Here is a 130,087-nt window from a genome sequence, read left to right on the forward strand (position 1 = left end):
GAAACATAATGTCACAATCAGAGGTGTTCTACTGGAATGAGGTCAGGCGAATGAGTGTGGGGGCCAGTCAATGGTATCAATTCCTTCATCCTCCAGGAACTGCCTGCATACTCTCACTACATAAGGCCAGGCATTGTCGTGCACCAGGAGGAACCCAGTACCCAGTGCACCAGCATAGGGTCTGACAATGGGTCCAAGGATTTCATCCCGATACCTAATGGCAGTCAATGTGCCGTCGTCTAGCCTGTAGAGGTCTGTGTGTCCCTCCATGGATATGCCTCCCCAGACCCTCACTGACCCACCACCAAATCGGTCAAGCTGAACGATGTTACAGGCAGCATTCTCCATGGCTTCTCCAGACCCTTTCACGTCTGTCACATGTGCTCATTGTGAACCTGCTCTAATCTGTGAAAAGCACAGGGCGCCAGTGGTGGACCTGCCAATTCTTGTATTCTATGGCAAATGCCAATCGAGCTCCATGGTGCCAGGCAGGCAGTGAGCACAGGGCCCACTAGAGGATGTTGGGCACTCAGGCCACCCTCATGAAGTCTGTTTCTGATTGTTTGGTCAGAGACATTCACACCAGTGGCCTGCTGGAGGTCATTTTGTAGGCTCTTGCCAGTGCTCATCCTGTTCCTCCTTGCCCAAAGGAGCAGATACCAGTTGGTCCTGCTGATGGGTTAAGGACCTTCTACGGCCCTGCCCAGCTCTCCTGGAGTAACTGCCTGTCTCCTGGAATCTCCTCCATGCCCTTGAGACTGTGCTGGGAGACACAGCAAACCTTCTGGCAATGGGAGGCACATATTGATGGACAAGTTGGACTACCTGTGGCACCTCTGTAGGGTCCAGGTATCGCCTCATGCTACCAGTAGTGATACTGACTGGAGCCAAATGCCAAACGAGTGAAAAAACAGATGAGGAGGGAAAAATGTCAATGGCCTCCACCTGTTAAACCATTCATTCCTGTTTTGGGGGTCGTCTCATTGTTGCCCCTCTAGTGCACCAAAGCAGCTGAAACTGATGAACAAGCCCCTCTGCTACTTACCTGACCAGATCAATAGCCCAGAGGTTTCATTGACTTGATGCCATACTCTGATTAAAAAGTGGTCCTTTAATTTTTTTGAGCAGTACATATCCTGCATATCTTTCCAAGTACCAAGAAGATCTAACCAATGCTGAATTGGCCAGAAAGTTTCCAAGTTGAAGCTGCATCCTCTCATGCTGAGCTGGTAGAAACTCCCTTGACATCTTAGCTGCCCCGGCACTGTAGTCATGTATTTGCCACAACGTGCTGTGACCTCTAGATGAGGGACACTCCCGGCAGTGACCGTATGCGTGTCTAATGATAAGGCAGCAGTCCCAGTGAGGCACTATATGGGCGTGTTGCCATTGATATGAAGGATCTCTTCCACCTCTAGTGGTTTAAGCTGCCATCTTTTGAGTCACGATGAAACAATGGCCCAGTGCTTGGTTTTCTGGTTCATTTGACTTTCACTTTGATTTCATCTTCTGATTAACGCCTTGCCCTTTGGTTTCTAGTTGTTTCTGTTCTTTATGGCTTTGACTGCTGAATTCCCCTGACCACATCTTTTGCCTACTTATATCATCATCTGGTCTTTTTCTTTACTCATATTAATACTTCTCAGAAACTACACATGTCTTACCACAGATTTTACAATGAATGAATGAATGAATGAATAAGTTTTTGGGGTAGCAGGTTGGCATCCTGGATCGCCTTGTCCTGCCCCAGCGCTGCCAGGATGGACTGGTAAAGGCAGTAGTAGATAGTGAATGGATACTTTGCAGTCTAATCCTAGAGAAAAATTGGGAGGCGCGCCTGTCCAGTGTCACACACAAGATGGCAGCAAAGAGCTATTCTATCAGATGGTTGTGGCGAGCGCCCTCTTCTACGCGGTGGTGTGCTGGGGAGGCAGCATAAAGAAGAGGGATGCCTCACGCCTGGACAAACTGGTGAGGAAAGCAGGCTCTATTGTAAGCATGGAGCTGGACAGTTTGACATCCGTGGCAGAGCGACGGGCGCTCATCAGGCTCCTAACAATTATGGAAAATCCACTGCATCCACTAAACAGGATCATCTCCAGACAGAGGAGCAGCTTCAGCGACAGACTGCTGTCACTGTCCTGCTCCACTGACAGACTGAGAAGATCATTCCTCCCCCAAACTATGTGACTCTTCAGTTCCACCCGGGGGGGTAAACGTTAACATTATTCAAAGTTATTGTCTGTTTTTACCTGCATTTTTATTACTCTTTAATTTAATATTGTTTTTTGTATCAGTATGCTGCTGCTGGAGTATGTGAATTTCCCCTTGGGATTAATAAAGTATCTATCTATCTATCTATCTATCTATCTATCTATCTATCTATCTATCTATCTATCTATCTATCTATCTATCTATCTATCCATCCATTTTCCAACCCGCTGAATCCAAACACAGGGTCACGGGGGTCTGCTGGAGCCAATCCCAGCCAACACAGGGCACAAGGCAGGGAACCAATCCTGGGCAGGGTGCCAACCCACTGCAGATCTATCTATCTATCTATCTATCTATCTATCTATCTATCTATCTATCTATCTATCTATCTATCTATCTATCTATCTATCTATCTATCTATCTATACACCCAAGAGGGCTCAGAAAGCCAAATCTTCAGTGATATTAAGGGGGCAGCCACATGACAGAGGTTACCTGGGAAGTGGCGGACATGTGATGTGACCCTGTGAGGCTACTTTACAAGGTCGGTATTAAAAAACAGACATATCAGTTAACACATCACTAACTTGTTAATAAAAAAATCTCCAATTTAATCTCTTCAGAGATTCACACTTCTACGTTGTTAAAGTCTATAAGTTGGCCTGTTGAAGGTGACAATAAAGGACCTGGTCTCAGTGAGACTTTGGATCAGTCACACCAAGTAGGCCATTTTTCTGATACTCAGTTCTTTATAGTCTTAATAAATATAAAAATATTCTGCAGTAGAAAATGTGAAGATTTTTTTCATTTTCTTATTCTGCTTATTCAATTGAGAATAAAAAATAATATTTACACTTATATAGTGATAAGTTCTATATAAGCACTTAATATGGACAGTGGGGGGCCACTTCAACCACCACCAATGTGCAGCATCCACCCTGATGATGTGACGGCTGCCATTCTTGTGCCAGTACGCTCACCACATTAGCTACTGCTGGTGAAGGGCTTAGTGTTAGACAGATAGCCAATAAGGGACAGGGGATGATAAGTGGGCCAGAATGACCAGGCCAAGGTGGGCAATTTAGGCAGGACCTCTCTTTTTGAAGAAGACCCATGGATCTTTTATGATATCAGAGAGTCAGGTCCTCGGTTTAATGTCTCACCTGGAGGACGGCACCAGTTTTTACAGCACAGTGTCCTCGTCACTGCATGGGGACATTCGGACATCAGAGTAAGTGCCCCCCGATGGCCTAACAAACATCTCTTCCTGCAGCAACCCAAGCTGATGGTACATGAATGGGCAACATACTGGGAATCCCAGTCATGCCCCCATCGAGTCTAATTTTAGTTAAAAATAACGTGTCCCAAACTTTTCAGTGTGGGTCTTTGAAGCCACACCTAAGGTGAGATACGCTGCAGTGGCTTCAAGTTATGCATTGTGTCCCACAACTCCTGTCTCATTAGAAATAAAAGAGCGCTTGGAACGCTCAAATGAGAAGTGACAAATTCACGCCTAACATCTTCTGCCACGCCCGTAGCGCATCCCAAGTGATTGTTGTTTCCGCTCGACTTGCTTGCTGTGTGCTTATTGAGAGCGACGGGCAAACAAAAGGCTGCCTGTGGTATTGGGATGCTGCCAACCTAATCCGCTCCACCCATGCAAACCAGCCATTCTCCTGAGGCCCTGTCCTCTTCAATTAGCCCAACATCTAAAAGTTTACACTGATGGGCTGATGTCTATTATCCTCATGCACAACGGCTATGGGCTGGCGTATTCGACAGGCGGAAAACAAATCAGCCCCCGTGGTCATCTCTGAGTTTATATAAAGAGATAAGTGCGTGAGGTCCATTGATTTAGTCAGCTAAACCAAGGCATGCACACGCAGGCTCATCCTTTCTGGAGACTAAGACAGCATGACCGCCTCATTCTCCAGTCGCAGTCTTGTGCTGGGCAGCATGCCTACTGCAGTCTCTCAGATGATAAATGGGAGGACTTCAATGAGCAGGATGATGCCCAGTTTTCAGCCTGGCACAGGCGGCTTTGGTGGGCCGGTCTCCAGACAGACCCTCACAAAGGGCCTGGCTGCTGCCCTTGGTAACGGCGAAGTGAACACTCAGTCCAGTAGTCCTGACCCTTACACTGGTCTTGTTGGCATCAAACCAAGTGACAAAGAAAACATGCAGAACCTAAATGCCCGTCTGGCCACCTACCTGAAGACTGTACACTCACTGGAAGCCGCCAATGCCAGGCTGGAAAAGCAAATCTGCGATTTCATGCAGGAAAGATTAGCGAAGCAGGGCAACGACTACAGCGCATATGAGAAGACCATTAGCGACCTGCAGACACAGGTAGGCATCAATTCTTTTGGTGCTTTGGAGCTCCAGTGTGAGCCTGGTGCCACCTTGTAGGTCAAGTGTTCGGGGGCATTTCTTTATGGGTGTACCAGGACATTGTGTTTAACTGAATACATGTGTTGATGCGTGCAAGTGCATGGTTAAAATATTTTGAATTTTCCATTAGAGCTGAAGTCCATGATATAAAAAATACCGTGAATTGATGTTTTGGACTTTCTCCTATGAAGATACAAACATGTTTGGTTGGCATGTTGCTCATTACAAATGGCTGAGTCAGTACTTTGAGTACAGCGAGTCACAACATACATAGAATAGCATGGGGCCCCTATGCTCATGGGGTCCCATTGGGCAACTGCCCAGCATGCCCATGCCTTAAGACGGCCCTGCACCCTGGACCTTACCTTCCTTCACTCTATGTCAGCCCTTGCCTCTTCTTCCATACCCTATTCCAAGGTCATCTGGTTGAATGACCAGAGATCTTCTGAAAAGGGTGAACCCAAGAACACCTCCGGAGTCATGCCCATCTTTCGGGAACAAAGCTGCTCCTACCATTTGCAAGTCATACAGTTGGATCTTTATAGAGTCAAGTACCCCTACTTGTTGCCAGGGCACAGCTGCAGTCTTTTGCTGCCCCCAAGTGTTGGGTGGTATAGACGTTGGCCTCCTGAGCTCTTTCTGCAGAGCTGGACTCCTTTAACCTCCCATCTGAAGAGTGGCCTCCTCCAACTACCAGACGACTCCTCGGAATTCTGTCTGGGCAGTGGTCCTGGATGGAGGAAACCCACTGCAGTGCCTCCCACACCCTGTTATCCTAGTCTCTTGTAAGTACACACAGATACACACATAATGTAACTGGTTACATGTTATGGTAGGTAGGTAGGTGGGTGGGGGAGTGGGTGGTCCGTTCCTCACAAGTGATATGCACTTTATAATCACCTATATTATCTGAACCATCTATGCCACTGATAGAGCTTTGCTGGATCTTAGTTAGCTCTTATTTTGGCCTGTGTTTCTTATTCAATACTAGCTATCATTGCTGAAATATACGGGAGGAAAATAAAGTGTTTTTTTTTTAATTGTTTGAGAAAAATATAATTTAAAAAACACAAATTGCTCCAGCCGTTTGGAAGTGATGCTGGAACATACACACATACATACATACACATACTGTACACACATTGACTTATATAGCCGTGTAAGCCCGTGCTATAACCGGGGTCCTAGAAACTATTGCTCTCCTAGGAGGATTCGATTCGTGCGCGCATCAATTGTGCATTAGCGTGGGGAGGAAAAGTAAAAGGGATACCGTACCGGTTTGCCGATGTTAGCGGCTAAGCGACGTTGTGTTTCTTCTGAGGTTTCGTTTTTTGCTGACGTGCTGGCCTCGCTTGTGTTATTAGTGGCTAAGCGAGTTGTCTGTTTCCTCGGAGGCGGAGCCCTTACCCTGACTCCACCTCTTACTTCCGGACCGGACAGATGCGCGCGCACACACATACACATACTTCCACGCGTAGACGTTTATATATAAGATGTTTTGAGCACAGACAATAAAAATTATCCAAATAAAGTTAGCCTATTGAAGCGTTTGCCATAACTATGCTACTTCGTAACCCTCCTGGTTCTGAAAAGCTGCGTGCGTCCCACTTTTTAGAAAGAATTTCTCAGAATTTCACTCTGCAGAAGTGTTGTCTCCGCTCCAGTTTGGATGCACTTCTTCTTAGTGTCCACTAGGTGTCCTCATTTACCGCTTCAATGTTAACTTCCATTTTTTTTCCTTCTTTAACTTATCATCAAAGGGAGACCTTTTATTGGCTAACTAAACAGATTACAATATGCAAGCTTTCGAGGCAACTCAGGTCCCATCTTCAGGCAAGATGTAAGATTACATCTTCTTCAGGCAAGGGGCCTGAGTTGCCTCAAAAGCTTGCATGTTGTAATCTTTTTAGTTAGCCAGTAAAAGGTGTCATTTTGCTTGACTTCTCACTAATAATAATAATAATAAATTTTATTTATATAGCGCCTTTCCCATGCTCAAGGCACTTACAGAATATAATAAAGAACAGCAACGTATACAGTATATAGCATTGTACAAACCAGATAAATAAATAAAGAAGATTAACTACATTCATAATGGCTAACACGGTAAAGCACCCTGGTATCAAAGAGAGAAACAGGCTTGTGGTGAAGGTCAGGACCACTTGTGGTTGAGATGCCAGTGCACCCCCCTGCACACACACTTACCAAATAATTCAGAGTCACCATCTGGCCGGAATTGAATATCTTAGATGTATGGGAAGAAACTGAATGATCTGTGGAAGTCCCTGTAACCTCTGAAGAGATTGCACAGATTCCACTTGCTGTGTATTGAACTCAGATCCTTAGAACATGGAGGCAGCAGCACTAAGCACAACACCCCTGTGCCATCCATTTCATTACATTTAGCACAATGAATTCTGGTGGATCATTTTTATCGGGGACTTTGAGAAGTTTTGATGAGCCCCTGTCTTGCATTATCTGTTTAAGAATGAAGAGGTCTATCTTCTAGTGCCATTATGTCTCTTGGGTGTCATTAAGACCTAAACTGCACTTTACATCAAATCCAGTCTCACTAGCAGGTGACCTCACACAGTGACAAGATGTCCTCAATACCTAAAAGAAGTAAACAGGGTGTGTATTGGTAATTTAATAATAACAGTAAAGGCACAGCAATGATTTCTTTAACAAGGAGATCATTTTCATTTCTTTCAAAGACAACTGTTCTTATCTCACACTCACTCCTATAGTAACGCCTTGGTCTTGTTTATCCTTGCCAGGTGGGCATCGCAAGCAGGAACAGGCAGAACATCCTCCTGGAAATTACCAATTCCCAGCTAAATCTGGAGGATAAGAAAAATACGTGAGTACACCTTCTTAATGGGACATATGCACTTTCTTGGCATTTTCTGGGTAGATATGTCAGGAGCTGAATTAGTGAGGCGGGAGACCCTTGTATGAAACGCTGACCCCTGTATCCTCTTCCAACTGTTGTCAGGTTTCAGAATGAACAGGACTTGAGGTACCAAGCTGAAAGAGACGTAGCCCTGCTGAAGACGATGCTGCATACGCTGAGCCAAACCAAGACTGAGCTTGAGGTGCAAGTCAAGAGCCTGCAGGATGAGATCGATGACCTGAAGAGCAACCACAGAAGGGTGAGGATGGCACTTGGGTAATTGTGGCAGGTCGCCTCTTGGTAGGTTAACATGGTCAAGCGTAAAAGAAGGAGCCTGGGACAAGAATTTTAAATAAGAAAACATTTTAAGAAGACACAATGTCGTTGGGAACGTGCAATGACACAACGCACCCACCAAATGACGAACCACCTCGGGATTCTAAATTAAGACCCGAGCACAAATGTGCAACGGGTGACACCTCAGCACCACACTCGTCCGAATGGCATGGAACATAGTGAAGTTTTGTTTACAGTGGCCGGAGTGTCAATCCTGCCACCAACCCCTGGGCTGGATGCAGGTTAATGTCCTACTCGGGACGGAGCAATTGTGTGATTTGCAATATTTTACTGGCATCCATTATGTCACTGTTCCTGAACCTTTCACTGAACATTTGCTGAACCTGCAAAGTACTTTAGTAAGTCACAGAGGGCCAAAGCATTTGCTGGAGTATTCTTCCATAATTTAGGAACGCACAGCTGATGAGATTCAAGACTGTCAAGGAGTGCATACCCACATATTCACATGAACACTTAGGTCAGGTTTATACTTCACACGACGTGACAGGTGCTGCAGCGGACGCCACCTCTACACAAGCGGTGTACTGTTTATACTGGCACGTGTACTTTATGTAAATCTGGACGATTCCACCAGGTGGCAGTGCGAGATATCATCACGGCGAAAAAACGTTCGGCTTCACTGTGTTGTAAATTGCCTGAAGCGTTCATTAAATTCCGAGGACACCTTGCCACAATATCTCCGAAAAGGATGGATGTTTAATGATTAAATTCATCAATCCAGTGATGTGCCCATTCCAGCAATCATCGGGCGCGAGACAGAAACAATCATTAGACATGGCATCAGTTCATGGGAAATACAAGCATACACATACACTAGCGTCGGTTTAGCGTCACCAAATCCCCAAACCTTCATGTCTTTGGAAGGAAACGTGCAAACTCCAGGCAGGGAACACCAGGGACGTGACTCACTACTGCCCACCGTGCCATCCCAATATGTGTAATTATTACCAGTATTCACTATTTAAATGAAGTTAACGATTCATCTCTAAAATGTAACATACATACTTTAATGCATTTCACCATGAAAGTGATATCAAGTATAAGTCTAAGGATTCTAAATGTGCTGAGAGCTGGAATGTCACACTGACAGACCGAGGAGATCGTTTCTCCCCCACACTATGCGACTCTTCAATTCCACCCGGGGGAGTAAACGTTAACATTATACAAAGTTACTGTCTGTTACACCTGCATTTTTATCACTCTTTAATTTAATATCCATCCATCCATTTTCCAACCCGCTGAATCCAAACAGGGTCACGGGGGTCTGCTGGAGCCAATCCCAGCCAACACAGGGCACAAGGCAGGGAACCAATCCCGGGCAGGGTGCCAACCCACCGCAGGACACACACAAACACACCCACACACCAAGCACACACTAGGGCCAATTTAGAATCGCCAATCCACCTAACCTGCATGTCTTTGGATTGTGGGAGGAAACCGGAGCACCCGGAGGAAACCCACACAGACACGGGGAGAACATGCAAACTCCACGCAGGGAGGACCCGGGAATTGAACCCAGGTCCCCAGGTCTCCCAACTGCGAGGCAGCAGCACTACCCACTGCGCCACCGTGCCGCCCTTAATTTAATATTGTTTTTTTTTTTTTAATTTGATTAATTTTAATCATTCCATACAAATAGATAATCCATCCATTTTCCAACCCGCTGAATCCGAACACAGGGTCACGGGGGTCTGCTGGAGCCAATCCCAGCCAACACAGGGCACAAGGCAGGATACAAATAGATCAGTTTTTACAAAAAATAGGATTGAAAACAGATCGACCCCCACCCCTGAGAAAGAGAGCATGGCCAATGGGGTAAACCTTAAAGCTTGTAAACATACTTAAATTGATTAGTTTAACTGGGCAATAGAGATGAAAGGAGAAGAGAAACGTCATCTTAAAACCGACCCAGTTGTTAATCGCTACAAGCTTCTGGGGCTTCCTCCTGACCTGACAGCAGTGGCAAGTAGCAGTAGATCACCACACAGAACACATTAAATGTATGATATTCCAACTCCCTGCACATTTAGAATCCTTAGATTTATACTTGATACCACTTTCATGATGGAGAGCATTAAAGTATGAATGTTACATTTTACAGATAAATCGTTAATTTCATTTAAATAATGAATACTGTTAATAATTACGCACATGGGGGTGACATGGGGGTGGAGCGGTAGCGCTGCGGTTGCAGGGAGTTCCCTGCCTGGAGTTTCCATGTTTTCCTGCTGGGTTTCCACAGTGTGCTCCGGTTTCCTTCCAAAGATATGCAGATTTGGTGACACTAAAATGACTCTAGTGTATGTGAGTGCTTGTATTCACCTTGCGATGAGCTGATGCCCCGTCCAGGGATTGTTTCTGCCTCTTGCCCAATGCTAGCTGGAATGGGCGCATCCCTGGATTGATGGATTTAATCATTAAATATGTTTTTCAGAGATATTGCAGCAAGCTGTCATCGGAATTTAATGGGTGTTCCAGGCAATTCACAACACAGCAAAGCCGAACCTGTTCTCACCGTGATGATATCTCGCACTGCCACCTGGTGGAATCTTCAAGATTTACATAAAGTACGCATGCAAGTATAAACAGTACACCGCTTGTGTAGCAGGAGCGTCCTGGAGCATGCGTCGCGTGAAGTATAAACCTGGCTTTACTCATACTGGGTCAATAGAGAGTCGCCAGTCAACCCAACATGCAGAGCAGCAGCACAGAAACAAGCTCCCTTCAACAGGAAATGAACTCAGGTCAGCTCAGAGGCAGTGAAGTGATTGATAGTTCTTAACAGTTCTTATAAAGTTAAAATTAATTAACGCATGGGCACGCTGGGCAGTTGCCCGGGGGCCCTACGAGAATAGGGGCCCCATGCTAATCTACGTATGTTGAGACTTGCTGAGTGGTTGTGTAGGTAGGGGCTCCAGTGCACTGCTTTGTGCTATAATGCTGATAAGATGGCCCTGATAACAAGTCAAAGATACAAAAGGGAAATTTAAAATCACAGTGTATGCCCGGTTATAGATGTTAATGCTGCGTGCATGCCTAGTGCTAAAAGACGATTACATCACATACGTTTTCGGTCATTTTAGAATAGATAAAATACTTCTGTAAACAATATGAAAATACTAGAGTTTACGTATAAAAACATTAAATGTTTGTTCTTTCCTTAATTGTCTGCCAGGCAATAACAAGATGCAAAGTGAACCAACAGATAATGTGGTCTGGACGGCCACTACTGTCATGCTAATTTCTTATTTAGAAGCCAATGTTTCCTGCCAATGAAACTCATTATTTACTTCTATAGCTTTTTAGCATCACACCTGACATACCAGGGGCCTCAAGTATAACAGTGTGCGTAGAATTCACACTAAAACATGGCGTACAGGCAAAAGTGGAAATGTGTGTACACAACATCCCCGTCTGAGTGTCATATGAAGGCTTATTAGGGTACAGAGAAAAAATAAAGCACACAGTGGGAAAAAAGCATGAAATGTTAACTTTAATCTCAAAATTTCACGTAGTTTATTTTGTCATTAAAGTAGAACATCATACACTTCATCTTAAAATCGTTTAATGTTTAGTTTCTTAAATCCCATCGTAACTACTGTAAAGTAGCACGTAAAATGCTTTGTTTTGTATGTGTTCTTCTATGTGCTCTATGTGTGTAAATCAGTACGTGCTTCTTAAACAGGCTTTAAGAATCCATTACATTCGTAATGTTACAGCTCTCTGAATAATTAAAATACTGAGATGTATATGTGATATCATTTTCATGATGATAGGAGTTAAAGCATGTTATTAAACATGGGAACATGGTGACGCAGTGATTGTTCATGTCTCACACAAGATGTTTGCTGCGCCATGCGCAATCTCTGATGAAATACTTTATTGCAGCAGTACTGTCTCTTTCAAACGTACTAACCCCCAATTCCTGTCCTTACTTTTCTTTCTCCAAATACCCAATCGCCACACAATCAGCTCTGTGATACATGTTAAGCCATCTGTAAGCTTAGAATGTTGATTCTTTAAAACTTTTAAGGAACATTGAAATATCTTTCGTAGTACGTGTTTAATTATTCTATCCATCTATCCTTCCAGTGTCGCGTCAGCACCAGCAAGAATACAGTGTGAGGCAGGAACAATCTGTGAACGGAGCGCCAGCAGCTCGCTGGCGCTGAGGCACCGTGTCCTCACATGTTTAATTATTAACACTATAGATTATTTAAATGAAGTTAAAGTTTTATCTGTATAATATAATAAACATATTCTACTGCATTAGTTCTTAAAAATTATATCGTCATCATATGTAAATACACGCTTTATAAAGTGGCTCAGGTTGTGCAATATTAAAACTGTATTGTAAGTTTACAGTGAGGTAATTGTATTTATAAGTACAAACAGTTCTACAAGGAGCACTTGATGGACTGATTGAGTGCATTTATAGTTCTTGGGATGAAACTGTGTCTGAACCGTGAGGTCAGTACAGGAAAGGCTTTGAAGCGTTGGCTGTGTGAGAGCAGTTCAATAGACAGCATGGCTGAGGCAGCGTGTGCTTGATGCTGTATACCGATAATTCTCTTTCCGATCAGCTGCTGTAGATCTGTGATTCCCCACTCAGATACAGTGATATAAATACTCAGAGTGGTGTAGTGAGAGTAATATGGAAAAAGATGATCCGCTGTGGCAACTCCTAACGGTAGCAGCTGAAAGAAGAAAAAGAAGGTGCAGTGAGAGTGACAACGCTAAAGCAGTTATGGTATTTAGAATAGTTTGGCTATTCCATGGACCATTATATTGTTACAGGTTAATTACAATCAGATGCCTTAAACTAATAAATAATATGCAGTTAGTGTCAGTTTATATGATAAAGCTGCATCAGGGATGTACATCTAATAAAGAAAGGGTAACCACACAGGAACAGTAGCACTGCTTTGATACTGGGTGCCACCAGTTTGCAAAACCGAGCAGAGAACTTGCGTATGCCAGAGTTGGAGCTACGGTGAAAATGTGCGTGGCTTTACACCAAGTTTAGGTTTTATACATCGTGATTTGAGCATGGAAACGTTCGTACGCAACATTTTTGTACATATGCACCGTTTATACATGAGGCCCCAGATCTTTCAAGAACTGCTCTTTATTGAGAATACTACTGAAATGTTTTGTGGACCAGAGCAGATCAATATTTTTCACACTTTCATTTTTTGTTTCAAAAAAGATGCAACATTTCTGAATTCTAAAAGGGAGTAAATAAAAACTAAAGGACATAAAGCAAGCTCCATGGGGAGCAGTAAGTGGTTACTGATTAAGAAAGTGGCCACTACAGCCCTCCAGGATCTGAACTTGACACCGCGGCCCCTTGAGGTTAAACAGGGATATGGTCAGTTGGTGTGCTAAGACAGAAAGAACATAACACAAGATGAGGAAAAGGATCAGGAGAAGAAACATAGTCAGTAATCGAGAGTTCAAAATATGAGCATCAAAACCTTTAGGTGAGAACTAAAAATCCAAGTTGAAAGGAGAGCCAAAAATTTGTTAACAAAGTACAAGGAAAACTTATGAAAATAAACTGCAAGAACCAATGGTGCTACCTGGCTAGTGACATGGCCTCACTGATGTCCTTTTATCCCATCGCCTCAAAGACATCACAGGCTGCGCACATCCGGGTCATAACCAAGGAAACAAAAGAAGGCGAACATAGGTAAACAAAATGGTGGCAAAGTGATGCAATCATTTTCATCTTCTTTCCACTGCTCCCATTAGGTGTTACCACAGTGGATCATCCTGTTCCATATCCTCCTGTCCTTGTCATCTTGCTCTGTCACACCCATCACCAGCATGTCCTCTCTCACCACATCCATAAACCTTCTCTTAGGCCTTCCTCTTTTCCTCTTTGATTAGGTAAACTGGTGACGGGTCCTTAGCAATTGTGGATATGTGTGTAAGTGGTCCATACGATTGATTGGTGCCCTGATTGTTCCCTTGAAATGCCAATTTGGATTAGGAATGTTCTTTTATTTAATGCTTTTGCTATATGTGCAATTGCTGCTGGACGTTTGTATGCATTAGAGTTTCCACCAGGTGGTGCTCTGTTACAATGAAAAATCAACTGTCTTAGCAAACACTCCACCTTGGTAGACTATCACCAGGTCTCATCATTTCTGCACACCAGTGTAAAATCACCAGAATCATCTTGTCCTAATGGTCTTTCTGATGGAGCAAGATGCGGTTCAATTCATTCTTGTATTATTTTTTCAACTGCATACCTAACACCCAATGTCTTAGTTATTTCTTCTTGATATTCCTAGTGCAATCCAACACTTGGTGTTTTATGCAGAGATCACTGGCATTCTATTCTACTGTCTTATTGGTCCAAGATGTCCGGAATCAGATGGCTTTCCAACTCACAAATATCTTCTTCCTGCCTCTCTCAGGAAATTGAAGCCATTAGCCATCTGAGAAAAGAGGAATCTATTACTGTGCAGGTAGAAGACATTGCCAGCACTGACCTGACCAATGCTTTGGCTGATATCCGGAGTGAATATGAAAACTTCATTAGTAAGCAGAGGAGACAGACGGAGGCCTGGAGTAACAGTAAGGTAATCAAGGGCGCCTTGGCGGGCTTAACAGTGTTATACCGCTGGCTGCCTCATCCTCACTTTTTTTTATCCAGATGCAGGCCACCACCTTCAGTCAGGCAATGGCTAAAAGTGGCACAGATGCTCAGAGCAGCAACAGCCAAGTCACTAACCTAACTGTTCAAGTGCAGGCCTTGGAGATTGAACTGCAACTCTGTCACCGCATGGTAATCTGCCTATATTCTATAATTTAGAAAGGCATTTTCGAGCTGCTGGCGGTGTTACTGTCAAGAGTGTTTAAAGAGCGGCTAATCAGTCTCTTCCATAACCGTCCTCCAACAGAACAAGTCTTTGGAGGACATACTGCAGAGCACAGAGTCAAGTTATTCAGACAAACTGAGGGAGCACCAGCAGAGGGCAGCCCACTTGGAAGATGAACTGCGTGCACTGCGAGATGATATCCAGCGCCAGGCCCAGGACTACCAGGTACTACTGGACATTAAAAACCACCTCGAGACAGAGATCACAGACTACAGACGCTTACTGGATGGGCAGGAGACCAGGTGAGAACCCATCTTGAGACACACCCATTAGAAATCAGGAGCTCTGCAGTTAAGTTTCCTGATGAGTGTCTGTTTTGAATTTTAGCCAAAAAGACCTGGAAATGACAGCGATTTCCAACAACTGCCTCCCAGGTGAGCACAGTGGAATTTTTTGCTTGTACATGCATCTGCTGGCTTTGTTTTGAAATCTGTGATCTGTAATGAGGTTTTGGGCTAAAGTACGGTAAAGTGTAGTACGCAAGCAAAGGCCCCCTCGAGCGACTGGTATTGAAGAGCACAAGGAAAATCACATTTGACAGATAGATAAGAAGATAAAAGGCACTATATAATGGACAGAAAGATAGGTGCATAGAGTCACTATTATCGGGTGTACAGAGTAGTCAAATTCTTACTTGCACGTGCAACACGCTGCCAATCTCCTTAAATCTCCATACGTATCGCAAGTTAAACCCAAGAAGACATTAAAACTTCTCAATAAAATGCAGCTTATACTGAAAAAACAGAGGATTTCCATGATTAGACATGTTTGTTTCTGCTGTTGGAGCATGTCAGAAAAATGGAGCATTAAACATGTCTCTTAAGAGCATAATACTCTGTAGTTTCCCAGGAGCAAGACTTAACAAAAAAGACGAGTGAAAGAAGCAGGTAACGATTATCTCTTGATGTTTGCAATATGTGCTCTTGCAACAAAACTTACATAAGGAATCCATTACACACATTTCACATACAAGTCTGTAAATCTGATCCCTGACATGAAATTCACCCCGCTCCAGAAACAATATACAACATAAACGTCAGGGTGCAAAACAGTAACAAAATAAATTAATAATATTTAAAAATCAGAACTGAGCACATAATATACTAGTGTACTTGTAATGTATAGCAGTGTTTCTCAATCACTGGATTGCAGGTTGCCACCTGTGGGTTGCTGATTGCTATTATTGGGTGAGCTGGTGGGTCGCAGTGGGCTGCGGAGTGAGCAGTGAGTGGGTTGTGGTGGGTTGCCTATGCGATCAACAATGCAGCACTTTACGTTTATACTCGTTTGAATCTGTGCACATTTCATGATGGGACCACCACGCACTTCCATTTGCGCTTGTTTCATCTCGGGGGACAGCTTGTGTGTCATCAGTACATTTAAAAAGGTAAAATTGTGTTGAGAAACACTGATGTATAGCACCTTTAAAGGAACATTACTCCAGTGCCAATGGGCCTAATTTGAAGATGGAGGGATTATAGAGTCTGGTGGATGTGTACAATACCATGCCCTGTCAGGGCTTCGTAGCACACACTGTGGTGAAATGAGCCACTTTTTAAAGATGCCCCAAAACAAGGTGCAGTAGAGAGCATAGGCAGATTTAGTAAATGGTGTTCTATAATTTGTCCAAGATCCTCTTTTCTGCCACAGTTTCTAGAATGTCCTGTAATGTAGTTGCACGTTCTTGTCAGTTTATTTACATTAATTGTGTGACGTTACTCCCCAAGCAGATGGTATTGTAGAAAAGCTCACTAGCGACTACTGACTAGTAGAACTGTCACATACTGTATGTCAAAATATGACCTGAACCTTCTCAAAAATTAAGAACCTGCTCTGCCCCTTTCATTGTAGCAGACCTGTGTTGTCCACCCAGTTCAGTCTGCTCTCCAGTTAGACCCTCCCCAGGTTTTTATGGGACTGCACTACCTCCAGCTCCTTCCCATGATGGTGATTGACCTCAGGGGCTCATCAATGCATTTCATGCAAATAAGAAAAAAATTAGCTGCTTGGTGGTTTGGAAAAAGTTTCTGCGTTTTTATGTTTGGTTGCTTCATACTATTGGTGCACACATCATCCACTTCACATCGTCCATTGTGTACCCACTTTTATTCCATTACTGAGTGAGAAGTTTTCAGTTGTGCCAGTAAAGAGAAGTGAGGGCTTCGTAGGTCATTGGTAGATTCAATAATAGAAGTCAGACACTGTGAAGGATGTGGAAAGTCAGTGTGAGCAGCAGTCATAAACAGGACCCTGGAAGTAGATGAAAATGAAATCAGGAATTAGGAAAATGTCAAGGAGCACAAATCAACAAAACTGTAGGCATTATGAATGAGGCAAAAGAAAAATCGTTGAGCAGTTCATAAACTATAGTCCAATACTCAAAAAAGCCATTTTTAGGAGATAAGCGCCATAAGTCTGTTTGAACAGTGTGGAAGTCACAGGGACGTACAGCTTCCCAAACCCGGACATAGACAGGCACAGAGACACAAGTCCATGCACATGCTTTTATTTTCCTTTTCCATTGTGGGAAACGCCTTCTCCGTTTCCCACAAGCACAACACAACACTCTATAGCAATACTGCTCTGTCCCTTCTCTCTCTCTGTCTTTCTTTCTTCTTCCTGTCTCTCTTTTTTCTCTGCCGCCTTCAGTCCTCTCCCATCAAGCTTTGTCATCCACCTCCCGACTCTGGCCCCTCGACCGGAGTGAGGCGGCCTCTTTTATAGTGCACCCGGGTGTGGCGGAAATGCTGCATGGGCAACTGGAAGTGCTTCAGGTGCTCTCTGATCCTCATCCGGCAGCACTTTCGGGTGTGGCAGAAGTTCTGCATGGGCACCCAGAAGTGCTCCAGGTGCACCCGGATCCTCTTCTGGCAGCACTTGGAAGTGCTGCTGTCCAGGGCTCCAGAACTGTCCAGGAGCCCCCAGGCGATTGTAACAGGCCCCAGCAGGGTTGAGCTTCTAAGCTCCAAACCTGTGGCCCTGGTGTAAACCAGAGGGGTTGTCCCCTCGTGTTCTGGTGAAGGTATTGCTCCGAATATGTCCTCTCCCCTGGTCCTTCCATCACAGGGACGTCTCAGACAGGCAAAGGCCCCAGCCGTCCACCACAACAATAAACCAAAATATGATGTTTAAACTCAAACTAATCCTCAGGAGATGACTGAGTAGATGCTATTGCCAGAGATCAGCAAGTGAATGGGATGTGACACATTGACTTATATTACTGCCTGATAAAATCTGGATTGCTGTAGAATGTTTGTCGTGTTTCCTGCATTTTCTGAGACCTTTTGCATTCATTTTTGTTTCTTTATGCTTAAGAACCTATTTCTATCATTCATTTTTTAGTCTAGGTTTTGTTTTGAGATCATCATAATCATTTTCCTTCTTTCCATGATGTTATTTTTTTTTTTACATGGACCGAGTTATTTTATATGTGGTTGCTGCTGCGTTACTCTACAGCAATGACACAGGAGTGTACTTTCTAGAGTACTTACAGTACTTTGTTCTGTAGTGTGTTTTAGTGCTTGATCCTTCGCTTTTTAAAAACTGATTTTGATATAATTTAGCGTTTTGGCTTTAATGTTTTGAGTAGGAGATTTCCTGGTTTTCAAACTTTGGCCCGTTATTAACTACATTTCATCTCCTGGTCCCTTATTTCTATACACTATTTACACTATTCCATTTCCTAGCAGAACAGTGTCCCATCCTTTGAAAGGTTACAGTTTGATGCACTTTCAGCAGGCATTTTAGGTCTTCTTTCAACTGCTGCCACTTGCTATCTACTCCCAAAGTCACTCTGAGATTTAGAAAAATGTTTTGGATTTTTCACTCATCGGCATTCATATTGATGTGTCATGTTTTGGATGAGTACCTGTACGACTTTTTCATTTCCCAAACATATCAGATCTTCCTCTGACTGCTAGTCGTATCCAATCTCATAACATTTCTGGGAGTCACTCTAAGAAAATGTTAAAGATTTTTCACTCATTGATGTTCATATCACTTCTGTAGTGCTTTCAGGAGTCCCTCTGAGGTGTACACAATTATTGGGCATTTTTTGACTGTTTTTCTAATTAGGACATATACAGCCATGACCAGTGTTTTAGGCCGGAAATCTTGTACCTCCCTTTTAGCTTTGCTAAGCTCCTGATCCACTTAAGGTGCACATATTGGGATCTCACTTTGTTGAAAATGAGGACTTTCTGCTTTGGGAATTACAGTATGACATACAGAGCTTCAAATGGGTAAAATGTGACACACATATAAAATACACATTTGCTTTTGGCAAAAAGTTGAAACAATCCAAGAAGTGCCTTAAACTGGGAAAAAGTGAATGTGGCTAACAAGATGAATCACATCATTTCATATTCTTTTTTATATTTCACTTTTTATGGTACCCATATCTCCAAACCAGGGATGAACAATTTTAGTGCCTTCAATTAATGTCAAATTTTTAATCACTTAGTTTTTTTAAGTACCTATGCATTTGTAAATAGGATAAAATTGTTTTTGGTGGGAAATATTTGTGTGGATTTCTATAATTTTCCAGCTTTTACAGTTACCTGGCTGTAGTTATTATGATTTTTTTCCTTTAGAATTTCTAGGGGCCTCTGCTCCCTGGTCACTTAGCTCGCCAACCCCCGGGCTGGCGCTACTCGCTAGCCACTTCGTGAATCTGATGCTCACGTATGGGGAAGCGGATGTACAATTTAAACAGATTGTTATTTTCATATGATTGTTACATATGCATAACTCAACTAACTATTTTACATTACAGTGAGTAATTAACCATAGTAGAAAATAGTTAAACGTAACAAATTGAAAGAAAATTATGTTTCATGTTGCGTTAGAGGTATTTGTTGCGTTATACATTTTCGTTCTGTTTGGATTTGAAATTAACAAGGAAATACTTTTTAAACTTACACTTTTACTGTAAAACTTCAGTAAAAACAATATTTGGAATTAACGTTTCGTCAATATCACACTGAATTTTGATTTCGTGTTTGGACTTACATCATGACAACGCAACGTATAACTGCCCGTGAGTGAATATCGTTTCTTTCTCTCTAATAAATAAACCGACTTTTTCGAATGTTTGTCCCTGTGATTTGTTAATTGTCTTTGCAAAAGCTATTCTAACGGGAAACTGTAAACGTTTTAATACGAATGGCATATCAAGATCTCCTTTGGTGTCTAATGTTATCCACGGAAGATGTACTACATTACCTTTCTTGTCGCCTGTTAAAATTGTACATGTCAGAATTGTTTGACCAATTTTGAATACAACTAATCTTGTTCTATTGCACAGCCCATCCCTCAGAAATAAATTACGATACATCCTTCTTTCAACAGTAATTCAGCCGGTGGAAAACTGGACGGTGTTAATGGTTGTAGACATTCTACAAGATATTGTAAGTTGATGTTTTCAACTTCCGCACCATCACCACCAACTGTTTCAGCATAGTCTATTGATACGCATTTAACCAATTTGACGTGTAACCGATCGACACTTTTCGCGTTAATCTGTTTGATTTCATCATTTCTTCTGTTGATAACCCTTCGGGATGAAATTTGGACATAATAAGTCTTCTTTTATTGGGAACTTAAAGTGAGGAAAACGTAAAAATTTATAAGAGCTGAGAGTGCGGGAACTGTGTCTGTGAGTGGACCGTGGGCGTGGGCCATTACCCGTAAATGGTTGAGAGGAGGCAAGACTTGAAAAAATCTCTTGGCAATAGTCTTGTCTCAAGATTTTCTTTTATAATAGAGAGATTTTAAATCACTGCTTATGTTTTTTCCGGAGTATTTTCGTCACCATATAGGCCTTTGATTTATGTAGAATTCAAATTTTTGTCATTTTGGTATAAAAATGTATTTGATGAGATTTAAAATATTTTCACGTCTCGCTTTGATGCCATGTTGTTTTCATGTGGGTGTCAGTTTTTGTCTTAGTAGCTGCAAAGTTGCTGGGCTTAGTTGGCCAGGGAAGAATAGTGCATACTATCATTAACACAAGTGTGAACAAGCCATCCGAAATTGTGGATAGAAATTAAAATCTTTGCCAGCAGGTTTTAATTATTGGCTCTCTGGTGAAATTAAACTAGGCTCTGAATTATTTAGGTTTGGTTTTGGTTTTGGTAAAAAGACTCATTTAACTCGTGTTAACACACTTTGCCAAAGATTTTGTTACCACTGATCATCTTCTCGTCCTCCCTTATTAAAATACTATCTCTCTGTCTATGTTGGTTCAGTAGTTTACACCCGGACTGGAACCACGTAGAAATTTACACAATGGCAAGAGACTGCCACTTCTCAGGGCAAAACATTGTGATTCATACCTGTTTACTTCAGTCTTTTAAATAATTCTTTGATAGAAACAAGAAAAGAGGCTCCAATCTTATGATACGACCATGCAATGCTTTTAAAACAGGAAAACACTATGGAATCTGCACACATCTCAGGACAGTTCCTGCCTTGAGGCCAATATGCTGCTGGGATAGAATGTGACTCTTCCCATAACACTAAAACTAGATCCAACTGGTTTAGAATACTGATGGATCCATATGAATCTGAACTGGATAAGCAGGTTAGGTGGATGAATGGAGAAAATGACTGGATGAACAGTAAATACTATGTAACAGCCTAAACATACATTCTCTTAAAAGGTAAACTGAAACTGTTAAGTTAATCAGAATGTAGAAACAACAAACAAAGAAAAAGAGCTTGTTAAGAGATATAAATTAGGAATGAATTAGGATGTTGAGATCACCAAACTCTCACCATCCCCATCCACCACCCTCCTTGAACCTGAACTTGCTCATTCCTAATCTAAACAGTTTTCTTCATTCATAGTTCAACATGGCTTACTAAGATACAGGGTTACTGCTAAATTTCTCATCAAATCAAACTGAGTCAGTGGGGACATTTGAATCCAGTGACTTTAGAAATTCTGGTTCGGCCTATTATTCCTTGGTCACCTAACGTGCTGCATTTGGATTTCTTTATGGCGATGCACAGAAGACATGTTTTAGCTAATGTCCCCAGGATGCCTGCAGCTGCTCTGCCCAAGCCTCTAGCATTTGTTTCAGGGAGTGTGTCTCTCCTCCCAAGATGCCAGTTATCAAGGCATGGCACTACAACATGTGCCAGGCAATTAGATGACAAACATATCAACGCCCCATGTTGGCAGATTTTATTTATTGGCTACTTGCCCACTAGGCTGTGGGAAAGAATCTTAAATTCCAGTTGTTGCTGGCTAACACTCTTACCAGACGACATGCTCAAAAACTTGCTACTTGATTGTAAATCCATCTTATAGGTGACATTTTGTTTTTTATTACTCCTGAACCAGGCTTAAACTCAGTGCAACAAAGCAAGATGGAGAGAGACAAAGCAACAGAGGAGAAGCCCAGGATGGATGGTCTGGGAGAGTCTGTGGTAAACCTGGAGCTGGAACCAGGCCCAGAATTTGACATTTGCCAGGAACTGGTATTAGGATTAGAGGTGTCAATAACCAGTGAACAAGACCTACAAAAAGGGCCTCTGATAAGTCAAGAACTGGAACCCAAACCAGTATATGCATTGGCGACAGAGCTGGAGCCAAACTCAAAATTAAAAGCTAGATCCAGATCCCACAGTGCTCCAAGAATGTTTTATACACAAAATGAGAGAATCAGACCCAGCAGTTGCAAAAATGTTGAGCTGCCAAGGGAAATAGAATCTGCAACAGATCTACAGGTGAAACTAGAACCTACGTTTTTCTTAAATGCAGAGCTGGAATGTACCACAGAGTCTTCAGTAAGTCTAGACCAAAATCCAGATCAAAGGCATGCAACAGATATAGTGAAATCACAAGAATCAGCATCTTCAATAGATTTGGATCAGGAACAACAATCTGAATCTCTGCCCAACCAGGAGTTCATTTTAGAAGTAAAGTCTTCCGTAAGCATGGGATCAGACCCCGAACAACAGTCTGTAATAAGACAGGGGCTGAAACCTGAACCAGCTTCTACATTAACTGCAGAGCTGGAAGCAGAAGCAGAATCCACAATAGGTCTGGATTTGGTCTCTCTTACTGGCCAGGACCTGGAACTAAAACTAGACCCATCAATAAATATGGAATCTGACCTTCAACCAGAATATGTAATAAGTCAAGAACAATTACCAGCATATGCATTAACAGCACAGCTAGAGCAAGAATCAAAGCCTGACATAAGTCTTGAGCTAAAATTAGCACAAGAGCCTGTACTACATATCGAATTTGAACCAGAACCTGAATCTGTAACACTTCAGGGGCTGACACCAGAATCACAGAGTGCAATTAATGTGGAACATCTTGAGTGACCATGGTCCTCAAATCTGAGCTAGAAGAGAAGTCATGGCCAATCACAGAATTTGAGTCAGAATCAGTTAAAAAATAAACCTGAAAGCAGAGGAAGGAACACATTTTATAGTAAATATGAGTGGCAGAATTTAAGTGGGAATTGACCTTGGAGCCAGAATTTTTAATAAGGGTAAGAAAAAGAGTCTGAACAGATTCAGGAGCCCTGCATACAAGCCAAAGTCTACACCAGACAGGCTTAAGCATTACTGCAAATGTAATAAGGACACCATGTTTGAAAGGAGCTAGGCTGAGAAATAAACCAAACTTCCCCTGATTGTGAATTTCATGAATTTAATTCTTGTTTCATTATCTTATTGTGTCTTTACTTTGTATTTCTAAAGACAAGTAGCAAGGATTGCAGTATTTGTTTCTTTTATATACTTTTATATATGTATGGTATGTATTTTCCCTCTAATTGTAGTAAAGTAGGGCAATCTTTTCCCAATATGTTGTGGTGGGTGGTTTAGGATTCTATCAATTGACCAAGATTAAACAATGTAACAGAAGTGTGATGTAAGTTAAAGTATAGACTTTCATTAAACAATAATCTCCAATTATTGTGATTCAGAGAAGTTCTTATAAATAAATATCAACTATTAGTTTCATAAATGAAAACTGGCCACATGTAAGTCAGCATCAGTCACTGGTTATGTGCCACCTCTTGTATTGCCAGCTTGACTGGTGGGGCTCTGCACCTAAAGTGAGGGCTTCAATAAATTTAAGAAGACTACAGAACGCCATTTTCTAATACTTCGTAGGATCCTGCTTTGCCAAGCACTGATGGAAAAAAAAAATCATTTAATTGTAGCAGGTCTTACTCGGGTTCATAGGGGTGTTAAAATAAGTGAAGGGTGGATGCAGAGGAGATCGAGTAACGTGCAGGAAAAACACAAATATTTCAGTTCTACAAATAATTGGACTATTGTTTACAATCTAGTCGAAGGTTTAATTTCCAGATAACTAGAAGACATTCACTACAGGTCTACCTTTTGAAAATATGTGACAATTTCAAGTTTTCATTTTCAAGTCCACCTTCTGTGAGTAATAGTACTTCTCAAGTTTAGTCCTCGAGGCACCCTGTGGATCCAGGCTTCTGTTTCAACAAATTTTAGTTAGTCACTTTCCCTTCAATTGATCTCATTATCAGATTTCTCTTATTTTGGTTTTAGAAATGTACAATAGTGTGTGAATTATACTTGCAAGAAATTTTAAAATATGTGGCTACAGCTTTAAATGCTTAATTGTCTTTTGTCATTGCCCTACCGATTCACCTGTTTCTCAGTAGAGGTTGTTCCCTTAAGTGTATCCTAATAATGACAATGAATCCTGAAAAGTTGTCCCCATTAGCGTGCTCATGGGCGAGTTAAAACATTCTAAAGATATTGAGGATGAAAATATTAGCAACCTTGATAAGAACACTAGACCGGGTCAGATCTAACATAGGAGTGTTCTGGATGGCAGGACACCTTTTCCCCAATAACCCACTCCCACTGGATGAAATGATTGAGTGAGAATGGAGCCACAATCATGATGAGTTGCCTAAGCCTCGCACAGAAAAATACAGCGCTGCATTAAAGAACCCGGTATTCACTTGCTGCATGGTTTTAATCAGGTCTCACTTAAGGAGCTAAGTCACCCATGGGTCTGTGGAGGGCCTTGACACACATGAAATATTTATCAATACATGCTAAATTAATGTAAAAAAAACTAGCAAACCCAGTTTTGTAATTTTTGGATTGACACTGAAACACAGAAGCTTTGAAGTTATAGCTTGCCTAATCGGCTCAGGAGTCTAATTAAAAACTGAAGTTAGGACAAAAACCTGCAGACTGCAGCAAGAGACCAACCCCTAGACTGAACCGGAGAACTACTGTAATCACATTTTCTCTTGAACTAATTGATCTTAAACATGCTGACCGTCTTTACAAAATTATTCATGTTATTTTTTTTATCTTTTCTATTTGCAATGTCAAAATTACTCTCTAATTCACAGCAATTTGAACCTGACTGCTGTCTATCATACTTGTTTTGAAGTCACGTTTTTGTTTGCTAGAAATTCTGCGAGATATCAGATTAGGAGGCTTGGATACCAAATTAGGAGATTTCTGTTTTTTGTGGAGATAATGTTGTTGTGTGCTCCAATAATTGAAGTCAAGACAAGAGGACAAAAAAACGTGAAATCTGATGTTATGCGTAAGGTTTCCCCCATTTTCAATATCAGTAAAATTTAAGGCAGAAGGAGAGAAAAAGGGGAGAAGACTGTTCTGAGTTCTGTGCTACACAACAAAAACTAGCATGATGGTTTCAGTGCAAAGAAAGACATCAAACTGAAAAGGTGCTGAATACATCACACATCTCATTAAATGTAATCTGTGGATTGTTTTGGAACTGGAGACACACGCATGGTGAATCGGGGTATACGGTCTCCAAAAGGCTTCACTAAAACTTTTTACTGGACAGGCCGGGCTTCCTTTGCCTGCCTGGAAAGTCCTTGCCCCAACTGGGCTTAATACCAAATATGAGGGATGTTCAAAAAGTTTCTGCATTTTTTTTAACTGTGTTTATTAAGAATTTCAAAATTAAATGACATTACTTTTCTACATAGTCACCTTTGTTTGCGATGGAATTTTCCCAGCATCGTACCAACTTTTTAATGTGCAATTACTACTCCTCCTGCCTTCACCGTTTCCAACAAAATATAAAAGTCCGGAAGTTTTTTGAACATCCCTCGTATAAAGGTCTGCCACAGGTCCAATCAGGTTCAAAGCCTTTCAAAGAAACTTAACAGTTCTAAAAAATATCAGAAAGCTCCTTAAGTAGGAGGGGCACTGTAAACCTTGGCTTGTGAACAAAAGGGTCCTAAAATGATCTTTGTAAAAAAAAAAGTATTTATTTATAAAATAGGAAAAAAATGAAAAGCAAGGCTCCACAGAGTCCTAAAAAGTAATCCAGAAACAGAACCTTAGACAAAGCAGAATAATAAAACAGAAAATTCAACAACAAATAGCAATACTCATAATCCTACAGAATAAAATGCTTGGCTGATGAATCCTGCTTCTGGCTTGAATATAAAGCCAAAGCTATGACATCAGGGTGGGAAACCACCTACAAAGCACAAGAAACACATGCAGACTTCAAGAGACATACATTATTGGCTAATAATAAACAAAATCAACAGAAATAACATGAAAAAAGAAAAAATAATGAATCAAAATGAAAATAAAATACAAAAATAAAAACAGAAAAATATATATAAATACAAAACATGAATAAATTGATTAAACACAGCCTGTTTGAAAATGTTCTTATATCATTTAACCTTATTTGCCTGTCTTTGTAATGAAGGTAGAAACCAGAAAAAAAATATACACTGACAATGGATGGGAACTCCATGACGAGACTTGGCCACATTTACAGCCCACTACTCTGCGGCTGTAAGGCAGCAGTCCCAACCAGTGCAAAACCCTCTATGTACTTATAAATAATGTTAAAAGTTTGAAATTGCTGTTTACGTATCCACATAAGCTGCACAATGGCAAAGCAGTAACTGCTCATGTGCCCATCATTCTAGGTTCTTGGCTCATGCCCAGTCAATGTTCATGTTCACCTTGTGCCTGCATGGGTTTTCCTCCAACAGTTCCAAAGAATTAAAGACTAGGTTCAGCAGTGTGAGTGTGATAGAAGGTTTGTTCATTTGTGCGATTCATGAAATCTAAGATTAAGACAAAAAGTCTTTGTATAACATTTTACACAATGAACATTATAACTTTACTAAGGGCTTAGAAACAATACAGAACATAATGAAATAGTTGTCTATAAAACTAGATGAAAAAAGGAATGTTATACTGGAAAATATATCTAACAGGTAACAATAAAATGAATGGAGAAAGAACAAAGTGTCACAGAACAAAGTTACATCAACATCTGGACCTAACCTTCAAAGAGAGTTTACAGGATCGCATGTGAGGAAAGTTAAAGAGAAACGGGCATTCCTTCAAAAATGAGTAAGTGTTCAGCGATCAGAGCGAGCCCAGATTTAGAGCTGGTGATGGTCAAATATCTGGCGGTAATACATACTGGATATGGACTGTACAAGATTAACCAGCAGGCACACATTTGACTGAAGTGGTGCAAATGGCATAATGTGAGAGTCTCAAAGTACGAAGTCGTGAACATCATGCAGACATATTGAACCTTAGAATGGAGAGTAGCAAGTGTCAGGCAGAAACACACTGATAAACCATATAATGCATATACTACACATGTATTTATTGGACAAAAGCAAGAGTTATGTGGATAGTAGCAGTTTTCCTGCAGAACTACAGTATAATGGAATTAATGCACATTTAAACAGAAGGAGAGAGGGGTTATACAGGCACAAATTAGAAAGGACCGAAGCAAATGTCAAAGAGAGGTTCTATGGTGGACTGTAGATAGTGTCTCATAGACAAAGCAGTGTGCTAAGAGAGGCAGAGGAGGTGACAGAGAGAAGCATTGGTTTAACAGTTTGATGGGAAATGGATCAGCCACTAGACTGGTTATACAAGGAACACGCATGCCTAAGTAGGCCCAGAGGGTTGGCAGGTTAATAACTTTCCCTTTTTTGTTTTGTACTTTAAGATCTCCTACTGTTGTATAATCTTTCCTTAGAAGTTATGCATAAGTAAGCTTTTACTTTGTGAATATTTAGCCTGCATGGTCTCATTCTGAGATCAAGGACAACATTAGACTGCCCCTTTCTTCTACAAAAGAATATGTCAGACAGTAGCTGATTCTCTATGGACAGAGCAGGGTGTGTCAGAATGGGATTTGTGTGGACAACAGTAAAAAAAAAACACTTGCTGTAGTTGATTACCAACAGTCAATAGCAGATAGTGTTCATTATTAAATGTCCTGCATTGACTTATTTCTGGTGAAACTGCATCAGTGTGAAAAGAAGAAGGAAAAACTACTGATAAAAGGAAGTAACACCATAAAGGACATCAAGTTATATGAACACTTTTTCCAAATGAAAAATGCAAGCTGCTCAAATTCAAAAACACCTTCAAATGAGAAGGAACAGATGTCCCACAAACAATGAGGGCGAGGCAGAACTTGGCCTCATGCCGCTAAAACAGATTTCTGTCAAGAGCAGGTGCCCTGCAGGCACATTGAAGCTGAAAGCAGTGAGTGGCTGGCAGAAATGTCCTGACAAGGACAGACGCAGGTGATTTGTATTTTACAGTTAAACTGAGGTGAACAGCAAGGTGTGTCACACAGATATGCACTGCAATGGACAGCAGTTATTATTCTACAAAAACACAGAGGCAGATAGGACAATGGCATAATGACACAATGTCCTACAATCACATATTGCGGTGGTCAAAAATGAGTCGACAGAGAGTGTCCTGCAGACACAGTTTGAAGCATATAGCAATGAGATGGCAACAAGGGATGTCCAGCAAATGAACACAGGAAAATTCAAATAAAGCATGCTCACAGGAACAAATCTTAATTAGCCATCTGATACGTTGCATCAAACTAGCAGAACAGAGCCCTGTACCAGCCTGCCTGCTCATTCCCTACCTCTGTGAAGAGGGAGATAAGCATGCAATGCACACCCAAGTGTAAGTTTACTTTGCCTAGTGAGTTGGAAATTGGAAATCTTGTGAGGATGACCTAACAAGACAAGCAGATGAGCTTGCTGACACGGCTTCATCCCCGCCCCAGCACTACACAACTGACCCTGCAGGCATGGCAGCTCTTTGATGGGAAAGCACACGCCTCCACCTGTGATGCTGCACCGCCTCACACAAGGGTCTATAAATCCTCTCGCTTTCCCTGAGAGCAGCAGCAGCTTCTCATTGTCCAGCATCCAGTTGCAATTTGGAAGTCGCCTGTCTCTGCAACAAGAATGTTTCGAAAGGCACACAGCCATTATGGTGGCAGTGTGGGACCCCGAATTTCTAGTTCAGTATCTACTCGACTCTCCAGCGGCCTTATATCTGGTGGCAGTGGATATGCAAGCAGTAGTTTAGGAGGTGGTGCTGGATTTGGTGGTGGTGCTGGTGGTTTGGGCTTTGGTGCTGGAAGTGGCTATGGAGGTGGCTTTGGAGCTGGAGGTGTCTTTGGAGCTGGAGGTGGCTTTGGAGCTGGAGGTGGCTTTGGAGGTGGCTTTGGAGCTGGAGGTGGAGATGCAGCATTCACTGGCGATGGAAAAGCCACAATGCAAAACCTCAATGACCGTTTGGCTGCCTACTTGGACAAAGTGCGCTCCCTAGAAGCTGCTAATCATGAGCTGGAACAGAAGATCAGAGACTGGCACAGCTCCTCCGCTACTGCTGCTGGGATTCAGGGCAAGGATTATTCTCCATATTTCGCAATCATCGCTGAGCTGCGAGACAAGGTAACTGAACTGGCCAGCACATTTGTGAAAATGTGCTTTTTGTAGGGAAAAGTCTGCTCCATTGTTCTAAATTGTATTCTTCAGTGTGCACTTTGCTAGCTTAGTGAATAGCAAATGGGATGCCAAGAACAATACTAGAACTGGCTCACTCTTGCATAATCATTTGGTTCAGAAAAACTGAGAGGAAAAAGCAGTCAAGTTAACTTTAATCACCTAATTCACAGTCACTCACATGTTTGTTAAAATAGGGTCATTTGACGACTGATACATTCCTTTCTCTGAATTCTGCGATCCTTCCTTTTGCACCAACCTTTTCTTCTCTTTCCCTTCTTCATTGCAGATCTTTGCTGCCAGTTTGGACAACTCCAGGATCATCTTGCAAATTGACAATGCTAAGCTTGCAGCTGATGACTTCCGAGTCAAGTAAGTTCAGTAAAAGATAAGATTTTATATTGATATTTGTGAGGTCTGGTGGTTGGAGCAGCCTAGGCGTGGCAATGATTTTGAGGTGGGTTGCTGATCCTTACTTAATCACAAACTTTGGGTTTTGTGTGTCAGACTATATCATCTAACTGAGTCACTGTGTGCGTTTTTGAATGTATTTGTAAGTATAAGTTCCATCAGCTTCTACAAAAAGTCATCTCCATGATGATTCCCATGTATGGCCAATCTTTGTATGGCTACCTCCAACTCCCAGTTGACTTCTTTATATCTCTTGAGTCTATCTGTACGTAGTATTTATCTTAAGCTGCTTTCCATATGTAAAGTCAGTATCCTTATGCCTAATACAAACTGCAAGCTGATTTGTGGTCAATTTTACCCAAAACAGATATCTACATGTCCAGTCAGTTTCCCTTATATCAGATGCCAGTTCTGTACGTAGACAGTCTCCTTGGTCCTTATTGCCTGGTTTCTACATATCCAGTCAGTCTTCATACACCTAATGCCAGATCTTAACTGAGTTGGATGTGTAGTCAGTAAACCTGTATTCCCAGTTCACACTGATTTCCATATGTCTAGTCAGTTGTTTTTCTTCCTAATGCAAATGCCAATGTGAGTCACATCTACTATACAGTTGATGCATACATGTATTCTCTTTCAGGTATGAGAATGAGCTGGCTATGAGGCAATCGGTGGAGGCAGACATCGCTGGTCTCCGCAGACTTCTTGATGAAATGACCATGGCCAGAGCTGACCTGGAGATGCAGATTGAAGGTCTGAAGGAGGAGCTCATTTACCTCAAGAAAAATCATGAGGAGGTGGGTGCCAAAGAAAAACTCAACAGACATCCATGCCTTTTTTTTTGTCCCGATAGTTACTGTAGATGATATCGCCTCTTTCTGTTTTTTTGCACCTTGGTTTGCAGGAAATGCTGTCTCTGAAAAACTCAGTGTCTGGCTCTGTCAATGTGGAGGTGGATGCAGCTCCACAGGAAGACTTGGCCAGGGTGCTCGAGGAGATGCGGGCACAGTATGAAGCCATCGTCGCGAAGAATCAACGTGACATGGAGAACTGGTACAAGAACAAGGTAAGTTGTAAAGGGAATGTGGATGCAGTTCTTTTTCTGAGCAAGAACACTGCATTATACATTGTCTCCCTTATTTTTGTTTCAGTTTGATGAATTGGACAAGCAGGTATCCACCAATACTGAAGCCCTTCAGTCATCAAAGACAGAGATCAGTGACCTGAAGAAGACTGTCCAGGGTCTGGAGCTTGAACTACAAGCACTTCTTACCATGGTAGGTGGATTTGCCTTCTAAGGAAGGGCACAAATAAAACTGTCTGCAGCTTTACCTAGACATAACTGGTGTCACTAAGTCAAAGACTCTGGTACAGTTCACGTATGAGAATGCAATTAAACTTTGGTCCTATCAATTTTTGGTACAAAAACAGGCCAACCACTTATCATTTTTGCTTTGTTGATGCTTCACAGAAAGCAGCACTTGAAAACACTCTTGCTGAAACTGAGAACCGATACGGGGCACAACTCCTCCAGCTACAAGACATAATCAACAGACTGGAAGGTGAACTGATGGAGGTCAGGCAGAGCATGGAGCGCCAGAGCAATGACTACCAAATGCTGCTGGATGTAAAGACTAGACTCGAGATGGAGATTGCAGAGTACCGGCGACTGCTGGAAGGAGAGGACGTGGGGTGAGACTACAGGATTTTACTAGACACTTAGTCATAAAAAAGTGGGGTAATGGCAAAACCTCCAGGGTTTCAAAAATGGCATATCCAAGACCCAATCTAAGAAATGTAACACTGCTGCCCTTTGAATATTAGTGCACATGATATAATTAATACCCCAACTCTTCAAACATGAATAATCCCTGGAAACGTCTGTAATGAAGGGAATCAGGTGGGAGATTTAGGTTCACCATCTTTCTCATATTTACACAAAATGTAACTGCCTCAATCCCAGAAACCCCAACTGCTCATACTGTTCTGAAGGTGACATTTCTCACCTGCTTTGTAGGGAAATTAACGGCAGAGACTCTGTTGTCAGAAAAAAGACCCCTGACTAGATGATATGTGACAGGTGGCACTGAGCACTTGCACCTAAACAAACTATTTTACTCTGTTTCCTCAGAAGAGGCTCGAAGGGAGGATTGGGAGGAGCAGGAAGTGGTTTTGGAGCAGGAGGTGGTTTTGGAGCAGGAGGTGGTATGGGAGCAGGAAGTGGTTTTGGAGGAGGAAGTGGTTTTAAAGCAGCAGGAGCAGGAGCAGGAGCAGGAGCAGGAGCCAGAGGCGGAGCAGGAGCAGGAGCAGGAGCAGGTGGCTCTGCATCAGGGAGTTCGTCAGTCAGCAAATCTTCAACTACCACGGTGACCAAAGTAGAGACCACCAAACAAGAACCAGAAAAGCCCAAAGGTAAGTTTGTGATGGCTGCAACCAGACACTTGTGGCCAATTTGAGCCTCCCATCAGTTAGTCGGCTCTTTCAAATATATACTAGTGCTGATGGAGTAATGTAAATATGAACAATGGAAATATTTGAAATAACAGAGCAATAGTGTAAACATGTGAGTAACCATATGAAAAATCTAAAGATCAGTAGTAACCTTAAGAATTAGTCACCACTTCTTTTCCTGTCATGCCCAATGTACAAACAAGCAGCTACAACACTTGTCACCCAACTCTGAAAGAGGTATAGCTTCACATTTACTAATTCATCCAACTCTCAACTTTTATAAATGCCATAAAACACTAAAAATAATTAATTAAATTCCTAGAATAATGACTTGCTCACTTTCTCAAAAATATTGAATGTTCTAATATTACTTCCCTCCTTCAGAACCTGTCCGCACCAGGAAAGTGATGAAAATGGTAAAAGACATTGTGGATGGGAAGGTGGTCAGCGTCCATGAGGAAGAGTTTGAAGAGCCAGTGTACTAAATGGGCATCCTGACAGATCAGTTCTAATTCTAGAGAAGCGGGCAGAGATAAAAAAAAATATTTGTACTCATGTGTCACTGCAAACAATGTATTGAAATTGAATTAAATAGAGCTGATCCATTAAAATAAAGAAACTCTCCTCAAATTTTTGTGCGTGCTAGCATTTTTATTCTGTCATACACTGACTTCTGACTATTGTAAATACAAGGCTACTTGTTTCTAATTTGTGACTTTAATCCTCCGGCCTCAGCACTCATCCACACATGCATTAGGAACACTGTGTGGGCTCTTTTTTGAAGGGACCTTCAATTTCTTGGTTGCTAGAAATAAGGCTGTCTGTTCTAATATATTAATCACAGTTTGTTTTTTCCACACTTTTAAAAGGATAATTTGTTCAGGTTTATGCTTGACACTGTACTTTTTAATCATTGTTTGATTCACACTATATAAGTATGACTTTCCTGCTTGACTTATATAAGATTAAAATTATGCCCTTTACTTACTTTCAGCATTTTCAATCAACTCTTCTTTTGGACCACAACATATTTACACTGATGCAGCTAACATCACTTTAGATTTGTTTTAGGTCTCACTGTTATTTACCCATATGTATGTCTTTGGAATTGGAAAGTTTGGCATACATTTGAAAATACCACGCTCCTATCAAGTCAGAAAATAAAACAAATCATGTTAAAAAAGGAGGTACAGAATGATGAATTCACTATTGTACACTACAAGAAATGGTAATGTGTGCTAAAAAGTTGAACAGTGGACTCTGATGAGTCTATCCTCTGCTTAAAAATGACAAACAGCAGCCAATGCAGAAGACAACCTGATATCAAACTGAGGACAGCTGAATGTCTTAATATGCCCTCAAAGATTAAAATGCTGAACAAAAAGGTTTGTTTTTTATTAAAGTATCACAGTTGGTCAATAATAAAGAATCTGAAATATGAGCATGTTACAGGGGTTTCAAAAGTCAGTCCTGGATGTCTACATTTCCTCTAAAATGGCATGGAGATTTCTCAATTCAATTGCCAAGAATGTTCTCTGTTTATATTTGGTGATCATTATGGGTTTCTGCTTATTATTTTAATTAAGAAAATGAGTGCATGATTGTAATGTTATGAATATTAGACACACTGTAGATTTATATCTATCATACTGTGTTTGGAAATACAGTTATGACTATTATTTTTAATTGCAATGGTAAACAGCAGAACTTCTCAAAGTTATAAACAATGGGAGTGTAAATGAAGCTTTGCTGTGGTTACTGATTTTCACTCAAAACAGGAATTACATTCCTGTCTGACTAGGTTTGTTAACAAAATATAACACTACATAACAACATTGTCATACTCACTTTATCTAATTCAGGATAATGGCAGGAGAAAGGTCATCTCCACTGCATCTAGAGGCTGGCATAAACCAACCCTATACAGAATGCTAGTCCAATGCAGGGCCTACTTATTTACACAACAACATCTGGCTAATATAGGTGCATTTGTAATTCTATCACTCACTTCTATGAGGTTTGTGGGAGTAAAACCCATCCAGGACCAAAGAGAATGTGCAAAATACATACTGTACATCCAGTAGATATCATGACAGGCCACCTAATCCATGAGGCTGCGCCACCAGTCACTGCGCCACCATGCTGTCCTGGTTTATTAACATGTTGCTGTTTACTTGTTTTTGCTTTTAATGTGTCAGTCCACTAACATTACTTAATGTACTTTTCATATCTATTCAGCAAAGCTCTGTGGGCTTTATTAACACATTACCACATTACAACTTGTTTTATTCATCTACAAAAAATTAAAAATAAGATGGTTTCTAAATATGGAAGATGTTGAGAAGCTAATAAATGTATTTCTAGTACAATAGTCTGCTGTAATGCAATATTCACGGGCTGTTCATGATGTTCTGTTGAAATGCTGTTGAAAGAATTATTACTAGCCCCAGATCCAGGAGCTGTAAGGGGGCAGAACTAACCACTATAACTATCATGTCCTCAACAAAGGCTTCAAATTTCCTTCCATTCTGTCCTTAATGATAATTGTCATGTGTTTAACATAACATAAACAAACCTCCACAGGTGAGTTCACTAAAAACAAATCAGTTCCATCCATCCATCCATTTTCCAACCCGCTGAATCCGAACACAGGGTCACGGGGGTCTGCTGGAGCCAATCCCAGCCAACACAGGGCACAAGGCAGGAAACAATCCCGGTCAGGGTGCCAACCCACCACAGGACACACACACACTAGGGCCAATTTAGAATCACCAATCCACCTAACCTGCATGTCTTTGGACTGTGGGAGGAAACCGGAGCACCCGGAGGAAACCCACGCAGACACAGGGAGAACATGCAAACTCCACGCAGGGAGGACCCGGGAAGTGAACCCAGGTCCCCCAACTGCGAGGCAGCAGCGCTACCCACTGTGCCACCGTGCCGCCCAGCTAAATTCATGTAAAGATTAAATTAAATTTGAATATGCCAGTATAAATAATCAGCACGGCTAGAATGGTAATAACTTCAGAACACAACATAATAGCATTCTTATGCATGATCCAAAAATCCCAAAATCAGAACAGTAGGTCAAAAGAACAGGTAAAAAAATCCTTACTCTGGCGGTGTGACAACAGAAGTAAAAGGGAGCCATTGTCAACAACAAAATGAGCGTGGCCTTCACAAAACGGTGGGGCTTGTTCTGGAAAACAATAAAGAATATGGTGCCATTAATAGCAGTTATGAATATTTTAAATATAGTTACACATGAAAGATACATGCAGAAGTTGATTTGGTGTACTCACAAATACATCGTAACACCAGCTTGAGTTAGCGTCTGTCTGTTAGGTCTATCAGTTCTTCCATAGGATTCCAGAAATGCTGCTGCACAGACCTGGCAATAGAATCAGGGAGATAATTTGTGGCCACTAATTCAACCGTTTATTCAACCTTGTGGGTCTCAGCCACTTCATGGCCCACCTCCATATTTCAAAATTCTGAGTGTGGACTGGTTTTGACGAGCTCTATTTCCATGCTCTTCATTTTTCTGCATGCATGATTAAAACATTAAAAACATGTCCATCATGTACTCTAATACTTCACTAATACATGTAATTGAATTCTATTGTCATTGTTATTTTTGAAAATGACTCATTATTGCAGCAATATTTTAAAAACAAAAATGTGGTATGCCTCTTTGATGAGGTAAATAAGCACAAATATAACAATCCTGCTAAGTCCAGAAGGTAGAGTTTTTGAACATGTTACTGTCAGAATCATTCTCCACAATGGATTACATTTTGATATTTTTTTCTGTTGTTAAAGGCACAGATATAGAAGACAAGGTACTGAATGAGGAGCAAAAGACGTCAGCCCAGATCCCACCTCTTCCTACAGGGTAGTCATTGCTATTTGCAAGTCCAATGGTGCTGCCCTGTACTACGTTTGCCTATTTCAAAAACTAGCCTGATCTGAACCCGAGCGGTGTTTTGTTATTGGACTTCTGTGCTCGTCACGGATTTTCCATAGCGAACACAATGTTCAAGCATTGGGGTGTTTATATGTGCACTTGGCACCAGGACACCCTAGGCCTCAATTCAATGATCGACTTTGTGGTTGTGTCATCGGACCTGCGGCCACATGTCTTGGACACTCGGGTGAAGAGAGGGGCGGAGCTGTCAACTGATCACCACCTGGTGGTGAGTAGGCTTCGATGGTGGGGGAAGATGCTGGTCAGGCCTAGTAGGCCCAAACGTGTTGTGAGGGTCTGCTGGGAACGTCTGGCAGAGTCCCCTGTCAGAAGTAGCTTCAACTCCCACCTCCGGCAGAACTTTGACCACATCCTGAGGGAGGTGGGGGACATTGAGTCCAAATGGGCCATGTTCCGTGCCATTTTAGAGACGGCTGACTGGAGCTGTGGCCGTAAGGTGGTCGGTGCCTATCGTGGCGGCAATCCCCGAACCCGTTGGTGGACAGCGGTGGTGAGGGATGCTGTCAAGCTGAAGAAGGAGTCCTACAGGACCCTTTTGTCCTGTGGGACTCTGGAGGCAGCTGATAGGTACCGGAAGGCCTAGCGGAATGTGGCTTTGGTGGTTGCTGAGGCAAAAAATCGGGCGTGGGAGGTGTTTGGGGAGGCCATGGAGAACGACTTTTGGACGGTTTCGAGGAGATTCTGGTCCACCATCCAGCGTCTCAGGAGGGGGAAGCAGTGCAGTGTCAACACTGTATATGGTGGGGATGGTGCGCTGCTGACCTCGACTTGGGACGTTGTGGGTCGGTTGGGGGAGTACTTCGAAGACCTCCTCAATCCAACTAACATGCCTTCCAATGAGGAAGCAGAGCCTGGGGACTCGGAGGTGGGCTCCCCCATCTCTGGGACTGAGGTCACCGAGGTGGTCAAGAAACTCCTTGGTGGCAGGGCCCCGGGGGTGGATGAGATACGGCCGGAGTTCCTCAAGGCTCTGGATGTTGTAGGACTGTCTTGGCTGACACGCCTCTGCAACATCGCATGGACATCAGGGACAGTGCCTCTGGATTGGCAGACCGGGGTGGTGGTCCCCCTCTTTAAGAAGGGGGACCAGAGGGTGTGTTCCAACTACAGAGGGACCACACTCCTCAGCCTCCCTGGAGAGAAGGGTCCATTGGATAGTCGAACCTCAGATTCAGGAGGAACAGTGTGGTTTTCGTCCTGATCGCAGAACAGTGGACCAGCTCTACACCCTTAGCAGGGTCCTGGAGGGTGCATGGGAGTTTACCCAACCAGTCTACATGTGTTTTATGGACTTGGAAGAGGTGTTCGACCGTGTCCCTCAGGGAATCCTGTGGGGGGTACTCTGAGAGTATGGTGTACCGGACCCCCTGATAAGGGCTGTTCGGTTCCTGTACAATCGGTGTCAAAGCTTGGTCCGCATTGCCGGCAGTAAGTCAAACCCGTTTCCAGTGAGAGTTAAACTCTGCCAGGGCTGCCTTTTGTCACCGATTCTGTTCATAACTTTTATGGACAGAACTTCTAGGCACAACCAGGGTGTTGAGGAGGTCCGGTTTGGTGGACTCAGGATTGGGTCACTGCTTTTTGCAGATGATGTTGTCCTGTTTGCTTCATCAGGCTGTGATCTTCAGCTCTCTCTGGATCGGTTCGCAGCTGAGTGTGAAGCGGCTGGGATGGGAATCAGCACCTTCAAATCCGAGACCATGGTCCTCAGCCGGAAAAGGATGGAGTGCCCTCTCAGGGTTGGGAATGAGATCCTGCCCCAAGTGGAGAAGTTTAAGTATCTCGGGATCGAGATGTGGAAAGAATGGAGCGTGAGATCGACAGGCGTAACGGTGCAGCATTCGCAGTGATGCGGGCTCTGCATCGGCCTGTCGTGGTGGAAAAGGAGCTGAGCCGCAAAGCAAAGCTCTCAGTTTACCAGTCGATCTATGTTCCTACCCTCACCTATGGTCATGAGCTATGGGTAGTGACTGAAAGAACGAGATTTTGAATACAAGTGTCTGAAATGAGTTTCCTCTGCAGGGTGTCTGGGCTTTCCCTTAAAGATAGGGTGAGAAGCTCAGTCATCCGGGAAGGGCTCAGAGTAGAGCCGCTGCTCCTCCGCATCGAGAGGAGTCAGATGAGGTGGCTCGGGCATCTGATCAGGATGCCTCCTGGACGCCTCCCTGGTGAGGTGTTCCGGGCACATCTAACCAGGAGAAGGTCCCGGGGAAGACCCAGGACACGCTGGAGGGACTCTATCTCTCGGCTGGCCTGGGAACACCTTGGGATTCTCCTGGAAGAGCTAGAAGAAGTGGCGGGGCAGAGGGAAGTCTGGGTATCTCTGCTCAAGCTGCTGCCCCCGTGACCCGATCTCGGATAAGCGGAAGAGGATGGATGGATGAAAAACTAGCCTCCTATAAAAGCTTGCATGCAAGAGAATAGAAACAGGATTCATCAAAACCAGTCCAGGCACAGACTTTTATCTGGAAATGGGTCATAAATTAGCTGAGACCCATTGAAAACATGGTGGCTATGGCTTATCTCCTTGACTATCTTGCCAGGTCTATCCAAAAGCACTTCTGGAAGTCTACGAAAGAACTGATAAGCTTAACTAAAAGACAAAGCCACAAGCTGGTGCTATGATTTTTGGATTTGGGAGTATACAAATCAATTTAAGTATGTATCTTTTACATATAACTGTATTTAAAATTTTTCTTTCTCAATATGCTATTAATAGCACCATTTTCTTTACTATTTTCCAGCATTACTACTACCACTTTGTGAAGGCCATGGTTGTTTTGTTGTTGGCAGTGTCTGCCCTTTGCTCACGTTGACGTGAAGCTAGTATGAAAGTTTGTGACACACGATGGACAGTGTCCAAGTTTGCGGATGCAAATCTGATTAAAACCATTGTGAGCTGTAGTTAACTAGTTAACTTTAAGTAAATTTACAGTCAGAATTTTTTGCATGTTTTTTAACCTTGTGTTATGATTTTGGGACAATGCAGAACAAATCTATTACATTGTTTTTTGATTTTAAACCCATTTTGGACATGAATATTTTGACTGGTATATTTTTATATTTACCATGGCACCATTTCATATGCTATAATTGTGAATGATTGCCGCTACTTTGTGTTCTTTTTTTCATAGTAATGATGTGTGATATCACTGCGTCACCATTATAAAAGACGGCAGGCACAGCAGTTGTCACTCAAGGTTCTGGATAAAAAACAAATACATTTCACTGTGCTTTAGTTAATGTTAAAGAGTTAGGAATGCTTAGATCATAGCAAGGTTTCTGACTTTAATTTCTTAGTTTATGCATTTTACTTGGGTTATTTAGTTTCTTTTTACTTTTGCCCACAGCCCGTTAAAGATTATTCTCTCTCTGATCTTCTAGTTCTCTGTTGTAAATAAAATTTTCTTTGTCTTATCTTGTGGCATAAACTGTTCTTCCTTAAGATTAGGCAGAGGGAATTTTATTTGCAAAAGAGGATGTCCTATGTCACTCTGTTGTGACATCACACACCATGCCCAGATGACAGACAACGGGAATCATTATTATGAACTAAAGGACACATAATGGCAGCTACTATCAGCAAAAAAATGATAAATGCAAAAATATAACTACAATTTTCAACATGTCGAAAATGGGAATATAATCACAAGGCAATGCAGTAGTCTTGGTCTGCATGCTCCAAAACCACAAAATCATACTATGCTAATTTGGATTCACGTTTTGAGCTTTTGTACTTTAACTTATAACTTTTCTGTTTTTGACAATGGTTTGTCCCCTGTTCTTTAACTCTTTCATCTTCTGGTCCTTTCTGTGCCTTTTTTTGGCTCGCCAGTATTATTTTTACCTTGGCAGCAAGGCTGAAGCAAAGTTTAGGTGAACCATCTGAACAAAGAAAAACAAGATTTGTAAATCCTTTCTGAACAGACTTCAAAAGCACCTGGGAGAAAAATGAAACCATCTATCAACCTCAAGAGTCACTGAGATGTATTCTTGTGTGACGATACCATGCAACCAGTAGCTGCTTACCCGTATCTACATAAGCCTCTGGTGTTCCGGCTAGGGGTTAAGAAGTAATGAATTGCCTCAAAAGCAAGGCCAAAGATATCAAAGGAAGACGGAAACCATCTATAAACTCTTGCTCAAATAAGAAGACAGCAAATTCATTGTTTGATTTTAATTTACTAAATTAAACCAAGGATCAAAAACAAGCAAAAAATGTACAAAAGCAAAATTTCAATATAATGTGGAACAAAAGAAAAAAATGTAAAAGTCCGAAACTATTCAAATTTAAAAACATGTTGAAAATTAAAGCAGAAAAGTAAATTGGTAAGCTAAATCTATACAAAGTTTGTAATCTAAATAAAAACCTAAAACAAGCCAGAAGTCAAAAGCCAAAAAAATCAAAATGAAAGGGTCCAAAAACTACAAATGAGAAATTGAGCAGATGGACAAAGGAAAGATTCAATATCACCAGAAAAACCCTAATTGACGTGTTATCTACTGTATTGTAATGGTGCTCACAAGGTCTATCAGCTGGGGATGAGTCAGTCATAGTATGATCTGGCATTCCATCACCAGCAGCAGGGGTACATATAAAGGCGGTAAATCTCCAATGCCGCAAATAGAATTCTATCTAGTGTGGTAACAGTGAGCAGCCATTTTAGTAACACAGAGCCACCAAAAACAACCATGAAAAAAAAAAGAATTCAATCTGGCACTCGGTGCTGGCACTACATTGGTGTCAGAAGTGGGACGAGGATAAGACTATCTGATTTAGCAAAGTGCAGAGTGCCGTGGACATCTGCAATGGACTTTCTGAGCTCTTCAGAGGAGTTGCTGGAGAACTTTGAGACTGTGATCCAGGATCTGGTGTGTTGTTTACAGCATCAGTACAGGGAGGAAGAGATCAGAGAGACTCCTAACCCTGCAGCTCCACCAACAATTCTCCATCTGCTAAAGTTCATTGGCTAGGGTGCATGGACACAAGTCGAGCTTTTGACTCATGGAGTGGGGAAAAGTGTGGTAGATCGTGTTGCCACTGACACCAGCTGAGCAGTGTGAATCTGGTGGTAAAACTGCACAAAGGACGAGGCAGATTGTAGAGGTGCTACAGAGGAGGGTGAATCTCAAAGCTGCGATCCAGATCTGGAACGGGTTTTAAGTGTTGGTTCAGTGAAGAAAAACTACGAAGAGACTGGTACAACTGCAGCTTCAGGTAAGGAGGTTCACCTGCTCAGTTGCAATCGGCAGATCACTGCACAGAGGTGTAGGGTTTAACATCTCTGCTGCAGCACTCAACATCAAAGCTGTGCTAACTGTCAATGCTGCATCCAACATTCCTGCTAATTCCTGCTCCACCTAACAGCAAAGAGCTGAAGAAACCTGCTGATGTACTTTTGTCACCGAACTAAAGACCTCCCCACCACTCCGAAGAGTTGTGCACTGTTTCATAAAGTAGGAAGTGGTCGCTGGGAACAGCGTCTTAGAGTGGAGGGCTATGTAATGGCACTGACAACTTACATTGGCCAAGTATGAGCTGGCATTCCATCACCAGTAGAAGGGGAGACTATACGGCCTGAAGTGTTGCAAAAATAATTCTATCTACTATAGTATGACAAAGGCAAGCAGAGCTTCTAAGGAGAGTGATCCACCTGAAAGAGCCATGTAAAAAGTGAAAGAATCCGTATAGGCACTCAGCGCGGAAGTTAGAGTATACAATATATACTGTACACCCCAGGTGGTAATCACAACATCTGGGGATTGTAATTTAATTTAGGGCCTCTCCTCAATATCAACAAGAATTAAACATTTAGTTATAACATTGACTGGTTTCAGGGCTATAATAATTAAACTAACAAAAGGTGTTGACAGGTGACTCATTAAAAAAAAAAAATTCTAGAAACAATGAAAAGAAGGGGGCGGCACGGTGGCGCAGTGGTAGCGCTGCTGCCTTGCAGTAAGGAGACCTGGGTTCGCTTCCCGGGTCCTCCCTGCGTGGAGTTTGCATGTTCTCCCCGTGTCTGCGTGGGTTTCCTCCGGGCGCTCCGGTTTCCTCCCGCAGTCCAAAGACATGCAGGTTAGGTGGATTGGCGATTGTAAATTGGCCCTAGTGTGTGCTTGGTGTGTGGGTGTGTGTGTATGTCCTGCGGTGGGTTGGCACCCTGCCTAGGATTGGTTCCCTGCCTTGTGCCCTGTGTTGGCTGGAATTGGCTCCAGCAGACCCCCGTGACCCTGTGTTCGGTTTCAGCGGGTTGGAAAATGGATGGATGTATGAAAAGAAGGAAAACTAACTAAAAGAAAGCAAACAAAATTAAAAAGAAATACAAAACAAAATCCTGGGGAGAAACTCATATAAAATCATGACTGAGGAAAATGGTCTTGTGTGTTATAATTTGTTACTAACCCTCACCTATTCTGTTTCTCTTCTCGGTACTTGGTCCCACTGCCCACCTGCTAAGTTGTTTTGCCTGCCTAAGGTAAAGTCATCCCTGACGAAGGATCGCAGGAATCATCGGGTAGAGTGGTCCTTTTATCAGATTAGCTGGCCCAGTGCTATCTCAGCTGTGAAATGGCCAATAGGGGGAGGCAGCTTGATGGCCGAGGTCTCCGGAACTCTGAACAAATCCAAATCCTATTATGTGATATCATCTACTGTTGAATTCTACTCTGTACTTGTAATATTTCTATTGAACTATTATATTGTATTGAGGATTACTTGTGTTCTGTTCTGTGTATTGGATTGTATTTACTCCCCTTTGTTTTGACACCCACTGCGCATCCAGCCTACATGGAAAGGGATCTCTCTTTGAACTGCCTTTCCCAAGATGTCTTCCATTCTTTTTCCCTACAAGGGTTTTTTTGGGAGTTTTTCCTTGTCTTCTAAGAGAGTCAAGGCTGGGGAGCTGTCAAAAAACAAGGAATGTTAAAGCCCATTGTGACACTTCTTGTGTGATTTTGGGCTATACAAAAATAAATTGTATTGTATGTTTTCTGTATATGAATCCCTATCAAAACCTTGGTGCAAACTTTTCTCATGGCTTCCTTTACTGTTTTGCCACAACAGTATCTTAACAAACAGGCTTCACTTACTTGTATACATGTCAAAATCCACTCCTACCTTTTTTGCTTTTGTAACAATAATCTTTAGAGGAGTGATGCAGAAGTTGGCGGTCATCCTGAATCTCCCTGTGGATTCATAATGGGACATGTCTGGCCTGAAATTAAAACCAGTATCCAAAACCACAAAATTGGCCCTTCTATAATGCAGTTGGTTCCTGTAAATACAGAAATGGGGCAGTCCAAAATGGAATACACTCATGGAGCATACCAAAACACACCTTCAAAATGGTGACGACTCAGTGTCATGCAGTAAGTGTGACTACATCTGACTCCATCTCCGTGCAACACAACACTACACTGCATAGCTCTGGCCAGACTGATAGTGAGGTATTTGCTAAAAGTGAACTTTTATGGGATTTGCTTATAGGTACATTCACATATAATCTTAGAAGAACCTACTGTGATAGCCGTGTCTGTATGACTGTCTACAAGAAACAGCTCTCCCTGCTATGGACTGATTTTGTTGAAATAAAACATGCATGTTCTTCAAAGAAGTTTGTTGAGATATTTTTGAACAGGTGTTGCTTCAGAACGTTTTGAAATGTAAAAATCTCCCATTGAAAAGCATTGACGAATCTACGAGCTCATCTATTTTAAAACAAAGAAACATTCTGTGTGACTTCAACTGCAAATTAATTTACAGTGGTTACACCAACTTGTGTATTTTGCAGTTTTTTTTTTCTTTTACATGCCATCCAGTATGTCGGATTTCCAATGGAATGCCACAAAATGAATGGAAGAGGAGAACAATTATGTAAGCATATATAAGGCTGAATTGGCTGAATAATATTTTCTGCAGGTAATTGTAAAGAATCGATGTTATTATCCTGCAGTTAAACAATGTCTGAACAAATTAATTACATGGGAAAGGTGCTGCTCCACTAAGTGATATAAACAGAGTCGATTTAGAAAGGGAGCTGCAGTTCTTCCAGTGGCAGAAGCTTGGAGCTACAGTTTCTACGTTGCAAGAAGAGGCTGATTGTGCCGTTTGATTACAGTCTGAGCATGTTGAAAGAGTTACTTAATGTCAGAACATACTGTATAACACACTGAGTGTACACGGGGCATTGTTTATCTGTGCCTAAAGAGATGACTTTGCTTCTGTGTATCTTCAAGCTGGAATGAAAGTCTTTAAGATAATTGGCAACTTTGGTATTCCCGTTATATAAATCAGTTCCTTTCCAAGTTCTTAGTTAGTTATAGAATTTACATAAATTACTGGGTTCTAACTTACATTAACAACTAAATGGGGAACTTATTTCAATTGTTTTTCTCCTTTCATATGGTATTATTGATAGTTTATTTTATGCTAGCATTGGTCATTCTGTATTAATAGTTTTTTTTGTTTGTTTTTGGTAAAGACTGGTTCCAGTTCTACTAGTAATACATTCAAAATTGTTATGTTTAAGAAAATTAAACAGTTAGTCATAGGCTCACCACAACAGACATCAAGAAATGCCATTTTTACATCACTTGAATTAGAATCTGCCCTGTATTAAAGCTATTAAGCCACCACAAGTCTATTTAGGCTACATTTTTAACTCCATGATATTGTTAAGTACTGGTACAAATCATTAATTTAATGTAGTCTACTAACACACATACTGTAATTGCATTTTATTATGCATGCTTAGAGGAAACTTTATGATTATTGTTATCATCAGAAGTTTTGTTATGTTCATAGGAATTACATATGAATGCTATAAAATCAGCATATATGTCAGATTCCACCTGATGGAAACCCCCAAATATGATAAACTTGGGGTGTCTTGTGTTGGTGTTTTTAGGCAGGCTGTTGAGCTTTTTGGGGTTCCTTTCTATTTTTGCCCCTATAAACCCAAAAAATCCCTAATTTTTATGCCCTTTCTGGATCTTTTTTTGTGCATGAAATTTCACATAAACTGACCCCAGGGTCTCAGCCCCAAATGGGATATGAATGATCAAAGTTAGCCGTTTTCCAAAAACTTTGAAAAAATGGGGATTGGTAGTATAGGCATATGTAGTGCTTTTATGCCATTTTATGGTTGCTAATCCTAAATATGATCATATTTTTGATATCTGATTCTTTATCGGTGGTCCTAACCCTCACAGCCAGAAGGTTAAAAAATGACATATTTCAAACATAAGCATGTGGGGTGTCGATTTAGATTATTTTAAGGTCAGTGATTTTGAATATGATGTTACTTTTCATTTTGGATCCTTTACCAGAAATCCAGTCCTCTTTGGACCTCTATCAGAGGGTGACAAATGAGAAACTTCCATTACAATCTATATTTAAACTTTAAAACATTTAAATTTAAGCACGCATATTTCAAATACCTGACAACTATTCTTGTTTATTAAATATTTCTATCTCAAGTAAATCATCACATTTCTTATGAATACCCTGAATTAGGGTGGCTTACACTAATTCAGTCTTTTTTTTTGTTATTTGGACCAGAAGTTTAAATAGTTCCCTTCTCCCTCTTTGGTGTGTATGCCACAAGCTTGCTTCTTGAGTTTAGGGGTTAGTATCGTGTTCATAAACAATTTTTATTTATTTTTGATCATTTTTAATTCTTTTAACATTGCTGATCCCTTGCTGTCTAGATATCTTTTCAGGTACCATGTCTTTTGTGGGTTGTCACCCAAAAGGCAGGACTACATGCCCATCACTGCAAGGGATTGCCCTTAGCCCTTTAAAGTCAAAGCCACAGTCCTTTGCGGTTCATTAAATGCAATGGTGTTGGTGAGTAATGTTGGTTTTGTGATTTCTTTTTGTTTTGACTCCTTTTGTTCTTTTTGTTTTCTGACCATTCTTTGTATTATTTATCTGGACTTTGTTTGCTTCTGGACTGCCTTTTTCAGACAACTCAGTCTGCCTTTGTGCTTTTTGGATATTGGAGTCTAAGGTTTTAGAACTCTCTTTGTGTCCTTGACTTTTGATTCTTCAGTTTGTTCTCATGTCTTGTTTGTTTGGTCTCTCTGATTATTCTGATTTTCATCCCTTTCTGTCCCTTGCTACATTTAGCCACATTTTTTCCATCTCTTGGTTATCTATTCTGTTCTCATAATAATACCTACAGATAAATGTTTCATTACACAATGGAGAAGAAAACTACTGATATTTTGTTTTGAATTTTACTGAAACTTTTGAAATAAAAATACGGTATGTGGACTATGGAATTATTTGAATACACATCACACTATTGCCTGTATCATTCTGTTAAGTAAACTGAAGCTGCAAAATTTTGGGAAAACATAGCTACAGCATTCAAAGACAAGTAGTTGTAGTCCATCCATTAAACTCATCGATACACCAATATTTTATTTAGCTGACACAGTTATTTAAGAACACATTAGAAAAAGTATCATTTGGTGTGAAGGAAAGCTACAGCAAAGTATCTTCTACATACAAGTGAATATTATGCTTTCTAATAATAATATTCTGGCAACAGCAACAGCAGCAGCAGCAGCATGTAAAGTGCAAACAGTAACAGTCCGAGTAATGAGCACTGCAGAACAACATATCTAACCTCAGAACATAATGACATGAATGAATAAAATGAATTAATGAAGTAAACTGCTCAAAAAAAAATAAAGGAACACTTTGAAACACATCCGATCTCAATGGGAAAAAATAAATCCTGTTGGTTATCTCTACTGATATGGACTGGGTAATGTGTTGAGAACGAAAGGATGGCACAGCGTTTGATGGAAATGAAAATAATCAACCTGTAAAGGGCTGAATTCAAAGACACCCCGAAAATCAAAGTGAAAAAATGATGTGGCAGGCAGGCTAGTCCATTTTACAGAAATTTCATTGCAGCAACTCCAAATCGTACTCAGTAGTTTGTTTGGACCCCACGTGCTCCTAATGAGATGATGGATGGTGTCCTGGGGGATCTCCTCCCAGATCTGGACCAGGGCATCACTAAGCTCCTGGACAGCCTGAGGTGCAACCTGGTGGCGTCAGATAGTCTGAAACATAATGTCACCCCCAGAGGTGTTCTACTGGATTGAGGTCAGGCAAGCAGACCATGGGGCCAGTCAATGGTATCAGTTCCTTCATCCTCCAGGAACTGCCGGCATACTCTCGCCACATGAGGCTGGGCATTGCCGTGCACCAGGAAGAGCCCAGGACTCACTGCAACATCATAGGGTCTGACAATGGGTCCAAGGATTTCATCCCAATACCTAATGACAGTCAAGTGCTCTTGGTGCCAGTGCTCTTCCTGTTCCTCCTTGCCCAAAGGAGCAGATACCGGTCAGTCCCGCTGATGGGTTAAGGACCTTCTACGGCCCTGTCCAGCTCTCCTAAAGTAACTGCCTGTCTCCTGGGATCTCCTCCATGCCATTGAGACTGTGCTGGGAGACAAGTCAAACCTTCTGGCAATGGCACATATTGATGTGCCATCCTGGAGAAGTAGGACCCTCTGTAGGGTCCAGGTATCGCCTCATGCTACCAGTAGTGACTGGAGCCAAATGCAAAACTAGTGAAAAAACAGATGAGAAGGAAAAAATGTCAGCGGCCTCCACCTGTTAAACCATTCATTCCTGTTTTGGGGGTTGTCTCATTGTTGCCCCTCTAGTGCACCAAAGCAGCTGAAACTGATTAACAAGCCCCTCTGCTACTTAACTGACCAGATCAATAGCCCAGAAGTTTAACTGACTTGATGCTACACTCTGATTAAGAAGTGTTCCTTTAATTTTTTTGAGCAGTTTATTTTCATAACATTTCTCTGGATACTACTGAAATTAATTTGATAGTGTCTGAGAGCCCAGTGTAGTTTTCAAGAAGGTGTAACAGCATAGAACAGCCACTGGTGTCAAAAGCTTCAGTCAAATCTAACAACACAATCAAAGTGTCCTTTCCTTTATTAGAATACATTACAAGGTCTTTGACAACCTACGTTAAGGCTGTTTCTGTACTGTGACTGGTGTGAAAGACAGACAGAAATGTTTCAAATGAATAGTGATGAGTAAGGCTAAAGAAACTACTTTCTTAAGTACTCAAGAGAGAAAATGTGAATTTGAAATAGAATTATTATAATTATAGAAACTGAAATAGGACAGTAATTATTAATGCACTAGGAACTATTCCAGTCAATAACAATCTATAGATGAGGTTTCTTAACCCAAACTCAAGAACATACTCGTTCTACTCACCAGTGCATTATAGCTACTCAAGAATTGATTATTTTTTTATAGATAATAATTTCCTGCCTACAATTAAATCATGCAAATATGACACAATTGTTATCTCTAACCATGCCCCTCTAGTCTTGGAGCTAAAATCAATAAGCCCCTCGTACTCACCTCGCAGATGGCGTCTTAACCCTCTTTTATTGGCAGACGAGAACTGCACAGAATTTATATCCAAACAAATCAGCTTCTTCCTAGAGACAAACACGTCTACAGAGGTTTCTGCAGGAACACTCTGGGAAACTCTAAAGGCCTTCCTAAGAGGCCAGATTATTTCATATCTTTCCCATAGAAATAAATTAGAAACCAAGAAAGTGTCAGAGCTAAGAAATGAAATTACTAGAATAGATGAAGAACAAGCCAGGCGTCCAAGTGAAGCTCTTCACAGGAAAAGGCAGGCCTTGCATACAGAACTTAACATCTTAACAACTAAAGAAACTGAACAACTTATTTATAAGTCTAGACAGCATTACTATGAACACGGAGAAAAAGCTAATAAGCTTTTAGCTCAACAAATTCATAAACAAGAAGTTCACAATGCAATACCAGTAATCACCAACAAGAATGGAGAAGAAATCATCGACCATAATAAAATAATGCACACATTTAGAGATTACTATAAGTCTTTATATTCCACTGAGCCCAAAGAAGACAACACGCAATCTAATGCATTTCTGGATAATTCACAAATACCACAAATAGATGCTTTAAGTGCTGAGGAACTAGATAAACCTCTAACGCTAACAGAATTACTAGACGCTATAAAGTCACTACAAAGCGGGAAATCATCAGGCCCTGATGGTTACCCCGTAGAGTTTTATAAGAAATTCTCCACTCAGCTAGCTCCACTCTTATTGGTAACATTTACAGAAGCTAAAGACCACCAAATACTACCTCAAACATTTCGACAAGCATTAATCACCGTCTTTCCTAAACAAAATAAGGACTTGTTACAATGTGCATCATATAGACCAATTTCACTCCTGAATAATGATGTTAAGATACTCTCAAAAATCCTAGCTAGAAGGATGGAGAAAGTGCTGCCCTCGGTAATATCACAAGATCAAACTGGATTTATTAAAGGCCGACATCTATCTTCAAATCTCCGACGCTTGTTTAATGTTATATATTCACCAGCAAAATCAAACACCCCAGAGATATTACTATCATTAGACGCAGAAAAGGCATTTGACATGATCGAATGGAATTACCTTTTCACTGCATTGGAGAAATTTGGGTTTGGCCCGAATATTTGTGCTTGGATTAAACTACTGTATACCAGTCCAGAAGCTTCAGTTTGTATTAATAAAATTTGCTCAGACTACTTTAAACTAGAACGTGGTACCAGACAAGGATGTCCCTTGTCGCCACTGTTGTTTGCAATCGCTATTGAACCACTGGCGGTTCACTGCCGAAATTCTCATCAGATAAAGGGGATTGTCAGAGAAGGACTGGAACAGAAAATTTCTCTATATGCAGATGATATGGTCTTATATATATCGGACCCAGAAAACACTGTCCCTGCTGTTTTAACAGCACTAACAGAATTTCAAAAGATATCTGGTCTTAGAATTAATCTGAATAAAAGTATACTCTTTCCAGTGAACTCACAAGCATATAATATTAAATTAGACACCCTACCTTTTACCATAGCAGATCAGTTTAAATACCTAGGGGTAAATATCACAAGTAAACATAAAGCTCTTTATCAACAAAATTTTGGCGTCTGTATGGAAAAAATTAAGCAAGACTTGCATAGATGGTCAACCCTTCATCTCACTCTAGCCGGAAGAATTAACAGTGTTAAGATGAATATCCTTCCTAAAGTTCTCTTTTTATTTCAAAACATTTCAATATATATCAATAAATCGTTTTTTAAACAGTTAGATTCAATAATAACCTCATTCATTTGGAACTCAAAACACCCACGTATCCGAAGAGCGACCCTACAAAGACCTCAGGCAGAAGGTGGCATGGCTTTACCTAATTTTCAGTTTTATTACTGGGCAGCAAACATACAAGCCATAAAAACCTGGACACAAATAAATGCACATACACAGGCTTGGTCTGCAATAGAAGTAAAATCCTGTAGTACTTCTTTATATTCCCTGCTTTGCTCTCCAATAAATGAAAGTTATCGCAAATATACTAATAACCCAATTGTGCTTTACTCACTCAGAATATGGAACCAAATTAGGAAGCATTTTAAGATGGAAAATCTTTTATCAGTGGCACCTTTGCAAGGGAACCACCTCTTTCAACCTTCGAAAGTATATCCAGTTTTTAATACCTGGAAAAGTTTTGGGATTAAAATGCTCAGAGATCTTTATATGGACAACATATTTACATCTTTTGAACAATTACGTTCAAAATTTAACCTCCCAGCTACACATTTCTTTTACTATCTTCAAATTAGAAATTTTGTTAAACAGAAATTGCCCGATTTCCCCCACCTTGCACCCTCCACAATGCTGGAAAAAATACTGCTCAATTCCGAGGAAACAAACACTATTTCCGCAATATATAAAATCTTATTAGAGTCCCTACCTTTCAAAGATCCAAGAGGACATTGGGAAGAAGATCTCTTAATCAATATATCAGAAAAGGAGTGGAAGGTAGCAAAGCAGAGAATTCACTCGAGTTCTATATGCGCAAAGCATAGAATTATTCAACTAAAAATTATATATCGAGCTCATCTGTCTCGCTTAAAACTGTCCAAAATGTTTCCAGGCCAGGATCCAACCTGCGAGCGCTGCAACCAAGCTCCTGCCTCACTGGGTCACATGTTCTGGGCCTGCACCAAACTAACATCATTTTGGACAAAAATTTTTAAGTGCCTCTCAGACAGCCTTAGTATCACAATCCCTCTTAACCCACTAACAGCTGTGTTTGGTGTCCTTCCAGATGGACTTGAATTGGAGAAGGACAAACAAACGGTGATTGCATTCACTACACTCTTGGCACGCAGACTTATTTTGTTAAATTGGAAGAATCCTAATTCTCCTCTTATAAGTCAGTGGGAAACTGATGTTTTATATTATTTGAAATTGGAAAAAATCAAATTTTCAGTTAGAGGATCTGTACAAAATTTTTTCAAAACTTGGCAGGATTTAATCAATATTATTTTAGAATAAGAGAATTAACTATTATTGTATTTAACTCCCTTCTCCATCTCTTATTTATATAGATATTTACTTCTCCCCTTCTTTTGTCTAATGTTGCCTTATTAAAAAGCTTAAAGAAATTTTCCTTTAGCTAAGCTCTCCTTCTCAGGGATGGGGTTTGATTTGTTTTCAAATTTGTTGGGTTATAAATGGATCTGTTTGTATGGAATGATTACAATGAAAATTAATAAAATAAAAATATAAAAAAAAAAAAAAAAAATAACAATCTATAGATAATATTGTAATGACCTGGAGAAGAGGTGGCAAAGGATGAAGAAATGCACTAACAATCATACAACATTGGCAGTATATGGACGGGGGCCAAGTCCACGTCTCTATTATTATTTTTCACTAATTTTAATTGGAGGTACAGGTAATAATTTTAATTTTGGAATCTAATTTCTGTACTGTTAAAAATGTTTTTCAAGGAGAGCGTACACAGGGAAATAGGCTTAAAGAAAAGTTTGGTATTTTTCAAGCCAGCAATTTAAGTTTTCATAATCATGGTATGTCTTAATTTGCCAAACAAAGTTGTGTTTCTAAAGTGAAATGTTTTTATAAATTTTAAAAATACTTTGTCTGTTATTGCATCTTACAATGGGACTCTATAAAATCCATAATCCATGATAGAAAAAGACTAAAAAACTTACCAAGTATGTCCATATACATCCTATAGGGCCAATTCAGCAACACCAATTCACCTAAGTTTAGTGAATTCAACAGAGGTGTTTTAACACAGGCGGTGTAGGCTGTCATTCTTGTTTCACAATGCCAGGTTCTACACAGAATCTCCATGTACCTACAGATTGATTGGCATTCACTCACTCATAAACGTTGTGCTCACTTCTTTTATTATCATACCAGTAACGGCGGACTGCACGATAACGTGTAATGAATCCACTTGACTTGATCATTCCTAGTTTTCATCCTCTTTCTCTGTATGTTTAGCATTCATTTGCTCAGAGGTTGATGCGCTTGCTGCTTCCTGAGCAGCACTTCTTTTCTTCACCCTAGCGGCCCACTTCTTCTCTTCTTCCGTTGGCATCTTTTAGCGTTAAAACTGATTAAGTCAGTTTTTGTGTTGCAATTACTTAGTATGTTTTTTCAAATTTTCACTTAAGCTGGCATTTAAGTGTTCAATCTGCCTCAAGAATGATTTAGCCTTATGCATGCATTGCGCGGCCGCCCTGCTGCCGAATGTTGACTCTACAATAAAATAAAAATATAAAGAGTAATTAAAATCATCACCCTGTGTACCAAATTTCAGGTCAATAGGAGTACTAGGGTGTTGTACCGTGTTAGCCATTATGAATGTAGAGAAAAGCCAAGCAAAATGACACCTTTTATTGGCTAACTAGAAAGATTACAATATGCAAGCTTTCGAGGCAACTCAGGCCCCTTCTTCAGGAAAGATCTTGCCTGAAGAAGGGGCCTGAGTTGCCTCGAAAGCTTGCATATTGTAATCTTTCTAGTTAGCCAATAAAAGGTGTCATTTTGCTTGGCTTTTCTCTAGGTCAATAGGAGAAATGGTTTGTGAGCTACAGGTGATTTAAAATCCTGGACAGAGAAATGGACAGCCACGGCTAACCTATTATATAAGAAGATCATCAGCAAGAGCAGCTCATCGTGTATTAAAAAAAAATCAATAATTGGCTTGTGGAGCTTTAATCTGCTCTATTGCACACTCTGCCTTTTTCTCAGTGATTTTTTAAAATTGTTTTGATTGCATGTGTGCAAGACATGGTAAGGCAAAAACTGTTTGGCTCCCTAAAAATTTTAAGGCTTTTATTAAAAATACATTGCACTGTAATCAGTACAGTTCAGATTTACTGTTATGTGTACAAAGTACAATGAAACTCGTGTGCTCTTTTTACTATGCTCTCATTCTGTGTGCTTCTCGTTTAATGGCCTGTGTAAAACAGCTACACAGATTGTAATGAGCGGGGTGCCATTCTGTTATCATAACTCCTTGACCTCCGCAAGCGCGTAAATGAACACAAAACATATCCTTACCGTGAGAAAATAGGAACAAGAATCTGTAATAAAAGAATTGTTTCTTGTTATCTTCTGTTGTCACAAGGATGCCTCATAAGCACAAGGCACACTTTCTTAAATTAAAATGTTTGCCCTTTCAAAGTGGACATATTGGGGAAGTTTTAAAACTTTTTTTTTATTAAGTATGGAAGCTATGTTCCATAGAACCTAATTGTAAGCTTCAAGAACTGACAAGGCATTTGTAAAATTTATATTAAAAAAAAGCTCACTTTTCACAGGGGTTCTTAACCTGAGGTCCAAGGACCTCTAGGGGGTCCATGGATGGGTTTCAGGGGGTCCGTGAGGATCAGATAAAAATGAACATTCATATTCATTATATAGCCCGGTACTGTTGATTTAGAGTACATGGAGTAGTAGAAAATGTAATAGTAGTAGATCTATTTTAATTTGCACAAGAGGATTGTATTTCATAATTATAATGTGTGGCCATTACTTTTTGCATAAAAAAGGAGTGTTTTTTAGATTGTTTACTTTAAAGTTTAATAACACTTTGTTTATGTCATATATATATATATATATATATATAAAAATATATAACACAATCAAATCTCGATAAATAAAGTACATTTTATAAATTTCATGCAAAGTTGTGTTTATGTGAATATTTCTGGGGAAAGGGGTCCATAGCTTTCATCAAATTCTTAAAGGGGTCCATCCATCGTCCAACCCGCTGAATCTGAACACAGGGTCACGGGGGTCTGCTGGAGCCAATCCCAGCCAACACAGGGCACAAGGCAGGAACCAATCCTGGGCAGGGTGCCAACCCACCACAGGACACACACAAACACACCCACACACCAAGCACACACTAGGGCCAATTTAGAATCGCCAATCCACCTAACCTGCATGTCTTTGGACTGTGGGAGGAAACCGGAGCGCCCGGAGGAAACCCATGCAGACACGGGGAGAACATGCAAACTCCACGCAGGGAGGACCCGGGAAGCGAACCCAGGTCCCCAGATCACCCAACTGCGAGGCAGCAGCGCTACCCACTACGCCACCGTGCCGCCCTTAAAGGGGTCCATGACTCAAAAAAGGTTTAGAATCACTGCTTTAGCAGAAACTTTTATGTGGCAAACTAATACATATCATGATTGTGAAGAAATAACTTTGACTTGAAAGTACAAATCTTACCCTTTAACACTACAATTCTAGATTTATTATATGACTTTGAAATTGACTATTGCTGTTTATGTCCTTCTGTTTCCACACATTTCATTCAGAATACAGCAAATAGGATCACAGTTATGACTACAAAGCAAACTACAGTAGCTCCATTTCAAAGTCTTTGTGTTGGCTTTCAGTTAATTTTATGATTAATGTCTGTAGAAGATCACATGATGTTCAGTACTTTCTTTATTACTTACAAAGCTACTTTAGCACAATTTTAACATTTCCTATTAAATTTTATCATTATTTGTATCTTCCCAACATTCCAGACAATTGAGATCCTCTGGCACTGACCTTTTCAAAAGTCCAAGGACCCATATTGAAATTCTTAATGAGCACTAAGCTCTGTGGCTCCATCTCTTCAGAACTGTCTTCATAGGTCTGTTAATATCACTCCATCTGAGTACTCTTTAAAGTCTCACTCAAAGATTAATGTCTTCTATCTTGGTGCTATATAAGATAAACATTTTTTGTTTAATTACATAATTCAGAATCATCTTCCCAATATTTTAACTTGTTAATGACTTTATCAAACTATATCTTAAACAAGTCAAATGAAGCCCATTAGTCCACAGAGTAACAACATATAGATATTTTTGTAATGACGAGAAATAAATAAATGAAACTACTTCAGGTAGCAGAGCCTTCAGACCATAGTGTGTGTTTATATATATATATATAATGTGGCGGATGCCAGGACGGACCACGAGAGGGACAACACCTCCCAGGGGGCGTCTAGAAGATTAACGAGTCCTGGAATGCAGCACTTCCGCCACAACCGGGAGTGCTGCTGGAACTAAGTCCAGGAACACCCAGAGTGCTTCCGGGTGCTCATATGGCACTTCCGCCACACCGGGAAGTGTTGTCTGCGAACTATCAGGAAGCACCTGGAGCACATCCGGGGGGTGGTATAAAAGGGGCTGCCTAACTCCTGTTGACAAGCCGGAGTTGTGAGGAAGGAGACGGAGCTTGTAAGGAGGAGAGTAGAGGCGAGAGAAAGAGACTGTTGGTGATTGTGGTGGTGTTGTTTAATAGCATCATAATAAATAAATGTGTGTGTTTTGGGCATTCTGTGTCTGTCTGTCTGTGTCCGGGGGCTGTCTTTCCACTATATATATATATATATATATATATATATATATATATATATATATATATAGATAGATAGATAGATAGATAGATAGATAGATAGATAGATAGATAGATAGATAGATAGATAGATTTAAAGAGCTTCTGAAAAAGTAAATAAGACAAACAAAGCTTCATCTATTTTTCACTACCACACCCAAAATGTCCCTGCATAATGGGTACCCATTTAAGTAAAGGTGGAAACCCCATTATGTTACTGCTGGGCACTCACACATTGTAAAATGTCTGGTACAGCAGTTCTACCTGCAGTATTGTTTGTCTTTCTGGATTATGTCCTTATTTCTGTTATTTATTCATTTTCTGTCATTTTGACTATCATTTGTTTTTAATCGTTTAGAATTTTTGTGTTTATTTTTACTATTAGGAATAATATGTCATTCTTCAACCATTGTGAAGTGCCATACACGCAACCTGTTTCTGGTTGTTTCTGATGGCTGCAACCATATCGTGTATCCATTGCTTTCCTGGATATGGTCACATGATCTCCTGTGTGTTATATCTCAGTCAGGCTTCCTCTGTTGGCTGGAGTTCAAATTCATGTCTTATGTCATTTTTGATTCTTTTGAATGTATTAGTTTTATTTATGCTTATTTGCTATTGATTGTGATTATGTTTCTTTATGTTTCAAAACCTTGGGGATGTTCCATATATATTGTGGGAGGAACCCCAAGAGGTGGGACTGCCTTCCAATAATCGCCAAGGAACTGCCTGCCTACAAATCCGGAGGCTCTCCCAGAGTTCCTGGTGGTTCATTTGGAATGTGCTTGGGAGTTTGGTGAGCGTTTCTTTGTATAGTTCTGTGCTTTCATGATCCTATGGATTTTTGACCTTATTGCTTTGATTTTGGCCATTCTTCTCATATCTGCTTTGGGGCTTGTTTGCTTTGGATTGCCTTTTGTGTTACAGGCAACTCCTTTTTGCCTCTTGTGCCTTTTGTCTTCATTCTTGTGGAAGACCATTTTCTGTGAAGAATGAATCTTTTACTTATAAAGGCTCTGTTTTTGCAATTTTTACTAACTGGGCATGATGGTGATATCCCCCTCTAGTGGGAAGTTTTGGAAGTGTTTTTGGGATTATGTGTTTTGGGATTCCTAGTTCACAATAACATTATGGCATGACCTGTAATGATATCATGCCTTTAAAGATGGCATATGGTGCATCCAGACTTCTAAGTACACTTCCGATTAAAATGCTGTTAGTTTGCTTTTTGTTTATTCTTGTACATTAAGGTTTCCAAACATAAGGGTTATGTGTTTCTGCCACAAGAAAATGTATGAAGATGTCCCTATGATGTTCAAAAGGTGTTCCTGACCCCAAAAGTGATTCTGGAAATTGCACCAGAGGTAATCTTAGGGTGTGGTAAAAAGGACAGATGCATGCGAGTAGAACACTGGGCCTTGGTTTGGTCATCACGTAGGTACTGTGGCAAGGGTGAGGACAGACAGGAAGAGAAATATGATAGGGGAATGAGAGAGTTGGTTAGTGTTTGGTGCTTGATCAAGTCTGGAAAGAGGGCAAATACACAAGACTTCACAGACAGGGACTTCAGTCTGTGTTGCCTGCTCTAGTAGAGCAGCTTGGTGTTACGTTTCAGCCAGGATTCCTCCCCTGAATGGGTTCCAAATTCATGCTTTATGTGTCTTTTGTTCATTTTTTGACTTTTTTATTTATGCTGATCACGTGTATCATTCTTTATTTCTGATTTTGTCTATGTATGTAAGCTGCATTTGTTATGTTCCATGTGTTTTGTGGGTGGACCCTCAAGAGGTGGTGCCACCGACCTATCACTGACAGGAACTGCCCTCCACCCTTTAAAACTAGAAGGTCTCGCACAGTTCCTGGAAGTTCATTTTGAATGTGTTGGGAGTTAGTGAGCGTTATTTGTGTTTTTGCTGTTTTGATTAGTTGGATTTTTGACCATTTCTGTCTTTGCTTTTGGATTGTGTATTGGGACTTGTTTGCTTTGGATTGCCCTTGCTGGCGATTCCTTTTTGCCTTGTGTGCTGTATGGTGCTTCATGTGCTGACAGGGCATTTGTGTGATAATAAATATTTTATTTAATAAATATTCTACGTGGCACTTTGTATCTAGCCAGGGTTTTTGACGGGATTCCCCCCTCTAGTGGACATTTTTGGAAGTGCTTTTAGGACTTACATACTTTGGGACTCCAAGTCATAACAGTAGGATTTTTTTTCCGTTTTAAAAATCAATTTCATATCATTTTTTTCAATTCAATTTGTACTTATTTTTCCACTTATTAACCTAGCAACCTGTTGTCATGGCTCAGGAGGTTTAAATAATTATTTTCTTTTTATATTTTCATTCTTCTGTCACTTTGTTTTTAACTTGGGCGCTGCTGGGTTTTTGTTTCAGTGATGCGTTGTGTGATGTCTCCAGTATGAAGGTTTATAAGCCGGCAACACATCCTCACATCTGAGCTTGATATTTTTTTTGTTTTTCATAAGAAGGTTGGCAAGATACTTAGTGTGTCTCTGGCTTTGAAAATTAGCGATTAGCCTTTTGACTTAGATTCTAGGTAGCGTTCTGGTTTTTGGCATTAGGTTATTTTGAACCCTCAGTAAGTAAATTTGTTTCAGTATTTTTGATGATGGGCCATCCTCTGACTCCTCTTTGGAAGCATTTTGTAGAAGGGAAGTTTGGGCTTAAAAAAGCTTGTGGGCTTTGTCTATGCTGTGGTTCAACTGAACTGTTAGCTTTATAAAATATACAGTTTTATTCTTCCCTGCCTTCTTTTATTTTGTAGCAGAATATCTACACAGTAATTACAACTATATTAATGAAAAAAATGCAACATAAAGAAAAAACGTAACATAAAAACATGAACAAAGTGCTGTGTTACACCTAGGATTTAAGTGTACTTTCTTTTTTATTGTTGTTTTTGTCATTTTGAATTACCATTTTTAATGTTTTATGTTATTTTTGTTTAAATTTGTTAATGGCACATTGTCCCTTTAAGTATGTGTTCCTGGGTCCTCCCTCTGGCGTTATAAGTAGCCCAGAGGAAAGGATTCACCAGTGGATCATTGAGTGTGGTGAAGAGTTGTTGTAAAAAAGTTTTTTCTTGTTTTTTTTGATTTCTGAATTATTTTGCTTCTTTATTTGATTTTCTTTTGGATCAATGTTTTTAGATATTCAGCTTACCCTGTTGGCATATCCCTTTTTGCTGTTTTACTTCCATAAAAATGGAAGTGTTGTGATAGGGTCAAAATATTGCTATTGAGTTAAAAGTCAGATTTTGATTCTATAATGTTCAAAATGTTGAGAAAAAGATGATTTTGGCATAGTGTCTGCATGTTTCTGTAGAAACCTATGTAACAAGATGACTCCAATCAGGGCAGCCACGGTTGTCTGCTTGCTGCTTATGTGTCTGTTGTTTTTGTCTGTTATCTTTGCCTTTTGTAACAAAATGAGGATTTCTTATGCACGAGATACAGCTCCTATCTATTGGGATGAGACTTCATTCATTCTCAACCGATCAAGGATGTTTACATATAAATTTACTACTTATGAACCCACTGACTGAAAACTTGGATTCCCGGCCAAGTAACTCGCACCTGAAGTGGAGAAGGGGGACTTGTGCTGGGTCTCTTGTGTGGTTCAGGAGCCACACTTTTTTTCCCAGTCTAATTTTACCTAACGTCAGATCACTGAGGAACAAGCAGACAAACTTAATATTCTTCTTGCAGCAAGTAAGGGTTATCTTCAGTATATTGTTTTGTGGAGATGGCTTAAGGTACCAGTTCCCGACTCTGCATTAGAATTGCTCGGATTTCTGCTTTACAGAACACATAGAGATGCTGATTGTTGTAGCAATTCAAAAGGAGGCAAAGTCTGGTTCTGTATTAATAAAAATTGGTGCAGTGATGTTTCCTTATTATCAAAACATTTCTCCAGCAAATCCGGAACTATTCGCTATTAACTGTAAGCTGTTCTGTTCACTTAGAGAATTTTCTTCAATAATTTTTGTTGGAGTTTACATCCCACCTGAGGTGAAGGTGAATGAAGCACAGCAGCATTTGGTAGATTACATCACTAGTTCATTAGAACAGTTATGCAAACTCCCCAGTGATGGGTAACTCTGACCAATCTATGCTACAGTTGTTACCCACTTAAAAACAAGGGCTAAATTAGCTAAACCAGTAAGAAAATCTATACGTTCATGGACTGATGAGTCAGTGGAATCATTACAAGATTGTTTGGACTGGACTGATTGGGATTTTTTTAAATGCTTATAAAAAACACTCATGACCTGACTGACACTGTAACATCTTACATCAGGTTCTATGATAAGGTCTGCATCCCCAGCAATAACTATGGTGATTTACAATAATGAAAAGTTGTGGTTCACCAAAGAACTAAGGAATCTACGTCAGGTACAAGAAAAAGCCCATAAAACACACCAGGAATAGGCTAAACAATACAATCAGATATGCTAAACAGAAACAACAAAAATAAACTGGAGCTTCAGTGTTCAGCAAACAATAGCTACTCTGTATGGAGAAGCCTACAGTCTGTTACAAATTGCAAAGACATTTCCCAGTGCTTACTCAGATTCATCCCTCCCTGATAAACTTAATAGGTTTTATGGCAGATTTGAACAATAAGGTGCTGAGTATCGACAATCCCTCTGTCCTCCAATTCTGAAGTGGTTTTGACATCAGCCACTTCTTCACAAAAGCCTCATGTCTTGTTTTCCTTTTCAGTCAAGGAATATGATGTTTGGAAGCCATTTGCAACACAAAATTGCAAGGTCTGCTGGTCCTGATTCTGTCTCACCTGCAACAATCAAACACTTTGCTTGGAAACTCGCTCTTCTGTTCACAGATATCTTTAACCAGTCTCTTGCACAATGTACTCTGCCAGATTGCTTTAAATGTTTTGTTATTGTTCCTGCTCCCAAAAATGACAAAATACGCCGCCTGAATGACTACAGGCCTATTGCTCTTACATCAGTTCTAATGAAACAATTTGAGCAGCTTGTTCTAACCCATCTGAAGTCTGTTACTGCTACTGATCTTGACCCTCTTCATTCTGCATACTGAGCATATAGATCTGTGGACAATGCCATTAACACGGGCCTTCACTTTGTAATAGAGCTTCTGGACCGTAAAGGAACTTAGGCCATAATACTGTTTGTAGACTTCAGTTGAGTCTTTAACACTATTGTCCCTGAACCGATGTTAACTAAACTTCTACAGACTGAACTGAATCCTCCCATCTGTAAATGGATTTACAGTTTTCTGACAAACCAGAATTATTCATGTGGGCTCCTGCCTCTCAGACTGTCTCAATATTAGCACAGGTGCCCCTCAAGGCCATGTACTTTCCCCCCTACTTTATTTCCTGTATACCAATGACTGTAGGTCCACTGATCCTTTAGTAAAAATCATTAAGTTCAGTGATGATACCCCATTATTGGATTTATTACTAATGGTAACGAAACAGCTTACAGAAAGCTGTTGTCTCATCTCGTGTCTTGTTGTGCTACCAATAACGTGGTCCTCAATACCATCAAGACAGCGGAAATGGTCATTGACTTTCACAAACAGCAGTTTCAACCTCTCCCACTAGAAATGAAAGATTCTGCAGTCAATATGGTGGAATCCTTCAAATTTTTGGGCACAACTATCACAAACACTCTCAACTGAGAAATTAACACCACTTCCGTCACCAAGAAAACTCAGCAGTGGTTATACTTTTTACGCCAACTAAAGAAATTAAATATTTCCCAGCCAATCCTAGTTCAATTTTACAAAGTCGTTACTGAAAATTGAATCACATTCTCCATTGTTGTCTGGTTTGGTTCAGCAACAGCACACTCCAAGAATGAATTGTGTTGTGAGGTTTGCTGAAAAAATAATTGGCTGTGCTCTTCCATTTATTGCAGACTGTATACATCTCATGTCACTAACCACGTCAAAAGGATCACCATGGGCTCATCTCACCCAGCTCAACACTTGCTCCAAAAACTCACCCCTGGTAAATGCTTCAGGTCAATTAAAACAAAACATAACAGACACCAAAGCCATAGCCCTCTCAAGCCAGTTATTTAGCCGGTCTTCTTTGCATAGTCATGTGTTCTGTCATATACTGTATGAAGGTGTATGTACAGTATATGTACAGTATAGTACATGTATGTGTGTGCATATGCATACATACTACACCCTCACACTTTCACTTGCACATCACCATTTGCATCATCTCCTTTATTATTGTACTATTCAGCAACTTTGTATAAAGTTTTTTCTCTTTTTTAACTTATGCTATTGATGTTATTTGTATGTGACATTGTGTTATGTTATAAGCAGCTCCAAATCTACTAAGTCAAAATTCTGTACATTAAGCACTGGCAAATAAAAAAGTGATTCTTATGATAACACTGCAAAAAAACAACCTTTTATATAAAAATAATCTCTTGCATCATGTTTGTCTTGTTACAGGCTCCAGGCCTATTGAAGACATTAACACACACACACACACACACGCACACACACACACACACACACACACACACACACACAATAGATCTGTAAAGGATGAAGTTCACAGATGCATTATGTCAGCCCTGTGCCAGTTTATGTGTTTATGCAGCTTGTTTACTTCATTTGATCCAAAGTGCTGTCTTAAATTAAATATTAAAATTTAAGTTGCTTGCTTGACTGAATTCCCTGTTCATTTTAGTCCACATTTACTGTATTTGTATATCTTAATGTACTTGATTGTATATTATTGTACAGAACAATCAGTTGCATTGATTTTTTGTGGTATTACTAAACTGAAATTTACATGGAAGTGAATGGACCATTCCCTACAAAATTTTTGATCATTTTGCCTAATTTTCCTATATACAGTAATCCCTCCTCCATCGCGGGGGTTGCGTTCCAGAGCCACCCGCGAAATAGGAAAATCCGCGAAGTAGAAACCATATGTTTATATGGTTATTTTTATATTGTCATGCTTGGGTCACAGATTTGCGCAGAAACACAGGAGGTTGTAGAGAGACAGGAACGTTATTCAAACACTGCAAACAAACATTTGTCTCTTTTTCAAAAGTTTAAACTGTGCTCCATGACAAGACAGAGATGACAGTTCTGTCTCACAATTAAAAGAATGCAAACATATCTTCCTTTTCAAAGGAGTGCAAAGCAAGCAGTCAAAAAAAAAATCAATAGGGCTTTTTGGCTTTTAAGTATGCGAAGCACCGCCGGTACAAAGCTGTTGAAGGCGGCAGCTCACACCCCCTCTGTCAGGAGCAGGAAGAGATAGAGAGAGAGATAGAGAGAGACAGATAAAAAAAATCAATACGTGCCCTTTGAACTTTTAAGTATGCGAAGCTCCGTGCAGCATGTCCTTCAGGAAGCAGCTGCACACAGCCCCCCTGCTCACACCCCCCTACGTCAGCGCGAGAGAGAGAGGGAGAGAGAAAGTAAGCTGGGTAGCTTCTCAGCCATCTGCCAATAGCGTCCCTTGTATGAAATCAACTGGGCAAACCAACTGAGGAAGCATTTACCAGAAATTAAAAGACCTATTGTCCGCAGAAACCCGCGAAGCAGCGAAAAATCCGCGATATATATTTAAATATGCTTACATATAAAATCCGCGATGGAGTGAAGCCGCGAAAGGCGAAGCGCGTTATAGCGAGGGATCACTGTATCTTAAAAAAAAAAAAAATTTATAATGATTTATCAATTTGACTTGTCTCTATAAGTCAATGTTTTACAGTTTCTCGTTCTTTTGCAAGACATTTTTATATGCTTTAAGCAATGTGGACTAAAGTCACTTTTGGGACCCTGAAGCTTAAGCTTCATTAATTTCATTGTACACCTGCCCGTGCAGCCAGTTTTCCCATTTTTGGCCTGCCCGCCCCCACTGGAGTCTATAGACAGCAGTTAAGGGACTAGCTGGACTAGGGCGAGATTCTTCTGAGATTGCCAGTGGAGGTCCTGGGCTGTCTTAATGACTTACTGTATGTTGGAGTTCTCATTCCTCACTTCACCATGCTTGCTACTCCCAACAAAGAGAAACATCATGCAATAAACACAAAATATGCATTCAGTATACAGTATATGCATACATAGTAAAGGTGGAAGTTCTCAGAAACTCCATGATTGAATATTATCTCAGTACTTCAGTCTCCCTATGATAATATTATCATATATTATGTTGCACTCAGTCTTTCATGTCTGGAGGGCTTCTGTTTGTGATTCAGTTCTGTATTATATATATATATATATATATATATACATATATATATATATATATATATATATATACATATTTTCCTTGCTGCGTTGGGCTGGCACCCTGCCCGGGGTTTGTTTCCTGCCTTGCGGCCTGTGTTGGCTGGGATTGCCTCCAGCAGACCCCCGTGACCCTGTAGTTAGGATATAGCGGGTTGGATAATGGATGGATGGATGGATGGATATATATATATATATATATCCTCTTTTATAAAACCCCTGTGTGCGTCCAGTGTCCGTGTGTGTGTGTCTTCTGGTGAAGTGCGCATGCGCGGGGCACGGTGCTACGCTTCAAAGCAGATGCTTCAAAGGCTGCTTGACGCGTCACACAAGACAGAGAGGGCGGGACCTATAAAATATTGCGCGGCAGATCCAATCAGATTTCGGTAAATGAGGTAAGACCTAAAACAGAAAACACTAAAAATCCAATCGAGTACTGAGACGCAGAGACCAGCTTCCCCAAACAGGTGGGATTAGTGTTTGTTGTTGTGCAAGTGTTCACTCTGAGGATGTCAGATTTGCGATTACGAAGCTTGGCCCGGTAAAGTGTAAAGTGTCAGTCATTGAAGGGGTTTTCCTAAATATACGAATTTTCATGATATTACAATACGATGATTTTTAAAAGTAGATTTATTTTCGCGCACATTACATCAGTTGCTGGGGAGAATCTGCTGATTGCCCACCGTTTTTACAGAAAATTAAACGCATATTACGGACAGCAAAGCCATTATTACTTTCAATGAAAATTACTGTCATTTTACGGGAAAATTTTAGTGAGGTAAAAGGTCCCTTGCCATTTAATATAGACTGTTCCTACTAATGTTTATGGACTACTGTTCTTCTTCTTCTTCTGGACTAGCGCCCGTTATTGTAACGGGCTTAATGTCTAGTATATATATATATATATATAGCGATTTATGATTCTCTTCCTAGTTCACCAGAGTTTGACCCTACATTGATGGATTAAAGGCCAGAAGTCCACATGACCATCATCATCAAGTTCTTCCATGTGAACCCTATAGTCCTGAATACAATGAGGACTAATTGTGAGGTCATTTATGTTAGGTAGAATGCCTAGAGGGGGCTGGGTGGTTTCTTCAGTCCTCACTGGCCATCAGACCTTACTTTTACTCTATGTTAATTAGTATTCCCTAATTCTATTTTCTTATTTATTTTGTCTTTTTCTCTTTCTTCATTATGTAAAGCACTTTGAGCTATATAATTTGTATGAAAATGTGCTATATAAATAAATGTTGTTGTTGTAGTTAATGTTGAATTCATAACCATTTACTCAGGTTATACAATTTTTCTTTTTTAAGTGTGGAAAGTATTTCAGATATCTCAGCAATCTCCACAGTGACTCTGGGCTATAGTTGTTTATCACATATAAAGCACAAATCAGAACAGAATCTCAATTAAGCTTTGGGTGAGTCCTTGTGAGTAGAGTTCTTATGTTTAAAGTAGGACTGTTAATCAAAAACTGAGATTAAAATGTTTCATGTTTAAATGTTGTTAGAACATTCACAAATATTTTATATACTTTACATTCAATATATATGTTAAACAGGTTCTTCTTTTGTATGTGTAGACAGCTCAAACAAAAGAAGAACATATTGAAAACCATTCGGTTCTTATATACTTATGTTCCAGGTTAAGTAACCACAGAGGGAAAAACATCCTGTGATGATTTACATACCTCTGATTTTCCTTTAATGCCATTAGACTTGCTTCCATTTATTTGCAGAACTCAGTAGCAGCTCCAGGCCCAGTTTACACTTCATATAGGAATTAATGAAGTTTGACAAAACAGGATGGAAGGAAATTGGTTGCTGTGGAGCCATATGTGGTGAAAGACTAAACAGACAAAAAGAGAACATTGTTTTCCTGTTTTGTGTAGAATAAACATGGCATTTTGCTCATCTAACTAGAAATCTACTTAATTTAAATTAACATAAAATAAAAGTTTACTGAAATGTCTGATCATATGGCATGTGCAGTATAAAATGGAACTTGTTTGATTATAGGTTTGAATGACCTAATGCTGTTCATGTGCTCATGGAGTAATAGAACAGCTAAAATGACATTTTTGCAAGGTTTATCTACTGTTATCTCTAAGATGTAATTATAATAAATAATTGTGCAGTCTGTATTCATTATTTACACTTGTCTACACCAGAAGATTTAGAATCATAAATACAGTATGCCATCCATTTAGCACACATAACCTCTTCTATGTGCTTGTTGAAAATGAGTTCTGAAATTCCTAATAAAAAAAAAGATTGTCCAGATTTTTTAGTTGAATAAATATGTGTGAATCTGGAACACAGACATTTTTGTGACAGATGAATAGAAGTCTCAAAGCTCTTGTAGGAGGTGCATTTGTTTCATAATCCATACAAATACTTGAAGGATTAAAGTAATGATTTGAGTTACAAAAGCTACCAATTGCAGAAGGGCACTCCCCAGACTGTTGTATAGAATGTCATTGTCTTTAGGTTACAGGAAAATTATACAGTTGAGGCACCAAAACAGCTTTTGTTGGCAAAAATAATATTTTTGCAGTAAAATAAGGCAATGGATTAAACAACCTTTATCATGGCTTACTGTACATTGGTAAAGTGTGTGCACGTTTACCAAAGAATGAGCAGAATTGGCAGAGTTTAGCTAAGGGCTGAAAGGTGAACAGGCAGGGTGCATCTGTTGATAATGGGGGTACATTTTTAAGATGACACCACAAAACAGTTTTAGTCAATGCACAAATTAGAATAAAAAAAAGTTTCAAGAAATGCCATGGGATGCACTATAGGATGGATGCAAAAGATAATAAGGGGCTGAAGGTGCTCAGCAGAGGAGAAGTTTGGACAGGAAACAAATACAAAGAAGTGCAGACAGAAAGGAATTTTTTTTAAAAAGTGATGCAATTAACCAAAGGTGGGAGCGACATTAATAACGTGAGGCTTTAGTGCTAATTGTTTGTGAGGATTTGCAAGTTCCATGACGTTTAACACCCTAGATAGTGAACAAATGATGAATTCCTTTGTGTTGTTTTGCTTTTTAGGATATTGACAGTTATTCTTTTAGGAGCGTGACAAAATACTGCTCCTCCTATAAAGCCATGTAGACACAGTGGCTCTTTGACGGCAAGCACACGCCTTCACTGGCAATACTCAGCTCCCTCTCACGAGGGTCTATAAATACTCTTGCATTCCCCAAGAGCCACAGCAACTACTTCTCTCTGTCCATCATCGAACTGCAATTTAAAACTCACCTGTCTCTGGAACAACAATGTCACGACGAGCAATGAGCTTGCATGGAGGCACTGGGGGCCCCCGCATTGCTAGTTCTTCCTCCACCCATCTCTTCAGTAGTTCTGGAGCAGCAATAGGATCAGGTCTATCTGCTGGACTTGGTCCTGGAAGCAGACCACTTTTACTTGGTGGTGGCTCCAGTACTGATCGCATTGGTTTTGCTGGGTTTGATGGCAACAGTGGATTCCTTGTTGGTCTTGGCAGTTTTTTTGAAGGCAGTGGTGCTGGTAGTAATTTTAGTGCCGGACATGACAAAGCCACCATGCAAAACCTCAATGACCGTTTGGCTGCCTATTTGGAAAAAGTACGTTCCCTTGAGATTACTAATGGTCAACTTGAACAGAAAATCCGAGACTGGCACAGCTCATCTTTTGGGGGTCAGGCCAAGGACTATTCTCCATATTTCAAGACCATCTCTGAGCTGCAAGACAAGGTAAGCATGAATTGGCTAGAATAGTAACATTTTCTTGAACAGAAACATCACCTTCCTTGTGTCAAGCCTACTTATTGTTTAGGTTGCATTTTGACTACTAAGCAGGTAGCAGAGAGGATCCTAATTAGGAAGATGAGGCCAGGATCAGGGCCAGTGTCACCATTAAGGTGAATTAGGCATTCACCTAGGGCACAGATCATGGGGGGGGGGGGGTTTGGGGAGGGGCGGGGCAGCTTCATCAAACAGTTAGCTACCTAACAGTCGGTTGGTGCACTAATAGGCTTGGTCTGGTGTGAGTGCAAAATAACCTAGCACCAGCACTGGCCAAGATCTTATTGTTCTTTTAATAATTATTTTAAGGTGGTGGAGACTGGGCCTACCTACAATGTATACCTTGAAACTATGCACGTATGAAAAATATTAACCAAATGTTTTAAATAAACTGTCAAAATAATCCTGGTTGTCTTTTCCTTGCTGCGGTGGGCTGGCGCCCTGCCCGGGATTTGTTCCTGCCTTGCACCCTGTGCTGGCTGGGATTGGCCCCAGCAGACCCCCGTGACCCTGTGTTAGGGTATAGCGGGTTGGATAATGACTGACTGACTGACTTTTCCTTGATTATCTAGTTCAGTAAACTAGACAGCTATTAAACTTTATGAAGCTCCCATCTGACATATTTCAATGCATTTTCACCAACACCAGAAATTGCCATTATGAGCAATAGCTCTGAAGCATGTGGTATTTGTGCATTAATTACATATTGAGGAAAGTCCTCTGGTGCAAAATTTTCTTGTTATAGTTTTTATTTTTTCTCGGCATTGTTTCACACTTCTGTCAATGCCTGTTTCTTCCACCTTTGTTGATATTTGACTATGCAAATCACACTGCAGATGTCTCGTCTGCACAGTGTATCCTGTGTACCCAGTCCTCACACTAGTGTGCCAAAAGTAATGATAGGTCTTCAATACCTGTGGTACATAATGAATTAGAAACAAGGCAATATCACAGAGCTAACACATGCTTTTGGAAAAATTGAGAAAATAAACCTGACAGGTAAATTGCCAAAGAAAACGATCCCCTCAATTCACTACCTATACCTGCACTCACACGTTTGTCAAAACAACAAAGCTGAGTAATGTGTTGCTGCCAGCATCTGCACCACTTTCTACTCTCTTTTCAGTGAATTGTGTTACCCTAGTTTGCTGCTCCTCTCCTATTCATCTTTCTCCTCCTTTGTCTCTCCCTTACAGATCTTTGCTGTCAGTATGGACAACTCCAGAATCCTTATGCAAATTGATAATACTAAGCTAGCTACTAACGACTTCCATGTCAAGTGAGTAAAGAGTATGAATTTGGTCTCCAATCCTTTCTTAGCTTTGCAAATTTATTTGAATTTCGCGTCTCTGGGTTTATCTCCTCACTCAGTTGCACTGTATGTTTTTGAGTGCATTTGTGAGCATGAGGTCAGTCACAAAAACTGAAACTCTATCCTGATTTCCCTATGTGTGGGCAGTCTCTATATGTGCCTAATTCCCATTTGACTTCTTTATATATGGTCAGTCTCTTTACACTTAACAGTCATCTTGGATGTTTTCAGTTTGTCTACTCATTCTCCCTATGCCTGATACAGATTCCCAGTTTATTTTATTATGCACAGTGTCTCCTTGTGTATAATGGAATCCTGGGCTAATTTCTACATGTCCAGTCAGTCTCCCTGCACCAAATCGTAATCCCTGACTAAGTTCTATGTGAATTAAGACCTTTTGTCCTTAATCAACACCCCAACCTGATTTCTAAGCATCCAATCTGTCTCCTTACACCTGATGCCAGCTCCTTCCCGAGTTCTATGTGTAGTCAGTAAACTTGTGCTTAATCTCCACCCCATGCTGATTTCTCCATGTCCAGACAGTCTCTTTGTGGCTAATGCACACTGATGCACACATGTATTCTCTTTCAGGTATGAGCATGAGATGGCAATGAGGAAATCTGTGGAGGCAGACATAGCTGGTCTCCGCAAGCTCTTAGATGAAATGACCTTGGTCAGAGCTGACCTGGAGATGCAAATTGAAGGCCTGAAGGAGGAGCTCATCTATCTAAAGAATAATCACAAGGAGGTAGGTGGTAAAGAACAGCTCAATCAGCATCCATGACCACTTTTTGTCCTGATAACTAGACACTACAATCTCTTTATGGTTCTTCTGGTTTTGATCTGTAGGAAATGAAATCTCTGTGCAGCTCGGTGTCTGGCTCTGTCAATGTGGAGGTGGATGCTGCTCCACAGGAAGACTTGGCCAAAGTACTTGAAGACATGAGGGCACAGTATGAAACCTTTGCAGGAAAGAACCACCGTGATATGGAGAACTGGTACAAGAACAAGGTAGAGCATGAAGGTGGTCTGGTGAATTGGCTGGGGCTGTGATTTTTTTTAATATTGCAGTACATAATATCTATGTTTTCAGTCTGATGACTTGAACAAGCAAGTGACCATGGAAACAGAAGCCCTCCAGACATCAAAGACTGAGATTGGTAGCCTGAAGAAGACCCTCCACACTCTGGAGATTGAACTGCAGTCTCTGCTTAGTACAGTAAGTGGATATGTCCCCTATCTATGACTGTTGTGGATGGCTATATGTAACCATGGAAGATTTCAGAAAGTGAAAGTGTCTGGTGCAGTGGTTTCTAGGAACACCAGCCTCAAAATTCAAAAACTTACCACTTTTTCTGCTTTTTGATGTTTCACAGAAAGCAGCACTTGATAAAACTCTTGCTGAAACTAACGGCCAGTATGGTGCACAGCTTATTCAATTACAAGACATAATAAACAAACTGGAAGGTGAACTGGTACAGGTCAGGCAAGACATGGAGCGTCAGGGCAATGAGTACAAGATGTTGCTGAATGTAAAGACAAGGCTGGAGATGGAGATTGCAGAGTACCGGCGCCTGCTGGAAGGAGAGCACATGGGGTAAGATTGAAAGGTTCCATAAAATGACACAATGTGTACATCTGCTCACTTGACCAAATAGTAATCTAGCTCTGCAAATTTGCAGAGTCACTAACAGTGCTGGTCAAAGCCCATACAGAGCCCTTTTGGGGAGGATGAACAGGGCTACCCCGTGGATGTCTGGAGCACATACCCCTTGAGTTATCAAAGCATCACCCCTCAGTTTCTATAATGTAGTGGGGGAATTTGGGGGATTCTACTCCTTAACTTTCATAAACAATGCCCCCTCAGGTGATGGTGCACTAGGCAGTCACTTATGTCACCTAATGGATTGAACATCTCTTCTCGCTGATGATTTCTCCAGTGGGCTTGCTGCAATGAAGGTGTATGAGTGGGAAATGGATTAGCTTCTCCATCTCAAAATGCGGCTCCTTCATTTCTGGAAACATTACCTCCCATAGTGTTCTAAAAGTAATTATCTCTTCTATTTGCCTAGGGATATTAATTACTGAGTGTCTGTGTCCTTTCCCCATAGAGATAAGAATAGATGACATGCAATAGATCATGGTGAGTACAGGCAACTTATCAAACAGTTTCTCTGTTTCTCCAGAAAAAGCTCAACAGGTGGAACAGGAGAAAGAGAAGATGGTTTTGGATCAAGGCAAGCAGGAGCTGGTTTGGGATCAGGAGGAGCAAAAGGTGGTTTTGGATCAGGAGGAGTAGGAACTGATCTTAGAACAGGAAGAGCAGGAGAAGATCTTAGATCACGAAAAGCAGGAACTGGTTTGGGATCAGAAGGAGCAAAAGGTGGTTTTGGATCAGGAGGAGCACGAGATGATCGTAGATCAGGAAAAGCAGGAACAGAAGTTGAAAAGGGTGGTTTTGGATCAGGAGGAGCGCAAGATGATCTTAGACCAGGAAAAGCAGGAGCTGGTTTGGGATCAGAAGGAGCAAAAGGTGGTTTTGGATCAGGAGGAGCACAAGATGATCTTAGATCAGGAAAAGCAGGAACTGGTTTGGGATCAGAAGGAGAAAAGGGTGGTTTTGGATCAGGAGGAGCACAAGATGATCTTAGATCAGGAAAAGCAGGGGTTGGCTTGGGATCAGAAGGAGCAAAAGGTGCTTTTAGATCAGGAAGTGCAGGAGGTCGCATTGGATCAGGAGGAGCAGGAGATGGCTTTGGACAAAAAATCAGCAGTAGCTCTATCTCTGGATCAGAGGACATGGCAGTCAACAGATCTTCAACTACCACGGTGACAAAATCAGAGCCTCTAAAACAAGAACCTCCAAAGCCTGAAACGCCAAGAGGTAAGTTTATGCTATCTGTAAAATGATGGACTCTTAAAATATGAAAATTACAAAATGTTTCTGTTCCATATGAAAAAAAAAACAAACAGACCAGCCACTGAAGGTGAATTCAATTAACCTTTTGGGAGAACAGTGTGGTTGCCTTGAAACAAAATGAAGACATTCATTTTCCAGCCTGAACACCCTCAGTGACCTTTGGAATTCTTTTCCCAATTCTAAAGGTGTCTTGTTGTTTAAAACTGATAGCTTCAGCCCTTAATGTCACTCAGTTTTAAATGGACTCTCTATACGCTAACTTGTCCTACTATCAAATAACATACTGAAAACAAAGAACTTCTAATAAACTTTTATGATGATTCACTCTGTCAGACCTTTCTCACGCATAAATAATATTCTGGTATTCTCTACTCTTGCAGTACCCATCCGAACCAGGAAAGTGACAAGACTGGTAGAAGACATAGTGGATGGAAAGGTGGTCAGCGTCCATAAAGAGCAGTATGAGGAGCCAATGCCCTAGACGGACCTCATGACACCCAGTTGTAATGATAGGTAGCAGGAGTGAGAAAGATAAACATTTTGCTCATGTACTTCTCCCTAATTTTCATTTGAATTGAACCAAATAGTGCTGCTTTATCAAATAAACTATCCTCAGATTCTCCAGTGAGCTGAGATTTTTACTGCCTGTTATACTAACCTGTAAACTTTTAGATTTAGGGGTTATTGATCTTCACTCTACGATGGACTGGTGCCACTCTAGGTATTGGTCCAGACTGGAGCCTGATGCTTGCTGGACTAGGCTCCAGCTTCCCTGTGAACCTTGCTATGGATAAACAGGTTTAGAATATGAATGAATGAATTGAGGGTTACTGATAAGAATCTCATGTCTGTCTAGGAGATGTCCATTTGCATAGTGTGTGCTCTCTGAGGTTTTTATTTTAAGAGAGGTTTGGCTAAGACCATGTCCTGAAAGCTAGCAATATAGCTACCTGTTCTTATCTCAGTTCTTACCTTTAAGAGAACCACGAACTCAAGCTTACCGAATTAGGAGTGTAGCTTGAACAGATCACTCCTTTTCCAACCATTACTGATTCTGCAGAAGCATGATGTTTCTCTTTTGCTTAGTTAAGATTCACATTCTGCTGCTTAATTCCTTCAACTTGTTAGTTAACGAGGCATCTTTTTGATAAACACATTCATACACTGGTGCAGTTATCAATACATTAGTGGTACATTAGTTTTGAGTCTCATCATTTTTTGCACTTGTATCATTTCTATGGAAACCGAATGGTTCGCATAAATTAAGGTTTAAATCTTAAATCTTCTTCTTCTTTCGGCTGCTCCCGTTAGGGGTTGCCACAGTAGATCATCTTCCTCCATATCTTTCTATCTTCGTCATCTTGCTCTGTTACACCCATCACCTGCATGTCCTTTCTCACCACTTCCATAAACCTTCTGTTAGGCCTTCCTCTTCTCCTCTTGCCTGGTAGCTCTATCCTTAGTACCCTTCTCCCAATATACCCAGCATCTCTCCTCTGCACATGTCCAACCCAACGCAATCTCGCCTCTCTGACTTTGTCTCCAAACATGAGCTGAGCTGACCCTCTAATGTCCTCATTTCTAATCCTGTCCATCCTTGTCACACCCAATGCAAATCTTGGCATCTTTAACTCTGCCACCTCCAACTCTGTCTCCTACTTTCTGGTCAGTGCCACCGTCTCCAACCCATATAATATAGCTGGTCTCACTACTGTCCTGCAGACCTTCCCTTTCACTGTTGCTGATAAGATTTAAAATTTAAGATTTAAATCTTAAATGAGCAGTCTTAAATAGTGCATTCATATTAAGAGAATAAAAAGTAGCAAAACAAGGTAGTCACTAAATTATGTGTCCACCTTTGTACATTACAAGAGATGGAAATATATTGTATGTCTTTGATGGACATTTTAAAAATGGTCTGAAAAAATGATGGATACTTCTGATATCTCAAAATGAAAAGTAGCAGTCACAGGCATGACTTATGAGACAACCTTGATGTGAAAATGGGGATAACTGAAAATATGATTGTATAGTAAAAACACAAGTGGATATAAAAGTGAAATGATTGCATGCCTGTTCAAAATCTTCCTGTGGCTTAATAATGAGGAAAACTTCATACAGTTTTGGACCATACAGACCTAAAAAAACCTGAAGCTCTTACTACTACATTACTTCCAGTGTTTGGTTTATTAGGTGTAGAACTTTAAGCCCTGGTAAAAAAAAAAAAAGTTATGTACAAACTGACAAACTGATAAATCGAATTTGGAGAGAAAATTATTATGATGAAGTTCAAACTGAAAATAAACACATCTCTAATAAACTGAGTGTTGAGATACTGTGATTTAAATATTATTATGATAGTTATTTAATCCAGAGGAACCAAAGAAAACTGCTCTGGGCTAAAAAACAGGGAAGGGCTCACTTGATTATCTTACTCTACAGGATATGAAAAAGGCATTTCATTCATTTGCATGAAGCAAAACTGACTTATACAATTTACATTCTTGTTTTTTTTCCACGCTACAGTTTATTCTGCAGAAAGGATCATAACTAGAAATATAATTCTCTATCAATTAGCTACAGGTTTTATGTTTCCCTGAAGCATTCGTTCAATTTTTGTAGCCAGTTTTATTTGATTTGTGAATGTTTGTTATTGCCTCTAACAGAATTCATTAATGTTGATTAATCAACCGCACATGAGGCAATCACAGTGTTTAATCTTCAGGATCAAACAAGTTTCTGGAAGTAATTTATTGACTTGTGTCTTTATCTACCAGGTCCACAATCCGCCATACAAGGATTCTGTTCTTAATAATGCTGGTGCAGCTTCTGATGTTATGTTATTGTCATATCACTTGATGTCTCGCCTAAAACTGTGGCAGTCATTATGATTACCTGTTGCTAAAGCTTCTCCTTTGTCTTCTTTTCTGGATATCCAGAAATGGGGCTTTGCATAACTGTTAGTTTGACTAAATATCCCTACTAGTCGTGAAACTATCTGTTAGTGGACAAAGAGCACAACTGCCTCACTTGGGATTGGCTGCAGTGTCAGAAAATATCAAACCAATATAATTATAGGCATTAGTTTGCATAACAGTATATTTTAAAATGTTCACAGAAACTTCTCACCTACTGTATATTGCAAACCTGCCTTTGCTTACTTTACATTACTTTAATGACGTTAGAGCGTTTAAGAACCTGAAAGACTGCAAGAACTCAAAAAACGTGAGTAAATGCACATACCAAGAGTAATTAAATGTGTCACTGTGTATGTTTACATTGTCTCACATTTTGCTTCTAAAATTAATTTTAACGTGTTTGTAAATGTGTGAAATGCTCTGAGCAAGGGAAAGGTGCTATGCAAGAATAAATTGAACTGATGAACATGAACTATATATGAAATTATTATTCACTGCTTAACTCTAGCTTTATTCCTACGCAAACAGGATTAATCAAGTTCACTTGTTTTTCACATTTTTCAAATATTATATACTGTAATTAACGACAGGTAATTAAGCAAACAAATTTTTTCATATTAGCTTTGAATAATGATAGTCCATCCCTCCTTTAACTGGAAAAACTGGAAAGCAACTGACACGACACTTCTTCTAATTCATCAGGTTAAATATACCTGACATTTCAAATAACACAGAAGACATTAAATCCAATAAAGTTTGCCTGATTGCAAAAAGGTTTAGGTGATCTCATTATACACATATGCCTACTACGTTGTAAGTAAGTTGTAAAATTTAGGGTCCCTGAAGTGGAGCTGACAGAGCAGCAGAACATGTCTGGGAAGACAGCTATCTGTGAGCATTTCACAGACTGGGTGGTTCTGTTGCATGGGGACAGTCTTTCTGACAGGACAGCGAAGGATAATCTCTGACAAGGCGTAAGAGGATTCAAGAAAAGGGGCAGAGACTTTCAGAGAAAAGGTATAAACAGGATCTCCACACAGACATTGGTACTGGCTTTGGTTTCAGTGATGCTGAAAATGTGAGGATGGATATTACAAAGTGACAAAGATTACTGATGCATGATATCATCAGTCTTCACGTTGCTGAGGAACACTGTATTACCCTTGAAATCATGCTGCTGCCTGCTGTGCTCTTAACTAGCTAGAAATGTAGCTGCAGGGTGATGAATTGATTCACGGCACGTAGTTACCTTAAACCTAATGATGAAATGGCAGTTTTATTGTTGCACACAACATCTAAATGATGTGATGCAATTAGTCTACTTAAGATATGCATGTCCTAATTAAAATCACTCTGTATGGGTATATTGTATGTTCCATTGTACAAGAGTAATATTGCTTTGCGCATCAATAATCTACCATCGATCTCTGGTTTTTGGCGGATCTTGACGTTTAAGGGTCCCTTGATACTGAAAACGTCGATATCTCAATGATGGGTGTGTGTCTGTCTGTGTGTATGTCACAGTTTCTTGAGAATAGTCTAGAGTTAAAACAGCTGGATGGGAAAATACCAAACTCGAAACTTAAGCCTGTTATGAGATGACGACGTGCTGATTGGTTTGTGCAAGAGAAAGAGGCACCCTCAAATACTGTAATTCTGCAATTAATTATGAATTCTATTCGTCAATTGCTATCGTAATGACCTGTCTTATGATCAGTAAGATCAGAGCGGTAAATAATTACTGAAATAGAATAGTCTGGGTAGCTTGGTTCCTAGGGTGCAAAGCCTACTGACGCTCATGTCTGAATTTTTTAAGGGTTCCGATCCCATTAAAGCACTAATGGGAACCATCACTGATTACCACAGGAGATTTTACACAACAAAGTCAAGCAGTGCTTGTTAAGATTCTTTTTCCTACTCTTGGTCTTTTAATGCAGACATGAAAAATTGACTATAAGAAAGTGATCTCCTGAGGACAAATAAAGTTTTATCTTTCTTTCATTTGTTTTATTATTCCAATGGGAGTAAAGGCAGGAGAAGTGACTTGCTGATGGACACACAGTATCAGTAGTGGTGTTTGAACCCACAACCTCAGTGTTTGAAGTTCAAAGCCTTAACCACTAAACCACTGTTTGCCTTCAGGCGCAGCACCCTTCATATGCTACAATCTAGAAATGTGCTCCATCGTGGTAAGCGCTCTCTTGAAGATGACTCAAGGTTTGGCTAGCCTTCAGCATTGACAACAATTATAAGGATTAGTTATAGGTCAGCTGAATCGTTGTTGATCAACAATTAAATATGAGCATTGTCTGTGAACACTGAGTGCCAAAATATCAACTCCTGAAATAAAGTTGAAGACTCTAAAGCGCTCCTACTGTAATGTATAGCATGGGGCAGCTATTATTTTTGAAAGGCTCTGCGAGTGTGACATAATGTACTCTTTTAGGCTGATGTACAAAGATATGCCAAAGCTGCTAATCTTAGCAGTCTGTAACTGTGAAGGAATCCACGTAAGAAGAAGGACCCCCTTTGCACTCCCTGATGTTACCCGCATTGATGAAATAAGATACGAAGACAGCATCATTCACTTCTTGAATATTATGGTAAACAGGTGTTGTGATTTTTCTCACAAAGGGAGGCCAGGACCACCAAAAACCCCTGGCAAACACAAAACTAAATCTATTCAGTTGATTTATAAAACACATTAGAAAAAGGAATCAAAAATAATTATATTCTAAACACTATCCAACATTACAGTCACAAAATTAATAAAGAGACTACGGCAATAAGAAAAAGAGAAGTGAAATGGAAAACAAGTTCTAAACTGAAAATAAATTAAGAAGCAAAAGCACTGAATTAATGAAAAAAAATCTTAATAAGCCAAATTTACAATTCAATTATCCTGTTCTCTGACTTCAAAAAAATCATAGCTAGTTCAAAGCCTATAAAAAATCCTAAACAAAGAGTCTCAAAAGACTGCTAACCTTTAATAGAGGAAGGCAGCGCAAACGGGAGCTGCAGTTGCTGCAGAAGCAAAAAGCAAAATGACAGCCCAGCGGAGTGTCTACGGCTGCAGGAGGCTTATATAGCCCAAATGACCCCAGCACCTGGGGGCTGTAATTCAATAAGATGCCCCACCCATGCAAATAAAGAATACAAAAATGGTAAGACATCAGTGGAAAATAACAATGTACACAGAATAAATAGTATAAAAGAGAAAAGTAAGGGGTGTGGGAAAATGATAAATAATAAAGAAAAAGTTAAAAGATAGCGAGGCAAAGTAAAAATTCTAACACAAAGATCCAACTAATCTTAAACTAATGAATCTGAACTCGAGGATGTTTAAGGAGTGTTTCATAAATGGGGATGAAACTTGAACACATCACTATGACTCAGGGTCCAAAAAACAGTTGAATCAATGGAAGAAGGGTGAATAAATTCAAGTTCAAAGCCAATGTCAGCTAGATCAAGTGCATATATTTTGTTTTCCCATTCTCATTCATATTAATATCCCTACTCACAGTGTACGTATTGCAAATGCTGCTCTGCAAACAGCGAAATTGACGGGAAGTTACACCCACTCCAGTCCTGCATTTATGTGATGGCCACTTGAATTTAAATCTAAAGGTAATTGCCTCCATGGGACACACTATACCAATGATCAAAATGTTAATGTTGGCTACAGAAGGGTAGTTTTACAGATAGTGCAAAATGTTTAATTTGAACTGCAGAGAATACGCTAGTCAATGTTATAGCAAGTACATTAGATTGAAAAATGTAACTTTTTGCGTTTCAATGGTGGTTCTCTTAATAAGACATTAATGTTGTAATTACCCCTCATATGTCTTCATCACACAGCATGTATCCACCTGCAAACACAGTATACTAAATATATTTCTCATTTAGCGTGTGTATCATTATTTGTTTTAAACTCAGCAATTCAATGACTGAAAAAAAATTCCTGGAATCCTAACAAGTAAAAACAATATGCCACTAAGATTCTTAGTTTTGTAAATTTGTGCCAAAAACAAGCAGAGGTGTTTAACTTTTACAGAAACTAAAGTGAAAGCTCTGGCATATGGTAAATTTGTTTCATAATCTCCCTCTTCAAAATTTTTGAGGATTAAAGGAATCTAATTCAATGAGAAAGTAGCCAAAGGCAGAAGGGCGCTCCCCAGACCACAGTATAGGGGGCAATTGTCTGCAGGCTATAGTCAAATTAGATAGATGGCTTATTAATATAATTTTGCTTGAAAAGTTAATCATGCATGCAGCAAAGTAAAGACATAATTTATATGTCTTTCATCCACAACAGATCATTATAGCTTAGCAAAATAATTAAAAGTGTTCCTACCTATGAAGAGATGTGGAATAGGAACTTTTAGTAAGGTGTAGACAGAACAGAGGTGGCAGCTGAGATGCTCCAGGTAAACGTGGAGGGTCCATCCATTTAAAAAGGTGTGCAGTTTAGAGATGATAGTGGTTGAGAATCCACAGACCAGTCTTTTAGGCTGAGGCAAGACTCCAAACGGGTTGTTTATAGCAATGCTGCAAGATGCATTGGTGCTTTCCAAAAATCAACTCACAAGATAACTGGGGGCTGAATATGTTCAGGAAACACATGGAGAAGAGCCTACTCCCATAAGACAAGCATGAATGGAAATTACATTTAAAGTAATGTGTGAGCAACAGTCAAAAGTGGAGTTTACAAGAATTCCCGGCTTGCAGAAGAGAAGCAGACACACTTGTTTCATTTGGTCACTCCCTGTGAAGATTTACAATTCTGTGAGGTTAACTGTCTTACTAATAGCACAAATGATAAATTCCTTTGTGCTCTATTGCTTTTTAAGATGTTGACAGTTATTTTTTTAGGAGTGTGACATAATACTGCCCCTCCTATAATGACCATGCAGGCACGGCGGCTCTTTGATGAGAAGCACACACCTCCATCTGCAATGCTGCACCGCCTCAGACAAAGGTCTATAAATACTCTTGCATTCCCTAAGAGCCACAGCAGTGTCTTTCTCTGACCAGCATCCAAGTGCAACAGGAAAGTCACCTGTCTCTGCAACAATGATGTCACGAAGGGCAATGAGTTTGACTGGCCCCACTGGGGGAGCACGCATTGCAAGTTCTGCAGCCTCCAGAGTCTTCAGTAGTTCTGGGGTTGGAAGCAACTATGGTGGTGGCAGCTTCGGTGGTGGCATTGGAAGCCAATACGGTGGTGGTAGCTTTGGAGGTGGCATTGGAAGCCAATACGGTGGTGGTAGCTTTGGAGGTGGCATTGGAAGCCAATACGGTGGTGGTAGCTTTGGAGGTGGCATTGGAAGCAGCTATGGTGGTGGTAGCTTTGGAGGTGGCATTGGAGGCAGCTTTGGTGGTACAGATGGAAACTTCAGCACAAATGACAAAGCCACCATGCAAAACCTCAATGACCGCTTGGCTGCCTACTTGGAAAAAGTACGCTCACTGGAAGCTGCTAACCATGAGCTGGAACAGAAGATCCGAGACTGGCACAGCTCTTCTTCTGCTGCTGGTGGGGCTCAAGCCAAGGACTATTCCCCATATTTCATGACCATTGAAGACCTGCGAGCCAAGGTAATCCTGAACTGGCCAGTATAGTAGTGAAAATGTGATCTTGTAGGGAGCCATCAACACCAATGTTCTAATTCATACTTAGTGTTCATGGCACATATTGAGAATTTAGTAAACAGCAGAGATGATGCTTATGAATTGGTTGGTGTCAATCAATTTTGTTCTTTTATTTTTATTTTTAAAAATGATTTTCTCACTGAATAGTTGGGTCTCTGCAGACAGTTTTGCCACTTTTCCACTAACACCAGGAACCAGAACAAGGCAGACACCCTGGTGTTCTTTAATGATGAGCAGGAATTCTGAAGTAGGCATTACTTGTAAATCAATTGTATCCTTCATAGACAACAGATGTTTGTATACTTACTTATGTAGTAAATAGTCAGAAAAATTAATTCAAATCTCATTTTTCGTTTTGCTACTATTTATGCTCTTATATGTATATTTTTTTTCTCTGCACTGTTTTGCACTGCTCAGGACACTTGCTTCCTCCTGCCTCTTTAATATTCACCTATTCCCAGCACTTCATTATCATTATTTAACACTGAACGTAACTGCATACACTTGGAATTCTGTCCAGAACACTTGTTTAACTAAAATGTGTGCTGAACGGAACAAAAGTGAAATCCAGTTTTAATTACAGACGTACCATCTGCATAGCAACACAGATGCATAATCTAAATCTGCAATATTGTTATAACCTCGTTGTTCTTAGGTCAGCACAAGTTCTGCACAGTTAACTGGAACAGGAACCAAGAAAGCTGCACAGCTTTGTTGTTGGTTCCAGGAACCTTCAGAAAAAGGTAATAGAAGCAGATGTTGTTGATTGAAAAGTGGCATTTGAAAATGCAATGGGCCTCATTTTGAATAACCAGTGAGGCAGGCTCCCATGCACTGGACACTCAGTGTAGCCAGCCCATACAACAATGTGCCATCAGTGACATCAGATCTGTAATTTCACTCTTTAACATTTTTTAGTTGAAAGTATGCAAAACCTGGAGAAAAAAGCAGTGAAATTATCCATCCATCCATCCATTTTCCAACCTGCTGAATCCGAACACAGGGTCACGGGGGTCTGCTGGAGCCAATCCCAGCCAACACAGGGCACAATGGAAGGAACCAATCCTGGGCAGGGTGCCAACCCACCGCAGGACACACACAAACACACCCACACACCAAGCACACACTAGGGACAATTTAGAATCGCCAATCCACCTAACCTGCATGTCTTTGGACTATGGGAGGAAACCGACGCAGACACGGGGAGAACATGCAAACTCCACGCAGGGAGGACCCGGGAAGCAAACCCAGGTCCCCAGGTCTCCCAACTGCGAGGCAGCAGCGCTACCCACTGCACCACCATGCCGCCCGCAGTGAAATTATTGTCAGATTAATTTCAGAATAACAGATTCCACCAATTTGGCAACCTACATCTGCACTCAGATGTTTGAAAGAAAACAAAGTTAAATGATGTGCTGCTGCCAGTGGCTAATCATGCCTACTCTTTCCATCCTTTTCATCTTTAACCTCTTTCCATTGCAGATCTTTGCTGCCAGTTTGGACAACTCCAGAATCATCCTGCAAATTGACAATGCTAAGCTAGCTGCTGACGACTTCAGAGTCAAGTGAGTTTAGTATATGAGGTTGGACGCTGAACTCCCTTTGGCATAAACTTTGCAAGCTTATTTGAGTTTTGCATATAAAGCATCATTTGCTAAATGAGTCACATTGTATGCTTTTAAGTGCATTTGCGAATATGAGCTTAGATATATTATACATAATGTCACCTTCATGATCATTTCTATGCATGCTCTGTATTTGTATGCTTAACCTTAAGTACCAGCTGACTTACATGCAATCTTCTTGTACTTAACATTCATCTTACAATGTTTTCCTTACATCAAGTAAGTTCACCTGTGCCTGTCACTGTCCTTACATCAAATGCTAGTTCCTTTCTGAGTTCTATGTGTACCTGTGCTTAATTCCCAGCTCACGTCAGTTTTTGTCTGCCTAATGCAAATGCCAATCTGAGTCACATCTACTGCAGAGCTGATGCATACATGTATTCTCTTTCAGGTATGAGAATGAGCTGGCCATGAGGCAATCTGTGGAGGCAGACATCGCTGGTCTCCGCAGACTACTTGATGAAATGACCATGGCTAGAACTGATCTGGAGATGCAGATTGAAGGTCTGAAGGAGGAGCTCATCTACCTCAAGAAAAATCATGAGGAGGTGGGTGCTAAATAACAGCTCAAAAAACATCCATGCCACTTTGTCTGTTTTGATAGTTAGACGTTATCGCCTCTTTGTGTTTCTTTGCACCTTGGTTTGCAGGAAATGCAGTCTCTGAAAAACTCAGTGTCTGGCTCCGTCAATGTGGAGGTGGATGCTCCTCCACAGGAAGACTTGGCCAGGGTGCTCGAGGAGATGCGGGCACAGTATGAAGCCATCGTAGCGAAGAACCAACGTGACATGGAGAACTGGTACAAGAACAAGGTAAGTTGTGATGGCAGTGGGTATGCAGTTCTTTTTTGAGCAAGAACTTTATACAAAATCTCCTTCATTTTTTTCAGTTTGATGAATTGGACAAGCAGGTATCCACCAATACTGAAGCTCTCCAGTCATCAAAGACAGAGATCAATGACCTGAAGAAGACTGTCCAGGGTCTGGAGCTTGAACTACAAGCTCTTCTTTCACAGGTATTGTTTGCAGCTATATCTCAACATATTCAGTGTCACTCAGTGTCTGGTGCATTGCATTCTGGGAATGCAAATCTTAAACTTCACTACTTTCACTATTTGGTACAGGACCACGCTGAGTACTTATTATTTCTTTTTTGTTGATGCTTCAAAGAAAGCAGCTCTTGAAAATACTTTGGCTGAGACTGAAGCCAGGTATGGGGCACAGCTCCTCCAACTACAAGATGTAATCAACAGACTGGAAGGTGAACTGATGGAGGTCAGACAGAGCATGGAGCGACAGAGCCAAGACTACCAGATGCTACTAGATGTGAAGACCAGACTGGAGATGGAGATTGCAGAGTACAGGCGACTGCTGGAAGGAGAGGACGTGGGGTGAGACTACAGGGTTTTACTAGATACTCAGTTATGGATAAATGGGGTCAATTAAACTTCCGGGGTTATAAAAAACAGCTTCTCCAGGGTGTGCTGCAAGAGCTGTGACAAAACTGACCTGTGTTCATAAGGGCACATGAAAAATTGATATACCACTCTCTTCACATGTATACAATGCCAAGACGCTTGTGGAAGTGAGGGTTCTGGTAAGAAATGGGTTAGCTTCACCATTCTGATTCATATTTACTAGTGACCTCTTCATATTATTCTGAAATTACTTCTGCTGGCCAAGAAGGCAGGACATTAGTGACTGAGACTCTGCATCAATTGTTCGCAGAAAGAAACATCTATTGATATCTGGCATGTTGTATTAACCATTGGTAACTAATCAAACTGTTTTACTATGTTTCCCCAACAGAGGTTCAAGAGGATCAGGATCAGCATGGGGATCAGGAGGAGGAGGAGCAGGAGGAGGAGGAGCAGGGTTTGGGGTAGGAGGAAAAGCAGGAGCAGGAGGAGGAGCAGGAGCAGGGTTTGGGGTAGGAGGAGGAGCAGGAGGATTTGGAGGAGGAGCAGGAGGATTTGGAGGAGGAGCAGGAGGAGGAGGATTAGGAGGAGCAGGGTCTGCAGCAGCAGGAAAAGCAGGAGGAGGAGCAAGTGGAGGAAAAGGTGGCTCTGGATCAGGGGAAGCGTCGATCACTGCATCTTCATCTGCCTCAGTGACCAAAACCGTGCCTGAAAAGGTAAAAGGTAGGTTTGTGCTTAACTTAATCAAACATTTCTGAACATTATTTCAGTAGGTTGTTTCTTCTGTGTTATTGAGCAATGACAAATGTGAATATTCAGCTTATGCAGAGCTGCTGTTTTGGTGTTAATGAAAAGTCAAGCAAAATGACACCTTTTATTGGCTAAATAAAAAGATTACAATATGTAAGATCTTGGGGCAACTCAGGCCCCTTCTTCAGGCAAGATGTATAATAAATATATTGGGTGGTAATTGTAAGAGTAGAGAACATGCTGAGAGAACAATGCAATTGCCTAAGTGTATGGGACCAAATATACAATAGTCAACAGGTACTCTTTGATTGGTCTAAATGCATTATACTTTTCTTTAGTTCTATTGAATCAGTTGTGTCTTAATTTGTTAAACAGTTAGCATCAGTACTTAGTGTCAAAAGTCTGAAGTGAAGTGCACATAAATTCAGCTGAATGTCAGCTTGGGTACTAACCATAACAACCTAGGAAGATTTAAACATAATTCATCAGAAAGTGACTGCCACATCCCACACTATCAGAAAGATTTTCATTTTCTGCGCTCTCTCTCTCTCCTCCCTCTTTTTGTGCAGAGCCCGTCCGCACCAGGAAAGTGTTGAAGATGGTGCAAGACCTTGTGGACGGGAAGGTTGTCAATGTCCATGAGGAAGAATTTGAAGAACCAATGCCCTAGATGGACCTCCTGACTCACCAAAAAGCAAAAGAAAAATCTGGCTGACACATTTGTGCCCTTAAATACAATTACATTAAACTGGGCAATACTGATCCATCAAATAAAACAGTTTTCAATAATTCATTTGTGTCAAGATATTTATTGTCTGTTGCATTGACTCATAATGTAAAGGTATATATATGACTCTGACCTCTTACACTGCATGTACAATGCCTGGGCTCTTATATTATTATTATTATGTATTTTGCTGATGCCTTTATGTAAGGAAAACTCAGGATAGAAGACACAAGGTTACAGATTTGTACAATCTGAGCACAGGCAGCTTTAGGGATTTGCTCAGGGCCACACAGTAAGTCAAAGACATGACTAAATTAGCACCCTTGCGGATTAAGGTCCAGTGCCTTATCTACCACATTACATAGGCTGACTTTAATTGGTCATGTTTAACATCAGGTACTGAACACTAGCATGAAGGCTAATGACTCTGATTTGTTAATGAGAACTCAACTCTTACTTTTAAGAAAATCTCCTTCCCAAGCTTAGTCTGTCATTTAATAGATCAGTTCTGTTCTAAGAAACATTTTATCTACAGGAATATGATTTTCCTCCTTTATCCATTTTAGTTTCTCATTCTGTTCCTTATTTGCTTTTAATATTTAAGACAAGATTCTTTTTGATAAATGTGTACACATACTGGAGCAGCTAGCAATGTATTAGCTGCTAGGTTTTAGTTCTCGTATTTGCACCTGTGTGATTTCTTCAGAGAGTCATAAATTACAGTTTAAAGCTTAAAAAGGGCATGTTTGTATCAAGTAAGAGAATAAAAATTGTAAAAAAAGGAGATGCTGAATGAAAGGTCATGTCATCATTTAACATAATGAACACTGGGAAAATACTTATATGTCTTTTACAAACATGTTAAATGATTAAAAATTGTCCCTGCAAGGTATTTGTGATATGAAGAAATGAGAGACAGCAGCCGCAAGCCAAGTCACAAGGAATCCTAATGTGAAAATGATTATAACTGAAAATCTATATAAGTACAGTAAAAAAAAGTCAGAGATCTTAAACAAAGGTCTGGGCTTTCTTTTTTCAAAATACATTTTTTTTCATAATTAATAAAATAACAACGTAAAAACGACACTCCGTAAAAGCCTATAAATCACACTTTAAGACAGAGATTCTAAAAACCATTCCTAAAGGCCAGTGTTTCCATTAAGGATTGCTTGTCTGTGTGCTAATATTTCAACCCATACAAGTAAAACAGTTATGTGCAGATTAACCTCTTTGCTACTCCTCAAGGTCCTATAATAAGTTTTCAATATAATTTAATTATAAAATTATTCCGATTGGCTACAGATACAATATTTGCCTTATAGGTTGTGAAAAAAAAGCAGTACATTTATTATTCATTTTTTTTAAATGCACAGGAAACCAAAATAGAATGTCAAGGTTGAAAAACAATGGGAATACATCAGCAGGTTTCCCTTTGTTACTGATTTTCACTCTTGCCAGTTCAGGTGCACTTTCCGGTCCTCCATACTAAGCATATTATCATTTCAGTCTTTTTAATCATTTGTTTTAATTATTTGAGAAATTTAGAAAAGAATGCTTCAATCAAAGCAATGGATTTGTTTTGTTAATCTTTTTTCAGTCTTGATGGGTGTTATTAAAGGCAGCACTTGATGATGAGAAAATGAAGAAAATAAAAAAGAAAACCAGAAACTCATATATTCCAATGAGGAACATAGAGGTTAGTTTAGCTTCAGTGCAAGTCCAAAGACCAGGGTTCAAAACCCAGCCTAGTTTCTCACTGCATGGAGCCTTCATGTCCTCTCCCTGTTTGTGTAGATACATAAAATAGTTGAATGTGTCATTTCAGGAACATTTATTGTAAATTTTCAATAAGGATGGCTAACAAATGTTTAAGCTCTGGGAACCAACAACACAAATTATTGTGCCACATTGCTATAAGTAAATTTAGGAAGCCTGATAACAGTACTCTCTCATTCCTGTCTTTTGTCAGGGATTGCATCTCTAACGTTTCATTCCTGGAACATGGAGTGGACAGTGTGTCAAAAATGCCATATCACATTATTGGTAGATATTGCCACAGTCAACAAATATCATATTGTCTACAAATTCTATGCCTATATTTTGTGCTTTACTTTTATAAAATTCATTTACAAAACAGGCACATTCAAACTGGAAACCCTACTGTGACCTATCATATACAGTATACTGCAAAACAAAGACTCCAAAAAAGCAAAGAAAGAGGCTATATGAGTTAGGATATTGTAGTCTATATTCAGAATTTACAAAAATAAATATTCTACTATGCTAATGGGCATCAGTCTGTAGTCCTTTACAGCAGGCATTACAAAATTTGATCCAATGCATCATGAGCACGGTCACAAGAAAGGGCAGAGCAGGCTCTTTTTCCTACGCTCCTTTAATGTGGGTAGTAACATCCTCCACATCTTCTATACCTATTTTATGGCCAGTGTGATTTTCTACAGTGTGGTGTGCTGGGCTGGTAACCATTTCCAGAGAGGCCCACTTAATCAACAAGCTAATCAAAAGGGAAAGCTCAGTTACAGGACACACTCTGGAGCCCCTTGATGTCATAATGAAAGAGAGAATTAAAACAAAACTGAGTGCTATTATGAACAATGCTGCATATCCTCTCTCTGATGCATTGACAGTGAGTACTTTCAGCCAATGAATTATTCAGTAGCTGTGTGTCAAGAAAAGCTAAGGAAGCTCCTTTATATCAACAGCAATACGTCTGTATAATGTTTCACTGGGACTGTGACAGCCAAGTCAAAACTTTTCTTTGTTTTGAATTTTCTTGCTTTATAGTCATTCTGGTGTGTGTTCAGACCATAGTGTGCACATTTATTCATTTGCCTGTATAACTATGTATGTATTTATTTATTTAAACAGCTTCTGTAAAAAGCCAAATAAACTTCTATCTATCTATCTATCTATCTATCTATCTATCTATCTATCTATCTATCTATCTATCTATCTATCTATCTATCTATCTATCTATCTATCTATCTATCTATCTATCTATCTATCATATTGAATGGGACACAGTTTCCATATCAACTAAACAAAATTGCAGCATGGCATCTCAAGCGTCTTGATCATGTTAAAAGTGCACGCCTTTCTACATTTTGAATTTTAATTTGGCAATGTTCTAACCCCAAGTAAAGTGTAAATGGCTACTGCTTCTTTATGCTCCAAACAGTCACATTCCTTTCCATTTTTCCAGCAAGTACACTAAATCCGCAAGCTGCCTTGCTTTTTTTTCCAAGCAGTCCTTCCTACGGTTTAAGCAGCTGGCTTGTCCAATTAATTTATATAATAATACGCATCCTCTGTTAACATTTTACAAATTACTTTTATTATCTGTTTCTTTGGAAGGACTAGACCGAATCCATTAGAAAACCAAAGTGGATGGAAGCATAAGGAATATGTCAGGGAATGAGATTAAAAACAGAGCTGTAATGTGCTTAAAACACACATAAACCCTAGAGCTGAACTGGCACTTAGTGATACTCAGTAACTTCATTTGCATGTCTAGCTTGTGTTGTGCACCTTAAATCTCATGGCATCCCCTGTGTGACTGTTGTAGCCACCCTTGGTCAGCATTCTTGAATTAAGTTTAAACCAAATGAAATTTGCAGTTGGCATATCAGTGTGGATTTATTAGTGTGTTAGCCACTAAAAACTGACATGTCACATTTGGAGTTTTAGTCCTGCTTATGAAAGCATAAGAGACTCAAATGCTGGATTTGGAGTTGTGTATATGCAGTGGAGACATTATTATTGGGAAGGGTGGTGGTGGGGGTGCCACCTTTACTGTGCTGGAACACTACCTATGCTGCCTAACTTTCCTAAAGGCATTAGAAATATCCATAAAGCACATTTTACCTGGTTATAGTAATTGGCAGGGATTGATAAAGATGCTAGGCAGGAACGCATTTAGAGAACATCCAGGAATATATGCTCTCGATTTAAGTACCTTTTATCTTAACAGGAAGGGAAAACTAACTTGTATATTGTAAGATGGTTCAGAGACATTGCCCTGGAAATCTTTCAAACACAAGGTTGCTTAATAAATCGTAATTTCTTGCTAGGATTCTGCTTTAAAAAAACAAAAAGTTGAAATGAACTATTAACCTCACCTTTTCATTAAGCCTAAATATGCAGCTTTAGCAGCTGCTTGCTAGCAGTTATTGCATATACATAAAGTCAAATGCATGCAACATCCAGTTTAAAATAATCAAAAGATGGTAAGTTGATTATTTCAAATAAAAATAAAACAAAAACATGAAAATGATATTAAAATAAAAAAAAATAAAACAAAAACATGAAAATGATATTAAGATCCCAGTAACTCTACTATTAGCCTCTTTAGACCGATTGACTAAAATACTGCACACTTGGAAAGGTTTATTGTACTGTAACTTGATCAGACATCATTATATGACCTGCACCAACGTGGGAACAATTCTTTTTACAGGTTAGCATTAGGTTATATCTATGCTACTACAAAAGAAAAAAAAAACTTGCCATTGTATGACATTGTTGTTTATAAAAACTGTCACTTTCATTCATATTCTTATATGTCAGGTACTTACTAGTGCAACCAAACTACACGTCTCCTACTGTGCCATTAAACAAAAAAGTAATGCTGTGAAATAGTGTTAAAGTAAATTTTTTAAATGTGGTAAAAAGATGCATTAAAAGAGGCTAGAAATTCTGTTAACTGTAAAGCTTGACATTAAATTCACAAGATGATTTAGCCTTCCCTTTGAAACACTGTTCAGATGGGTAATTCAAGTGAAGCTCATGCTTATTTAAGACGGCCACTATAAATTCACTTCATGTTTACAAGTGTTGGCAATCCACTTTATGTTTTTATAACATTATTCTCACACAATATCCATAGTGCACACTGTAAACGTAGGAAGTGAAATATTTTCATGAATAATGTGCAAAATATTTGCATTAATAATGTGTGTAAAAATAAAATAAGTAAAAAAAATATATATAACTACATGCATTACTTTTTGCACTGTTGTACCATTAAAAAAATTCCCCAGCTTAAGGACACTGCAAGATTAAGATGGTTACTTACAATCCAATATATCCATCCATCCATCCATTTTCCAACCCGCTGAATCCGAACACAGGGTCACGGGGGTCTGCTGGAGCCAATCCCAGGCAACACAGGGCACGAACCAATCCTGGGCAGGGTGCCAACCCACCGCAAGACACACACTAGGGCCAATTTAGAAGCGCCAATCCACCTAACCAGCATGTCTTTGGACTGTGGGAGGAAACCGGAGTGCCCGGAGGAAACCCACGCAGAGAACATGCAAACGAGGGAGGACCCGGAAAGCGAACCCAGGTCCCCAGGTCTCCCAACTGCGAGGCAGCAGCGCTACCCACTGCGCCACCATGCCGCCCATCAGAAGCTTTCTTTACACTGAATTTTCTCATTGCTTAAGTTTTTTCAGGTGCAGATTCAAAGTTTTAGTTTTCCTTTCACGGATGCTGACTTATCATAAACATGGGTGGAGGGGGGCAAAATTATAGTGTACAACATGGATAATATTCAGTAATAACAATAATAATAATCCTCAAACTGACATAGCATAAGACACACTAACACAGCACAATTAAATCAAATGAGCAAATGGCAGGACTGCAGCTTTACACTACATTATTAAAGGCTGGTTTAATTCAAATTTATAATTATCTCCCAAATGAGCTTACATTAAATCTTGAGTTCAAAACTTGGCAAATATTGTTCTCCATTGTTCATCACTATCTATTACATTCACTTTTGTCACACGAAAAAAATTCTTCATAGTCCATCTCTCACTCTGAGATCATGCTTTAATTGGATAGCTCTATACTGCATTATGTGTAAATGTTAGCAAGGATACAGTAAATATGAATCATGGGTAAATGTTTAAAGATAATCATTATACTTCAATTTCATTAAATAATGTGATCATATTAAGCTTGTTAATTTATTTTAGTAACCTAAACTAAATGTATATATTTACTATGCTTGCTTTGCTCACCAACCCCTCTGGCCTGCAGTACACATCAGCCATTTCGCATCTCTGCTGCTTGTGTTGTGAAGAGGGGGACTGAACGCACCCCAAGGAGATGCGGTCGCTTCTCTGAAACCCACTCTTAAATGGTGATATAATGGGAAACTAATACAGCTTTTTTTACCTCCTCTTTGATCGATCAGCTGCTGGCTTGCTGCTGCTGCTGTGCCACGTGATCTGCATCTCACAAGGTGCTTTGACCATTTCAAAGCCTGTACAGCTGATGTTCTACTCTTTGTCTTTTATTTCCAGCCCCGGGCGTAGTTAAATCTCTTGGCACAAAGTCTTGTCTTGCTGCACGTGAGTTCTTGATATTTTTTAGTTTATAATTTAAAAATGGAATAAGAATCTGAAAATCTAACAAAATCACATTAAAGTTCGATAAATTCTGAAAAGAATGATACCAAACATATATATTTAGGTTTTAAAATAAGCTTGATTTAAAGCGTGACAAAAAACGTCACATAAAATCGTTGCACTTTTAGGCTTAGGAATTTATATACAGAGAGTAAATTAAGCTGCCTTGGTAAGATTATAACTAGACAGCTTCCATTATTATAAACTACCTGCCAGACTGGTAAGTTTAAATAGAGAGCTACAAAATTTTTTATTAGTTTAAGAGGTAATTGAAATATGTGATGCAAATGTTTCTTTTTATGCAGAATAACTTTAACTACAAAGAAAGACTTAAAAAATAAAGCCTGCTAAAGCAGTCCAATTCCTACATGTTTTCTGAAATGGCACCCCTCAATCGTGTATTTTTCTGAAAGTTCTGTAAACAGATATTGCTATAAGTAACCAAGCACCCCCCTAGACATTCTCAAATTGTAAATTCACAGGGTTTTTTTTGTGTCAAAACTGTCCATATTTTGCTTTCCTCAGTGCTGGCTCCTTCCTGGTATCATCACTTTCTTATGTACAGGTCTGGCACTGATCACTGCACTCAAAGCAATTTACAGCTTCGACTAGGGCAGCAAAGAATGCTAGAGCTGGCTCTGGTGAAGTGTACATATATACAGTATGTATAAAAGTAACATACATATGTATGGAAATTAAGGGACAACATCACACACAAATAATAATATCTCAGGGAGAACTAAGACAAAAAGAGGGGCAGAGTGAGTACAAAAGTTACAAATATATATTGTGGAAGTTTAGCCCCCAAACACAGTCAGACAGACCAAAGATGTCCAAAAACACAGACGTTTATTTCCTTCTCTTGCCTTTACACCACCACCACACAATGCATTAACAGCCACTATTGCTCACAGTCCCTTCTTTTCTTTCAACTCTTCTCAACTCTTTTGCCGTCTCTACTCCTCTCCGCTCCATCCTCTTCCTCCCGACCGACTCCTGGCCAACTCCCCAAATGGAGTGAGGTGGCCCCTTTTATAATGCCCTGGATGTGCTCCAGGTGCTCCGTAATGATCTTTCCGCAGCACTTCCTGGTGTGGCGGAAGTGCTGCATGAGCACCCAGAAGCACTCTGGGTGTGCCTGGATTCTCTTCCGGCAGCACGTCTTGGTGTGGTGGAAGTGCTGCAGTCCAGGGCTCTATAATCATCCTCCGGGCACCCCCTGGCAGTGGCCACAGGCTCCAACTGGGTTGAGCTTCTAAGCCTGGGGTCCTCAATCACAGTACTTGAGGACCGTAGTGGCTGCAGGTTTTTGTTCTAACCCGGTTACTTAATTAGAAAGCAATTTTTGCCAATAATTTAATTTCATGGCTTTGTTAGTGCTTTAACTCTGATATGTCAGGTATGCTTTGAAGGCTAAAATGGAGGAGTAATTCTCAGTCCTTTATTTTTTTCTCTTTACTTTCCTTCCAAGTATTTCATTAAACCCAACAGTGCATGATTAATACACACAGGTGTAAATGGTAACAAACTCAATTGTCGAAATGCTGGTCTCTTTTGTCATTTGTATGTTATTGCTAATTAGGAGCCATTAAAATCCAAGAATACAGCTGTTTAAGACTAAAATAAGCAATAAGGGTTCAAAATCTTAACGAGTGAGACAACTAAAGTGAAGCAGAAGTGTTACTTGAGCAATAAGTGCTTCTTATTAAGCAACTGGGATGGAGCAAAAACCTGCAGCCACTGCAGCCCTCCAGGACCGTGATTGAGGACCCCTGTTCTAAGCTCTGATCCCGTGGCCCGGATGAAGACCAGGTCGGCTGCCCTCTCGTGGCCCAGGGAAGGTAGTGTCCCTCTCCTGGTCCTTCCTCCTTCCAGGCATCCCGGTTGGGCAGGATCCAAGGCTGTCCGCCACAATACATAAAAGAAAAGACATAAATATACACATATATATTGAAAATATAAGATCCTGATCACACACAGACTATATATCTGTACAAGTTAGGTTTGAAAGAATAATGCCTCAAAGCAAAACACCAAATATTAACAGAACAGGAAGTCAAGTGTATAACTTGAATCGTGTTTGCTTGCAAATGGCAATATGGTGACACAGAAGAGAGAAGTACTCGTAACTAGATCTACCAATGGCAAAATGCTCATCCATTTAGAGGGAAGAAAACTTTTCTTCAGGGCATTACTGTTGTAGATATACAGTACTTGTTATAATAAACGTTTGTCTTTTAGAACAAGGTATTACTAATAAATAACTCTTTTTCAGCTGTACTTTTTACTTTAATATATCAACATAACAGACATTGTGTTCTTCTTCTCTTCATGCCTTTTCTTTATTTCTTTTACAACAGTGATTTGATTCTAAGCAGGTAATAGTTTTGCTTATAGATGAGTGATATACTCATTACACTTATCTCCTCCAAGTGCAAGTGTAAGAAAGACATATTTTACATTAACGTGAATCATTTAGTTAAATATCTCTTGACAGTTCTAATTATACAGTATAAAGAGTGCTATATAAAATTAAATTGTTCTAATTTCAATAATGCTTGGATGATCTAATGATGATCTCTGTTAAGTTACAGGAGAGCCAAGCTGCACTTATATTAGTGTTTGATGTCTGCTCTTGTATTTATGATGCAGCTACAGGAAGGTTATGCTTGCTGTAACTATTTATGAAACAACTTATAGCTGTCTGGAAACCCGGTACAATAAGTATGTTATCTAATTATTATGTTCATTATTATTTCCTTTAAAATCATCTAAGCCTAATAAGTAATCAAAATTTTGGTTCAAAAATTCTTAATTCTGTCAATTTGTGCCAAGATGCAGCAAAGGCCCTTAACTTTTATGAAATCTAAAATAAAGTATCAAAACTCTTACAAGAGGTGCATTTGTTTTATAATTCATTCAAATGTCTGGAGGAATAAAAAAATTAACTAAAAGAGAAAGACGCCAGCAGTAGGGAGCTGTTAGACCACAAGATAGAGTCCTGCTGTCCTTAGGTTCAAGGCAAATGAGGCAACTGCTGCACTAAACAACTTTTGCTTGCAAAACTAATTACAGTATGTGAGGCCATAAATCAAACATTTTTCATTGACAATAGCTTCTTGTGGTTTGGCAGAGTAATTAGACCATTCCAATGAAGAAAAGGACTTGTGAACCAAATGGAGATGGGGACTGAGAGGTTTCAGGAGAGCAGGGGAAGTGCCTGCATTGAAAAGAGGGCTGAGTGTTAGAGATACGAGTGAGAATGACTCCACAGAACTCCACAGTCTGTATGGGGACGCAGGACTCAAAACATGAGAGGTTTATAGAAATGCTGAAAGATACACTTGTGCTTTCTTAGGATAAGGACAACAGGCTCAGAGAACAGATATGCAGAGAATTTAAAAGTGTCACATTTTTGAGCAGAGGTGTGCCCTTTGTTGTCCCAATTTATTTGAAACGTCAACAGGTCTAGGTACTTTAATTGACAACTGGTGTCATAAATGTATGTTACTTCTAGATCTGGAATTGCCAGACTGGAACTGAGTAAGCCCTCCTGTTCTTCCAGCTTGCAAAAGTAACTTAGATTTTGTGATATATACTAATTTCTTGCCAGTGCCTATTGACATTTTTGATTAAAAGGGAAAGGTGTGTGCAAGCATACAAAAGTAGAATTTCTGAAAGAAAAAAGACAGACAGATATACTGTACTAGCTCAGGAATTTTTTCCCTACAATATACCCTTTCATGATTTTTTAATTACTACGCTATAATGGCTCTGTGGTTACATTGTTATTTTTTTTACTTGCTTTTTTGATAACTATTGCTGAATTTCCTGATGATGCACGTGTTTAGGACTGGTACCTCACAGCTTCAGGGATATGGCTAATAACCCAGCTCTGTTTGTATTATGTTTACACATTCGCCATACTTTCACAGGGGAATTTATAAGAGAATGCAGCCTCCTTCTATATTCCAACCAAGTAAATGTTAGGTTAAATTGTAACTTTAAATGGTTCCATAGGAGTGAGTGTTGGTATATGTAAGAAGGCGCCCTGTGATGGCCTTCAGTTCCATTTTGGGGAGGTTGGTGTCTTGTGTTTGATGTTAGTAGGACAAGCACCATTTCATTTGAGTTCTACAATAGACTAAGCAGTTTCAGAAAATAGATGGATGGGAGATAAGATTAAGGAATTAGAATGATGGAATTCCCACTACAGTAATCCCTCCTCCATCGCGGGGGTTGCGTTCCAGAGCCACCCGCGAAATAGGAAAATCCGCGAAGTAGAAACCATATGTTTATATGGTTATTTTTAGAATGTCATGCTTGGGTCACAGATTTGCTCAGAAACACAGGAGGTTGTAGAGAGACAGGAACGTTATTCAAACACTGCAAACAAACATTTGTCTCTTTTTCAAAAGTTTAAACTGTGCTCCATAACAAGACAGAGATGACAGTTCTGTCTCACAATTAAAAGAATGCAAACATATCTTCCTTTTCAAAGGAGTGCAAAGCAAGCAGTCAAAAAAAAAATCAATAGGGCTTTTTGGCTTTTAAGTATGCGAAGCACCGCCGGTACAAAGCTGTTGAAGGCGGCAGCTCACACCCCCTCTGTCAGGAGCAGGAAGAGACAGAGAGAGCCACAGAAAAACAAATAAAGTCAAAAATCAATACGTGCCCTTTGAGCTTTTAAGTATGCGAAGCACCGTGCAGCCTGTCCTTCAGGAAGCAGCTGCACACAGCCCCCCTGCTCACACCCCCCTACGTCAGTGCAAGAGAGAGAGAGAGAGAGAGAGAGAAAGTAAGTTGGGTAGCTTCTCAGCCATCTGCCAGTAGCGTCCCTTGTATGAAATCAACTGGGCAAACCAACTGAGGAAGCATGTACCAGAAATTAAAAGACCCATTGTCCGCAGAAACCCGCGAAGCAGCGAAAAATCCGCGATATATATTTAAATATGCTTACATATAAAATCCGCGATGGAGTGAAGCCGCGAAAGGCGAAGCGCGATATAGCGAGGGATCACTGTATACCATTTTGCTTGTAAATGCAATGTAAAGTTTTGAAAGTTCCAGTCTAAAGCCTAAATTTTTCCCTGTTTTGATTTGTAAGATATTAATTAGTTTCTTTTACAACAACAACATTTATTTATATAGCACATTTTCATACAAATAATATAGCTCAAAGTACTTTACATGATGAAGAATGAGAAAAAAGACAAAGTAAGAATTAAAATAAGAGAACACCAATTATCATAGAATAAAAGTAAGGTCCGATGGCCAGGGAGGACAGAAAAAACAAAACAAAACTCCAGACGGCTGGAGAAAAAATAAAATCTGCAGGGGTTCTGAGGCCATGAAACCGCCCAGTCCCTTCTGGGCATTCTACCTAACATAAATGATCAGTGCTCATTGTATTCAGGGTTCTCATGGAAGGACTTGATGATGACGGTCACATGGACTTCTGGACTTTAATCCATTAATGTAGGGACATCATGGTGCTTTGATTAGGTGGTGGTGGCGCAGATTGCCACCACAGAAAACCGGAAAAAGAACAGAAGAGAGAGTAGGGGTTAGTACGGATTTTGGAGCCACCATGAATAATAATGATAATTAATTGAATATGCAGAGCATCAGGATTAAACTAAAATGAAGTTATGAGAAAGCCATGTTAAAGTAATGTGTTTTTAGCAGTGTTTTAAAGTGCTCCACCGTATCAACCAGGCAAATTCCTATTGTCAGGGTATTCAAGATTTTAGGTGCATAACAGCAGAAGGCCGCCTCACCACTTCTTTTAAGTTTAGCTCTTGGAATTCTAAGCAGACACTCATTTGAAGATCTAAGGTTCGGATTTGGAGTGTAAGATGAGAGGCATTCCGATATATAAGATGGAGCGAGATTATTTAAGGCTTTGTAAACCATAAGCAGTATTTTAAAGTCAATTCTAAATGGCACAGGTAACCAATGTAGTGACATCAAAACTGGGGTGAAGTGCTCGGATTTTCTTTTCTGAGTTAAGATTCTAACAGCTGCATTCTGCACTCATTGCAATTGATTGATATCTTTTTTTGGTAGTCCTGAGAGGAGTGCGTTACAGTAATCTAGCCGACTGAATTCTAGAAGCGTAGAAGTGGTGTAGAAATATTTGTGATGTTAAGAGTAGAGCTGCTGCAGGCTTAGATTGAGAAGAGCCAGTTGAGATGCTTTGAGCATTTGGTCAAGACATACACAGTTGCAAAGGTATAGCCCATTTACAAAAGACTACAGGCAACACACAGGATATGGGGGACAATTGGGACAATTTCTAGTCCAGTAAATCAGAATCATTTTGGTACCATTGTAACTCCAAAGAAAAATGTAGTATGTAAATAGATTAATGTTACAGATGGAAACAACCTACAAACAAAAAAAATAAGTAAAGCAAATTAACATAAAAACTAAGTAAATTGCAATGCAAAGAAACATGATATTACTAAAGGTAACTGAATAAAAGCAGGGCAGAACCCTTAAGAGGACACCAGCACATTGAAGATCATCTTCAGGCACACAGACATACTAGGACAGGGGTGTCTAACTCCGATCTTGGAGGGCCGCAGTGGCTGCACATTTAATTTCTAACCATTTTCTTAATTAGTGACTAGTTTAAGGTGCTAATTAACTTCTTTTGTTTTAATTTTAGGCGACTTGCTATTTAAGACTCAGATCCCTTAATGGTTTTCTTTTTTACTTTAATTATCAGCCAAACAATAATGAGATACAAAACAAGCCAACACATAACCACATGAGCAGCTAACCTGTGTCCATTATACAATATCTGACAATAAAGAAAGGTGAACGTCACCGTAATGTTGAGCTGCTCAGGTCCACAAAACATTTTGATGGTTCTCTTAGAAAAAAGAAAATCAACTGTTTTGGAAATGTTCAGTGTGGCAGAATGAGAGAACCAGCAAGCCAGAGAGTTAAATAACAAGGCTGGCTTCTAATTAAGAAACTGGTTGGAATGAAAATTTGGAGTTTGAGGTCGTGTCTTAGCTGGTCATCTGCTGGCTCACTTCACATCTCATTTTTGTGTGGCTGCCATTTAAGGAAAAAAGAAGCAATTCAGAGGATTGAATCTTAAAAAAACAAGGCAATTAAAAAGAATGGAAAAGAAGTCAGATAACGGCAGAAATTGGTCACTGACTAAGAAAGTGGCAGGAAGGAAAACTTGCAGCCACTCCAGCCCTCCAGGATAAGAGCTGGACACCCTTGTGCTGGGAACATTAAGAGGAACAAATCCAGCTAATATCATGCATTTGGTCTGCAGTAAGGTCAGGTCAGGTTGGCGAGCATGCACTGGTATAGCATGTTGCCACACCCACCACATGACGAAACAGCTTAGGATTCTGGTTGGAAACCCCCTACACAGAAACGCAGTCCAGTCCCACCCCTCGGAAATGAACCTCTATCTGTAGCAGCCAGGTGTTACGTGGGCATCCCCTTGGCCTGGTCCAGCCACTTGGGTCCTCAACAATGAGGATCCTGTGAGCTGGATCACCCTCGAGGAAATGCGCCACATGGCTGTAATGCCGTAACTGACGCTCCCTCACAATGCAGGTAATGTGCGTCATTCGGGACTCCATGTGCAACTGCTCATTCGATGCAAAGTCAAATCAGCAGTACCCAAGGATTCTCCGAAAGAGACACAGTACCGAAGGAGTTCAGTCTTTGTCTCAGGTCACTGGATAGCGCATGCCATATAGCAAGGGTTAGCTTAGGGTGAGGTAGATACTCCAACCAGTAATTAAAGGAGGACCTAAGAAATATGAGGCAGCAAAACTGTATGCAGCACAATAGTTTAAACAGAGGCAAATACAAGCATAGAAAAGGTATATAAAAGTTACTTCTGGCCATGGTTAGCTCATTCAAGAGCTTATGGAGACCAGCAATGTCTATTTCCACTGACTGCATCATGGCCATCTAGTTCTCATATCTAAAAGCACAGATCTTGGAATCAGAGCTGATGAAGATTAGCCAAGGCCAGATCGACCTGCTTAAACCTAAGAGACACTGTGGCCTCATGAACTATTCAAATCAGACTGTTGTAAGTATGATTCAGACTGTCCATATGACGCTCAAATTGACATCTTGTAGACTTCATCTACTGATATTTGTGTCAAATACACAAAGTACAATATGGTCATACTTGTGAGGAAAATTTGATGTGACTGTACTGGCTGTGGTGAGGTGGGACATCAGCCTGACAATTGGCTGAAATTGACCAAACTAATCCCACAGAAATTGTACTGCAATTACTCAAAAGTAGCACAACATAACATAACTCAGCCATTACCTAAACATAACAATAACCCATTGAATCTGCTGATTATTTGTTTAATAATAAGTGTGTTACCATTCAGAAAACATAGATGAAAAATATATATATATAAATACAGTATACACACATAGGAAAAAAAGCTAAAGGTTATGTCCAGGCAGAAAAGGAAAAAAAGGTTAAAGACACAACATCTCAGCTGTATTACCTTCATCAAGTGTGTATACAGATATATAAATATTATACATATATACCATATAGAAAAATATTATTTTTTATGTATATACACAGGGACATTTTTAAATACATTCTGGGTGTACAATTGTTCTATGATTTAAAATACACACACATGCACTGAAAAAAACATAAAAAATATAAAAAACATGAATATATAAATAAGCACAGCAGATACTAGTATTTAGCAAGCACGTTTTTAGAAAATTAAAATCTGATATATTCAAGTAAAGCATAATCAAATGAATAAAAATGAAAAAATAGGCATTTTCAAACTTAATATATTTATGAATGAAAGCAATTAGGAAGCACAAAGTAAAACAATAAATAATAGGTTTTAAATGTTGCCTACAAAATGCAACACCAAGATCAGAGGTCAGCAAAGCTAATCAATTTAAAATATAATTTTTTTTTTTTTTTTAAATATTTAAATAATTTAATACAGTTAATACAAAGCTGAGAAAATGGAAATCAATTCAAAGTTTATTAAACAGGAACACTCAATCATGTTACTAAAAAGGAAATCATTAAGACAAAAAAACAATTCCTTACTGAGTGAGCTGACATTAGCTTTATAGCCAGATAGCACCTTGATGAGGAAATCATCCTGTCATGAGACGCACACTCAAACAGCAGAGAAGTGCTGGCATAACAAACCAATACGATGCCATAACACCAAATGATGCTTTTATAAAGATAATTCAAGGAGTACAGAATAAACTAATAACATCTGCCAGTAGACCTGACAATTAAACAGTGCAAATTCTGAAAGAGCTACACTCTGACTAACTCATTCATACCTTCTCCAAGGGACAGTGGTCAACAGGGTACCTGTTATCTTTTCTTTTCTTCTCTTTACTACAAAGTGATGTGAAAAGAAGATATCAGTGGTATTTTGCACATTCTCTTGAGACCGTAAAAAACCAAAGGCAAGTAAGAGAAAGTCTGTAATTAACAACACCAACAATAAATTAATTATAATTATAAAGCACCAAAGAGTTCGGGAAGTGCCCTGTGCAGACATACTTACACACACCCTGGTCTGATGAGATTTCTTACACCTGGTCCTTGCAAGTGCCCAAGGGGGAATATCCACTTAGAATGGCCAAGAGTGACAAATAAACAGGAAACAGACACAGCCTCTCCCCATATTCCAGACATGACCAGATGACCCTGCAGGCATTGTGGCTTTCTGCAGACGTGCACACACCTTTTTATTGGTACTTGAGCCCCAATCATGCCCTATAAATTGCATAGTCTCTGGACCATTCTCCACCAGCAGCAGTAGCAGCAGCATCTCTCTTTGAGTGTCCAGCACTGCAGTGTTTACCAGCGAGTCTAACTTACTGTGTATTTGCATCTGTTATCTACAATGTCAATGCAAAGAAAAGCACTGAGTCTACATGGTGCCCCAGCGGTACCCCTCATCGCTAGCACTTCATCTACCAGAGTCTTTACTGGATATGGCAACAGCAACAGTGGACTGTATGGTGCTGCAGTAGGCATTGATGAAGTGTTCAGCATAAACGACAAAGCCACCATGCAGAACCTCAATGACCGCCTTGCTGCTTACTTGGAGAGAGTTCGGTCTCTCGGGCTTGCAAACAACAAGCTGGAACAACAGATCCGGGACTGGTATGCTGCTGCTGCCGATGCAAAGCCCAAGGATTTTGGCCCTCAGGAAAGAGCTGTAGCAGAACTGCGAGCAAAGGTAACTTGGAGAATGACAGATGTAACATCTAGGGAAAGGTAGGGGGGCAGACAGGTAGAGGTCTGAGAGGAGAATGATGCAAAGGAATTATGAGCAAGCTCAAATTCATTAATATTGTTATATAAATTCTAATCAGTCAGCAAGTCCTGTCTGTAAAACACTAAGATATGCTATTGTAACATTTCTCCCATAGTCACCTTGCCACAAAGACTACAGATACACTGCATACCACACTCTCTTTAAATTTAATTCAACTGATACAGCATACTTTGAAATGAACCTTTTCCTACTGTCTCACTCTGCTGTTTTCTCCATTGCAGATCCATGCTACCACCGTGGACAATGCCAAAATTGTCCTGCAGATTGACAATGCCAAGCTAGCAGCTGAAGACTTCAGAGTCAAGTGAGTGCCTAGTTGAATATTGATGGAACTGCTGTTCTTATCATTAAATCAATGTTTATTTTCTACAGTACATTAGGATATTGTTGGCTGATATTGTTCACTGCATGTCGAGAAAATGTGAACTGTGATTAAGGCTTAAACTGTGGTAAGATTGTGGTTAACACATTAAAAGAAAAACTAATCTTAGTTTGACAAGAACAATAAAACTTATTTTTACGATGATATTACAACAAATCTAAAATCAAAGAAATAGAAATGTTTTAGTACAGAAGGCTGCGTTTATGTCAGTCTATGAGAAGCATAACATTAAAATCATAGAACAATTATACAGCCAAAATGAATTTAAACATGTCCATATGTATATACATAAAATATTTTTATATACAGTATAAATGTATAATATTTATATGTACTGTATACACACCTGATGAAGGTTATACAGCTCAGATGCTGTGTCTTTAACATTTTTTGCATTTAATATTCATTTGCTTTTTTTTCTTGTGTGTGTATACTGTATATATATATATATATATATATATATATATATATATATATATATATATATATATATATATATATATATATTATCTATGTTTGCTAAATGGCAGCACACTTATTATTAAACAAATAATCAGCAAATTCTAGGGGTTAGTGTTATGTTTGAGTAATAACTAAGTTATGTTACATTTGAGCAATGCTTGAGTTAGTGCTACTTTTCAGTAATTGCAGTACAATTTCTGTGGGATTAGTTTGGTCAATTTCAGCCAATTGTCAGGCTGATATCCCACCTCACCACAGCCAGTACAGTCACACCAATTTTTGCTCACAAGTATGACCATATTGTACTTTGTGTACTGTATCTGACACAAATATCAGTAGATGAAGTCTACCAGATGTCAATTTGAGCGTCATATGGACAGTCTAAATCACACTTACCACAGTCTGATTTGAATGAGGTCCCAGTGTCTCTTAGGTTTAAGCAGGTCAAACTGGCCTTAGCTAATCTCCATCAGGTCTGATTCCAAGATCTCTGCTTTTTTAGGTATGAGAACGAGATGGCCATGAGGCAGTCAGTGGAAATAGACATAAGTGGTCTCCGTAAGCTGATGGACGAGCTGACCATGGCCAGAAGTGACCTGGAGATGCAAGTTGAAGGGCTCAAGGAAGAGCTGATACATCTCAAAAAGAATCACCAGGAGGTGGGAAAACAAAGATCAGAATTTTTCTGCAACTGAAAGCATGCTAGGCATATACTTTGCATTAAACTTTTCATTCTCATGTTGTCTTATTTTGTAGGAAATGCAAGCTGTGCAAAACTCAATGTCAGGCACAGTTAACGTTGAGGTGGATGCTGCTCCCCAGCAAGACCTGGCCAAGACCTTGGAGGAAATACGATCTCAGTATCGGAGCATAGTGGAAAACAACAGACGTGATATGGAGAACTGGTACAAGGCCAAGGTATAGCAGGTTTACAGCTACAGAGGACATTATATTTTCATTATACATATTTTACTTCAGCAGAATTGCATCAAATAATTAAATGCTTTGCTGTCTGTTTCAGTTTGAAGAATTGGACAACCAGGTATCCAGTGATTCTGATGCCCTGGAGTCCTTAAAGAGTCAGAAATGTGAGCTAAAAAGGACACTACAGGCCCTTGAGATTGAGCTGCAGTCTCAGCACAACTTGGTAAGCACAAGTGTCCTCTTAACAGGAAAGGTGTACACAGATTGGATCACTGAGTATATTTGACTGGTTACTAGAATAAAACTGGTGTACTGCATTATGGAATGATGGTATCATTTGAATTCTCCCTTCTCAACAGAAAGGGGCGCTTGAAAACACGCTATTGGAAACCAAGAGCCGCTATGCATCACAGCTCTCTCAGCTGCAGTTCACCATTAACAAGCTTGAGGCTGAGCTGATGAATCTCAGGCAAGATATGGAGACCCAGAGCAATGAGTATAAGATATTACTGAATGTGAAAATCAGGTTGGAGATGGAGATTGCAGAGTATCGCCGCTTGTTGGATGGAGAGGATACAGGGTGAGTGTACGATGCTTTACTGGGCATCTGAAAATGTAGGGGCTTTGCCTTAGAGCAAGATACCTATAAGCTGTCATTGACCGAACAGTATTCAAAAATATTTATTAAGTTCTGGTTTCACCAAGCAGCAGTGTAGTGAGAGGTGGAATCATAATAACATTTGCACACAGTAACATGATCCTTTTTTTTTATATATTTTATCTAGGAGAAAAGTAGAAGTGCCTAAAATTGAATCTCCACCAAGAGGTATTGATTCTGATACTTTAACATTGGGCTACATTGAAACTTATAATAATTTTGAATAAAAGAAGTAAAGAAATAGATCAGAACAGTTAAATACAAAATGCTTATGTTATCTAGAACGCTTCAGTCTTAATTACTTCATTCCCTCTTGCAGAGCCTATTCGAACAAGAAAGGTGAAAAAACTGGTGGAAGACTTTGTGGATGGAAAAGTTGTCAACACTCACGAAGAAGAGTTTGAAGAGGCGATACGCTAAATTTTCCAAGTGCACCAAAAGTTTTAATGTTGAATAAAATGGTGTAAGTGTATTTTGGTGGTATATCATTTTTGAAAGTGATACCTTGTATGTTTAAGCAAACAATGACAAACATTACATTGCACTAATCTGAACTCTGAATCTTAGCAATAAAAAATCTTTTCTCAAATTTATATGTGTGGTGAGAACTTTATTTATCATCTGGGTCTATAAGTCAAAGCAATTAATTGGTACCTCCTGGGTATTGCCTGCCATTATTTTCAAGTGACAGGCAGTTATTTACTGTTGCAGCTGATGTGTACTCTACTGTATACTGCAACTGTGCAGTGGCACAAGAAAGCAAACAGGCAACTGCTATAATAGACTCTCTAACTCTGTGATTCCCAACGGGGGCAATTTGATTTTTTTTGGGGGGCAACTCGAGAATTTAGCTACGTTAAACAAATTATAAAATGAAAAAACAGAAAGTCACTGTTAAAAATTATAGAAAAAAATAAACAAATAATTTTTATTTTTTACAGAGACATTTATATATTCATATAAACAAAGAAGGGATGGTGAAGAACCCTTTAATTTATGATTTTACAACCAGATTGGGTTTTTCTACTTAGAAATCGTTTTTACCATTAAAATAATATGAATTGTAACAATGATTATAACATTTTGCAATATAACAAAAACATAAAATGATCAAAATATTACAGAAAAAGCTGTCATTAAAGTTGTTTTATATTTATGAATATCACGTCTCTTATATGTTTTCAAAACTGTATTTGCTGAATTTTCATATTATATATTTTTTAAAGACTTTCTTAGTGATTTCTTTGTCAGTACTTCAACTATCCTTTCCCTCTTTTGTTTCCATGTTCTTTGGAAACTTGTTTAGACCAAATTAATGACATTATGGGCTTCCTCCACGTGAGTAGGAGTTCACTTTTTGAATAGGTAATAATAAGAATAAGGTATATGTCACAGTGGGGGACATGATGATTTTAGAGAGGCCTTGGTGGGGCATGGCCAAGAAAAGGTTGGCAACCACAGCTCTAACTGCTTCAAATGCCCTCTTTATTATTTGTCCTTATAGCCCCGGGTGTTTTTATTTCCTCATACATTAAATTGTAAACCATAAGTTTGTCAGCTGAATCTCCACAACTGAGCATCTGCTTGATCTTAAGGTAACTACTGAATCTGCCAGTAGTCACAGTGGAGAAATGTGAAAATACATTTACTGTACCCATAAATTTAATTGAGATGGCTTTCATTTGGGAAGGTGCTCCAACAAATGAAGTTTCTGTTTCTCCTTTTAAAATGATGTATCAGTAGTTGTGATAGCTATTCAATATACAAAGTGTCCTTATGGGCCAAGACAACAGACAGTAAAGCACTTTAAGTAATCACACTGCCGTTTACAAGTACAGCCTTGTGGGGTAGTGCTTATTATGGAAAGGCAGCATATAGTAAATGCTGATCTCATTTCAAGATTGTATTTATGAGCTACTGTGATGTACTACATGTTACAACTTATATAAAAATATAGAGAGAATTAACAAATATGCATGATTGGAGAGTAATACTACTAAATAATACTGCACTCAATGTGGTAGTTGCAGCATTCCAAACATGGAAAGTCATAAACAATTTATCATTATAAATACAAAAAATATATAACTTTTGAAATGCATTCAAATAAACATTTGGAAATGGAGGTATTGTGTTTAAACACATAAAAATAAGTTTGACTTGAACTGTAAGTCAGTCATTATCCAACCCGCTATGTCCTAACACAGGGTCACAGGGCTCTGCTGGAGCCAATCCCAGCCAGCACAGGGCACAAGGCAGGAACAAACCCCGGGCAGGGCACCAGCCCACCGCAGGGCACAGACACACACACACACACACACCAAGCACACACTAGGGACAATTTAGGATCGCCAATGCACCTAACCTGCATGTCTTTGGACTGTGGGAGGAAACCCAAAACCCACGCAGAAACGGGGAGAACATGCAGACTCCATACAGGGAAGACCTGGGAAGCGAACCCAGGCCTCCTTACTGTGAGGCAGCAGTGCTACCACTGCGCCACCATGCCACCCCAACTTGAAATGTCTTGCATTAAAAGATTTCACCTAAATTTGATTTGATTCTTTGTGATCTGGGATTACAGCATGGAGGCTGCTAATTAAATGCAAAAAGAATCAATAAAAAGGGAGTGGTGTTTGATTTGGGCTTGAATTAGCTCTTTATTAATATTATCCAAAAATGTAATAACTTAGACAGAGGTGAGCAGGTAAACATGACTACTATAGGTAAAATGTAATCTATGGACAGTAACATCAGTAGCTTAATCCGTTAGTGTTTTTGGAGAGGGTCAATGGACGATCTTGATGACTGTCAGGACAGTGAAAGCTGTGTTTAGACCCAAGGATTGAAATGAAGACTACATGGTCCAAATGGATTATTAAGAAGCATAATTTATAAATTCTACCAAAGCAAGCAGCTTTGACCAGGGGGGTCATAAAACTTAATAAAATATGAACTGTTAATTACTACAAAATGAATGTAGTTTTTAAAAATATATTCATATGAAAACAGATCATACTGTATATGTAAATAATACTTAAGTTAATGTACAACTAATTAAGTTCAATAACTTACAATAAACTACTGAAAATGTTGTATTCTGCTATATTTTAGCTTATTTAAAGATAAAGCTTTATAAAAAGACCTTAGTAAAAAAACACATAAAATAGGCTCATTAATGGATTTGATGCTTCAGATTAATAAATTAAATTTGAAACTGGCAGCACATGACAATTGTTTTATCCTGTGTGATTCTGTATCATTGCATATTTTTGCAGTGAATACTATCACACTGTAAATGAAAATGTAGTATTAAAGAAACCCTCAGTGAACAAATAACATAATTCTGATGTTACAAATTACAGTAATAACGGTTATGCATCAACAAGTGTCATTTGTCAAAATGTTATTGCCCCTGTGAATGAAATAATAGCAGCAATCACCACAGCCAGATATTTTTCTATAGTCAGTGATCAGACACTCAAAGCTTTGTGAAAGTATTTTGGCCCAATACTGCTTTTAGAAATGCCTGAAATTTGTATATTTCCAAATTTACACTATTTCAGGTCTTGCTGCATCCATTTGACAGGGATTACGTCTGGGCTTTGCTGTTCAAAGACAAAGAGATTTAAAGCATTCTTGGTACCCAGATGTGGAGGATGTTTCAACATCATGCGTGTTGCATACTGAACATCTGGCAATACAACTTCTCCCTTTCATTGGTAATTCTCACAGAGGTATTCACTGTATTTGCTGTACGCAAATATTACAATTATTCAGGACAAATTACAAGGTCATGTAAACAGACATGAAGATTCACACCCTGAAGGGAGCACTGATTATAGAGGGTGACTTTAACAGAACAAAATTGAAGAAAATAATGACAAATCTATATCAGCTTATCAGCTGCTGAACAAACACAGAAGACAAATTTTACAACCCTTCCCAGATACTGTAGATACAAAGACCTTCTCTGACCTTTTTTTTGGTAAATCTGATCACACCTTTATTTTGCTGCTTTCTATTTAAAAAGAGAAGCTTAAGCAGGAATGGCTTGTGCCAGTCAGATGAATTATATTATCTGGAATCAATTCTGATTTAACTGGCAACACACGAGCTTTGCATTTAGAAAGTACAATTCAATCAAATTTAGATTTTTATTAATACTACTCAGTCATCATGAATTCACTCCATTTTTCAACCACTGTTGGGCAGGGGCAGGAATAACAGAATGAAAGTTGGGTAACGGCAGTTTGAAACCCACACCAAGAGTTTTGCACATGAATGAATTCAAACTGAGGGACAAACATACTAGAGCTGACTTCATTACAGAAGGCTATCTCATAGATTATATCTCATGATTTCCTCTTACACAAGTAAGCTCACTGCATGGTAGATACACTGTCTTACTTCTGTGCATCAGAATATGTTCTTATTAGACTTCCTAAAAATGATAAACTCTAAATTTCCCTGCAGGCATACATTAAATAAATAAATAATTTCATAATTTAAACAGGCAGTAAATCATTATAAGAGGTAAAAGAAAAGCACCAGCTGTTTAATCTGTAAGCAAAATGGGTTATATCAACAGGAACAGCTAAGTACAACTAAGACTGAATAAAACAATGTTCATAAATTCAACATACTGATTTTGCTTTAATTAATTACTACATGGGCGGCACGGTGGCGCAGTGGGTAGCGCTGCTGCCTCGCAGTTGGGAGACCTGGGGATCCGGGTTCACTTCCCGGGTCCTCCCTGCGTGGAGTTTGCATGTTCTCCCCGTGTCTGCGTGGGTTTCCTCCGGGGGCTCCGGTTTCCTCCCACAGTCCAAAGACATGCAGGTTAGGTGGATTGGCGATTCTAAATTGGCCCTAGTGTGTGCTTGGTGTGTGGGTGTGTTTGTGTGTGTCCTGCGGTGGGTTGGCACCCTGCCCAGGATTGGTTCCTGCCTTGTGCCCTGTGTTGGCTGGGATTGGCTCCAGCAGACCCCCGTGACCCTGTGTTCGGATTCAGCGGGTTGGAAAATGGATGGATGGGTGGATAATTACTACATTTCTGCAGTCGGCTGGCGCCCTGCCCGGGGTTTGTTTCCTGCTTTGTGCCCTGTGTTGGCTAGGATTGGCTCCAGCAGACCCCCGTGACCCTGTAGTTGGGATATAGCGGGTTGGGTAATGGATGGATGGATGGAATTACTATAATAATTATGATAATAATAATAATAATAATAATAATTCATTACATTTATATAGCGCTTTTCTCAGTTTATTTAAAGGACCCTCTACTGCGAGGAATCATTAAATAAATAGGAGATCAGTAAATGTTTTCTTAATAACTAGTCGGTCACTTTTTCACAGAACAAGAGTGTCTGCAGCTCACTCATGAACTGCAGAAACTTATATAAACTTTATAAAAAAACAAACTGTGGCCCTGCTTTTAAAATACAGTATGGTATCTTACTGAAAGTGTTTAAGATTAGACCAGGGTTATAGTTAAATCATAACGTCAGTCAGTCATTTTCCAACCTGCTATACCCTAATACAGGGTCACGGGGGTCTGCTGGAGCCAATCCCAGCCAGTACAGGGCGCAAGGCAGGAACAAACCCCGGGCAGGGCGCCAGCCCATCGCAGGACATACACACACACCAAGCACACACACCAGGGACAATTTTAGGATCGCCAATGCACCTAACCTGCATGTCTTTGGACTGTGGGAGGAAACCGGAGCACACGATGGAAACCCACGTAGACACGGGGAGAACATGCAAACTCCACACAGGGAGGACCCAGGAAGTGAACCCGGGTCTCCTTACTGCGACGCAGCAGCGCTACCACTTAATTTCACTGAGTACAGGCTTTGTGAATGGGAACACTGAACCTAAGTCATGTTGTTTGATTTCCTTTTGTTGTGCAATGCTCATATAACTGTCAAGCTACAAATAAAATGCAGTGCTGTATTTTAAATGAGCAAATTCAACTTTGCTAACTAGTGGTTGTCATGACTGCTAGTCAAAGAAAATCTGCTCCCAGTATAGTAGCATACATTTTGTAAATTCATGAAGGCAATGAATGGTAAAACCAAAGCCTGACTGAAATCTGTGAAAGGAGGAGGCAGTTCCATGCATTCATTCTATTGCTTTATCTACTGTAGCTTTGTGGAAAACTGGAACAATTCCCTGTAATGCTGGGCATGTAGCAACAACCAATCCTCGATGGAATTGTAAATAAAGCAGGATCTGCACTTAAAGATAATTAACCCAACACCATAAAATAGGACAATTGGGATACAGAAAAGAGTAAACTCAGGCAAATCCAAGAAAGTGATTGGGAAGAAATCACACCCAGCTGTCTGCAGCCTTGAGACAGCAGTATTAACTACCACACCACTGCAATTGCTGAATGTTCTGCTGTTTCTTTAAAAAGCTAAATCTATTCTACAAGAATACTATCATATATTCACTAAACATTTGAAGGCATTCAATTCTGAAAGCCTGTTTTAGGCGATCAAAAAAGTAAGGACTGGCCATTCCAGTGATCCATTTGTAAATTTCTTCAAGTGTTTTGTGAACCTGTAGCCAGTCCTTGCAATGTTAAACACAAACAAGGCGCCAGCACTGAATAGGACACAGTCTATTATAGACATAAACGAAAAACATGTAGAGTGTGCAGACTTCACATAGAGAGTGGCCAGGCCCAAAGCTGAACACAAATGCTTAGGGTCATGAGGATGTATTGCTAATAACTGCATCTCTGGGCTATGGTATAGAGAGAGAGGTTAGGAGCAGGCGCTGATACAGCACCCACCACATGACAAACCAACTCAGGATCCAGATTAGGACCCAAGTGCAACCATGCAACGGGTGACACCTCAGCACCACACTAGTTCAGATGGAGTGGAACAGTGTGAGGTTTTTTATGGTGGCTGGACTGCCAATTCTGCCACCAACCCTCAAGTTTCTCTGTGCAGGTTGGAGGGGCCTACATGCAGGGCTGGATGCAGATTAACGTCATACCCAGGATGGAGCAATTGCAGGTTGAGGCCTTGCTCAAGGGCCCAACGGAGTAGAGATCACTTTGGGCATTTATGGGATTCGAACCGGCAACCTTCCGATTGCCAGTGCAAATCCCTGGCCTCAGAGCCACCACTCCACCCTGGTATATGGTATAAAAATAAAAAAAAATTAAAATAAAAAAAAAATAAGGAACAAAAAAAAAAACCAATTTGCCATTGTGACTGGCTGTTTGTTCCTTGTATGGCCAAAACTGCTAGGAAGAACTCATTACACCAGCTGTGCAAATGCTGTAACAAAAAGAGGATTTGCTTGTATTGTCTGTACCTATTACACAGGTCTGCACCATCTCCTCTCAAGTACTTTATAGAATTAGGTGTACCGAATGCATTTATAAAATTGGACTTTTTCTACCGCAAAAACAATTTCTGCAAGATACCAGATTCAGTGAAAAATATATTTTTAAAAATGTGATTTTTTTAAAGCATAAAAGTTACATTTGTTTTCTTCCTGCTCAGAATATTATTTGAAGTATATTTTTAGCTGAAAAACTGCAGTCCACCTCATTCTAAATATCAGTTGAGATGGAAGCAACCCAAAATGAAATATTTGATACACTGTTTTTGGCAATAAATCAGTATTTCTCTTCTCATTCCTTCAAAATAGCCAGTGATTTATAATTGAGAAGTTTAGAAAGATGCCTGTTATTGTCCAGAAGAGAGACAGCTGCTTAAATGCTGTTATAGAAATATACAAAGTCAGTTTGCTCCATCCATTGTCTTGACCAGGTAAAAGGTAAGCAAAAGGTAAAAGAATACACACCTTTCTCTCTATGGAAAAAAGAAAAAGCATGTGCCACAATTTTCATGGAAATACAACGGTGGAAAACTACGATGAACTTGTTGAGGAGTTTCTCTCCTCCTACTTAGCACTTGGGTCCAAAATGTCTTTAAAGACCCATTTCCAACACTCTGAATTGGATATTTTCCCTGAGAAAATGGAGTGGTCAGTGATGAAGAAGGAGGAAAGGGTCCACAGAGGCATTTCTCGAAAGCTATATTGGAAAGTGGAGTGAATCTATACAGATATTAGCGGACATCTGTTGGTCATTCCATTGTGAAACACCTTCAGAGGATTATAAGAGGAAAATAATTACAGAGTGGCTACTTTTTGTAAGTAATAATTATATTTAAAACAACAGTCCGAAGACACGCAGGTTAGGTGGACTGGGCATGTTAAACTGACCTTTATGTGTGTGTGTGTGTTCACCCTGTAATGTACTGGCGCCATGTCTAGGGATTGTTTCTACCTTGTGTCTTGTGTTTGCTGAGATTGGTCCTAGCTTCCCTGTGAAACTACTAAGGATAAATTGGTTTTAGAAAATGAATAAATAAATGAACATGTGTAATTCATACTTTTCCCACTCTAAATAATTAATTTTAAAAATGTTTTTTTCTCTAAAATAGTGTTTTTTTTTTATTTTAAATCATAATGTCTGAAAACCTGGATATTGTAGAGCAATTCTGTTGCCAGAGTTGCATTCTGCACCCACAAATCTACTAAGAATGCCTAAAAGTTTTGACAGGAGCAAAATTTTTTCCGGTGTTATTATTATGTTTTACTTTTGGCACCCTGCTTCCTAATAAGGAAGAACAATTGGCCACGGGTGAGTAAATGTTTCTTACCATAGATTTCAAACCACTTCTAAAGGCTGTTTTTACTCCTCCTGACATCATGTACTAAAATTAAGTGGATTTGGAAAATGCATGGAGGAATATGGAGATGGTGACTAATACTACTTAATGTATGCATGGAGGAATATTTCAAACAAAATAATGGTCAAATTCCCCTCCTCGAACCGCCACCTTATCGTGGTAGAGGGGTTTGCGTGTCCCAATGATCCTAGGAGCTCTGTTGTCCGGGGCTTTATGCCCCTGGTAGGGCCACCCAAGGCAAACTGGTCCTAGGTGAGGGATGAGACAAAGTGCGGTTCAACAGACCTCCTTTGACGAATAAAAAAATTTGGACGGCGTTTTCCCTTGCCCGGACGCGGGTCACCGGGGCCCCCCTCTGGAGCCAGGCCTGGAGGTGGGGCTCGATGGCGAGCGCCTGGTGGCCGGGCTTGCACCCATGGGGCTCGGCCGGGCACAGCCCGAAGAGGCAACGTGGGTCCCCCTTCCCATGGGCTCACCACCTATGGGAGGGGCCAAGGAGGTCGGGTGCAGTGTGAGTTGGGTGGTGGCCGAAGGCGGGGACCTTGGCGGTCCGATCCTCGGCTACAGAAGCTGGCTCTTGGGACGTGGAATGTCACCTCTCTGAAGGGGAAGGAGCCTGAGCTAGTGCGTGAGGTTGAGAGGTTCCGGCTAGATATAGTCGGGCTCACCTTGACGCACAGCTTGGACTCTGGAACCAATCTCCTTGAGAGGGGCTGGACTCTCTACCACTCTGGAGTTGCCCCCGGTGAGAGGCGCCGAGCGGGTGTGGGTATACTTATTGCCCCCCAACTTGGAGCCTGTACATTGGGGTTTACCCCGGTGGACGAGAGGGTAGCCTCCCTCCGCCTTCAGGTGGGGGGACGGGTCCTAACTGTTGTTTGTGCGTATGCACCGAACAGCAGTTCAGAGTACCCACCCTTTTTGGAGTCCCTAGAGGGTGTGCTAGAGGGCATGCCTTCTGGGGACTCCCTCGTACTGCTGGGGGACTTCAATGCTCACGTGGGCAATGACAGTGAGACCTGGAAGGGCGTGATTGGGAGGAATGGCCCCCCCGATCAGAACCCGAGTGGTGTTTTGTTATTGGACTTCTGTGCTCGTCACGGATTGTCCATAACAAACACCATGTTCAAGCATAGGGGTGTTCATATGTGCACTTGGCACCAGGACACCCTAGGCCTCAGTTCAATGATCGACTTTGTGGTCGTGTCGTCGGACTTGCGGCCACATGTCTTGGACACTCGGGTGAAGAGAGGGGCGGAGCTATCAACTGATCACCACCTGGTGATGAGTTGGCTTCGATGGTGGGGGAGGATGCCGGTCAGGCCTGGTAGGCCCAAACGTGTTGTGAGGGTCTGCTGGGAACTTCTGGCAGAGCCCCCTGTCAGAAGTAGCTTCAACTCCCACCTCCGGCAGAACTTCGACCATGTCCCGAGGGAGGTGGGGGACATTGAGTCCAAATGGGCCATGTTCCGTGCCTCTATTGTTGAGGCGGCTGACCGGAGCTGTGGCCGTAAGGTGGTCAGTGCCTGTCGTGGCGGCAATCCCCGAACCCGTTGGTGGACACCGGCGGTGAGGGATGCCGTCAAGCTGAAGAAGGAGTCCTACCGGTCCCTTTTGTCCTGTGGGACCCTGGAGGCAGCTGATAGGTACCGGCAGGCCAAGAGGAATGCGGCTTTGGTGGTTGCTGAGGCAAAAACTTGGGCATGGGAGGAGTTTGGGGAGGCCATGGAGAATGACTTTCGGACGGCTTCGAGGAGATTCTGGTCCACCGTCCGGCGTCTCAGGAGGGGGAAGCAGTGCAGTGTCAACACTGTATATGGTGGGGATGGTGCACTGCTGACCTCGACTCGGGACGTTGTGGGTCGGTGGGGGGAGTACTTCGAAGACCTCCTCAATCCCAATAACATGCCTTCCAATGAGGAAGCAGAGCCTGGGGACTCGGAGGTGGGCTTCCCCATCTCTGGGACTGAGGTCACCGAGGTGGTCAAAAAACTCCTTGGTGGCAGGGCCCCGGGGGTGGATGAGATACGCCCGGAGTTCCTCAAGGCTCTGGATGTTGTAGGGCTGTCTTGGTTGACACGTCTCTACAACATCGCATGGACATCAGGGACAGTGCCTCTGGATTGGCAGACCGGGGTGGTGGTCCCCCTCTTTAAGAAGGGGGACCGGAGGGTGTGTTCCAACTACAGAGGGATCACACTCCTCAGCCTCCCTGGAAAAGTCTATTCGGGGGTTCTGGAGAGGAGGGTCCGTCGGATAGTCGAACCTCGGATTCAGGAGGAACAGTGTGGTTTTCATCCTGGTCGCGGAACAGTGGACCAGCTCTACACCCTTAGCAAAGTCCTTGAGGGTGCATGGGAGTTCGCCCAACCAGTCTACATGTGTTTTGTGGACTTGGAAAAGGCGTTCGACCGTGTTCCTCGGGGGATCCTGTGGGGGGTGCTCCGGGAGTATGGAGTACCGGACCCCCTGATAAGGGCGGTTCGGTCCCTGTACAACCGGTGTCAGAGCTTGGTCCGCATTGCTGGCAGTAAGTCAAACCCGTTTCCAGTGAGAGTTGGACTCCGCCAGGGCTGCCCTTTGTCACCGATTCTGTTCATAACTTTTATGGACAGAATTTCTAGGCGCAGCCAGGGTGTTGAGGGGGCCCGGTTTGGTGGACTCAGGATTGGGTCACTGCTTTTTGCAGATGATGTTGTCCTATTTGCTTCATCAGGCCGTGATCTTCAACTCTCTCTGGATCGGTTCGCAGCTGAGTGTGAAGCGGCTGGGATGGGAATCAGCACCTCCAAATCCGAGGCCATGGTCCTCAGCCGGAGAAGGGTGGAGTGCCCTCTCAGGGTTGGGAGCGAGATCCTGCCTCAAGTGGAGGAGTTCAAGTATCTCGGGGTCTTGTTCACGAGTGAGGGAAGAATGGAGCGTGAAATCGACAGGCGGATCGGTGCGGCGTCCGCAGTGATGCGGGCTCTGCATCAGTCTGTCGTAGTGAAAAAGGAGCTGAGCCATAAGACAAAGCTCTCAATTTACCGGTCGCTCTATGTTCCTACCCTCACCTATGGTCATGAGCTATGGGTAGTGACCGAAAGAACGAGATCGCGAATACAAGCGGCTGAAATGAGTCTCCTCCGCAGGGTGTCTGGGCTCTCCCTTAAAGATAGGGTGAGAAGCTCAGTCATCCGGGAGGGGCTCAGAGTAGAGCCGCTGCTCCTCCTCATCGAGAGGAGTCAGATGAGGTGGCTCGGGCATCTGATCAGGATGCCTCCTGGACGCCTCCCTGGTGAGGTGTTCCGGGCACGTCCAACCGGGAGGAGGCCCCGGGGAAGACCCAGGACACGCTGGAGGGACTATGTCTCCCGGCTGGCCTGGGAACGCCTCGGGATTCTCCCGGAAGAGCTAGAAGAAGTGGCCGGGGAGAGGGAAGTCTGGGCATCTCTGCTCAAGCTGCTGCCCCCGCGACCCGACCTCGGATAAGCGGAAGAGAATGGATGGATGGATGGATGGATAATGGTCAAATAAAGAAATGTATTGAGAATTGTGACAATAAATAAATAAAAAAACAATTATATGTGAACATAAATAATTAAATGTGCCATGACTTGCTTGGCTCTTCTGAGGCATGACTAAAGAGTCTCCAGATTGAGATCCAGGATCTGGAATGCCAATTGCGACATCAGTACAGAGAAAGAAGACACCTGAGTGATTGCTACTTCTATAGAGCCACTACAACTTCTCTGTATCCTAAATGCCATTGGACACTGGTGAAACTTTACGCTCTTGGAGCTAGAGAAAAGTGTGGCAGATTGTGTTGTCATTGAGCCCAAGTGAGCCATGTGAAGCAAGGCAGGTGGTAAAACTGTGCAGGTAAACGACAAGGCTGATCGCAGAGGCGTTAAAGAGCAGTGATGGAGGGATAGTTTCAAAGTTGAGGTCTGGATCTGGAATGCCATTTGCAGCATCAGTTCAGTAAAGGAAAAAAGCCAAAAGGCTGGTACATCTGCAGCAAGGAGGTTTGTCTGCTCACTTACACTTAACAGATCACTGCACACTGCTTAACACTTTTGTTGCACCGCATGACAACTTAGCACTCAACATTCCTACTGTGCCACCTCACAATGATGAACTCAAGGCCCCCGTGGATGTGCTTTTGTCATCACCTGCATGATGACAGCAGAAAAGACAACCACTCTGTCATTTCAAAGAGTTGTGTGCTGTTTCAAGGAGTTGAAAGTGGTTGCTGGGGACAAAGGTTACGAATGGACGACTATGTAATGGAGGACTATGTAAGGGCACGGAGAAGTTGCATCAGCCTGGGGATGAATTACCCAAAGTATGATTTGGCATTCAATCATGCAAGTGAGCAGCTTCAGAGCCTACCATATGGGAGTCTACAGTATAAAAATCAGCAAGCCTGAAAACTTGCAAACAGGATTCCAAATAATGTGGCAAATGCAAGAAGTCCTTTTAAGGATAGCAAGCCACTTAAACGAGCTGTGTAAAGAGCAATGAATTTACTTTGGCACTAGAGCAAAGATATCAAACATTTGTAGAGCTGGAATGCCAAGTGGTTTTAGGACATAATGTCAGCTCAAGTTTAAGGGTTAATGTGGTTAGGGTTTACTGTGAACACTAAATGATAACACTCAGACATCCAACCTGCCCCATCCGGAATCCCACAGCGAGGAGCCTTTCCCTTAATGACCGTCCACTATACCAGTGATTTGTCAATTAAAAGTACTCGCCAGAGCCAGAGGTGATCTTAGGGACTCTGGAGGACCTAGGCAAAAAAAAAATTCCATAGGGCCCTCCAACTCACCCTCCCCCAGTCTTGACATGGTAAAATTTATTACTGTTATTTTAGCACAAAGTCTCAATTAATAAGATCAACAGGGTGGTTTTGATAAACACAAATCCTTCACTTTAATTTTGTGAAAAACGCATTATATAATTAAAACATAATAATAAATATATTTGTATAGAAAATAGATAAACAATAACAATAGAATAAAGTACATTTTAAAAATGTATGTACTGTAAATGAAAAAATAAGTGAAATACAAATAAATGTAAGGTGTACATGGCAACAAAAATAAACACATACAGCACATCATGATATGTGAAAAAATAAAGTGCACATAATAGAAATTATAAAAACAAAGAAGTATTATTGAAACTTTAAAAACTGATGTTTAAGGGCTTTGTCTACATGTTCACAGACCTGAAAGCTTCTTCGGGCAGCTGGTAAATCTTAAATTAGATTTAATCAGCTCCAAAAAATTCTCTCACCAGAGGTGACAGTGATAGGAAGAGTCAGGAATGCCAAGGGATTAAAGTTTGACTTCTTGGCCCCCCGCGTCACTGTCACCAACTCATTCTGTGACTGAACTGCTCCTAGTGGTTATAGACGCACTCTGGAGATACTGAAGTGGAAATCAGAAATGGCCGAAATGTCAAAATTACCGAGGCTACCTAATTTATCCTTCCGGACATGTAAATTCTCTTCACGATTTATGAAATCGGCTCTGATCACGTTTAAAATCACAAAAATGAGTAACGTTCATCACGAACACGGTCGTAACAGAGATTGGGGCCCACCTTTGGTAGGTTTCCGATTATGTCCCTGTAATGTGTCGGTTGTATGGTACAGGGGGTAGCCGCAGATTAGTATATGCAAACGAATGCCATCGGTGGGGCGGTGAGGCAATTGCCTACTCTGTGACTACACCTCTGGCCAGAACCATGATGAAAAGACGGATAGTGCGCCACGCACACGGGGCATCTTCACAGTTCCTTTTCTATTCTTTTTTTCGATTCCATTTCATTATGTTTGAGTCGATGTTCCTCCATTCGAGCTCGGCGTCTTTCAGTTCAGTTTAACCGGGCAGAACCGAGATAATTTCAAATGAAATAATGGGTCAGTGGGCAGGGTTTTTTTGCTGAATAAAGTGAAGAGAACTGTGGTTTATTATGTCTTTATTTGTATGCTTGTGGAAAATAAGGGGTATGGTCTACCAAAATAAATTGAGATAACAATTCGCACCCACTTTATTTGGATAAATGTAGTCCCACAATGTAAAAAATGTCAACAAATTTAACAGTAAAAATGCTGTAAATGGTGAAAGTAAAATACCTTTTCTGAAAAAAGGGAAAGTTACCTTATGTTCTACTGCAAATTACCTGTATATCGTAAACAATACATTTCATTATTTTTTTACAACCAAGTTCTGTAAAATCGATATTTTTCTACCTTCCAAATATGCTACATACCGTTTACTGATACATTACAGTTAAACTGAAAAAATCGCTGTTAATTTTATAGTGTAAAACTGTTAGGTAAACAAAGGTAAACAACTGTAAAATGTAAAACGGTAAAGCGGTGTTTCAGTAACAACGAAGTTACGGTATTTGCATAAGCACCCGCCCCTTTTTTACCATATTGTTCCTGGTGACCCGCCTACCTTTAATCAGTACGGACACAAACTTACACAAAGTTATCAGACTTATTGTTCCCTGCGTGCTGAAGGTTTGTTGAGGTTATGGAAGCTGATTTATGGTGGGTTGTATTCAATAAGCTGGCACCCCAGTAGGACACCATACACCACAAAAGCAATATTTACTCCTCCGCCAGACAATGTGCCGCAACTTCTTTAAACATTAAATTATTTTCAATGTATATAATTAAATGATACATGTTTTCAATTGGTTGTTGTTACTTTATTGATGCAAACTGTGTACGGGTGTTTGATCCTCACAATATTTTCTAATTGTTTTTTGATTGGCATATTTATTACAGTGCATGGATTTCAGCTTATGGTTAGTAATGTGTTGTAAAGAAAAAAAGTTATTTACTACAAAATTATTGTCACCTTATTTTTTATGGTAGAATTCTGGCAACCACAGCTGACAGTTTTTTACCATAAATAACGTTTTTTTTAAAGTGTACCATAGACCTAAAAATATTGTCAACTTCTTTTTTACAGTAAAATTCTGGCACCCACACCTGCCAGTACTTTACCGTAAATTCAACATTATTTTTTTTCACAGTGCATGTTTTAAAGAAAGCTAAAATGTAGCGTATGAAACAAATCCAAATAAATCAGGTAAAATCTAAATAATATTGCAGATTTGGCATGTCAGCAGGTGAAGTAAGTCAGGAGCTGCCATAGAAAATAAGCTGAAGTGATTTTAAAGCATTTGTATGAACACAATAATTGCTCGCAATAGCAATATAAGTAAAAAAAAGTCAGAAAATCAGAACCTAATGTTGTATAAAAGAATACAAATCAAAACCTGGAATATGGTGGCGCAGTGCCTAGCGCTGCTTTCTCACAGCATTCAGTTCTCTGCTTCTGTCGACCGTCAACCATCTGCCCTTGTCTGCCTGAGCCTTACTGAAGGTCTTCTACCACAGCCAAAAACATATATCTATTGTTAACCGACTGTCCCTGCTTGAGGTTTCTGCGACACGAATGAGGTCCCAGTCTGCGGCTGGTGTTACTGTAATGAGCTTGTCCTCTTAAACTGCGTTAAACAGGTTCAAAAAAGCATGGATAAAGATGAAATAAAATTTTAAAGAAGCTGTAAAACATGGTTACCTTTGTATTTAATCATTGACAAGTCCCACCCGGCTCAGTCAGATAGAATAGTTGTTCACTTAATTTTTCATTTTAAAATTAGTCATGTAGGACTGAAAGTGCCATTTAAGTCATGAGTTGACTTGTAATTGGACTACATACAGTATTGGATTGGACACCGGAGGTACATATGTTCAGATGCATTGTTTCTAGTTACATTCTTTAGCTAGACACTATTATTTTGCAAAATATGTAATTCTATACTGCTGGCAGTGCAGTATGGTAGTTATGGTATTGGCCTGCAAAACCATGACTCTGGTTTTATAGTCTCCATCATTGCCTCACTAAAGAGGAACAGTCACATTTTTCAATGTTTTAACAGCAAAAAGTACTCTTTCACGTGAGTGCTTTTTAAGAATTGTGGTTTGGAATGATGCAGCCATTTTCATGTAAATTACCAGAAAAGAGTGGACTGGTGATGTCACTGGTCTAATATTTAGCTGGTGGAAGAATTCAAAATCCCAAAAGTCAATATGGCAGCATGAGAAATGCTGTGCATGACATGGTCCATTGATTCTTGGAATTTGAGTTTTTTCTATCAGCTCAACACTAGACCAGTAACATTGCAAGTCCACTCTTCTCTAGCTATTTAATCGAAAATGGCTGTTTCATTTAACTCTGTGATTTTTTTAAAGTGACTTTTAAAACTAGACTACCTTTTGGTATTAAAACACAGAAAAATGTGGCTATTCTCCCTTAAGTGTATTATAACAATTGTAGTAAATTTCTTTACTTGTAAATCTCTGTCAGGTGGTCTTCTGTACACGGTTTCAGATGCTTGAATTGAATTGAATTACGGCTCAGAAAATCAAACTGTATCACAAAGTGAGTTACATCTCTGAGATCATAGAAATTTGCCATTCCTGTCCAGGCATCCATCAGAAATAGTGCTGTAGCTAAGGAAAGAAACAAAACTTCCCACCTGTATAATACAATTTACCATTTTAAAAGTATAAAGGTGCATTTTAAAGCACAAACTGCAGGCAGCAGATGAGTTTTTCGATTGTGGAGTCTTGCATCTCTTTGAAATTAGACATTCTGTTTGCATTCCGCATTTCAGCAGCCACACCTGGTAACCAAAGTGTTATGCACCGTACAAGAGCACATGGCTCACTGTCAATCTGCCAGGATACACAGATTAACAGGAGGCAAACATTAAGTCACATTTTAAATATGTTGACTTTTACAGTGCAGTGATATTTTATGTATATGTATATATATATATATATATATATATATATATATATATATATATATATATATATATATATATATATATGCTAATTAGGTTTGAACAATAGTCTTGGCTGCCAAATTTGTTTTACTTTCAAGAAAGCCCTGTGTAGATCGAGCACAGTATATGTCCCTCATTGTTAAGGGTAATCCTTTCAGGTTCAGAGTGCTTGCACAAATTTACACTATAAAGCAATGGCAGTGAAATGCTGAAGCATACAATATTACATTCTTGAATACTCAAGCTACATACAGTAAACACAGTACAGCACAGAAATATTCATTTTGATTAACATAAACAAATCATCAAAGTCCATTATAACCGAAATAATGCCAGCTGACAATGGAGGACAGGAAAACAAAATCTCCAGTTAAAATAGTTGACTGAGTCAAAATCAGACAAAGTCACAATTACAATGTCTTAGGCCATCTGGCCACCCATCCGCTTCTGGACATTAGACAATATCCTAAATGCATGCTGGACAGTGTGAAAAGGATATAAAATTCTTTTCTTGTTGATCTCACAAAGCTCCCAATGTCCCCGGTGACACATCTCATGGAATGGAGTAACAAAATATAGTAGTGTGTTTCTTTGATATTTTCTCTTCTATTCTGAGGTAGCTTTGAAAATATTACAGATGGGCCGTGTAATTCAGAAACAGCCTTATTGTCCACTCTAATGCTCTGTAATTCAAATTTCAGCAATTGCATAACATACAGTAGCTTAACATTCTGAAACTAATCCAATTAATCTGTCTGGAGTCAGTCACGGCTCAGTGACAGCAAGGCAGCATACAGACCTGGATAGGGAGCCACATTCCAGATGGTGATGCATTCATTATTAGCAGGTGTGCTCACATATTGGGCATTTGTGTTGTGTTCTGGCACAGTGAGGCATGCATAGAGTCACCTATCACTTCAGCAGACGCATGATGTTATCTTTATTTACTATGGGTCTTTAGGTAAGACCTAGAGATATCCATGCTGCACTAGAACTGCATTGAACAGTCTGTTTTCAGTTTGGTTTGCTGCTTGTACTGGATATGTTTCGGGCTGAAAGTAGAAATATGGATGGCACTTAAACTGAATAACCGATTTTGTACATGTCTGCCTACACCAAGCCTTGTCCACAACACTGGTCTGCCATGTGTCAGGGTTAATGTTGTAGACTTTGATGTGCTACTTAAGTGTGTTGTTCTGGCACAGCAGAGGTTGCCCAACAGTGTGCCTACCACTGTGTAGCTGACCAGTGAACTCTGCTTTGGTGTTGTTATTTATTCTCTCTTAAAAGTTCTGGTTCCTTTTCTCATATGTTTTGGTCCTGACCTCCTGCCTGTACACCTCTATTTGCATCTCTCTTTCACTTGTTTTGGATGCCTTTATTTCTTGTTTTCCACAGCTTTTTCTCCTTCTTGATTTTTCATCCTACTCCTGTTCATCCTCTAATAAGAATTTATTATAGTGGGTTCTTTAGCTGTTAAGATCCTCCTGGCATTTTGCTGTAAAAAGAAAGTCCAATATTTAATAAATTCCTGGAGGAACTTATTTCTTTTAGACTTTGCTCATTATAATTTGTCTTCTCCATCCACTATATTATCTTTTAAAAAGTAGCTGCACTTATTAACAATCGCTTATTTTGTGTCGGGCATGGTGCTTGCACATCTTTTTTTGTTTTCAGCCATATCTAAATGTTTTGGGCGCCGGAGGGATGAGGGCTTTATTTTCTTTGTGATGTTACACTTTTCTTATTTGGTTATTCCCTTTTTTCATTTAAAACCAATACAAATAGTTAAAAAGATAAAAAACAAAAAAATCAATAACTCTACTTTGGGTAGATAGTTGTCAGGCATTGTTTTGGGTTCCCTGCTCTCCATCGCTCCTTCTTGTGACACAGTTTCACCTGCATTTCTTGTTTTATTTTGCAGTCAAAAAAACACTTTAACCACAAAGTCCCAAAGTATAAAAGTTGCTTCTTTAGCTTCAGCATTTCAATCCAGGCTGAAGACTCACTATTTTACTCTAATATAATGTTACAAGATCTTATAATTAAACTGCTGATGTTGCTTTTATAAGTATATCATTCACTGACAGCTGTTACCTTTTCCCTTTCTTTCAGTTCACTACTATGACACTTGCTGCCTGTGCTGCTTTGACCGAACTGCCATTCCTGGCCATAGAAAGAGATGTCAGAGATACTGAGAACCTTAGCTGTAAAAGACACAGTACCGTGCCATCATGCAGCATATGAAGTAGTAAAGTACCTTCATGGGAAGGATAGCTAGTTGGACAGATGCAGGTAAACTCTGAATTTACTTGTTTCAAATGTCCATGGAAATGTTGTTAACTGAAATGTTTGATTTCCTCTTCTTTCATAGCTGCATCATTGGTAGGAGGAATTAAACTCCATTTTAATTAAACTTTATTGATATCTGTATTATGGTCTATTTCAGGGCTACTCAAATATAAATTTGAAAGGTCCACTTACTAAATTTCCATTCAGTCTGAGGTCCGGAAAAGTGACGGTCAAATTCCAAATAGAGAACTCCAAAAAAAGGCAATCCCCAAACTTTAGAACTATACACAAAAAAATGAAATGGTAGGCCTTTTAGTGTGAAAGGTGACACCTTCTTTGTGCCACCAGTTGTTTGAACTTGGGCATAAAAGGTGTGAGGGCAAGGCGGAGGCACTGATGTAAATGTTCATTGGTGAGGGTGTTGCGGTATGTGTTTTTCACCATGTTCATAGTGGAAAAGGCAGATTCACAGCAGTACGTTGAGGGAAACATTGTAAGAATTTGAAGGGCCATCTTCTGCAGGAGAGGAACACCTGCCTCAGTAACCATCTTTGTCCAGAAGGTGACAAGGTCACAGTGAGATTCCTGCAGTGCTAGGTTTTCTTGTAGCTCAATTAACTCTGTTTGCAGAGAAGCAGCACTGGCCCATTGGAAGACTTTTGTGGCTTCATTTGAGAATTCTGCAATATTTTTGACAAGAAATGGATTTTCGATGCACAGCAAGACTTGTTTTCCCAAAGGGAAATCTTCAAAGCGAGTTTGGAAATTTTTAATCAGCTTGTCCAGGAATTCAGCATAATTGTGATGGTGATGTTTTCCTGCAGTCTGATCCAAAAGTCTTGGGAAGTGAAGCAGGTCCTGCTGTAAGTCACATTTGAACACCTCCAGCTTCCTCTGGAAAGCACGGACAGCTAACATGAGGTCACACACTGTGCTGTTTTTGCCTTGGAGCTTCATATTAAGGTCATTAAGATGGGAAGTAATGTCCGTTAGAAAAGCAACAATTTCCATTTTCTCATCATTCTTCATGAAATCCACAAACGGTTTGGCTTTTGCACTCTTCTGATCCAACAGAAATGTCTCCAGTTCTTTCCGCAGTGCCCAAAAACGCTCCAGTACCTTGCCTTTACTAAGCCACCGGACATTGTTGTGAAGGAGCAAATCATCAAATGTTGCATTCACCTCTATTAGAAATGAGCGCAATAAACGATGTTGCAAAGCAGAGGATGCTCTCAGATAATTGACTAGTTTCATGACTGTTGTCATGACTTCTGAGTACCTTTCTCCAAGGCTGGCACACAAAACCATCTGGTGAATTATGCAGTGGTATGCCATGAGGTCAGGGTGGTGAGTTCTCAAGCGTGACACTAATCCCCTCTCTTTCCCAATCATACATGGTGCGCCATCAGTAGCAATGGAAACAACATGCTTCAGGTCTATCACTCTGTCTCTAAGCATCTGTGTCAATGCTTCATAGATATCATCCCCCCTTGTGTGTCCATGGAGGTTTGTGAGACCCAAAACATCTTCATGAAATTCTCCCTTTTCTTCATCAAAAAATCTGACAAAGACCATGAGTTGTGCATTGTCCGTGATATCTGTGGATTCATCCACAGCCAATGAAATGAATTTGGCTTTTTTTTATAGCAGAACTAAGTTGTTCAAGCAAATCATCAGCGAGTATTTCAGCTCGTCTTGCAGCAGTGGAATCAGAACAGGGTATTTGGTTTATTTTCTGGATTATTTCATCCTTTTGAGTCCCTTCAAACAGAGCAGTCACCACTTCACTCATACACTCTTTGACTACTTCAGCATCAGAGAAGGGTTTCTTGTTTTTTCCCAGGACCCATACTACTCTAAGTGAGGCTTCTGTTGCCCGCTCCTGTTGTGTGGCTGATCTAACTATTACACTACTTGTAGCTTCATATGATGATTTCAGCTGGTTTATTTTTATGGTCCTTACCTCTGAGTTCTGAGGGTAATTTTGTTCGAAATGTGCATGCTTGGTTTCATAATTGCGTTTCACATTACCACTTTTGATTATTGCTACCGTCTCGTTGCAGATTAAACACATTGGTTTTCTGCTTCCCATGGGGAGCACGAACGCATATTTTTCTGTCCACTCACTCTTAAATTCGCGGTTTTCAAAATCAACTTTTCTTTTCTTATCAATGTACTGTCTTGAGCCAGCCATCTTCACTTTCAGTCAGCAAAAATCAGTTATCGAAATTTGCACTGCCTGCGAGTGATGAGACTGCCTGTTCACCGGCCTGACCCAGAGCACGTGACCGGTACATAAATCTGGCTGCCGTGAATGAGCGAGCGAGTATTGGGGGGGGGGGGGGGGGCGGGGAGTAGTGGGAACGATACTGTTACAACTGCTGTGATTGGACATAGATGAAGCAACCAAACCGAGTAGAAACCTCAAAGATATATCGCGCGGAATCACAATTGCGCACTTCATTGAGAACTCATTTGGATTATGATTAAATTTGCATGTTTGTTTTGGCATCGGTCCAGATTTAACCGTATTTGGGTCCGGATGCGGACCGGAGTCCGCCTATTGAGTACCCCGGGTCTATTTAAATAGATATTGTAAGTAAATTTTGTAGGATAATGGTATATTGTGTATAAATCCAGAGCCTGTCCTTAGTGAAGAATACTTAATAGTGATGAATACTGGACTGCATTGAACTGAATATTAAACTTTGTTAGTTTCATAGATGTCAAATTAAAAATGTACAAAGATACTCAAAACTGTTTTTTTTGCAATTTCACACCATCATGTAACAAGAGTTAAGAAACAGAGTGGTGCTTACTTGTAACTTGTAAATAACTTGAAAGTAACTTGGTCAGTGTTGAGCCATGAAAAATCAAGATATGCTGCTTTAATAATAATTAATAATAATTTATTTTATTTATAGGTGCTTTTCAAGGCACACAAGTACACCTTACAGAGCACATTAATAACAACAGTCACAACATAAAATTAATAAAATATTACAGTAAATAAAACCAGAATAAATACAATGATAAAATTAAATTTAAATGTATCAGCTAAAATTTTCAGACAGAATAAGCCATCTTAAAAAGATATGTTTTAAGATGAGATTTAAAGGTAGGAAGAGAGTCGATATTACAAATGTCATGTGGGAGAGAGTTCCAGAGGCGAGGGGCCACTCGACTGAAAGCTCTGAACCCCATGATAGTCAAGCAAGCAGGAGGTATAATAAGAATGATAAAGGAAGAAGATCTAAGGATACGAGAAGGAATGGAGACGTGAAGAAGTTCAGAAAGATAAGGAGGTGCCAGACTAGGAAGGGTCTTGTAAGTAATAAGCAGAATCTTAAAATCAATGCGATATTTAATAGGGAGCCAGTGAAGCTGTTGAAGGACAGGAGTAACGTGTTCTATGGAAGGGGTTTTGGTAATAAGACGAGCTGCAGCATTCTGAACCAATTGGAGTTTGTAAAGAGTTTGTGAGGAAGACCATAAAGGATAGAATTACAATAATCAATACAAGATGTGACCAGAGAATGAACAAGAATAGCAGTACTGGTAGCTGAAAGAGATGGACGTAAACTGCTGATATTACGTTGATGAAAATATGCAGACCGAGTGACATTATTAATATGTGCCTCAAATTTTAAGGTACTATTGAAAATAACACCTACCTGGGAGGAAGAAGAGATTAGAGAATTATCAACAGTCAGTGAAATATTATACCTACATACGCTACACGGCCAAAAGTTTGTGGACACCTGGCCATCACACCTATATGAACTTGTTGGACATTCTGTTCCTAAACATGGGCATTAAGGTGACTATGTGCTTGATTTTGACCATGGGTGATTTTGACCAATTGCTGAAACACTTGAACTCAGGGGTGCCCACATATTTTTGGCAATATAGTGTATGTGAGTGCCTGCTTAAATAACTGGCAGAGATGGTAGTGCACACTTTTATTAACAATGCTGGAGGGTTGAAATTGTGATAGTCTTCTAGTGTTTTGTTGATGAATTGTTGAGACAGTATAGAGTATCTTCCCTGAGGTTAACTTAACAATGCACTCTGGAAGGATCCTTTTTTAATTCAATTCTGAAGGTAAACAAGTTAAGGGAATGACATTAAAAAATGACACTGTGCTTTAGGCACTCAGGTAGTTTATGTTCATTGTCAGTTCCACAAACTCTCATTGATATGTGCACTTGCATGCTATCTCACATAAAGGTAAAACATCCATCCATCCATTGACCAACCCGCTAAATCCGAACACAGGGTCACGGGGGTCTGCTGGAGCCAATCCCAGCCAACATAGGGCACAAGGCAGGAACCAATCCCGGGCAGGGTGCCAACCCACCGCAGGACACACACAAACACACCACACACACCAAGCACACACTAGGGCCAATTTAGAATTGCCAATCCACCTAACCTGCATGTCTTTGGACTGTGGGAGGAAACTGGAGCGCCTGGAGGAAACCCACGCAGACACGGGGAGAACATGCAAACTCCACGCAGGGAGGATCCGGGAAGTGAACCCAGGTCCCCAGGTCTCCCAACTGCGAGGCAGCAGCGCCACCGTGCCGCCCTAAAGGTAAAACAGTCAGAAGCTATTCTAATAGCAGTAATTCCATTTGACAGACCAATAATAATAAAAGTGTATGTGTACATTGGGACCATAAAAAAGACTGTGAAACAGTATTAAAATGAGCTTTTAAAAGTTTTACGGCTTGAGTAACAAAATTCTTTAAGTCTAGAAATGTAAGCTTTTTGTATTCTTGTCTCTGTTGACACTGGAAAGGCTAAAAAGAAATGGGGTTGCATTCTGTGGTCTCATATTTTCCTTCCTACCTTCCTGAGGCAACATAGTATGAAAATATTCTGGATCATTATAAGATGGCCTCCATCCATCATTCCATGCTGTCTGTGTGGCACCTCAGTGTTGTTGTTCCATGACACAGTGTCTTTCTGTTCCAGGCTGGTTGTGATAAGCTAAAGAGAAACTCTTCCCTTGTGTGAAATATTTCTTTTTCTTGCTACATCTCTTATGAACATTGCAGGGCTTTTTATTTCAGTTGAGCAATACTAGGTTAGTGAACTGCAGTACAATGTTGTGAGCAGCAGATGTGTACTTTTCTGCATACTCAACACTACAGGCTGCCATGTGTTAAGCAATTCAAAGAGGCCAAATGAGAAAAAGTGTAAAGAGAACAAACAGAAGGAAGAAGGCATTAATCCCATCGACTTAAATGCATTTTTGAAGAAGTCACTTCCTACAAATATTTGTTCATCTAGGCTGTTGATTAATTGGGATTTTTAAAATGATGTTCTGATCACTTTGAATTCAGTGAAACTGCC

At 40.2% G+C, this 130,087-nt stretch overlaps 3 protein-coding genes and 1 long non-coding RNA gene across 21 annotated transcripts; 3 read left to right on the forward strand and 1 right to left on the reverse strand.

Annotated features, from left to right (window-relative positions):
* Nucleotides 1-4,056: 4,056 nt before the first annotated feature.
* Nucleotides 4,057-24,449, forward strand: LOC127525852 (keratin, type I cytoskeletal 19-like). The gene is made up of 8 exons (XM_051918772.1): nucleotides 4,057-4,562; nucleotides 7,382-7,464; nucleotides 7,600-7,756; nucleotides 14,280-14,444; nucleotides 14,519-14,650; nucleotides 14,766-14,986; nucleotides 15,072-15,118; nucleotides 22,093-24,449. The coding sequence occupies exons 1-8, from the start codon at nucleotides 4,128-4,130 to the stop codon at nucleotides 23,082-23,084; spliced, it is 2,232 nt and encodes a 743-aa protein (XP_051774732.1). The 5' UTR covers nucleotides 4,057-4,127; the 3' UTR covers nucleotides 23,085-24,449.
* Nucleotides 24,450-28,945: 4,496 nt separating this feature from the next.
* Nucleotides 28,946-105,435, forward strand: LOC114665305 (keratin, type I cytoskeletal 15-like). 18 transcript variants are annotated; one of them, XM_051918756.1, is made up of 16 exons: nucleotides 28,946-29,509; nucleotides 29,850-29,932; nucleotides 30,612-30,768; nucleotides 30,876-31,037; nucleotides 31,123-31,248; nucleotides 31,443-31,663; nucleotides 32,103-32,173; nucleotides 80,775-81,055; nucleotides 82,592-82,674; nucleotides 83,126-83,282; nucleotides 83,385-83,546; nucleotides 83,624-83,749; nucleotides 83,904-84,124; nucleotides 84,543-84,874; nucleotides 85,471-85,490; nucleotides 105,186-105,435. In XM_051918756.1, the coding sequence occupies exons 1-16, from the start codon at nucleotides 29,018-29,020 to the stop codon at nucleotides 105,264-105,266; spliced, it is 2,775 nt and encodes a 924-aa protein (XP_051774716.1). In that variant the 5' UTR covers nucleotides 28,946-29,017; the 3' UTR covers nucleotides 105,267-105,435. The 18 variants fall into 18 exon arrangements, with proteins under 18 accessions (XP_051774716.1, XP_051774717.1, XP_051774719.1 ...); XM_051918757.1 differs by lacking the exon at nucleotides 105,186-105,435 and having other exon boundaries at nucleotides 28,946-29,243; nucleotides 29,274-29,509; nucleotides 85,471-85,692; XM_051918759.1 differs by lacking the exon at nucleotides 105,186-105,435 and having other exon boundaries at nucleotides 28,946-29,225; nucleotides 29,274-29,509; nucleotides 85,471-85,692.
* LOC114665309 (uncharacterized) lies at nucleotides 31,163-84,040 on the reverse strand. Its single transcript, XR_007933426.1, has 2 exons — nucleotides 83,748-84,040; nucleotides 31,163-31,496 (listed from the first exon to the last, which is right to left on the reverse strand). It is a non-coding gene; the product is annotated as an uncharacterized LOC114665309 (long non-coding RNA).
* Nucleotides 67,633-73,163, forward strand: LOC114665304 (keratin, type I cytoskeletal 19-like). Its single transcript, XM_028819787.2, has 8 exons — nucleotides 67,633-68,256; nucleotides 69,504-69,586; nucleotides 70,211-70,367; nucleotides 70,469-70,630; nucleotides 70,713-70,838; nucleotides 70,996-71,216; nucleotides 71,806-72,503; nucleotides 72,920-73,163. Exons 1-8 carry the CDS (start codon nucleotides 67,801-67,803, stop codon nucleotides 73,018-73,020), a joined length of 2,004 nt encoding a protein of 667 aa, XP_028675620.1. The 5' UTR covers nucleotides 67,633-67,800; the 3' UTR covers nucleotides 73,021-73,163.
* Nucleotides 105,436-130,087: the final 24,652 nt, after the last annotated feature.

This window comes from Erpetoichthys calabaricus, chromosome 14 (assembly GCF_900747795.2).
Source record: "Erpetoichthys calabaricus chromosome 14, fErpCal1.3, whole genome shotgun sequence".
Lineage (NCBI taxonomy): Eukaryota > Metazoa > Chordata > Cladistia > Polypteriformes > Polypteridae > Erpetoichthys > Erpetoichthys calabaricus.

What these genes read in the sequence shown, in the direction of transcription:
- LOC127525852 (XM_051918772.1), top strand. Translation starts at nt 4,128, where the DNA reads ATGACCGCCTCATTCTCCAGTCGCAGTCTTGTGCTGGGCAGCATGCCT. An exon ending in CTGGAGGATAAGAAAAATAC is followed by an intron (nt 7,465 to 7,599) that starts GTGAGTACACCT and finishes AACTGTTGTCAG; the next exon opens with GTTTCAGAATGAACAGGACT. An exon ending in AGGCCTGGAGTAACAGTAAG is followed by an intron (nt 14,445 to 14,518) that starts GTAATCAAGGGC and finishes TTTTTTATCCAG; the next exon opens with ATGCAGGCCACCACCTTCAG.
- LOC114665305 (XM_051918756.1), top strand. Translation starts at nt 29,018, where the DNA reads ATGTTTCGAAAGGCACACAGCCATTATGGTGGCAGTGTGGGACCCCGA. An exon ending in CTGGAAGGAGAGGACGTGGG is followed by an intron (nt 31,664 to 32,102) that starts GTGAGACTACAG and finishes CTGTTTCCTCAG; the next exon opens with AAGAGGCTCGAAGGGAGGAT. An exon ending in AGGTGGTTTTGGAGCAGGAG is followed by an intron (nt 32,174 to 80,774) that starts GTGGTATGGGAG and finishes GTAGCTTTGGAG; the next exon opens with GTGGCATTGGAAGCAGCTAT.
- LOC114665304 (XM_028819787.2), top strand. Translation starts at nt 67,801, where the DNA reads ATGTCACGACGAGCAATGAGCTTGCATGGAGGCACTGGGGGCCCCCGC. An exon ending in ACTAACGACTTCCATGTCAA is followed by an intron (nt 69,587 to 70,210) that starts GTGAGTAAAGAG and finishes ATTCTCTTTCAG; the next exon opens with GTATGAGCATGAGATGGCAA. An exon ending in TGCAGTCTCTGCTTAGTACA is followed by an intron (nt 70,839 to 70,995) that starts GTAAGTGGATAT and finishes GATGTTTCACAG; the next exon opens with AAAGCAGCACTTGATAAAAC.